The sequence below is a fragment of the Dermacentor andersoni genome, chromosome 6 (assembly GCF_023375885.2).
Source record: "Dermacentor andersoni chromosome 6, qqDerAnde1_hic_scaffold, whole genome shotgun sequence".
Lineage (NCBI taxonomy): Eukaryota > Metazoa > Arthropoda > Arachnida > Ixodida > Ixodidae > Dermacentor > Dermacentor andersoni.
In genome coordinates, this window is record NC_092819.1 from 59,979,675 (window position 1) to 60,123,853 (window position 144,179).

Genomic DNA, 144,179 nt, shown 5'->3' on the forward strand with positions numbered 1-144,179 from the left:
ATTAATACTGCTTTAATTTCACTTCCCGACTTTCACGCGGAAGGTACGATTGGGCAGGTAACTTTCTATAAGGTTCAGCATATTGCCACGGATGCCCATTCCGGACAAGACTCGCAAGATCCCGTACCGCCAAGTTGTGTCATACGCCTTCTTCATATCGAGGAATATCGATAAGAAAAACTGTGTACGAACGCGTCGCGAATATTCCCCTCCATACGCACGAGATGGTCGGTTGTGGACCGACCCTCTCTGAAGCCACTCTGATAGGGATCAAGTATTTTGTTCATTTCAAGGATATGTATGAGTCGCCGGTTAATCATTTTCTGAAACAGCTTACAAAGGCAACTCGTGAGAGCTATCGGGCGGTAGCTTGCCGCTGACGAAGGATCTTTACCTTGCTTCAAAACGGGGACCACGATCGCTTCTTTGCATGCAGGTGGAAGATATCCAGCAGCCCAAATAGTGTTGAAAAGTGCAAGTATTGACAGATGAGCGTCGGTGTGTGCGTTCTTAATCATGTCGTACATTATTCCATCAGGTCCCGGTGCAGAGCTGTTTCATACGATTAAGGCAGCTCTCAGCTCGGCAATGCAGAAAAGACGGTTATATGGTGTGTTCTGTGGGGATTTCCGCTCAAATACCTTACGTTCTTCTATTTGTCTATACTTCATGAAGGATTTTGTGTAGTGGATCGAGCTTGACACACGCTCAAAGCGATCCCCTTGAAAGATATGTTTTCTTTTACTTTGATTGTGACAATTTCCTTTTCTTTTTTCCAGGATGGACGCGACCGCGAGTATGCGGCGTGCTCTCCATCACAGGTTACTCAGTGGAGAGTTCTCACAAGCTTCAGAGGTGTGTACATGCGCACTGCATTTCGCACAGGTTTGGCGGCCTCCGCAGATCTGCAAACTGTGGCCGAAACGTTGACATTTGAAACATCTCAGGGGATTTGGCACGTATGGCCTAACGCGGAGCTTAATATACCCTGCCTCGATTGACTCGGGCAGGACACTTCAACCGAAGGTAATTATCAAGTGCTTGGTTCGGATTTCTTTGCTATCTCGCCTCATCTTAATTCTTTTAACATTGATCACATTCTATTCACTGAAGCCCTCCAAGAGTTCCGCTTCAGTTACCTCCAAAAGGCCATCATCTGAAACTACGCCACGGGTGCTATGCATAGTACGGTTCGGGGTTACGATTACTTGGGTTTCCCCAAATGACACTAGTTTTGGCAGTTTCTTATACTGCTGCTGATCGCGGAGCTCCAAGAGGAGATCACCGCTTGCCATCCTCGACGCCTTATATCCTGCACCAAAAATTTCAATTTAACACATTGAAGCAAGGAACGGTGAGACAGTTCGCACTGGTTTGCCTGGTTTTTGAGAGTGTACTACATGAAAAGGAGGGAAGGTGTGGACTTGGCCTCCGAAAAATGGGAAAACATCTTAGGTGCGCCCTCTTTTCTGAGGGCGATCAGGTATTGAAGGGAAGCAAGTAGCCATGTGCAGTCATGTAGTTTTCGGCAGCAACGCTAGCCACCCACCATGGAGTCCAACAAGGGGACGCTGCAGGGCCTGCAAAAACAGCGCCTGCAAACGCCAGCTGTACGTTGCCACTATAACCATATATGACATAACCAAGGTTGGCTACTCACACAAGGTTAACCCTTGCTGCCAGGAAGCGCTGAAGTAATAAAGAAATGAGAAGGAGGTAGGAAAGCTGAACAGTGAGAGAAAGACGAAGGTTGGAGGGGGAAAGAGACAGAAAAAGGCAACTACCGAATTCCCCCGGGTGGATCAGTCCGGGGGCGCCGTCTACGTGAAGCCGAGGCCACAGGGGTGTGTTGCCGCCGCCGAGGGGCCGTAAAGGTCCAAACGCCCTGCATTGGCTCAACCCCCAGGATCCCCTTTTCCCCGGACACGGCTAAGCCGCGCATGGCTACACGCGGGAAGGTCCAACCCTCGTGTGCTCGGGTGCGTGGTGTCGGAACACACTAAACTCCTGCTGACGCAGACGCCCCTGCTGGGGTTGGCTCGGTAGGTGACGGGTGGTAAGAAAAGAAAAGCAGCCACCACTGGGGACACGTTGGCCACAGTAAAGGTCGGGGCACGAGCTTCGCGCAAGTTCGCCGAAGCATAGGTCAGGGCGTGAGCTTTGCGCAACAGTCACGTGTCAGAAATGGTGCGTGCAGTGGGTCCGGTTCTAAACGGCGCCACTTTCGTTTTATCTTCTCGCGATTCACTTCAACGCGCTAGCATTGTTTGGGCACTGTAGGTAAATTCGGGCAGCTATCTGTGTCGCTTTCCCTGCACGTTTATATGTAACCACTCTCACGCCTACCAGTGTCGCTGGGTTGTCCGCAGTGAAAGGGCAGCGTAGCGGGCAACTGCGAAAAACTTAAGCATTTCGAAACGCACCACCGGATCAACTTGGGTCAGCGGGTACGTGCAAACGTTTACGTACGCATCGCTTTTCAACGAACCTGTTTAGGAACGACATTATTTACTATTGACGCGGGACTGGGAAGGCACCGTTGGTCTCGGAAGCTCTTCAACCCTGACTTGGAGCATTGGGTTTTTGTTGTTCTGTCGATGCTGCTTTGCAATGAACGTATTTGACGCCACTCTTGGTCACTGGGCAGTTGCGAATAGTTGGTTTGCCTGACAACGTTCTTGTTAATGAAACTTTCCCTTTTGCCCCAATAAGCTATGTCCTTTATTTTGTGTGCTGTATGCGCATAAGCTTATTGTGGAGACCGTACAAATTTCGTAGAACTGCAGAATACGTCATTGTAGTTGCCTTCATAGTCTCTCGCGTTGAGCTTACACCGTATATATTTCCCTACGAAAAGTGCATCAGCTCCTTGACTACACGGAAATGACCACGAAGGGCATTCATTAAGGCTCACCTAATTAATGTATGATTAACGAATCTACAGTTGTATTGGCACATGTTTTACTCAGATAGAGTTCGTTTCCGCACTCGAACGCACGCCCACTGAAGGGAGTAGGACCCACGGCCTTCCTTGGGAGCCGAACTCACGACCCTTCGTGTTATTTAATGAGAAGTGAACGAAAGCACAGTCAAAGAAGGTAGAGTTTGTTAAGGCGATCGAACCCACGACCTGTGTTTTGAGTGGAACCACACTCCCTTGGATAGGTTTGAAAAGTTTGGACAGCTAATCCGATGATTATCCAAAATTTTCGAAAATGGCCTAATACAGAATCATTGTTTCGCTACATTTCACATACATGTGGTAAAATTCAGAGAAGCAAATGTCACATCTCTGCTCAACACTCGCTGGAACTTGTGGAAAGAACTTCATGTAATGGCACGCACTGATAGGCAAGAGTACGCCTTTATTCTACTCTTTTTTAACCATTACACATTGATACGGCTTAAGGTTATCCTGCAAGCGGTCGTCGTTCCAATTTGATGTCTTTTAATGTTTATCATACAGTGCACCTTCAGTTGAGTGAAATATTCCGGACCCCGCTATCGATGCTAAGTTGACGGGATTGAGCAGTAGTTCGACAATTCAGCATGGGAAAAATTCTGATTCGTGTTCAGAAGTCGTGGCGCGTGTTTTTTCTCCGCCGCGTACACTGTCGCAAAAGATGGGCGTGTTTGAAGAACCTGACTAGCGCCGCACAATTAAATAGAGCTGCCAATGCAAGCCACCATCACCTCCAAAGTCGTGAAGTGATAAATTTGTCCATTAACTAGGTGCATTCAATGATCCTTTATTTAGCGCTCTTTGGCGGCGCCTCTGGGACACCGAAGCTCGAAGTGGTCCGTGGATTTGGGCTCGGTAACGTCACCGCGTGCTGGACGTGAATAATGTCCGCTGGTTGTATGCGAACAGCCCACGGACTGCCCTTATTCCAGCTTTGAAGCGCCCGGCCCGTTGGGTCCCCTGGAGACCAGCAAAGCATGAGGTTAAGCTAGTTGCCGCTCTTTGTTTCCTTTTATCATCATCATCATCATCATCATCATCATCATCATCCTGGTTACGCCCACTGCAGGGCAACAGCCTCTCCCATACTTCTCCAACAACCCCGGTCATGTACTAATTGTGGCCATGTTGTCCTTGCAAACTTCTTAATCTTATCCGCCCACCTAACTTTCTGCCGCCGCCTGCTACGCTTCCCTTCTTTTGGAATCCAGTCCGTAACCCTTAATGACCATCGGTTATCTCCTCTCCTCATTACATGTCCTGCCCATGCCCATTTATTTTTTTTTTTTATTTCAACTAAGATGTCATTAACTCGCGTTTGTTCCCTCACCCAATCTGCTCTTTTCTTATCCCTTAACGTTACACCCATCATTCTTCTTTCTATAGCTCGTTGCGTCGTCCTCAATTTAAGAAGAACCCTTTTCGTAAGTCTCCAGGTTTCTGCCCCGTAGGTGAGTACTGGTAAGACACAGCTATTATACACTTTTCTCGCCGATTTTTTCGCCGGAAACTCGACGTGCTAGACAAAAGCTAATTGAATTCGCGAAAACCCAGAATAAAGCTTTCAAGCTTTCAGTGGACAAGCTGCGTATTGAATCAAGAACTTATATCTACGATGGTTCTGCAAGTGCAGTTGTCCCGCTGAATAGATAGCTACGGTTTGGAGCATGCGCACAGAGTCACCAAGTACTAAAGCTAACCCCGACTTCACCCTCGCTATCATTATCGTACGCCAACATACGAAGCATACTATTAAAGCGCGATCTGATCTCTACCTTCTTGGAAGACAGTAAATCGGACATTATCGCTTTCACAGAGACATGGCTGCATTCTGCAATAACAAATAATGAAATCTTTTCATCTTCAAACATGTACGACATAGTGTGACCGCTCTATTAAAAGAGGAGGCGGCGTGTTCATTGGTGTAAAGAAAACCATTATGTCATTTTTGGTCAACACTAATTCTGATCTCGAGATTGTTTAGGTGGCCTGCACAATGCCATCTTCTAGGATACTAAAGGCCGCCCCACATTCAGCGTTTCTACCGGCGTTTTTTGGCGTTGCGTCTCCCGGCGTGGTCGCATGAACGGCGCCAGAGAGGGCGTCCAGCCACACGAGCGGCACGCGGACCAGCGCCAGCGCAGCGTCACACAATGTGACCAGATTTATTTTACCAGAAACCTCCTAAACGATTCTTGTGTTCCTTGTGTTTGGTCTGCCACAATATCGGCCTTGCTTCTACAATGGCTATAAGAAGCTCGTTATCGATGTTCGCCGGTAGCATGATAGAAGCAACCAAACAAACAGCAATGGCGGCGCGAACTGCGAATCTGCGGAAGTCTCTTGCAAGAGTTGCCAGCAGCGCGCGGCCACGCCCTGCCGCGCGCTGATTGGTCGGCGCTGTCGAGCCGCTTCCGACGGCGGCGGCGAGATCTGGTGTCCCTTGAGCACGACGTTTTGGCTTGGCGCCAGCCTCAGCGTCGACGCCGAGCGACGCCGGGTGACAAAACGCCAGAAAACGCCGGGAAAACGCTGAATGTGGGGCGGCCTTAATAGGTAATTGTTACCGTGCTCCAGATTCTAACAATTCTTTCATTAATGCTCTCCGCGACACTCAACAAAGCCATCGAACTCTTCCCGGCTGATTTAATTTATCTTCTTGGGGATTTCAATTATCCACTAATCGATTGGACGAATTTATCATCTCCATGAACTTGTCTTTAGACTTTAATCTCTTTCAAGCTGTCACGAAACCCACACGTGGTGCCAATGTTCTAGATCTCATTCATAGTACAGCACCTTAAACAATAGGTCACATAGAATATTTGGATGGTTTCAGCGACCACCATTTGCTCCAAATAACGATAAACAACGCCACCGGTTACGGGTAAAACGAAAAAACAAATTCGTGATTACAATAAAGGCAATCCCACACGTGGTGCCAATGTTCTAGATCTCATTCTTAGTACAGCACCTTAAACAATAGGTCACATAGAATATTTGGATGGTTTCAGCGACCACCATTTGCTCCAAATAATGATAAACACAACGCCACCGGTTACGGGTAAAACGAAAAAACAAATTCGTGATTACAATAAAGGCAATTATAAAACAATAATCTCAGAATTTGAACCTTTCTTCGAAAATACAATGTGGCCATCATTTTACGATAGATCCGTTAAAGAAAACTGGCTCATGTTTAAAAATACACTGTGCGCATTAGTAGACAAGTATGTTCCACTCGTTAATATAACTAACGATAAGTTGCACCCTTGGTTTACTAAAAAGCTTCAGCACATGAGGAACAAGAAAAATAATGCTTGTATATTATCGCTAAGCGAGATCGCACATCAGCAGGGTGGCAGAATTACAAAACGTACCTTAATTCGTACTGCTCAGCTTTAGGTGAAGCTAAAGATAAATATTTTCTAATGATCTTCCTGAGCTGCTTTAGAACACTCCTGCCAAGTTTTGGAAAATAATAAAGCCTAACAACGAATCAGGTGAATTCCCATTACAAAACAGCAGCAATATTTCTGTTCCAGTCAGCGAATGTTCGCAGCTCTTTAATTCATTCTTCATCTCTGTATTTACACAAGAGAACACTTCAAATATACCTTTTGTTTCAGAATTAAGCTACCAATACATGGAACCTATTGAAGTCATCTTGGAGGGCCTCTCTTCTCTCATAAATAACCTTAAGATGTCTTCTTCATGTGGCATAGATGGTATAAACTCAAAGATTTTAGAGAATGCGGTAGAAATATCAAGCAAAATTCTTTTTTACATATTCAGACAATCACTTGCAACAGGCCACCTTTCCGTAGATAGGAAGGTGGTGAAAGTTATACCTGTATTTAAAAATGGCAACCGGAACTTCTGTGAGAATTATCGTCCCATTTCATTGATATGCATTCCCTGCAAGTTGCTTGAACACATTATCGCTTCGCAGATTTACAGACATCTTGAGACTAACAAATTCCTTTTTTATAATCAGCATGGCTTTAGGAAGGGCCTCTCGTGCGATACACAATTATATGAATCTACAAAAGACCTACACACTAACTTAAATTATAACTTACAAACTGATTGCTTGTTCCTTGATTTTTCGAAGTCATTCGACCGTGTCGCACATTGTCGCCTGATATCAAAACTCTCCGCACTTAAATTGGACTGTCTTACCTTGTCATGGCTCCGAAATTTCCTGTCTAATCGTCAGCAGTTTACTATTGCAAATAACTACTCTTCCTCCGTAAATCGTTTTTCGGTCCCTTGCTTTTTCTAATATTTATTAACGACTTACCTCAAAATTTGTCCTCCACTATCAGAATATTCGCCGACGACTGCATAATTTATCGCCCAATTAAAAACTCAGATGATCATTTCGTTCTTCAGCAAGACCTTGAACAAATCAATAACCGGTGCAATAAATGGCTAATGACTTTAAATACCACAAAATGCAAAGTAATGTCTTTTACCCGGAAGTCGGCAACCTCACAGTATCCGCACCATATTCACAATTACACTGTTACAACATCTACACAATATAAGTAGCTAGAGGTTCTATTCACATCGAATCTTTCTTGGACAGAGCATATCACGTCCATTTCAGCTAATGCCTCCCAATCATTGGGGTACTTGCGACGCAACTTAAGAAATGTTCCTTCAAATGTTCGCAAGCTAGCTTACCTAACTCTCGTTCGTCGCAAGCTCGAGTATGCATCTCCCATTTGGTCCACTCACGAGAAATACCTAATTGAAACGCTAGAACGGATCCAGAATAGAGCAAGCCGCTTCATCATAAACGATTACAGCTACCAGTCCAGTGTTACACAAATAAAACTTAAGCTTTCATTACAGTCCTTGAGCACTCGCCGAGACATTGCCCTTTTATCACTGTTCCACAAATTCCTTCACTCCACTCGAACACCCGCATGCTTGAAACGACCCTATTCCACGTCACATAGGCTTCATAATCATTTCAGCTATGCCCGCCTTTACGGGTCTACAAATACATTCCATTACTCTGCTCTTTTTCGTGCTATCAGAACATGGAATTCGCTCCCGGACAGCATTGCAAGCCAGTCCAACTACGATTCATGCCGTGATGCCTTGACTGAATGCATGACTAAAGAAAAGTGAAGTTTTACGTTTGTCGCACAATGCTTTTTATACTTGCACTATATCTTACAGCTTATTGTCGCATTATTACCGGTATGTCGCTATGTTTACCGTTTCGTTGGAATGTCGCGTCCGTAACTTTTCCGTCATTGTTTTTCATTATTACTGTTTAACACTCTTATCTCATTAATTACAAGACTTCATTGAAAACAATCTGTGTGATTTATTCCTTGTTATTGTATTATGTTTTTTATGTTTCTTGTTTTCCCTAGTGAATCGTGAACTAAATAATTCTTTTTTCCTCTCAGTTGTACTTGCGGTTGTAGGTTGTAAACAGATACGGTTTATAGATGTTTTGTATTCCATGTATTTTCTATGTACTGCCCCCCTTACTCAATGCCTCATTTTGAGGCCTGTAAGGTATTTTTAAATAAATAAATAAATAAGTAAATAAATATCATTATATCGAATTCACAATATCACCAAGTACCTTGCAAAACCATATGTACGAATTCGCTCCTGGCCACGTGCCCGCACTTTAGGGTCCTCAACTTTCGGGGCTTATCTTTCCTGGGAGCCTCGCCTATTCGTATACGACAAACGGCCTTGGATTGAAGAACTCCAGTGGCTTGTGGTATGCTATGGCTTAGTGGCCACCCATTGCCAATTGGATTAGATATCATCATCATGATATATTAACTCTTAAAGGGGGCATTACATAAGGGGGGGAACACTATTGAAATAACATATAATGGAGCGAATGCTATTCATCAAAGAACCAACTACGTTACAAGCACAGAGCGCACATGCGCAGAAAGAAACATAATACAGTAAAGAGCAGTGGAAAATACAAGGCAAAAAAAGGTAAAAAACAACTATGGGATGGAGCAAGTAATTAGGACTAAGCTAGCAAACGAAGAGATACTTTGTAGTAAGAGATTGACACCCAACCGGACATTGAAATACAAGTGAAAGTATACAAAGTATAATGTAAATCAATATCTTCTGTTCGACAACGCCTGTAACGTAAAAATGGTGCGAGAAAACAAAATATGCGTAGTTCAAGTTATTGAACAAAGAGCTTAGTTAAGGAATGCCCGAATTTTTCTGCATTTCTCTCAAGAACAACTGCTTCAGGAAGGCAATTCCAGTCTTTAATGACTGCCGGAAGAAACTATTCGCTGTATGAAAGAGTCGAACCAAGAAGGCGTTGGACGCTGTTGGAGTTGAACAGGCGGCGAGAAGTTCAAGCGGGTGGCAGCAATAGTGTGGCATGCAGGTTTGGAATGTTGTCATATAGCTTATGGAACAGGCTGTGACGCGAGATTCTGCATCTTACTGCTAAAGGGGCTAGTTCAAGAGTTGATTTAATGTGGGTTACGCTGACCTGTGTGCTATAGTTCGATGAAATAAATCGGGCCGCACCATTTTCGACCGACTCTAGAGAGATAATTAAATAATCTTGGTAAGGGCTCCAAATGGGAGCAGTATATCCGAGTTTGGTCCTAACGAAGGTTTCGTAGGCTATTTTTCTTAATTTCGCGGGGGGGGGGGGGGCAGACTTAGTGTTCTTTTTAAGCAACCTATCGACCTTGAGGTATCAATTACAACATTCGAGATATGCTCCGACCATGTCAGTTTACTGTTAATGAGGACGCCTAGGCATCGGTAAGAGCTAGCATGTGATATAGCTGTCGAATTAAGGGAATACTGAAAGATCAGATTAGGTTTCTTGCACTTTGAGGTATTGGGCTCCATCAACGAGCGCGAGCACCACGTTTGAATTAGGTTTAAGTCGCGTTGTATTAATGATTGATCCCTACTGTTCGAGATTCGACGCTATACAACGCAATCATCAGCAAAGAGGCGAATATATGACGTTATTCCACATGGCAAGTCATTTATGAAGATAAGAAAGAGAAGCGGGCCAAGAACTGGTCCCTGAGGGACGCCGGATACTACTTGTGCTGCTGTTGAAAGCTTACCGCCAATGACTGTGAACTGAGATCGGGCTGTTAGAAAGTTTTTGATCCATGGCAAGGTAAGCGGGTCAAGATTAAGACAACTGAGTTTGGCCATGAGACGACGATGAGCTACACGATCAAATGCCTTTGAAAAATCAATGTAAATGACGTCGGTCTGAAAAGACGAATACAAGTTCAAGTTAAGGTGTGTAGTGAATTCGAATAATTGTGTTTCACATGATAGCCCGGGGCGAAAGCCGGGCTGCTTGCAGAAAAAGAAAGAATTAATATCGAGATGACTAGCGACGCGGGAATATATGATGTGTTCCATTAGTTTGCATGCCACGCATGTCCGTGATATAGGCCGACAATTTGACGGGTCAGAGCGGTTGCCCTTTTTGAAAACCGGGGTTACTTTCGCAGTGTTCCAGTCGTGCGGAATTTCACCTTCTTAAAGGGACTGCGCAAAAAATATCTGCGAGATGCGACTCGACACGTCCTTAGTACTATTAAGGAACTTTGCAGGAATATTGTCAGGTTCCGGAGCACTCGAAATTTTTAATTTGTTAATGAGGCGCAAAATGCCTTCAACTGTGATGACGACCGGTGGCATTGCACTAAATTTCGGTCTAGGCAGCGCCGGTACATCATGAACAGGTTCAGAGGGGAACAGAGACGAGAAATATGAATTCATGACTAGCCCGCTGATCAAGTGGAACGTCTCAGTCGTCTGGATAAACGAGCGCAATGTTATGGGACTGATTCTTTGGTTTTAAGATGCTCCAAAATTTTTTGGGGTTAACACTAATGATATTTTTTAGATCCTCATGATGAAATTTGCATTTCGAGTGCCTCGAAAGACAGGCATATTCTTGCAGGCAATCCGAGTATTTCTTCCATTTAGATGCTGAGGGTGATTTCTGAGCGACGCGATACAATCTTTTTTTCTTGCGCGATAGTCTCTTTAGTGAGTTGGAATACCAGGGCTTGCCTGCATCGCCTCCAATGCGAATCAGAGGGACGTGTATTGCAGTTAGATTTTGAATTTGCTGTTTGACCAGCAACCAGTTATTGTTAACTTATCGTAATGAAGCAGATTGACGAAAACATTCATAGAAAGATTCTAGTTGGGAGTTTCTGGCAGAAAAGTTGGCCTTGTTGTAGCTCCTGATACATTTTTATTGGCTCTTTTTTTAATGGGAAAATAGCTGGAATGTTACGGCTTTGTGATCACTTAGTTCCATGACAAGGGACACTGACGAAACTAAGTCAGTGTTTGAGACCAAAACAAGATCGAGTATATTAGAGCCTCGAGTGGGCGAGTGGACATTCTGAATAAGGTTGAACAATAGGGTTAACTGAAGGAAGTGTTTGGATAATCTTGAGGATGTGATTGAGTTTTTCCAGTCAATATCAGGAAAGTTGAAATCGTCACAAAGGATGTAATTGGCGTTGGGGAACCGGGAAGTCAAATTAACTAGAACCGAGTGCAAGTCATTAGTGAACGTGTGGTCACAGTTCAGAGGGCAATAACATGCTATAAGTATGTTCGTACATGTTTTGAGGGACAGTTTAACGGAAACAACCTTTAGGCTGCAGTTAATCGCAAGGGAACATGAGGCTATATTGGGTCGAACAAAGACCAATACACCACAGCCCCTACGTGAAGTCCTATCGTATCTATAAGTGATGAATAAGGTGACATCCTGCAATAGTTCGTCGCTTTCGATGTCCGGAGTTAGCCATGATTCGGTGAAGATGGCAAAGTCGGTTTCACTGTCCTGAAGAAGGGCTTCCATGATATCCTTGCTTTGGTAAGTAGCTACGGACGTTCGAAAGCACACCCTGCATAAGGTGATAAGTTGCTTCAAAGACAGGAGTGGGAGAGACAAGGGCGAAGGATGAAAACGGGTGAGTGCAAGCACTTGTTGGTTGATGATGATATTTGATGTTTTATGGCGCAAGTGCCAGTATGGCCAAAGAGCGCCATGTCCGTGGTAATGAGTTCGCAGTGTAATTATGAGTTCTATGAGGATGGTGTAACGTGGCTGTAAAGGGGCCTTAAAAATGGTCGCTCTAAAGTGCGTAAAAATTGTATAGTAAGATTATGGCGATGAGGTATGACATGTACTATGAACATTAAGATGCATTTAAAAAGAATGATACGGCAGGTAAAAATATATCAGGTTATAAGATATGCTAGAGCACTACTGCCTCCTTAGAGCCCTTGAAACACAAGGGCCTGGAGGCATGTGCTATGCAAAACAATTATCGCAGTGGCATCCTCTGGAGCGAGGATGCTCTACGAATTTAATGGGCTTATAACGTGCAGAACGACATCATTTAAGAAGTTGAGGACTGCCTTGGTGTTAAAAAGCGGTTCCTTACCGAGAAACAGCCGGGTGTAGAGGGATGTAATAATGGTATGCAAGCGGAAAATGTTTCTTTCAGATTCGGCTTTCCGATACTCCAAGAGGACGTGGAGGACGGTCAGCCTCTCACCACATCGACCACAGGTCGGCGGTTCATTTCCAGTAAGTAGAAAATTGTGGGTACCAAATGTGTGCCCTATTCTGAGGCGACAGAACAAGACATCTGTTCGCCGAGATTTTGTTGAAGAGGGCCAAAAACCTAACTGTGGCTTTATAACGTGCAGTTTATTATTTGTTTCTGCGTTCCACATGCGCTGCCAGAGTTGTCGCAGTTTCCTTCTTAACAAAGGCCTCAGATCTGTTACAGGGACAGCAGCCGTAGGAAAAGTGGTTAGTAATGCGAGTGATGTGGCCATTTTGTCAGCTAACACATTACACTCAATGCCCCTATAGCCAGGCACCCAGCATATTACTACGTGTCTGTGTGATAGATAGATATTGCATAAGAGCGAGTAAAGTTCAATGAAGACAGGATTTGTATGCTTTTGTGAAGAGTTCAGCGCTTTTACAAGGCTTAACGAGTCTGTGAATACTATTGCTCTGTCGAGTTTAAAGTTATTTATATGTTTTACTGCAGGCAGTACGGCATAGGTTTCTGCAGTGAAGATACTCGTTAAGAGGTTCAATACATCAGATTTAGAAAAAGAGGGACCAACAACAACATAAGATACACCAGAATGTGATTTTGATGCATCTGTGTAGAATTCGGAACAGCAGTATTTCGATTGAAGTTCACGGAAATGCATAGCGATTTCGAGGTCAGGAGCATGCTTTGTGACCTCCACAAAGGATACATCACAGTCTATCACCTGCCACTCCCAGGGCGGTACTAGCTTAGCTGGAGGCATTAAGTGATGTTCGAGAACTGGAACATCCATTTCCATGCTAAGTTCGCTTGCACGCAGTGAGAAAGGAAGTGTCATAGAGGGTCTATTATGAAAAAGTGTTTCACACGTCAAGTCGTTAACGGTTGATGATGATATTCCTTATTAGAGCGAACCTTGAGAAAATACGTTAAGCTGATGTTTGTTCTCTGAAGATGGAGTGGCCACTCATCCGACTCTACATATAAAGTTTTATGTAAAACCCCCTGCGGGGGGTCTTTAAGGAAATAAAAATGAAAATGAAAATAGACTTTCAACAGGGCTTGTCCTAAATGCGCCAGTGGCCAGACGGGTACCCAGATGGTAAACGGGGTCTAACATCTTAAGCACGCTCGGTGCGGCAGAGTGGTATACTACCGCACCATAATCTAACCGTGATCGAACCAGGCTCCTGTAAATATTCAATAAACAATGTCTGTCGCTAGCCCACGTTGTGTGGGATAGGATTTTAAGTAAGTTCATTGTTCTAAGACATCTTTCTTTAACATGTTTTATGTGAGGAATGAAAGTAAGCCTGGAGTCAAGTATAACACCAAGAAATTTGTGATCTTTGTTTACAGGAATTTGTTGTCCGCCCAGCCCTACGTAAGGATCTGGGACCAGGCCTGTCTTTCTTGTGAAGAGAACACAAGAACTTTTGTGGGGGTTGACTTTAAATCCATTTTGGTCTGCCCATTTGGACACCTTGTTTAAGCCCTGCTCAACCTGTTTTTCGCATACTGTGAGGTTGCAGGATTTGAAGCCTATTTGTATATTGTTTACGTATGCGGAATAAAAAATGGCAGGTGGCAGTGAACCACGTAGTGTTGAGCTGAGCTGCACTTTTTATCTTAACGATAAAGAGTGCAGCTCAGGACGTCTCCCTGGGGTACACCAGTTTCTTGCGTGAAAGGACGTGATAGTGCAATGACGACTTTTACACGGAAGGTACGATTGGACAAATAGCTTTCAATTATTTTCAACATATTTCCACAGGTGCCCATTCCCGACAAGTCTCGCAAGATCCCGTAACGCCATGTTGTATCATATGCCTTCTCCATATCGGGGAATACCGAGAGGAAATACTGTTTGTGTACGAAGACATCGCGAATGTATCCTTCAATGCGCACAAGGTGAACGGTTGTTGACCGCCCTTGTCTGAAGCCACACTGATAGGGATCGAGTATATTGTTGAGTTCAAGGAAGTGTATGAGTCTGTGATTAATCATTTTTTCAAAGAGCTTACACAGACAATTTGTAAGAGCTATCGGACGATAACTTGCTGCCAAGGAGGGGTCTTTTCCCTGCTTCAGGACAGGAACGACAATCGCCTCTTTCCATGTAGACGGGAGGTATCCCGCAGCCCACAGAGTGTTGAAAAGTGTAAGTAATGTAACTTGTGTGTCAGTATGTAAGTTTCTGATCATGTCATACATGACTCTGTCAGGTCCCGGTGCAGTGCTTTTGCATGTGTTCAAGGCAGCTCCCAACTCGGCAATGCTGAAAGGCCGGTTATAGGGTTCATTCTGTCTGGATTTTCTAATTAGTGACTTACATTCTTCTGTTTGTTTATATTTGAGAAAGGACTGAGAATAATGGGTTGAGCTCGACACGCTCTCAAAGTGCTCCCCAAGTGAGTATGCCTGATCTTGCAGGGTATCGCCTTGTGTGTTTACCAAAGGGAGTGAATGTGCTTGTCACCCTCTTATCCTAATAACCCTGTTCCAGACTTTGGCCTCATCTGTGTACGAGTTGATGCCCGATAAAAACTTCTGCCAGCTTTCTCTTCTGGCCTGTCGGCGGGTTCGCCTGCCTTCGGACTTTACTTTTTTAAAGTTGATAAGATTCTCTGCAGTGGGATAAGCGCGTAGCAACCCCCACGCTTTGTTCTCTTTCTTACGGGCGATCCTACATTCATCGTTCCACCACGGGACACGTCGTCTGCATGCCAAGCCACTTATTTCAGATATGCATTTAGGTGTGGCATCTATAATGAGGGCTGTAAAATACTGCACAGCAGCATGAATTTTTGAGAAGACATTTCATCCCATGAGATAGTAATGAGATTTCGAAATTTCTCCCAGTCGGCTGTATCAATCTTCCACCTAGGAGCCTGTGGTGGGTATTCGTTTTCTTTTGATGTTGTTAGCAGTATGGGGAAGTGGTCGCTCCCGTAAGGATTGCTGGTAACTTCCCATTCAAGTTCAGGCAGTATAGATGGCGAAACTATGCTGAGGTCAATTGAAGAAAATGTTCTGTTTGCAAGAGAATAATATGTGGTTTCCTTCTTATTCAGAAGACAAGCACCAGAAGAGAAAAGGAACTGTTCAATAAACGACCTCGCGCATCCATTCGAGAGTCACCCCACAGGCAATTGTGCGCATTGAAATCCCCAAGAACAACATAAGGTTCTGGCAATTCATCTATAAAGGAGGGAAATACATGTTTGCTTAGTTTGTAGTGTGGGGGTATATAAAGCGAGCAAATAGTGATAAGTTTGTTTAGCAGAACAACACGAACCGCCACTCCTTCAAGGGCCGTTTGTAGCTGTAAACGTTGACACGCTATGCTTTATTGAATTACAATTGCAACACCGCCCGATGATGCGATTGCTTCATCGCGATCTTTGCGAAAAGTCACATGCTGTCGGACAAAATTTGTGTGTTTTGATTTTAGGTGTGTTTACTGTAGACACAGCAATTTTGGATTGTGTTTTTGGATAAGCTCTTGCACATCATCAAGGTTCCTAAGAAGACCTCTGACGTTCCATTGAATTACTTGCGAATCTATATTTGAAGTAAATCGGTGCTGTGTATACAGAAGCGGAAGTGATGCATTAGGTTACAGAGCTCTTTCGAGGCCCTGTAACCGGGGTTTTGCCTTTTCTGAAGCGTTCGAGGGAGCCTCGCCGCTACTTAGGCGCTTGTTGCGCCGTGGGGATAGGTGTTGTGTCCATTGCCTCTTGTGAGGCGCCGGACACGCGCTCTTGCGAGCGAGAAGTTTTTCGAGAGAGTCTCACTTCGGAAGGCAAGACCCCTGCGCCCACCAGCCCGGAGGTCGATGGGGCTCCCTGTGGGATTTGGCTGCGCCGGCTGTTGCCAGCACTGGAAGGGGCCGGGGAGGTTGAGGTAGCCTCGGCTGCGCCTACTTTCGTGGCCGCTATCGGTCCTGCGGGATGGCTGCGTGTAGCGCAGTTTACCGCAGACAACTGTTTTGGGGCCGGCAACCCAAGGGTAGCGTGGCCTGTTTGCTGGTTGGATGGAGTAGGTTTACCTACTTCCATCCTGGAGGCAGGTGCCAAAGGTACCTGCTCGCTGCACGCGGGCTGGGCACTTGGCAATGGCCTCTGCGACGCTGCCCCCCAACGCGCCGCATCAGCATAAGGTGTGCTGTGGAAAGGTGAGCACCTCTTACGGGCTTCCTTAAATGAAATGAAAGCAATGGCCGAACCTTTGGCATTGGAAACAACGTCTAGGGTTTGGAATATATGGTCGGACTGTTAGCCTGATGTATCCTGTTTCAGTGTTTTCCAGAAGAACGCTAGATGCAAATGTTAAGACGAGGTGTTTGGTCGGAATTTCTTTGTTGTCGCTTCTAAGGATAATTCGCTTTACATCAGTCACATTTTGATCTTTCCACCCTTGCAGGAGTTCAGCTTCTGTCAAATCCTAAAGGTCTAGCTCTGACACGACTCCGCGTGAGCTATTCATTGATCGGTGTGGTGTAATAGAGACTGGTATGTTACGAAATGTGACCAGACTGCCTAGCTTCTCGTACTGATTTTTTTGAGGGATCTCAAGAAGAAGGTCTCCGCTTGCCATTTTTGTCATCTTGTAACCTGACCCTAAGGCTTCGGTCAAAGATTTGGAAACTATGAATGGTGAGATGAGTCTGGCCTGTTTTGCAGCGTTCTCGCTGTGTACAACATGGTTTTTCGGGTAGGTCTCTTTTGTGCGGGTCAAACATGTGCTGAAGTCTTCGGTGCGTTCCCTCTTCTGAGGGTGACGATCAAGTAGGCGGGGAAATGTGGGTGTTCCCATGGTATTTCGGTTCGTTTTCGGCAGCAATGGCGGCCACCCACCAAGGAGCCCAACATGGGGACGCTGCAAAACTTAACGCGTAAGGCTGCAGGTGCCAACCGTACATTGCCACTATAACATAATATATTATACCCAAGGGAGGGCACATACACAAGGTTAACACTAACCGCCCTAGGAAATTAGGAAGTGACGGAAGAGAACAGATGATACGACTGTAAAGCAAAGAAGATAGGAAAGAAAATAGATTGAAGAGGGGGACAAGAAAAGGCGACTGCCAATTTCCCCCGGATGGGTCAGTCCGGGGGTGCCGTCTACGTGAAGGAGAGGCCGAAGAGGTGTGTTGCCTCCGCCGGGGGGCCTTAACAACTCGGCACCCAGCAACGGCTCAACCCCCAGGATCCCCCTTTCCCCGGACACGGCTAAGCCGCGCACGGCTACACGCGGCAGGGTCCAACCCTCGTGTGCTCGGGTACGTGGTGTCGCAACACACGAAACGCCTGCTGACACAGGCGCCCCTGCGGGGCACGTGTTGGTGACTAGGATTCGAATTCGATGACAGAGTCGGTCTGAGCATTGTAAACAAAACGCTTGTTGCCTATGATAAGTTTATCGAACCTAATCTTAGAAAGAAAATTCTCATGCGTGTAAAGATAAAGTTTTTTTCCTAGCCAGGCGCACACGTGCGGAATAATCTTCGCGTATAGCAAACGATGTGCCTTTTAACTTCCCGCCACAAGAGATAATTTGGGAGTTCTCTTTAAACCGCGCAAACTTCACGATGATAGGGCGGATCTTCTTTTCTTGGAATCGACGTACTCTATGGGCCCATTCAATGTTATGAGTATCGACTGACACGTCCAGTTTGTCACGGCAGAATGAAATAATCTGGTCCTCGGACTGCTCCCAAGACTCGCCAACCACGTCACGGAGACCGAAAAAGACCAAGTTGCAACGCCGAAGTCTATTTTCCGAGTCATCGCATATTTCAGTTAACGCTTGCACTTCCGACGAAAGCTTGGAGATAACAGAACCAGCCTCAGTGCCATAGATAGGATGGCATGCTCTGTTTGCTTCAACGGTTCGCTCTAACTTGTCGACGCGGGCGGCAAGGCGTCCAACTAAGCTTTCTGTATTTCACTGCGTAGCGCGGACTTACGCGAGTTTCCCCAGGACGGAATTCTGGGTCATTTCCAGGCGAGAAATAGTGTTATAGATTGTTTCGAGGGTGGGAGCAGGGTTAGCGTCACCATGATCAGGACCGGGGTTTACCTCAATGTCTCCAGATAACATAAGTAATAAGCCCACAGCATGAGCATTAATAGCAAGCGAACACAATAGTTCGCCAAGTGCAATACGCCAATGGTCAAGCATGTCGGGGAGCACGACACCGCAAACAAGAAGCGATCGCTAGAACAGCAGCAAGATGCATGTGGCAGGTAACTAACCTGCACGAAAAAGGGCAGTTGCGTGACCGAGTTCCTTGCGGTGAGGTGCCCCAAACTGGGGTTGGCGAGGGCGGCATTTGTAGATACGGGTTTGCTCCCACGCTGATTGTTCCTTGTGGCCTGGTGAGAGAGGGGTTGATGGCTGGCGGTAGTAGCAGGAAAACTGGGCAGTGAAGACTTTCGCCAACTTGAAGTTCTTTTGGCAGCTCGTAGATGCCATCCTCGATGATGACACCGGCACTGTCAGAAAGGGCTGAGGCCGCAGTGGCCCAAAGAAGGGCAGCCTGCACGAAAAAGGGCATTTGCGTGACCGAGTTCCTTGTGGTGACGTTCCCGCTACTATGGTGCTACTCTACCTTGGTGCTCGTCTCTCAGAAAAGGTCAGATCTGGAAGTAGGGGCTTTAATTGGCTCTGTCTATCACTTTAGGTGCTGTAAATTCCCATGTCAAGCCACGTACAGTATTAGGTTGAGGAGACGTGTCCAGGCACTTACCGGAAGATAGGTACACATGGGGTCACTAGCTTCGCGTTCGGTCACTTTCACGAGGCCCTCAACGGTTGGGAAGGATACCCACCTTTTGGAAAATTGACACCGTACCGCCAGCCATCATTTAAACCACAGCAATGGCATAGTGACAAAGCATCTGCCTAGACCAGAGGTGTATCCTGTGGGTGGTACTGTTGGCACGTGCTTTCCCACTCATGATAGAGTTTGTAAGGGCGAATGTGACACCGAACCGAATGAACGAGGACGCAGATCATTGATCCTAACCAACTAGCCCGCCAACGTGTTTTAACCTGCCCCACACCCCGCTTTTTCTGCTTATATGGCGCATACTCACCCCTGTTCATCACTAACTCCGGTTTTTTTTCTGGCTAAGCCACTGGCTTTTACTGACTGTACCAATGGCTTAGACAGACAGTTGAATCATCAAAAAAATTGACTCGCCATTCTGACCCTACGAAAGTAGATGGCCAGCAACATTGTTAGAAAACCACTGAAATGCCGTCCATGGAGATATGAAATGTTTTATTGTTCCGTCTAATCTCAGCACGACACCGGTGTGAAGCGTTACGATTTTGCCCTCTTCGACGCTCGTCGTATTCCCGCTGCTTTTCGGGAGCCTTAACATTGCGTGCTCTACGCATAGTGGTCTTGCAATGTACTGCGTTAGTTGCTACGCAGATCTCCCTTCTATATATGAAGTTTGCTGACGCCACTCACTGATTCGTATGCTGCTGTTGCCCCTGTCCCTCCCGAGCAGCTTTTGCAACAGTAATCTTTACCGGAAAACACACGTGGGGAGAAGGAACGGACACAAAGAGCTCCGACCAACTAGAGACTAACAGTTTTGCTGTTACAGTTTCGTCTTTTGTTAGTGTGCAAGCATCCTTCCTCCACCTATTTCAAGGAAAGAATAATTATTTTATAGCGCAGCTCATCATAGCCTGTTCCTGCGGCAAATGTCGGCGGCATCTGCGTAACTAAGCGACTGAGTGCCGCAAACAATGAACGCGAACGCGTAGCGCAGAGGTAGGTGAAAGAAAGGCCATATCATAGAGAGGAGGAGGAAAGCGCAGCAAGAGGCAGCAGCGGAACCATGAAGCGGAAAGCCGAGAAGGAGCAAGGAGCAGAGGGGAGACGGCCTATGCGCTAGATGCCGGTGGCTATTCGCAGCCGCGCGAGCCAACTCACCTGCGCTTCTGGGAAGGTAAAGGGGGCAGGCTCGATGTGACGCTCACATGGGTACTGTCACCGCTAATAATGGTGGTGCGACTTCCCCGCGACGAGAGGCCACTTTGATCATTGGTGGAACGAAAGCGTGAGAAGAAAGAAAGCGTACTTTCGCGCAAGACGGGCTGTGCGTAGATGACAGCTACGATATGGCGCCAGAGTAGCACGTGTCGTCTGTGTAAAAAAAAATCGCTGCAAGAGTTGAGGTCTGTCTGCGGCTGCTGCTGTGAATCGCACCCACACGCACCCACACGCTGTCTCTCGTAATGTCTCGATTAGCCAGACAGACGCGCCACACTTTGCTCCGTTTGGAACGTGCTGCACGAGACTCATTGCCCGCGCCTGCCAATATATTGTCATGTGTAAAGTGATAGTGCTTGTACAGCAACAGCAGTCCAGGGTCCACGAAACAAGCTTTATTAGGGCGAACTTGCGCCCGGTCAGGAAAGTAGTGCGGCGGTGTAGCGGATAGCCACCGTCAACGATCGGCGTATGTAAACGTCATACACGGCACCAAATCATGTCACGTTTTGTGCTAGACGACCACGTACACTGATAACATGTCGGCAAACGTCTTATTAAGCCGTTCCGTGAGCCCGTTAGTTCGTGGGTGGTAGGCCATCATTTTCCGGTGAAATGTATGGCTTTTCTGGAAAATTGTCTGCATAGGGACAGTCGTGAAATATGTCCCTCTAACAGTGATCAGAACATCTCGAGAGTGATGGCGCAGAAGAATTTGATGTACAAAGAATTTGGCAGCCTCTTCAGCAGTCCTTTGTGGAAGCGCAGCTGTTTCTGCGTAATGTGTGATCTAGTCTGTTGCGACAATAATCCACCTATTTACTGATGCTGATGTATGGAATGGCCCGAGCAAGTGCACGCCCAGCAGCTGGAATGTTTCCGACGCTGGTGGAATGGGGCTCAGTTGCCTAGCATGCTTAACAGATGGGATCTCGCGGCGTTGACAAACACGGCAAGTGCAGACTTAGCTGGTCACTTAATGAAGGGAAAATCAGACATCCACCAATTCGTAGCAAATGCACTAAAGAAAACCCATACTGGTTCCTCGAAAGAAAAAGCCTCGCAGTTCAAGAAAAATTCGTCCTGGTCCGGGACTCGAACCCGGGGCCACCGCCTTTCCGTGGCAGCCGCTCTACCATCTGAGCTAACCAGGGGGCTATCAAATGGCAGGGTGAAGTAGAATTTGTCAACAACTCGAAGCAAAGGCAACAGTTTGACGTAATTGTTCTGCGGAAACCCGCAAGGTGGAGAGAAGCAATTAATGAAGGGAAAATCAGACATCCACCCGTTCGTAACAAATGCTACGAAGGAAATGCTACAAATGGCATCACCTTGGGAGTGGTCCCGGGTTCGAGTCCCAGACGAGGACGAATTTTTCTTCAACTGCGAGGCTTTTCTTTCGCGGAACCCGTATGGCTTCCTCTCCCTACCAGTTGCGCCACTGACGTCGCGGACTTTCTCTTGCGTGACATTATCTTACTTTATGGCGCCCCGCGACAGCTGCTTACTGACGGTCGTAACTTCCTCTCGAAAGTTATCGCCGGCATTGTGCGTTCCTGCTCCACTCACCACAAGCTCACTACCTCATACCATCCTCAAACGAATGGCCTAACAGAGCGGTTAAACCGTACTCTTACCGATATGCTCTCCAAGTACGTTTCCAAGGACCACCACGACTGGGACATTGCCCTTCCTTACGTCACATTTGCGTACAATTCTTCCCGGCATGACACCGCCGGATTTTCTCCATTTTACCTACTGTACGGTCGTGAACCGACCTTGCCCCTTGACACGGCACTTCCTCCTGCTGCGATCTCAACAAGCGAGTATGCGCGCGACGCCATCGCCCTCGCCGACCATCAGCGCCAGCTTGCCCGTGCTCGACTGACGGCCTCGCAAACCACTCAGCAGCGTCAGTACAACGCCCGCCACTGTGACGTACAGTTTTCGCCTAATGCGCTCGTGCGCATGTGGTCGCCCTCTCGTCACGTCGGACTTTCAGAAAAGCTCCTTTCGCGATACACAGGGCCCTACCGCGTGCTGCGCCAGGTGACGCCTGTGACGTACGAAATTGCTCTTATGAGCTCAACCTCGTCCTTTCCTCTGGCCTCTAGTGGTGTCGTGTACGTCAGTAGGCTCAAGGCCTACTACACTGCTTCCGAGTCCGACCTTTAGTCGCTCCGGGACGGCGCTTTTGCCGCCGGGGGTAGTGCTACGGAACAGTGTTTACAATGACGAAGACGCGAGCAGTGAGAAGACGATGACGACGATTAGAGGCTAGCGCGGGCTGTTGCCTATTGGCCAAATGCGGCGTATTCCCTTGTAAATATACTTGTATATAGCTTTTTGTCTGCGTCTTCCTATGTAACAATATTGTTCTTACGTTTTCGTAAACTTATTAGGGCTCGGAATACACTCAATGAGTACGTAAATACAATGTCGTTAGCAACATTTTTTCTTCAATGCATTTAACTGCAGAGAGAATCACGTATACTGCCGCCATAAAAATACTTGCATATGGATTCAATGTATCGTTTATTAATCGCAATGAGCTTCCTAGAGCTGCGTAAGCAACACGATGAGGAGACATCGAAGCATTTGTATCAGATTCAGGACAGGAATACTTCTACTTAGGTTCAAGAACATGCAATTGTATATGTGCCTCAGGTGTTGGTTTTGATATTTCTAAAAAAGAGGTGTCACACTATTATAGTCTGCCACCCCCAAGGTTATGGAAGCCTAGTAGGAGCTATTCAGGGCGTTCTAACTCTAAAAGAGGGACGCCTGTTTCATCCACAGTGCTTCCAATCGGAGGGACAAAGGGACCTCGTGATTTTGCCAGTACGGAACAACCTGGCCATGGTCAAATTGTAAATAATTGAATGACATGGATGGTCTACAGCTGATTTTACCTGCAAGACGTAGGAAAATCAAAGATATGTCCTTTCGAAGCATAAAGACCATTCGTTAGATTCAACGTACAGGCTTTGCACATGACTATTCTTGAGGGTGCCTGTAGCAAGGCGGATACCTAAGTGGTGGGTAGGATCTAACATTTTTAAATCAAAATACTCACGGACAACTTTCTGTAGCAAAGAAGGGAAAGCTACGGCGCGTGCCTGCTGCAGATGTGCTACCGCCCCATGTAGTCTGGCAGCGTTTGGACAGTGCTTTTGGTTGCTCGGAACAGCTGCTCAATCGACGCAGCTTCCACGTGCGACAGTTTCGCGTTTCACTAGACGCGGAACGGAAAAACTGCAAAATAAGTCTTCTTCTTCTTCTTCGTGATTTTGGAGAGGGAAAATACGCTCAGTTCTGCAGCCCATATGGGAGCACGGCGCAGCGTAATGGGGAAAGGGGGCGGGGAAAGAAAGATGAGAGGATAGAGGGGGAAAGGGAGAGATTGGTTTTAGGCAGCAGACGTCAGCATCATCCAAGGGCGATGGCCGGCGTTCGGGCAGAGGCCGTGCGAGGCCGGAGTCTATTGGCGATCTAGGAGCCCGTTTGTGTACACATATTCAAGCAGGCTTGCCAGTGCTGGGAGGTGGTAGCGGGCCGGGAAGAGCAGGTGTGTCTCTGAGGTAGCCGGAAGCCCATACCGTCGGTAGGTGGCAGTGACTGGAGCGCGCTCCTGGGCTAGTGCTGGACAGGTGCAGAGTAGGTGCTCGAGGGTCTCGGCGTCACCGCACCTTCTGCAGGCCGGCGAGGCGATGCGTCCCTTGGCATGGAGCCTAGCTGCCGTCCACACGGAGCCCGTGCGCAGACGAAGGAGTGTGGAACGGTCCCGTCGCGAGAGGCCGTTCTCAGGGAGGAGTTTTGGGGCGCGGTTGGTAGCTACCCTGCTATCCGGATGGCTGGATGTGAGCAGCTGTTTGAGTCTCTGCCTGGAGAAGTCCGATGCTGCGACTGCTCTGGTGAGTGGAACGGTCGGGTGGTGGGCGGCCTTAGCAAGGACATCCGCCTCCTCGTTTCCAGCGATTCCTACGTGGGAAGGCAGCCAGTGGAAGGAGATGGCTACCCCCACTGCAGAGAGGGCCGAGATTTTTGCTCTCAGGAGGGCCTCAGTGACTCCGTGTCGATGGTGATCGGAGAGTGCCTGGAGAGCCGGTCGTGAGTCACTTAGCACCGCCACTGGTTTTGTCGGGGGGTCCTCCGCCAGGAGGTCTGCAGCCAGGTGGAGTCCCGCCAGCTCAGCTGCTGTGGAGCTCGCGCGAAAAGGAAGTCGGCACTGTCTGCTCCTGCCCTCAGATGGGATGGCACAAGCCGCTGCTGCGGAGCCATTGGAGAGCACGGAGCCATCCGTGTACACGAGCAGTCTGCCGTCCAGCTCTTCCAGGAGTTTGCCAATAGCTGCCTGTTGTAGTGCTGCTGCTGGTGTCCGGCGCTTTGATGCTCCATTCAGGGATAGGTGCACCTCTGGAGGCTTCTCGTGTGGCGGAGGTGTGACCATGGGCACTGGTCGCTGTACAATCAGCTCCTCGTAGAGCTGACAGAGGCCCCCCATGCGAGATAGTGGCTGGCTCCGCAGTCGACAGAGCAGAGCCCCACCATCTGGAGCACGGTGCAGACGGTCGATGTGCCCAAGGGCACGTTGGAGCATGTGCAGCGACAGTGGCCATTCGCCAGCCTCAGCCAGTGTGGCAGCAATTCGAGAGTGCTTGGGGAGCCCGAGGATGCTCCTAACTGCACTCATGTGCAGTCTCTCGAGTTGTTGCTTCCTGGCTGGAGATAGTAGAACCAGCGGCAGGGCATATAGCAGGATGGATGTGGCCGCCGCTTGGTTCATCCGCAGCGCCCACTTGACGGTGCAGCCCCGACCACGCTGTTGCATCTTGCTCACTGCCCCCTGGACTCTTCGGACTTTGGAGGTGACAGCCTTGACAGCAGGAATCCAGGAGAGCCGATGATCAATGGTTAGGCCTAAATACGTGACCTGCCGCTTCCATGGGACGGTGGTGTTTGCAATGCGCAGCTGTTTCACGTAGAGGCGTGCGGAGGCTAGCGGGTGTACAAGTAGTGCCTCTGTCTTTGCCGGGGACACAGAGAGGCCAATGCCACCGAGGAAGGAGATGACCGCTTCTAATGCCCTCTGCAGAGAGCCCCGGATGGCAGCGATGCTTCTCCTGGGTCCTCGTATCCACAGTGCCACGTCATCTGCGTAGATAGCGCAGCAGACTGGGTAGCGGCTGTCAGCCGGTAGTGCTGCTGCGAGTCCTGCCAGTGCCAGGTTGAAGAGGAAAGGGCTCAGCACTGATCCCTGCGGGACACCGGAGGTGATGTCTCTGGGATCGCTGAGCACCTTGCCTACCCGTACACGAAAACTCCGGCCCACCAGGAAGGCAGAGATGAAGCCCCGGAGACATCCGGTGACGCCTAAGCAGTCCAGTGCAGCCTCGATCACCTCGTGCGGCAGCCGGTCAAAGGCACTCTGGACGTCCAGGAGCAGCAGCATGGCGACGTCCCCACTGCCCCTGGCATCCTCCAGGGTGGCCACCACATCTGCGATGGAGTCCGCCGTTGAGCGCTTTTGCCTGAAGCCAGATTGCTGTTCTGCAAAGTACTTCTGCTGGGCAGCTATCCATTCGAGCCGTGATAGGGCCATCTTCTCCATCAGCTTGCATGCTGCAGAGGTAAGGGAGACTGGCCTATAGGAGGAGAGCGAAGTCGCAGGCTTCCGTCGCTTCAGCATAGGCACCACCACAGCCGTCAGCCAGCTCTCAGGCAGGACCCCGGTGCTCCAGTAGGAGTTGAACTGCTCCAGGAGTCGTACCCGTTGTGGCTCTGCAAGGTTACGCAGCATCTGACAGGTTATTCCGTCGGCTCCTGGGGCACTCCGTCGTCGTGTGAGAGCTAGCGCCGACTCGAGCTCGTGCATGCGGAGAGGCTCGCTGCATAGGGCGGAGATCTGTGCTGCCACCCACTCTGGATGGTGGCAGGGAGGGAGGCAGCGTCTTGTGGCGACCGTCGAGGGCAGGATCTGCGGGACTGGAGACCTCTCAGCAAACCGGTCGGCTAGGCGCTCGACCAGGGCCCGCTCGCTGATGCCCATGAGGACGGCCACGGTTAAGGACTGGCGTTGCGCGCTTGGAGCATCCATCAGTGACCTTAGCAGGCGCCAAGCTCGAGTACCATCTGGATTGCGACTGATGGTGGAGCAGAGGCTCTCCCAGCTTTGCCGTCTGCGTCGGCGGGCGTGGCGGCGGCAGACAGCATCCACGCGGCGGTAGGCCGTCCATTGTTCCGGAAGCATGGTGCGCCGGGCCCTGCGTTCCACACGGCGCCGAGCAGCTCGCAGTTCTAAATGGCGTATATCCGGAACTGGTTTGCCCTCTGGGACAGTAGAGCGTATGGTAGCGGCATGGGCGCACTCCACGATCATCTGCAACAGATCCCCGTCGTTGTCCGCCTGCCGGCAGAGCTCACGAAATGCCTTCCAGTTGACTGTGAGGCACTCTCTGCTCCTGGGGGACTTGCCTCGAAAAGGAGTCAGGAGCAGGGGCAGATGGTCGGAACCCCAGGTGTCAGGAAGCGTCTCCCAGCTGTACCGGCAGTCCTCTGTGGTCAGGCTCAGGTCGATTGCCGTCTGTGTTGGACGAGCTCCGCGCCGGATGAAAGTGGGGGCGCCAGTGTTTAGAATCTGCAGGCCGAGTTGGTCAGCAGCATCCCGTAGTGCCTTGCCACGAGGGCAGCAGTGCCGGCCACCCCAGGCTGTGTGGTGGGCATTGAAATCGCCACAGAGGACGAAGTCTTTGCCAAGGTGTCTAGCCAAACGTAGCAGGCAGGAGGGGTCCCAAGGCTGGCAGGGTCGGACATACACACAGGCGATAGAAGTGTCCACGCCCCCGATGCGTACGCGCACTGCACACTGTGTTCTGTTCTGTTTTATTTACATGTTTCTTCTAAGGTGCTTATGTTTTGTCTTTTCCAGCCTAAACGAACGTCGATCAAAACGCGGGTCTGTTTTCAGAAGCGCTGTCACTTTCGCATGCTTTGCATCGGTAGCTCTCGCTTAATTGCCACAGAAAGTTGACACCATATATAGGCGTAGCAAAATTATACACTATAGCTCCGTAGTGAAGAAGTCATAACATTAGACTTTTGTACAAGCTTATAAGGCCTTTCCTTCGCTTCCGCAGGACGTGCGTGACAAGCGGCTCAGCAAATTCATAGTCTTGAGGCACTTTGCCTTAAGATACTTCCGAGGTGGGACAAAACTTGCTGTCTAAAAGGACCCCTAAAAATGTGTGTTCACGGCTCACAGATGGCCGCTCTCAAATGAGATCTATTACTTGGTCTGGCAGTATACCTCTCTTGTTAGAGAGCAAAATGAACTTACTTTTTGGGGGTTCAGTTTAAAACTGTTATTGTGTGCCCACTTAGACAATTTATCTAAGCCAAGCTGTACTTTTCGCTCTCAGATACTTAGATTACATTACTTGTAACATATCTGGATATCTATCTCTTCTAGTATTGTTTGCACGATACTAGAAAATGCAGTCTGTGGCAATATATCATTTTTAGAAGACTTTGCATAGGCAGCTTGTTAGTGCTATAGTCCGCGAACTCGAAGCGAACGACGGATCCTTGCCCTCTTTCACAGTAGGAATTATGTTGGCCTCCTTACAGGAGGACGAGATCCTGCCCGAAGACCGTACACAATGAAGAGGGAAAGGAGGGTTTTTTGTGTTGCAGAGGCTGGGTGTTTCAACATTTCATATTGTTCCGAGAAGGAAGGGAAGAAGCGTACGTCTATTTACAGATGGCTTTTACTGGCGGAGCCAACATGTGTAGTGCAGGGAAAGAAATCTAAACTCTTCTTCGTCGTCTCCAAGGCCACCTGCAGCCTCCTGTTCTTCCCACATTAGACTATGACATCCCCCATTGGTGCGAGAAAGGTACAGTTTGAAACGGCTGACGTGGATGACGTTAGAGAGGTGAAGGCACGGTGGCATCCAGTGGAGACAATTCATATTGTACATTGATTGTACATTGTACAGCAAACGTGACGTATGGCAAAATTTCATCCCATGTTTTGTGTTCCACATCAATGTACATGGAGAGCATGTCGGCTAATGTTCTGTTTAGGCGCTCTGTTAAGCCGTTAGTTTGGGGATGATAGGCTGTGGTCTTTCGGTGGTCGGTGTGCGTCAGTGTGACGACTTGTTGCAATAACTCCGCTGTAAACGCCGCACCGCGGTCAGTAATGAGTACAGCGGGTGCACGGTGGCGAAGCACGATGTTGTGGACGAAGAAGCTGGCGACTTCAGCAGCAGTTCCCCGCGGCACAGCTTTCGTTTCCGCAAAACGAGTTAAATAGTCAGTTGCCACGATTATCCACTTATTTAGCAAGGAGGACGTGGGGAACGGCCCAAGAAGGTCCATTCCCACTTGCTGGAACGGCGCCGGAGGCGGATCCAAAGGCTGAAGGAGGCCGGCAGGCTTGACGGGTGGAACTTTACGCCTCTGACAGTCACGGTATATTCGCACATAGCGCTGAACCGACGAAAATAGGTGTGGCCAATAGTATTTTTGCGTATGCGCGCTAATGCCCTCGCGAAGCCTAAGTGGCCGGCACAGGGATCGTCGTGACACGCCTGTAGAACTTCCTCGCGCAGTGCCGCCGGAACGACGAGAAGGAACGTTTCCTGGCTCTTCTCGAAATTTTTCTTGTACAGGACATCGTTTCGCAGGCAGTACGACGTCAATCCTCGTGAAAGTGGGCGTGGGACAACAACGTCAGCTCCCTCGAGATATCGGATGACTGGAAGCAGCTCAGAGTCTGCACGTTGATAGTCAGCCATGCGCACCACGTCGACGACACCAAGAAACGGCAAATCTAGCTCCAAGTCGGAGGATGTCAAAGGAACAGGAGAACGTGACAAGCAGTCAGCGTCGCTATGCTTATGGCCGGATCTGTAGACAACAGTTATGTCGTATTCCTGGAGGTGGAGGCTCCAACGAGCGAGGCGACCTGACGGGTCTCGTAGATTGGCAAGCCAGCAGAGCGAGTGGTGATCACTGATCGCTCGAAATGGCCGGCCGTATAAGTAGGGTCGGAACTTGCTGATGGCCCACACGACTGCTAAGCATTCTTTTTCGGTCGTTGAATAATTAGCTTCTGCTTTTGTCAGACTACGACTGGCATACGCAATTACACGTTCTGCGCCATCTTGCCATTGAACCAGAATGGCCCCGAGTCCTACGTTGCTGGCGTCGGTGTGTATTTCAGTTGCCGCGGTGTCATCAAAAGGCGCCATCACTGGAGCGGATTGAAGGCGTTTACGCAATTCGGTGAAGGCCTGCTCTTGTTCTTTCATCCACGCAAAGGGCACATCTTGTCGCGTCAGTCTCGTGAGCCGTTCAGCAATCCTTGAGAAGCCTTCAACGAAACGACGGTAGTAAGCGCAGAGGCCCAGGAACCGCTGAACAGACTCTTTGTCTTTAGGACGAGGAAACTCGGCAACGGCAGCGAGTTTTTCTGGGTCTGGTTGTACTCCTTGGGAGCTGACCACGTGGCCTAGAAACTTGAGTTCCTGGAAGCCAAAGTAACATTTTTCAGGCTTGATGGTGAGGTTGGCCTTGCGTATTGCGGTAAGAACACTTCGTAGCCGGGTGAGATGTTCATCGAACGTGCTGGAAAAAAAACAACGTCGTCTAGGTACACTAGACACGTCTGCCACTTTAGTCCAACGAGTACATGTCCATCATTCGTTGGAACGTAGCAGGAGCGGAACAGAGACCGAAAGGCAGCACTTTAAATTCGTACAGCCCATCGGGAGTCACGAAGGCGGTTTTTTCACGGTCACGCTCGTCCACTTCGATTTGCCAGTACCCTGACTTTAGGTCTAACGAAGTAAAGAACTGAGCATGACGCAGACGGTCCAAAGCGTCATCGATCCGTGGCAGGGGATAAACGTCGCGTTTGGTGACTCGGTTAAGCCGTCTGTAGTCGACCAGAAGCGGAGTGTGTTGTCTTTCTTTTTTACTAGTACGACAGGCGATGCCCACGGACATGTCGACGGCTGGATGACGTCATCCTTTAGCATTTCTTGAACTTGACGCTTAATCGCCTCCCGCTCCATAGGTGACACGCGATACGGATGCTGACGAACAGGCCGCGCCGACTCCTCTGTAACTATCCGGTGTTGCGTAACGGAAGTGCGCTGGACTTTGGATTCCGTGGAAAAACAGCCGGAGAATTCTGTCAGTAGGCCCAGCAGCTGATCCTTCTGGACATCTGCTAAGTCAGCATTAATGTGGACACGGGTATTCAGGCTGGCGTGAGTTGTTGCGTCCGGTGAAGTCACTTGTAACGTGCCGATATCGGAGAAGTCAGCAATTTCGTTCAGGAATGCCACAGCTGTACCTTGAGGGACGTGCTGATACTCATGGCTGAAGTTTGTCAACAAAACTTGCGAGCACTTATGCTGTATTCGAACACGGCCCCGGGCGATGAAGATGTGTTTTTCAAGCAGCAGCGGGATATTTGCCTCGGCAATACCCTCATAGCCGTCGAATGCGTCGCAGGTGACGAAGGTCAATACGCTGCTCCTTGGCGGCACCGTGATGTTCTCGTCAACAATCCTCAAGGCGGTGACATACGTGTCGTCAGTGCTGCTCCCTGCTAAGGCCTGCGCCGTCGAAAACGTTACCCGCGACTTTTGTAAGTTGATCACAGCTGCATTAGCCTACAGAAAGTCCATTCCCAGAATTAGGTCCCTCGAGCAGCTTGGGAGGATAACAAAATCTCCGAGGTACGTAAACCCACGAATGCTCACTAGCGCTGTGCATCTCCCTACCGGGGTTAGCAGATGGCCTCCTGCAGTTCGAATCTGCGACCCTGTCCACTCGGTTGAAACTTTCTTCGGTTTGCAGGCAAGGTCCATGCTCATAACTGAGGTGTCCACTCCAGTGTCGATTAACGCCGTTATTTCTTCGTCGTCTATGGTGACGGGAATGTTCGACGTTACTACCTCTCGTAAGGTGTTCGACTCCGTCTGTACGTCTGCGTCGTTCTGTTTTCGTCGTTGTCGTCGTAGTGGAGAATATTGCGTACGGTCGTCGTCAGCGGCCTCACCTCCGGAGGTCGCTGAACTGAGTTTTCCCGACCCGCCGGGCTAGGCGAGCGGCGTCTCAGAGCGCCGCGAGTAAAAGCTTGGCTTGTTGATGGTGACCTGTAACGAGCAGGAGACGACGAACGGGGCTCCGGCCATCGCTGATCATCATTGCGACGATTTGTGACGAAACTCTCTATTTCCGGCGGCCGCTCACCAGGTCGTGGACGAGGTGCATTCGGCGAGAATCCACGAAGCCCCAGATGACGATAAGGACACATTCTGTAGATGTGCCCGGCTTCGCCACAATGAAAACAAAGGGGTTTGTAGTCTGTGGTGCACCAGACGTCGCTCTTCCTAGTCCTTGCTTCGGCGATGTGCGGTGGGCTGCGAGGCGGCCTGAAGCTTACGTTTATTTGTTGAGTGGGGTGCACCATGCTGCACGCACTTGAGGGTGGCAGACGGCGTACTGGTTCAGCGTAACTCATTTCGGCGTGCGGTACCTGCTGTGGTGCCTCGTACTGTCCAGGAACATGGACGGCCTGTCGGACCTCGGCGCGCACCATTTCCGCAATGGAAAGTTGTCCCACAGGGGCAGTGGTCGTTTGCATCTTCTGCAGTTCCTCGACGACAGCCCTGATGAGTTCTCGCAAGGCGCCAACGTCGTTACCGAGGGTAACGGCAGAGAGCTCCCTTGAAATCACGGCGTCGCGGTTGTTTTGCCTGGCCCGCTGTTGAAGGGCCTTTTCCATAGTACTGGCTTCGTCATGGAACTCTGCAAGTGTCGTCAGCGGATTTCGAATTAGGCCAGCAAAGATTTCTTCTTTGACGCCGCGCATGAGATGGCGCACCTTCTTTGTTTCAGTCATCAAAGGGTCCGCACGTCTGAAAAGCCGATTCATGTCTTCTACGTACGCAGTCACTCGCTCATTCGGGCCTTGAATTCTTGCCTCCAACGCTAACTCCGCTCTCTCCTTCCTGTCCGCCCTGGCGAAGGCATTGAGGAACTGCCTACGAAATGTTTCCCATGACGTCAGTGTCGCCCCGTGGTTCTCAAACCATGTTTTCGCTGAATCTTCAAGAGCGAAGTACACGTAACGTAGCTTACGCTCGTGGTTCCAGTCGTTGAGGTTGGCAACCCGGTCAAAATGGTCAAGCCAGTCATCGGCGTCCTCTGAAGCACTTCCGTGGAACAGATTCGGCGTCCAGATGTGATTGACGACAACGTGCGATGCTGCAAGAGTGGCAGGAGGTGGTTGGGTCGTCATTCTAGTTCGTTCAGGTAACAGACCGTGCTGTGGCTGGAGTCCCTGGAGGCGTCGGCTGGCACGTACGTGCACAGGGGTAAGCTCGGTTGAACTACTCGCCGGGCTTAGGTCTGGGGTATGCTCCGGAGATCTTAACATCGACCGTACCCCGCACCTCCACCAGAAATGTCACCCAGCTATGACAACTAAAACAGTTTAGCACCGAGAGATTGAGAAAAAACGTCTGCCTGTAGCGATGGCTGGTCCTCGGAGAGCACGCACGCAACCACGAACTTCATCGTTCTCGCCTTAAGGGTCCCGTGTCAACACGTGCAAACCTATTTCGCGTCAATATTTGACAGAGGTCCCCTGGCGGAGTATGCGGTAAGGGCCGTAGTATTGCGAGAAGAGTTTCTCCAAAAGACCAACACGCCGAGTTGGAGACCAAACTAACACAAGAGCACCTGGTTCGTATTCGACGTCGTGATGGCGCTGGTCGGAGCGGCACTTCTGGCGTGTCTGTGAAGCAGAGAGATGAATACAAGAAATCTCGCGTGCTTGGGTCGCTTTGGCTATGACATCCCGAGTGTACTCTGTCGGCAAGTTCAGTGATCTGAAGGAAAGTCTCGAAAGGCAAAGTCGGCTCAAGGCCGAAGAGGAGATACAAGAGGGAGTAGCCAGCTGTATCGTTGCGCGAGTAATTGTAAGTGAATGCGGCAAATGATAGAGCAGTGTCCCAGTCGTGATGATCGAAGGGAACATACATTGCAAGTATGCCAGGTAATGTGCGGCTCAGGCTTTCGGTAAGACCGTTAGTTTAACAATGGTAAGGGATAGTAAGCTTCTGTTTAGTAGCACATAATCGAAGTAAGTCATCGATGACTTTGGCAAGGAAGTATCTTCCACGGTAGGTGAGAAGTTGACGAGGCACACCGTGGTGTAAGATAACGTCGTGAAGCAAGTCAGCCACGCCTGTTGCACAACTAGTCTGTAGGGCTCTAGTATTGGCAAAGCGGGTTGTATAGTCCGTAGCGACAGCAATCCACCTATTTCCGTCATTTGATATAGGGAATGGTCCGAGAACAACGCCAACGCGTAAAAAAGGGTCGGTCGGTATATCCAAAGGCTACAGCAGACCAGCAGGATGTACAGCTGGTGTTTTCCTGCGTTCACACGACTTGCACGCGGCAACATAACGCCGGACGGAGCGGTTGAGACGGGGCAAGAACAACCGTCGCAAAATTCGGTCATAGGCCCGAGAGACGCCAAGGTGGGCATGTCATACAGTTGTTGGAATACAATCTGTCGAAGATAAGACGGAATGACGGTAGGGAGCTCAGTACCGTCGGGGTGCATGTTGTCGCGATACAGGGTGTCATTCTGTAGCACGAACATGTGAAGGGATGGGTCAGACGGATCAGAGAGCAGGCGTTGGGTACGCTGCCGTAACAATTCCTCGAGTCGTTGTTTAGCACCCATATCCTTCAAGACGGAGAGCTACTGGCGCGAGTGCGGATTTCAGACGGAGCGGAGCCGTCAAAATGGCCGAGAACAGGAGGCGTGGTGATTAGCGTGATGAGCTGCGAGATAGCAGACGCTTCTTCAGAGCACCAGCAGAAAGGAACGTCTTTCTTGAGGTGGTCAGCCATAGGACGGGCAATATGGGCGAAATTTTCCACAAACCTAGGGAAGTAAGAGCAAAGGACAATTAAGCTTCGAACATCTTTGGCACAGGTTGGTCAGGGGAAATTGTGCACAGTACGAACTTTAGAGGGGTCGAGGCGAATGCCTGACGAATCGACGAGATGTCCGAGCATGGTAAGACCACAGACCACGATAATAAATACGTTCGTACCTTTGCTCAAAATTCAGTGTCACATCTGTGTCGTGGACTAAACAGCTTCGCTAGTCATTCACCTTCACAGAGCGGAACGGCTCATGAATGCTTTTTAGAATGTAAGGTGTTTATCTACAAGCAGGGCTACCGAGCAATAGCTTTGGCACAGGAGCATCGGTCACTATCTCTAGCTCTCCATGTGTAAGCGTATAAACCCGTCGATGCACGAGTCGTAGAGAATCAAGCAAATCCTCCAAGGAGTAGCCCATCATGCATTTCAAGTGTTATTGGCCAAAGACCAACAAACCTTCTCAGGTGTTGTCCGCTTGTGGCAGAGTTCTGACTAATTGCGCAGTTCTGTTGAACAGACAAATTTTACAAGGTATTCATGTGGAAATGTGCAGCATACGTAACATACGAGTTAGTGATTTTCATTCCATGATGTCAGTACTCTTTCCCACGGCTGTTGGTATTTTTATGTATCTTTAATTACTGTCAGGCTGTTCGTATTATATTACATTGTATAACACTAGAGGTTGACCTGCAATGATAAACAGTTAAAATGCCTTGTTAATGTATATTGTAGCCCTTTTTGTATGCCTTGTATATTGGGGTCTCGGGCGCTTCTCAAGTGAATTGATTTTCACTTTTTGCGCGAGCATTCCCGCATTGTAATGATGCAAGTAAATTTCAACTTCAACTTGTACGATCCTGAACGCTTTAAGGCACAGCACGGAGGCAACAATCCTCTTTGCTCGAGTGCCTGCACTTCAAAATAACCAGTCAAGTTCTCACCGGATTGTTGAACGCGTTCATGGAGTCGCTGTACGGCACAGAGCTTGCGTACTGTGGGGTGGCCGAAGATTTCGGAAAAAGTTGTCATGAGTGATGCCCACTTATTCTCCGCTTCGTGATTTCGGAACCAGAAACTGGCGACGCCAGTCAAATAAAGGATTACATTGGTCTGTCTAGTCGCATCGCCCCATTTGTTGAAGGCGCTCACCTTGTGGTAGGTTGCCAACCAGTCCTCGACGTCTTGGTCGTCAGTCCCGCTGAATATCGATGGGTGATGCTGAGGCAGCACGCCGGGGAAGGTAGTGGCTTGAGTCTGGGGGGTGGCGGGTGGGGGCGCTTGTGTGGTGGTTTCTTTCGGCATCGCTAACGCCGAAGGTAGGGCACGACTTGGTCGTTCCCCGTTGGGAGACTGGAAGACTACATTTACATCTCTCCACCAAACTATAATGGAGTTTGTTTATAAGCAGGGCTACGGAACAACAGCCTTGACCCAAGAGGGTCAGTCGATATGATGATGATGATGATGACCTTGATGTGTTTGGCGCATACCCACTCATTAGGATTGGCCAAGAGTCGGGCAGGTTTTACATATGTGTTAAGGTAATCAATTTAAATATCTATATTTTTTATGAATAATTAATACGATGAAAGTTCAACACGATTCAGTTGACAACCATTCCAAAAAAGTATATAAAATATAAATTAGGCAATAAAGGAGGATTGAAATTAATAATACGGTCGACAGTGAAAGGGATTTTATTCAATAATGAATATTTCTAAGGCGGTGCATACATTCTTGTGTGAATGCCCAAGCACAGACGTACCGAAAGACAACAGTACCATAGTGCACAATGGCAGGCCGTGCTGTCGCACTGTAATATCCAATGTCCTTTTCCTCAAAGAGGAGAAACGCTGACACTCCAATAAATAGTGTTGAATAGTTTCTAATGAGTTGCAAAAATGGCACAAAGGGGAAATTGCCAGACCAGATCAGTGCATGTATAAATTTAGGGGTGCGACTCGACAACGCAGTCTCGTCAACGTCCCTTTCGTCTGTCTAGTTGTGCAAAATTTCCTGCTCCGAGGGAATTGTAAGTGGTGTAGTTCCGAGGATCGTGTTAGATTTTATTTTGATGTTAAAAGGATGTATCTTCTAAACCTGACATATGTGAAAAACCTGTCTTTGTAAGAAAGGTAAGCATAGGGCCGCTGATACATGCCTTCGACAAGCTGTCTGCCGCTTCATTCATTAATTTGCCTTTGTGCCCAGGCACCCATATTAATCGTAAACTGCGTAAATGACTTGGACCCAGGGACTACAATGTATTTAATACATGCGACTCGCTGGGAGCAGTAAGTGGGGTGCACAGCGATAAGAAGTCTGTGAATATTACCGCGGTTGTCCTGGAAGCTTGTAGCTTACGCAAAGCTACGACAACAGGCAGGAATTCCGCTAAGAGTAGTGGAGTGAAGTCGGCAAGCCGAACAGAAGATTCCAACTCCAGCTTTTTCCTCACTGTGCGAACAATCTGCTGGTTTAATCATGCTTGTGTAGTGCTGATTCAAGGGATCCTGGAATAAGCCGTTAAGAACATGCAAGGGAAGCTGCTTCGCATTGTTTGGGTTTATGCAATCATAAGTAATAACCAATGAATTTGAGATAATGTTTACCGTGATTACATCACTTATATGTAGATCTAACTTACACAATGACGATTGTGTTATAATCACTCGTGGCGTGCGAAACCGAGGCCATGGGACTACAAAAATTGGGCTGGCTGATTGAGAAAAATTTACTGGGCCCTTCTTAATGGGGATTCATCAAGCCGTATGGATGTTTTAACGGTGAGTGTTTTAAAGCTCATTTGAAGGGAAGATGTTCGTGATTCCTTGTATAGCGCAGCATTTTCTACTTAGCCCCAGACATAAGCGGAGCGCTTCCTGTTCCAGCAAAACCTAGCTTATAAGTAGAATACCGCAGAACTGAACTCTAGCATAGGTCGGATATACATGCGGTAAATAATTATGAGCGTGTCTCTGTGTATGCCTCATTGAATATTGCTTATCCTTCTTAATATTCCCATTGCACGGGAAGCATGTGAAGTTATATGTTCAATTATAAGGTACTTGACTCTTTCCACTTGTGGAATAGTGGAACAGCGGTATGAGAGGGATATAATAACTGGATCTAGTGCTCTACAGGCTTCGCTATTTCGTCTTCTCTCAAAAGTTCTTGACTCTCTTCGCCAGTGCAAGAAATTTTTATTGTCATTTAACTATAGGTAGTACGGACTACTAAGTTAACGGGAAGCAAGGCCTTCTATTATAGTCACATTGCGAACCGTGGCCCATCTCTCCTCGTGGGTACGTGCCACATGTTAAAGGCGAGAGCAAAAACAGCAACAAATCGAAGGGAAGGAGTCCTGGCAATTTGGGCCACGAATATAATTTCAAGAATTTCGTTCTTTCCGCAGTTGTTTGAATACAATGCTCGTAAAAATGACGCTGGCACGAGGAGCATGGATATTGTTAGTCGAAAAATCAAAGGAACACAACTATATCGAAACAGGTGATCTGAACGCTGTTCCTCTTAATTCATTTTAGTTAGGAACAGATGGACTGCCTCAGCGCAAGGGCTGTACGAGGAAGTGTAGCAGATGTGTTGAACTTGATATCAGACCCCTTTGAACACGTACTTATTTGAAGGGAATGAATTGTGAACTTAGTGACTAGGAAGACATCGTGGTTTGCGTAAAGCTCCCTGCATTTGTGCTGCGTTTGTGGCCGCTGCGTTTTCTCTGCAAATGTATGCTATGGCCTTTGCTTGAAGCCGCACTGTTAGGCTACGTTCACACTTTGGAAACTTCAAGCGGGCGGAAAAGCCAAAGCGGTCGGAAAATCTTTTCCGCGCATGTACGAGATATTCACATTTGTTTCTCCACTGCAGCGGAAGCCACTGCCGCTTTCGCTCGCATCCATCTAGTTTGCGTACGTTTGTCCGTGTGGTGGCGCTGTTTATTACACTATCTCAAGACATACGTTCATTCATTGGCCCATCAATTACTAAAAGGTATCATTTCGCGCAACTGTGCGAGTCGTCTTTAACTTTCATCTACCATGGAAGATAAAGAAGACATAGTTTCGATAGTTTTAGCTAGTTGCTTTTCCTAAAAATAGACATTGAACAACAGAAGATGTTAAATTTTACGATCGGATGTTCACATGCTAGTGCACCTTCCGGTGAAGCGGAACCGCTTTCCGCTTCGCCGTGGCGAAAAAATCCGTCCGAGACTAATCGGACTCGCCGCCTGGTTTTCCGCTCCGCACTCCTCCTCGCCGGGCGGATTTCGTCAAATTTTTTCCGCTTCCGCGTGCTCCGAGAGCAAGTGGGAACGTAGCCTTAGTCCGACTGGTGTGCGATCCTGACAAATATTTCAAAGAAAGTCTCACGCATTATTAGTTTTATCACTGTAATACGTATTAGTTAAATAAAGATATTTCTGACCACTAAGTTAACCGGAAGCAAGGATTTATATTATGTTTCCATTTCCAACCTTGCGCAATCCCTCGTCGTGGGTACGTGCCATACGTTAGAGACGACAACAAAAACGAAAACAGTGTGCCTCTAGACTGGGTTTCGTCACGCAGCAAATATGGGTAAGGATTGCCAACTAAATTTGCATTTGAACACTTCCGATGGAATTCATCGCAATATCAACGGCTGAGAATTAGGCGTAAAACATAATAAAACGTATACTTCGCAGCTTCTCTAAATGGCGGAGGAATATATGTCGAGAAAGGAAGCAGCTGTGTACGTCTATGATTTCTAATGTCCCGTTGCTTAAATGTGCTTTTATAATAGACCGGTTTTCTGCATTCGGTGCAGTTAAAAAAAATCAGGACACGTAAGCACTTCTTATGAGTTGTGAATGGGAATGCACTGATGTCCAATTGAACGCCGCTGAGGGGCCTTTGGAGTTTAGCGCTGTGAGTAATGCACCACATCGGTTCGTGCTGCTGGAGCCCACAAGCAGCAGCAGCAGCAGCAGCCTGCGGTGCCAACCCCACCAGCTGCCGACGCGGCCCCGCCCACTCCCCTTACGCAACGCCTAGAGCGCAAGCGCAGCGGCAGGTGCCCCTTTCACCTGCTCTGCTCCGTCGAGGCGCGCTCGTGCCGTGGCGTCGCAACCAGTAGGAATTTAAGTGCCGTTTCCCAAATACAGACGTCAGCCTCTTCGTTTAGTGAGCCATTTGACGCTTTCACAGAAAAAATACTATAGCCGGGGCTAACGTAAGAATTATAGATATGCTCCGCTAACAAAACCGTAGTGAACTGTCCTTTTACCTCTGAAAGAGAGCCGAGTCAGATCGGGTCGGTTTAAACCTTAACGACATAGCTCTGTTAGTAAACGCTCGTTGTTTATTGTGATAATATTCTCTTTGACGAGAGCACTGATATTAGTGTCACCCACAATATTTACCAGGGACGTCCAGGCTTCTTCCTAAAACCAGTGACACAAAGACACATCAAAACAGAGGAGATGGTCGTTTTACACGCTCCAAACCGGATGAAGTCACGAAAATAGCGAACCTAATTGGCTGGTGCAAATATGTAACTTGTGTTTGCGTTTGACAGCACACTTAAATTTTCAATTATCACCGACTCTACGTGTAGTGCGCCGCCTATAGACTCATGGCCACCTGGCGGGTGCTTTTGAAAGCGCGCTCGGTAGCAATCGCAGACGACAACCCTTTTCTGAGGGGACGACTGACATTGGCCGCGCCGGCGATTTCTCCTTTGTTCGGATGCCAGACTGCTTCTTCTCCAGGGAAAGTTGCAGGAAAGGCGTGGGCCTGTATAAAAGCCGACATGCACACGATGTTAGCGGAGTGTGGGACAACTCAGTCCGCATATCTGTAAGGTGCATCGCGGAGACAAGCGTAGTCACGCCCAGTTACGATGTGAAGCTTCTATTAAATAGCTGTTCTGTTCTGTCGACGAATGCGTTGCCTCGATCTTTCCTTTTATTCTACCCTTGCCTCATTGCTGTTTCTGTAGCTCAATGATAAGCAAAAGTCGTTGGCGCAGACTGCACACGGCGCGGTGCCGGTATACGTTCCAGTGTGATATTGCTGGCGCTATATACATGTGACATCGCCGAATAACCACCGTAAAAATCACCTCAAACAGCAATTGTGAAATTGCTAAGAAAAACGCGTACCATCTTCAGCGAAGTCCCCGAAAGCACGGGTGAATGGATGAATGAATGAATGAATGAATGAATGAACTTTATTCTCTTTTTAGGAGACGGGAGGGGCCGGGGGGAGGGAGGGAGGTCTAAGTACCCCAGTCCCAGCAGGCGTCCGTCACCACATTATGTAGCTAGACGTCCGTCTACCAGTCTTGGTACGCCTCTGCTACCTCCTACGCTCACCTCAGGATTCGGACCTGTAGGGTGGGATCGGAGCCGCGCAGGGCAGTTTCCCACAGCTCCTCGCTACAAGTTAAAGGTTTGGGGTTGCGGGGGGGGAGGGGGGGAGTTTTGATGGGGCATTGCCACATGATATGGGAGAGACCTGCTATCGGGACAGGGCAAAGCGATACTTGGGTGGCGGGTATGTGGCGGGAAAGAATAAGTGCAGAGTGCGCGGCGTAAGAAATGTGTGAGATTGTAGTTGGCGCCACAGTATTTCTCTCTGGCGCGTTCTAGGCATAGACAGAGGTGGATACAATAGTCGTTGGTGTCTATAATGTGTGCAAATTTTATGGAATGTGACGTGTGTGTCCCTATTGGTGTGTTGTTGGGAGTCATTGGGTTCTATAGTTAGGCCCAAATTTGCGGCCACTCGGTCCGTGAATCCTCGAGCAGAGGCATGAGCCACTTCGGTGCCTTGGAGTCCTTGATGTGCTGGAGTCCAGATGAGAGCGATGTCATTTTATGGTGGGTGAGCGACAAGTAGAGAGTGTGCAAGAATGTTAATGTTGCCGTTACTGAAGCTCCGGATAGCAGTCTTAGAGTCACTAATGATGACGTCGCAATCGGGTAACGCCGATGCGAGTGCAACGGCGGCCTCTTCCGCGTCGCCTGTCGAGGTGGTCTTGATTGATGCTGAACAAACTGTGTGGCCCTGGTTGTCTATGACCGCTAGAGCATAACGATGTCTAGTGCTGTAGGCTACAGCGTCCACATAGTAGACTCTTACAGCCTGTCCATAGCTGCGTTGTAATATCAGCACGGTTAATGCTGCACCACCGATGCAATTCCGCTGTGTGCGCCGATGACTTGCCCTTCCGGCTAATGTTTTCTCTATTTGAGTATCTCCTAGTTACCTACTTGGAAGTTCACATTGATAACGCCTTTTCAATTTTGCGAGTAGGTTTTTTTAATGTTACTGAAGAGAGAAGCCACACGGTATGTTTGAAGACTGAGATCGCCGATCGAGAGAAACGGGCGAAGGTGGCAAGAGCGGGTTTCATCCTTTGCAAGGTAAATATTGCACTCCTACGCCGCAAAGGATATTTATAAAGAAATTAAATTATTACAAAATGCCCGCGAGAAAGTCACTCACCTCTGAAGCAAACAAAGCACTCTGGGTGGTATGTTTGGTCAGGCAGCAGCAATCTTTTAGAAGCATTGGCATAATACTTTTGACTACTCATTTCTTTCATGAAATGAAAGTCCTAAACCTCTAAACGCTAGACAATATAGTGACAAGCCTCAAAATGCCTCTAGTAATATAACCGCTTTTTTACACTCAGTTTCCATTTCGTTTCAAGGACGATACTGTCTCGTGATGTCAGGACACAATATGGGGGAGCCATTGTGATCTTTGGACGCATGCTTCGGCTCGATGAGTCATCCGCTATGCTGCTAAACGAGTAGCAGCATGCGATGCGACCATGCAAGCCGGAGCGAGTGTGAAAGCGTCGTGATATGCTGCTCCCACGTGACCACGTCACGACAGGGTATTCTCTTGGGAAGCAAAACCGAAGCTGACTGCGGAAAAGCTCTTATATCAAATTAATTACGGTGCTCTGAGGCTTGTCCCTATTCTTTGTATGGTTTAGAAATGTGGGACCTTCATTTAACGGAAAAAAAATAAACTTGCCGGAAAAATCATATTGGTATCTTCTTAATGACAACAGAACACAGACAACAGAACACACAGCCAAACGTGCTAGCAGGAGGCGTTGTTGTACGTCAGTCCTGATGGCATGCCATAAGGTTAGCACTGCCGTTGCCTCGCACAGTGTATCGCATCGTGGCTGAGGTGTTGATCTGCTTTACGGCCGCATGCACAGTGTCATCGTGACGTTGTGTGCTCTTTAATGCGGCTTCGCGTCTGAACTCATTGCTTTGGTTGTCGGCAGCGTGAAACGTGCACGGTGTGTAATTTGCAGAAAAATCGGAAACCTGCCGCACCGTACCTGAAATAATTTGTTATCCAGTCTGTCCGCAAACATTTCTATTTCTAGTAAACGAGCGAGTTTACTTTAATTAATAGAACCCCAACTGGTCGCTCTAACGGCTCCTCCCTCATTTTTGTAGATGATGATAATGATGATAATGATGATTCGTTGTATCCCCTGCGACAGTGCCTGTATACGCCACCTGTCATACGCGATTAGTGGTAAGGCTGTTATTCGCTCGTTTCGAGTCTGCGCTTTTCGAGTTTCCAGTCTTCCCATCCTTTGTCTCCTCTCTCTATCTCCTCTCAACAGTTCTATGTGCCTCCTCCCTGTACTATTGCGCGTTAGTACAAACATTAGCACTGCAGGTCTTGGAAATCCCGTAAACGTGTCGTTAAACGTGTCGGTCAGATTCGTGTAACCATTAAACTCCCCGTCCTGCCATCGTCAAGACTCGGTCACGAGACAGCGTTTCCTCGTAAGTTTCTTATAAACAAAAATGCGACGTTGCGCCAGGTTAGGAGCATCGGCCGACGTCATCGGCGTTCCACTTCTAAGACGCAACCAGCGAGAAAACGCTGTGTCACGACAGGCGCCAGCAATGTGACGGTGACAGTTGTGGGCGTTCGGCGGCAGTGTGAATCAAGCCTAACGAACATGCAATTCTTGACATGCCATCCTCATTAATTCATTCTTTCCGACCTTCGTTCCATTGGGATCATTCGTCCGTTACCGTGTCGTCGTCATTTCACCATCTTCACTTTGTCGTCGTTGCTACATTGTCATGCCGCACGAACCTCGCCGACTCACGCCATCATCAACACTCCCTGGTCATCGCATAGTTGCCACGCGATTGTAGCGATGCACTTGTAGCAATTATGCAGCCGCCTCGTTGTCATTGTCATACCATCGTCATTAAGCCGTCGTCAAAAAATTATTGTCGCTCAGTCGTCACAGAGGCGCCGTCCTGGATTCGTGGTGGGCGTGATGCCATCATAGCCGGATCATTTCGTCTCTCCTGATTCGTCTCTCCAGTCATTGTCATGCAGTCGTAGTGCTGCCGCTGTCATCATACCATCGTTGCCAGGCCATCGTCATCATTCTATAGTCCTCATTGCATCGTCAGCAAACCGCCATTGCTTCGTCGTCGGAATCCGATTGTAGTCATACCGTCGTTGTCACTTCATAATGGTCAGTCCAGCTTCATGATAACATCGTCGTCGTATGATGAAATGAAAGAAGACAGAAAACCACAAAATATTTAGTAAAGTTAATGATTCTGCTTCCGCAGAGGAGCTTTCTTCACAAATGAGACTAAAAGCGATAACAAACTCGCATAAGCGTGTCTTAAGCCATGTCAAAAGAGCGGAACCGGGCTGTCCTTCAGCGTGTTTAAAAACGGAACAGTATTGGTTGCTACCTCCATTTTTATTACACCCTATCCTACCTGTTGTCAACTCGCTCATCGCGAGAGTTAAAGAAAGCTGCACGAGTATTGACGACCACAAGCTAATGTCGTTCGCGTAGGTCAAGAGCTCTCGTCTTGCGGCTAGACATTTGTCAGCTCTGCGGAATGCCGGCGTACTCGCCCAATGGCACCGTCTGCATTCTCAAGCAGAAAATGGGCCTCCAGTCTTGGCATCCTAGGCATAAGCGAAGCCATAGCATGCGTCCTACGCCAGTACGACATGCATATTGGTCATGTGGCAAGCTGAAAGCTTGAACATTAATTCGTAAATATGAAGAGCACACTAAACAGCGAAATATTTTTGGGTGTAGTGTATGCCATCCCATCCAACTTTGGAAGGTGGCCCTAGCAGCTCCAGAACGACGTTAAGTAAGACGGATCATGTAGCGCGCTTTCTGGAGATTGTGTTTTATCAGAGCATGTTATTAACAGGCATGAGGAGCGTTCGGGTGTGAAAGGAAGTAATAGAAACGTTCATCCTGATCTTAAGTTGCTTGATAGTGAAACCAGGAAATACATTCTAATCTAAAGGATGGAAATCTGCGTCCTCTGTACGCTGTCTCGGACACATCCTAATTAGAAACCTCTTTTATCACTTCTTTTTCTGATTTGGGAACAAGGCTACCGTGTGGCAGACGACATGTTAACATTCATAATTTCTTTTGTGGCAGATGCCTTGTTATATTTCATTTAGTGCAACGCGAATAAGACAAGATTTATTCCCACTCTCCATTTCGTCATTGTCATACAGTCGCAGTTATTGCATCGTCCCCATACGCTCTTTATTCCACCTTCATCATACATAATCTTCCTTACATACACGTATCATGCTGCCGTCGTCATTCCATCTTCATGTCTTCGACGTCATTATGTTGTATTCACACAGTAATGTCCTCTAGTCGTTCTGTCCTTACGATACCAGGGTCACGATGCCGTGGACGTCGCGATGTCACTCACGTCATGCTCCTGCTATCTCGCCGTCACCGTCATTCTACAGCGATCAAGACATCGTCGTCATTCAGCTGCCATCATGCTGTTGTCGTCGTTCTGTCATCGTCATGCCATCATTATCATGGTGTCGTCCTCACAACTTCATCGCCGTTCCGTCGTCATTATACCGGCGAGTCATTTTGTCATCGTAATACAGGCGCCGTCATGTGCTCGTGCTCGTTGCACTGTCATCCTATTTAGCCTTGCCTCTGTCGCCACGCCTTCATCGGCATACCATCGTCGTGATACCACTGTCCTCATTGTGTCGTCGTTCTTCTGTCGTCGTCGCACCGTCGTCGGAATCCCGTCGTCGCCCACCGTGGTAGCGTTGTGGATTCGGCGTTGCGCTGCTAAGCCCGATCGAGCGGGGCCACATGGTGGCTGCGGCGCCTGCATTTTGTTGAAGGCGAAGTGAAAAAAAAATGTCCGTGTAGCGCACAACAAAGACGTACAAAAACAAAATTCTCAATAGGGGGTAAGAAAGTTTGGTTATAGGAATTCTTCACGCGTTTTATTTTCCCTAGGTAGGTGATTAAGCAGTATAATAGCAAGAGCTTGGTAGCGCCACCCTCCACCCAGTTCTAAAGGGGACGCTTATAACATTCATCCATCCATTCATTCATCCATCCATTCATCCATCCATTCATCCATCCATCCATTCATCCATCCATTCATCCATCCATTCATCCATCCATTCATCCATCCATCCATTCATCCATCCATCCATCCATTCATCCATCCATCCATTCATCCATCCATTCATTCATCCATCCATTCATCCATCCATCCATTCATCCATTCATCCATTCATCCATTCATCCATCCATTCATCCATTCATCCATCCATCCATCCATCCATTCATCCATCCATCCATTCATCCATTCATCCATTCATCCATTCATCCATCCATTCATCCATCCATCCATTCATCCATCCATTCATCCATCCATTCATCCATCCATCCATCCATCCATTCATTCATCCATTCATCCATCCATTCATCCATCCATTCATCCATCCATTCATCCATTCATTCATCCATTCATTCATTCATTCATTCATTCATTCATTCATCCATCCATTCATCCATTCATCCATCCATTCATCCATCCATTCATTCATTCATTCATTCATCCATTCATTCATTCATTCATCCATTCATTCATTCATTCATTCATCCATTCATCCATTCATCCATCCATCCATTCATCCATCCATTCATCCATCCATCCATCCATCCATGTCTACAAACTTGAGGTTGAGAGCCATATTCTAAGAAACAGACGCTTAAAAGCGGCTCCTAAACAAAAAGCGCCGTCCGTCACGTGAACACAGGTCAGCACATTCCAATGTGTATACACTGCCGAACACGCAACTTGAAAACTTCTGTACGTATACGTGGCGCGAGCGAAGCATGCGATGTGCTTTTTACGACGACGCTGTATATGGCTAGCCGATTTGTCCATTCGTGCGTCTGTCTGTGGCCTGTGCGCAGACAACTCCTCCGGCGCAACCCCATGCGCATGCGCGAAAAGACAGGGAGGCGCTAGATTAGCCGACGCCACCTAGAAACCACAAGGCCTGTTTATTCCGATCCATGACGTCACGCTACCTAACCCGAAATTTCCATTGACAAGGCCAGCGTGATCAAACAGGCGACGTGAAAGTCACTGTTGCCTACTCGGGAGCATCCCCATTCTACGGCAGTCTATCCACGTAGCATGACGTTATAGATCGGAGTTAAAAGACCTTGTGCTATCAAGGTGGTGTTGCATTAACTGCAATATTAAAGACGTGTTGCTCTCCGTTGAAGCCGAGCGCGCGCGCAGCAGTTTTTCTCGGTGTGGCCACACGTCATACATGCTCCCCAGGAGCAGGCAGCTTTCGATCAGCAACGCCACGAGTAAAAGCGGGAACGAACTTGTCTATGCCTTGCCGATGCTGCAGCCCAGGCACAAGAATAGGCTCGCGCAGCCGAACGGAAGCCGCAACTACGTACCGGAGATCCGGCAGCCTACCAAGCCGTCGTTCACTGAACCGTCAGGAATAACCCAGGGATAAACATTGGGGCGGACATTTCAGCTTCGCTGGTTAACCATCTCTACGGAGTGACAGGGCGGTGATTTTTTAAATAAATGTGAAATAAGTCTGTAAACCTATATATTGCCGTAGTATACCATGTTTTTGTAAATGTGGTTTGTTCTTAAAATTGGGCGAGAGAGCATGAGCAACGTTGCTTTGAGTGTCTTAGACAAAGACACAAAAACTTTGGCTAACGCCGCTTCTGCCATCTCCCGACGTTTTCTCGGCGCAGGTTGGTTTTGTTCGCCTTCGCACTAAACTCGTGGACAGCTTTCTGTTACAATGAAGGGAAACCTACGGGCGCGTGGCAGCAGCACATGTGTTAGGGCGCCAAGTAGTTCGCCAGGGTTTGACAGTGCTTTTGGTTGCTCGGAACAGACACTGAATAGAGGCAGCTTCACCTGCGACGGTTCAGCATTTGCAACGACGTGGAAGGGAAAAGCCGCAAGACAAATAAACTGTTGCACTGAGTAGTGTGTTCTGTCTTATTTGTGTAATAAGGTGTACGTGTTTTCTCTTCCTCAGCCTAACCGAACGATGATTAAAAGGTGGCACTCCTTTCAGTAGCACTCTCACTTGTGCGCGCTTTGCCTCAGTAGCGTTCTTTTCAATGCAACAGAAAGTTGTGCGCGAGTATGTCTGCATTTGAAGAATTCACTGGCTACGAACGGCGAGTAGCTCGTGCATTTCGCAACTTTGCGCCACGTTCTACAAGTTGTCATGACGTCTACATACCTCGTGACATTTCGGGAGTGCAATGCACTTGTGAATTTTACTCGTCAGTAGAACATACAGGATTTATTCAGTTATTTGCAAGATACCAGCGTGCTCGCCGGGCAAGACTGCGCCTCGATGAACTTGCAGGTGAGTAATCACGAGCTACGTTGCATTTTCAACTATATTTACTGCTCGTAAAGGGTAGATAGTTAAAGTTTATCGTTGTATATGGCGTACGCAGCGACTAACTCTCTCTTTCTATTCACCGAATGAGTAACAGTTGTTGAGTTCACGCCGTGTTAAAATGCTTTGTTCTTGCATATTCACCGTATGAAATGCGAGCTGTATCACGCTAAATTTACCGTTATCGTTGCCGCTTGTCACAAAACAGTGTAACTGCACGTTTACTGCGCATTAGTGGCCTTTGCGTAATAATCAAGATTCGTAAATAATTACGCTTCTTGCGATTCCAGCCAGCATATTTTTCAGACTACTTTGGGATGGTGTTGATGCTGCCTTGATGTCATTACCGTTCGCTCATTGGCTTTATGTAACGTTAATACCGGCTGCGTGGCGAGTAGCCTGGTGATAATGTGTTGTAATCACTGCCAAGCCTCGGCCTCTGCCCTACTTGGGTGTCATACTGGATGTATTATTTGACGAAACAGTCTTTGCACACAGCAGACCATGGCATCGCGGAAAGAACGTTGTGAACAGAAAGCTCTCACAATTTTGTTTGTAATCATGCCAGACTTCTTCGAAATTGAACGTTTCCAATATTATACATAAGTGCAGTAGGAGATTGGAGTGCGGTCCTTCTTATGCTGCATAAGGAATGTGCATGCGCAGTGAAGCTTTACTGAAGCTCAACTGCTTAATCCACATTGTGACAAATAATAAAGAAAAATGCAATGCCTCGTTTTACTAACCCCGATATGGCCCGTTGAGCTGTACCACTGTGTTGCAATAGGCTGACTGCCCCTTGGCTGCACTTTACCTTCGTTTTACTGCAGCTGTACCAATATTTCATGCGTGTAATTTTCCTTGACAGGTCTATGGTGAAGATTTTCACTTCTTTGTGCATACCACACCGATGATGTCGCACCCCATAAGGCGAAAATTAAAATAGAGCAGGCAAGTGAATTTTCGTAAGTGCAGATTTTGTGCGTATGCATGTCTATGCTTGTAATAGAGGAGCTCCAATGGTGCAAAGGCTCATTACAATATCACTCAGCTGCATAAATAAAGGGAAAGGGTGCAATTGAACTAGCAGTAGCACCATGCGCACAAATATATAGTATATCAGTAATTTTTGCAAATTTGAGGTAACAGATTTTGTGTCAGAGTCCTGTTCTCTTTGGAACAGACGTCATGTGAAGTGTACCCATCACGTCAGCTGCAGAACTTTTGATACGGCTTGCCAGAGAACTTTTGTGCTCACCCACCATTCGTTGTCAGATTTCATATTGCACTAGACTCGATAATTCAAGCTCGAGGGGACTCCAGAATTTTGTTTGCATTATCAGAAGTATGAATTATCAGACGCAAGAATAAGCATAACTTAGAGCACTATACTTGCTATACGGCAATGAAAGATCCTGAATATGAATTATTGCGATTGCACTGCTATGGTGTTCTGAACTGCAGAGAGGAACAAAAAGGCAGGCGAAGAATGTCCGCACAAACGTGCACAATAGAAGGTGTAATGGTGACAAAACCCAAAGAAAATGCTCATTGCACGAGATGAGCACCGGTTTATGGACCGAAGTAAACGTTTTCCTGCTTGTAAAAACATCCAAACTACAGGGCATAGTTGTAAAACTGGAGATTCCTAACCCTTGCTTATTTCTTCTGTATTTTAGGATCGTTGACGTCATTGATGTCCACGAGGTACACACTGCCGGTTCCGCCTCTAACTTTGAAGATAAACATGCAAAATCATGATCCTGCAAAGCATTTGGAGAACCGGAACCAAATTTTGTTCAGTGGCTTTTCCATGACCTCTGCTCTTACACATTGTAAGGCTCCTACGCGTGGCATTCGTTTGTTTATTACATTTCATTCGTACTGCTTGTTTAGTAACGTCACCTAATGTTGTTGACAGTGTTGGCGTGTACTGGATATTTAAGGTCCCAGCGCATGCTTTGTGTCTACAATTGCACATGCAGCTGTCCTGAAGCTCACAATTCCAGGAAAAGGATGTGCCCATATGTGTGCACACATTTTCTGTAAAATAATGTTGTGAATACCTGCACACCAGCGAGCATTTTCGTATTGTTTTGCCTTCCAAAAGTGGCTGTCCTCAACTATGCTATCATTTCTCATGCAGGACACTACAACTAATTTTCGTGCAGTGCCTCCACATGTGATATTGTGCCATCGCTTAAAGTAAAATTTTCAGATTTGGCATTTGCAGTGTGCTGACACAGGTAAAAACTTTCACTTTGAGTTTCTTACATGATGCTTGCTGTGTAAATCAATTTCTTTAATTATCTGCGTGTGTCAGAAAGGGCTGACTCTGTTTCACCTACTGTGTGCAGCATTACAATAGCTGCACCCAAAAGGTTTTAAAGCTTGCACATGTTCTCTAATTTCTTGCTGAAGGTTGTGGCTTTCATAATGTGTTCGAGAAAGAGAGTATGGAGTGTTCTCATTTTTGAAAGCGAGTGTAACTAGTCAATGACGTGCTACTGAGTTGTACAGTTCGGCTGTTTGTCCAAGTGCAATTGACCTTTTCGAGCTGCATCAAAGCGTATAAAGTAGATTGATTCGTACATATTTACTGTGGGCTGCATTGCTGAGCAAAAACCGAATGAAAAGGATTGACTCAACTCTTTTCGCAGCAGCACTCTAAGCAACCCCAGATGGTCCATTATTACGGAGTCCACCACTAAGGCGCGCCTCTTCATCATAACGTAGTTTCTTTTTTGACGCACGGGGATGCCTCACTCGGTGTCTACAGTGACATTCAAGGGTACTTACTATGCTGCTGCAAGCAACAGCCCGCGATGTGCAGCTTGATTTGATTACAATCGACGAGGATAGCCTTCGTTCTGTTCTGGCAACGCGCATTGCCGTGTACTGGGAACTTCGCATTGTGTTTCCGCTGAAGGCACCGAAAACAATTGATTTATTAGGCCGCATGGTTTGTGTTCATAGCTTTATGCGGCCAACTCCACTTGTGCACGTAGCACCAATGTTGCTGCAGTTCAAAAGAATAAAGTGTTCCTTTGTTCCTATCTTTCTTTTTCTTGTCTATATTTTGTGTTACAAGCACCCAAGCAGCTTTGGTCGTGTGTTGAGTGTCTGAAAAGCATCTTCGAGATAAAAATTTAACCCCATAAGGAGTAACTACTGACATGCAGGGCTGAACAGTAACGGGAAGGAAGAACGGTTCGGCCCCGGAGAATAACTGCAAAAACCAACAGCTAGTCCTCGGGAAGCAACTGGGGAGCCTAACATTTCATCCTTCAGAGACTAACTAGAGGGATCAACGGTTCATCTCCACGGGAGTAACTGCTAAGAGACTAAAAGTTTGTCCCCTCACCGTTCCTCGAAAAAAGGTTTATGGCTGTGGCAACGCAGTTATTCCCTCAAAAAACGAACCCCTATAGACCCGTTGGCTTCCTTTAGCTTAGAGTGTATTGTGCGCTCGGTCGCATACACATATTGTGCTTTGTACAGTTGTAGTACTAAACTCATTTCGTTGCAGTATTGTTTTACTTAAAGAGAGCCACGCTCTAGCACCAACTGTGAATATTTTGCGATAATGAAGAATAATTTAAAATATCTGCTTCTCTGTTCGCATCCATTATTTGGCTCATCCAATGATATGATCGAATGCACTGATAGCCAATAGCTATCAGGAATTTATGAACTACCGACAACAACTACCTGGGCGACTTTTCGAGCTAGGCGTGAAGAACGCCATATCCCTTTACTGCAGACCTATCCTTTCGCTTTATTTACAACGAAGCGGCGTGTTTGTTTGAAGCACCAAGAACAACAACGGCTGGCCGTAGAAGGCAGACATGATTCAGGGGCACTTATTTCCGGGTAAAAGGTGGTACTAATGCTGCGGGTACGCTATTGCTCGTTAGAAAACAGTAGTAATAAAACGACAGTTTGGATGAATGAAATTATATGGTTGAAGCCCCAGAAACAAAGCCGAGACACACAAGGTCATGGCTATGATTTGGAGGTATGGTAAAAGTATTGTGAATAGTTGCAGCAGTCTTCAGCCAATAGTTCTATGCGCGTTTTGATGTTTCGCTCACTAGATTACCTTACAAAAGGTCTTCATAAACTATCAGCTACACATTTGCGAAACTTTGCATTTATAGCTTTTTTTAAGGCTTTTCCTTCAGCTCCATGCTCAACGCTTACGATAGAAAATAAGCATTTAAAATTGCGCTTTCTCGTTAGAGAAAACCATCAGTCACAAAAATATTGGAATTATTAGCACTAGGTAGCTATATACAGAGAGAATAACGCTTAATACTGGAAACCAAGCACTTTCATTGCGTTTTTTCATTTGTTTCAGAGCAAAGCGTCGCCGAATCAACGAGTAAGTTCAACTAAGCAATCTGCTTTATTTTAGTTTATTCATTTTACGTATCACATATTCATTCACGTATCGCTTTCGTTTTCACTGCTTTATAGGCATACGAGTGAAAAGGAGAAAGCACTAGTTTGCCGTATTCTTTGTGCACTACATATTTTGAAAAGAAAACGCTTGGTGATCTTCGTTTATTATTTGCCTTCAGAGAGGCTCACGTACGCCAACTTTGGTTAAACATATCTTCAACGGTCGAGTAATTTAAAGATAAGTGATTAGAGAAAGCTGCGGTAATTAACTGAGTAACAGACTGCTGAACGGTTGCGGGATTGGCAGGATCTGTCAAAACAGTTCCTGGAACCTAACAATTTTAAATGCACCATAGCAACACCAGAAAATACGCTTTATGAGGGAGTCGTGGGAAAACGAGACAAGTAAACCACCGGCATCGCTAACGCCTATTTTGAAATTCCTCTATTGCAACAAAGTATAATAAAATGTAAGTTGTTATTTGACCAAAGAGACGTTTTAAGCCTATACTGAGCTGCCTTAATTAACGCACTAAATAGCGGGAAATAGAGCATCCAGCAAACATTTTGAGATACCATAATTACTAGACACAGTTCGAACTTTTCGTGGAAATAACTATAACATAGTCACTCTTCTCCCATCTTTCTGTCCTCCCGGAAACGGGGTGACGATGTCAGTGTTAGATATACCGTCTTTAAACATGTGGAGATCTGAAGCGTTCTAGTTATTGTAAAGTCCACATTTAAGCCACACAGTGAAATAGTCTGGGGCACGTTGGCGCGAAGGCCAAAGAACTGAAAGCAGTATCAACATTTAGCATTGCTGTAAAGCTCCTACATTGGTGTTTTGAGAATATGATTGGCCATTGCACAACATCCCGCAAAGGAACGGCTGTTGGGAAGCAGCAAGAGCGTCTTTGACCTCATAAGTGTCTCGCAAGCTTGCACGTTGCAAAGCACTGTTACCAGCGGTGCAGGCATCGCATTGCGATGGTGTAGGAGATGAGACAGACGGAGGACCATGTGCATCAAAGCTACTATGGCAGTGTGCTGTCATTTGCACTCAGATTAGCCTCTCTACTACGGTATGCTGCGCTATGCCGCCAACATAGGAACCCTAGTTTCTGCTGAGTAAGAGGAACCCGTCGTAGTTCCTCCAACCTTCATTTTACGAAGACTTTAACAAAATTTAACCGTCGGTGAATCGAAGTGCCCAACGAAGTCGTGCTATACTTCATTCATCTCTAAATTCCGCTTGGATATAAATCCACCTGCCGCACTCTATCTTCTCTGAAGACTCCGCATATTTCAGATTTTCACAGTGTGTTCACTTAATTACTGCAACGTTCCACTTGTTACTTACACACAGTCCCCTATATAACGCCGAAAGGCATTCATGGTAATAAGTGAAACGAAACTTTGCCGTACCACAAGGCCAGCTTTTCTTTTGCTTGCTTGAATCCATGCGCACGCTGGGGGATTGGTATTTCACAGGTGTACCGACCACCACGATTTCGGGCTTAGTGAGGCACAGGGCGGCGTCAGTCGTCACCTCGCGTAATCTAGCGCGCCGACGCGTGTGCGCGACGCGTGTGCGCTCATACCGAAAAAGGGCGAAGGGCGCCAAGCGCTGCGCACGGAGTTTTGCCCTAAGTTTGCGATAACAGCTTATTTGGCTTCAAGGGCACCGAAGGCTGCACAAACGCGCGGTTGGGGGCCGGCGCTGGAATCAAAGGGCTCCCACGCCAATGGCGAAAAGTACAGTAACGGATGCCACTAACACGTCGCTTCGGGAGGATAGCTCCTGCGACACGCTGCTAGAAAATGTCTCGCAGGCTATGCTGCTTCCTCCTGCCATTACCGAAGGGCCAGCTCGCGAGACCTCGGGCAATCTCCTTCCTGTTGGGCCTACAACAAATGTGGATCGGCGCAGCATGAGCCTACGCGAGCACTAGGCACGGCTTTTCGACTTAGCGCTTGCAAAAAAAAAGAGCAACAAAAGGTATGCGTTCGCCGTAGTTGCAAAGGCACTGCAGACGAGCTCAAGTCCGATGCATTAACAGAGGTGGACGGACGAGAGCAAAACGTTCACGTGGCGATTGCTGTTCCGGCGAATTCTCATCCCCTACGCTGGCTCTGCCAATCGCCACTACCGCAAACCGGTCTTTGGCAAAGGCCATGCCACACCCTTTCTTTATTGTTATCTTTATAGGTACCTATAAAGAAAGGGGTCAGACAAGAAGACACAATCTCTCCAATGCTATTCACTGCGTGCTTAGAAGTATTCCAGCTATTAAATTGGGAAGGCTTAGTAGTAAAGATCGACGGCGAATACCTCAACAACCTTCGGTTTGCCTATGACATTGTTCTGTTCAGCAACGATGCAGACGAGTTACAACAAATGATTGAGGACCTTAACAGGGAGAGTGTAAGAGTGGGGCTGAAGATTAATATGCAGAAGACAAAGATAATGATAAATAACCTTGCAAAAAAACAAGAGTTCAAAATTGGAAGTCCGCCTCTGGAGTCTGTGGAGGAGTACGTTTACGTAGGTAAACTAATCACAGGGAACCCTAACCATGAGAAGCAAATTCACAGAAGAATAAAAATGGGTTGCATAGCACACGGAAAACATCGTGAGCTCCTGACTGGGTGCTTATCGTTATCATTGAAAAAGAAAGTATACAATCAGTGCATTTTACCGGTGCTGACATACGGCGCAGAGACTTGGAGGCTGAAAAAGAAGCTTGAGAACAAGTTGAGGACCACGCAAAGAGCGATGGAACGAAGAATGCTAGGCGTAACTTTAAGAGACAGAAATAGATCGGTTTGGATCAGAGATCAAATGGGTATAGATGACATTCTAATAGAGATTAAGGTAAAAAATTGCGCTTGGCAGGTCATGTAATGCGCAGACTAGATAACCGTTGGACCATTAGGGTGACAGAATGGATACCAAGAGAAGGAAAGCGCAGTAGAGGACGGCAGAAGACTAGATGGTGCGATAAAATTAGGAAATTAGCGGGGGTGCTAATTGGAATCGGTTGGCGCAGGACAGGGGTAAATGGACATCGCAAGGAGGGGCTTTCGTCCTGCAGTGGACATGTATAGGCTGGTGATGATAATGATGCCACGCCCAACAACTGTCGCTAGTGGAAATTCAAAGGCGAGGGTCAGCAGAACAGGTTAATCGCCGCACATAGGCACTGCGGCACATCTCCATCGCATCAGACTTCATGAGCACGTAGAAATCTCAAGTTACATTTCGTGAAATGTTAATGGAGCTCGACTGTGATCCAGAGCTCAGCGACAAAGGCGCGGGGCAAGAGCTTCTACAACCTCATATATTTCGGACGTCGTGCATGGGCCTTTGTGTGAGGAATTTGGCAATATCTGATCTTTTATCAGGGTCGTGTTGATTACTGTCTTTGCTCAATAAATGAAGCGCTGTTTTTCTCTTTGTCCTTATGGAATGCCACGTGGTCTATGAAAAGTTGACGTTCTTCGACCTTCGCCAACTCGCCGACAGCGGTGGCGCGTAAAGAACAACAGAAGTCTTAGGACGTCGCACTTGATGAAAAAACTCAGTAATACATACCGTTCTGTTAGCATCAGGTGGAACAGTTGTTTCACATGTCAAGGACAAATCTCAGCAGCTACTGATAATAGAAGTACATTTTTCCGACTTGAGAGGTAGCTGTATCATTCGAATACCTTGAATAATGGCTTGAAGGTGCTGTACGCACTCTACGAAAGTCACAAAGGAAACAAAGATGTATCTAACTACAGGTTCCATAACTCCCACTTAAAGCCCGATAGAACCATTCCCACCATACGTTTAGAAGTGGCAAAACAGAGCGCAATCCAAACAGAAGCCCTTATGCAATGAATAGAACACCTTTGTAAAAGTCTTATACTCGAAGTATTGGGCCCTTATACTAAAGTGAAATTGAAAATGAAAAGCACCTTCAATCTCTAAAGCTCTTCTAGAGTACTGTGCTTTATCGGGTGTCATGACCCAGGCTCTTAATTTGCCAGTAGCCACTTCGCAGATCCTTCAGCAAGAATATATTGCATGTCTTAAACGATCCCACGAATTGTTCGCGAATAAGGGCATAAATTCCTTTTCGTGATTTCGTTCAGCTGTGGATTACTCTAAGGGGCCGAGCCGACAAGACGGGATACACATGGGCTCCGAAAGCTTTCTATGATTGTGGCGGAAAAAGGCAGTTCTCGACTCTAGAACTACCACGCCTAACACCTGAAAGCCGACGGACTATGCAGACATCGGGATTATCCCAGGTGGGCGTTGTTTTGAGCCACAAAGGCAGTTTTAATAATCTGCCATGTCGACGGCCTGACTAACGTTAACTAGCTAGGTCTACGACGCCACTGTTCCCACTGCTTCGGCGGGAACGACGCTGACTCGGGCGCGGTCGGGCCCCCTCTTCGCCGCGAGACGCGAAGATGGACGTCGTAGAAGTGGAAGGGGATATGATTTCCCCGGAAGCATATGACGACCACGGCTGGATTGCGGCTCACGAACGCCGTAGTAACGCCAAGAGACGCCCAGACCTTGATGAACGATCCAAGAACATCGGAGACTCGCCGGTTTCAGCGGCGTGCAATACCGCGAAACCTCGTTTTCTACAGCGACCAATGGTCCTGAGGCGAGCACAGCTACCGGAGGATGACTACAAAATCGTGATCCGCCCGAGAGGTGGGCTCGACATGGCGCAACAACGCATTCCGTACATAAAAGATGGCGTTCTCCTGGCAGCCGCAATGACAGCAGAAAATGCCGGAAAAGATACATTACGAATCGATCCAAGACAAAACAACATGAACATGAGCACGCCGAAACTGGAGAATGCGAAACGCTACAGCCACATGCGGGAAATCCAACTCGGATCGAACACCTACAGTACGGCGCTTACATTACTGCGCCGGAGAATACCTCCAAGGGAGTCATACACGGTATACCAGAATACGACAAGCCTGAGGACGTTGAAGGAAGCCTAGTGAACTGCAGAAACCCGACTGTACTACACGCAAGAGGCATGGGACGCACCGATTCAGTTGTGATAGTGTTTGAAAGTACGTACATACCACACTATGTGTACTACCGCGGAGCTGAATACCGACGCCTACTCTGTCGTAAGCAGTACGAAACATGTGCCATCTGTGGCCGCCTCGGCCTCTGATCGGATGTCTGCCCGACACAGAACAAGAAATGTCGGTGGTGCGGACCGTCAGTCCACCTGAAGATCATCAGTGCGAGCCAAGATGCTTCATGTGTGGGAAAGCACACCTCACGGGAGGCAACAAGTGCCGCGAACGATTCAAGGCCCCATATATTCTTAGAAAGAGGCAGTGGAACCAACAACAACCACGGAATGAACATCAATCGCAGAAAGCTATGGCAGACAATCGTCCGAGTCGGTCCAGGGAGCGGTCGGGCAGCACCGATTCGTACAAATGATCGACATGGACCAACCAACGGCAGCAGACGCCACGACAGGAGCCGCTCTAGCTCATTCCCGAGACTCCCCGGTGGAGGCGATGGCGGCCGGTCCAACTCCAAGTCCCGGTCCAGGCCCCGGCTGAGGTGCGAATCGATATCGAGATGATCCCCACTTCACGGAACCCCGGAGGGCTCTGGCGGGGACGACGGCAACGAAACGCAGTTGAGCTGGGTACACACGGTCTCCGGTGCTGCTTCTCCATCTAATATAACACCTAAAATAGAAGGGTCCGCCCTGGAGCAGGAAATGATCCACATTAGGAAATTACTAGCGCAAATTACTCGTGAAAACGGTAAGCACAGGGAGGAAATTCAACAATTAAGGCAAGAAAATGATAGGCTTCAGCAGAATCGGATACGCGAGCCGAGTCACACCCCTACCGCCAGTACGGCACAGACGCCTAGCCGCGAGTCAAGGCCCGTTCTCGCACAAATGACAGGGACGCCGCCCCCACAAAAGAAAAGCTGAATGCGCGCCAGACGCGCAAAGCAGCGTCTCAATGCAGTTGTAAAAGCAAGTAGAGGGAATGTTTGTGGCGTTAACTTAGACGCTACAACAACAATTCGCCGGGTTACAGAGAAAGTTCATGGAAATTCCACAAATAGAAGGCATTGAAACCCGTATAACAATTGTTGAAAACGCGCAAAAAGACTTAAGGCCCGCGGGAGTGGGACGGATAAAAGCGGTTACCAAACCATATCATCGACCCATACTTACAGAAACCAGTAAAGTCACCGGGCATGGCTTCGCGTAATAAATACATCATATGGCAATAGAACTGTCACGGGTATCGCCGGAAACGGGGACACCTACAACAGTTCATAAGTAGCAAGGAGGCTCCAGACGTCATCATCCTGTAAGAAACGCGGGGACTGGCTAAATTATCCGGTTACAAAGCATACTGTGTTTCCGACGAGAAGGCGTCCGTTACAACTCTTGTACATAGAAACCTCACAGTCATAGAACACAACACTGGCGTGACCGGCGTAGACCACGTCCTGCCGGAAATCATTCCCAGGCGCAAGGGAGAAGGAAGCCTTTTTATCTTAAATGTATACAGTAGCCCTGGACACAAGCTGAGATTCGGCCCGCTTTTTCGTAAATCCTTAACTTTAGCAGAAAACATGCAATGGTAATTGCAGGGGAATTTTAATACACCCCACGCGGCTTGGGGGATACCGTTTGGAGAACGTCAAGGGCCGTAATCTTTGGTTAGACGCTGAGCAGGAGGGTCTCACTCTCGTAGGCAGTCGCACCTCACGTCGGATCCGCCAACTTTCGGCCCTCGTGCCGGTTCTTTTATCCCTATCCGGACAGTTTCTTCACGAGTGGGTGAAGCAAGTCGTCAGGACCCCTTCGATACCCATCGTATACCAATACTCGCCCGGGGTGGCCCAGGAGAGTTTTGGGAAGCCCTTGACTACGCCGTGCGCCGACCTAGGCCTATCCGGCCTAGCTCGAGTGCGGCCGCCCGCACACCAGCGCGCAGACGAAGGGACGACCACCCGGCCGCCCGCCGCCGCCTCGTCGCTCATCTCCCGGCTGCCCACCGCCATGGAGATCGCTGTCCAAGGACAAGAGGTGACCCCCGAAGAACTTTCGGATGCTTCCTGGCAGACGCCAGGCCTCCGCGCCCAAGAGCAACGCCGCGCAGCGTTGCGCCTCGCCGCCGCCGACGCAGCTAAATCGCCGCGTTCGAAGCAGGCAAGTGCTTCGCGTCCTCAGCCCCGCCGTCACACTCCACTCCCTCGCCTCCCGGCCGACACGATTCACATCGTCGGCCGCCCAAAAACCCCCGTCGACCTTACCAAACTCCAGCCTTGGCATTTATACACCGCCTTGCTGCAAGCAGCGAGCCTGAAAGACCTCCCGCCCGCATCTCGCGACACGGTGCGGATCCACCCGGTCAACAACACCTTTACGCTCAGCGTCGCGGAATCGGCTCGCGCTCAAGCCTACCTCCGCATCACTTCCCTCACGGTGTCCGGCACCACTTTCGCCATCCACCTCTACGCCCCACCGCCGGACGACGCCCTACGGGGCATACTCTACCACGCCTTCGATGACTTCACGGATGAAGCCATCCTTGACGATCTGCAGGCAAGCAATCCTGCACTTTCTATTGTGGGTGCCCGCCGTATGGGCAAGACTCCCCACATCTTGGTCACCCTCCCGGACCCCAAACTACCCCGGTGGATCTTCTACCATGGAGTCCACCTTTGCCTCCTCCCTTTCCACAACAAGGTGGAGGCCTGTTTCAACTGCCGCTCGACTGGCCACCGGACCGACGTGTGCCCCAAGCCACAGCAGGACAGGTGCCGTCGTTGCGGCGACATTCACCCCCCACCACTCGAGGGCTCGCCCCCGACTTGCACCCCCCGCTGCATCGTTTGCAACGGGAATCACTCCACGCATAGTTCCAACTGTAAGCGCCGCTACGTGCAGCGCCCTCAACCCCCGAAGCAAACGGCACGCGGTCCTCCGCCGCCTCCGCCCTCCAAGTCGACCAGTGACTTCCCGCCCCTCGCTCCAGCGGCGCCCAAACCAGCCTCTAAGCCCACCCAGTCACTGTGGTCCCACGGCCCCCCCGGCGCTCCCTCGGCGTCCTCCTCGCCGCAGGTTGTCGCACTGCAGCAGGAAAACGCATCCCTACGACAGCAGCTCACTGCACAAACCGCTCAACTTGCGGCACAGAAGACCCAAATTGAATCCTTCCAAGCCCAACTGCGAGCTCTGGAGGAGAAGCTCGAGGCAGCCATCACGCTCCCATCATGTCTGCCCTCCTCAATCGCCTCCTCCTCTGACATGGATGTTCAGACTTCCGAAGGAGGCACTAGCAAACGCCGCAGACCCAACACCCCCCTTGCATCTCTCCACTTTTCCGAAGAGGTTCAGGCAGCCATCAAGACTACCCTGGTGGACCTCGAAAAACGGCTGGATAGCCGTTTCAACTCGATATACCAGCTTCTCACGGCACAGCAAGAAGCCCTCAACGCCATGCGCACGGACCTCACTGCCTATCCCCCCGCCACGTCCTTCCAATCTCTCCAAGAGCAGGTCGATAGCGTTCAAGCCTCCATGCTCGCAACCATCCGAGCCAAGCCACCGCTCCACGTACGCACCACCTCATCCTCTGCCGCCCGACCGTCGCAAGCACCAGCCGAGGCAATACCTTTTTCCTCCGCTACTAATCATGGCTGACCGCTCTGTCGTCACCGTTTGGCAGTGGAACTGCCGTGGTTTTCGCCCCAAGCGTAACCACCTCCTTCTACACCTTCAACAACTGGACCCCTCGGTATCTCCTGACGTCATCGTACTACAGGAGACTCACGCCACCACTTCCCTCTCGGGTTACGTCGCCCACGACCAAGTAGCTCATCACCCCCTGCCCCATCCCGTCACGGCCATCCTCACTCGGCGGACGCTCACGGTCAATCGAGCCGATCTGCCCTTCCCTACGGTCCACCATGTCTTTATCGAGGTCCTACCTCAGCGACGTGAAGACCCCTCTCTTTTTATTCTTAATGTTTACACCCCCCCACGCGTCACCAAAGACTTGTCGCTCGTTGCTCTGCTCCGTGCCGCTGCAGCGAGAGCAGCCAAATCCCCCCTCCTCGTTCTCGGTGACTTCAACGTCAGGCATCCGGACTGGGGTTACTCGAAGGCCGATGGCCCCGGCACGAGGCTGTGGCAGCTCGCACACGACCTCCACCTCTCCCTGCTCACCGACCCCACGCAACCCACGCGCATCGGCAACAGCGTGTGCCGCGACACCACTCCGGACCTCAGCTTTTGCCGTTACGTGCACGACGCGCGCTGGTCCAATACACATCAGTCCCTGGGCAGCGACCACTACATCCTCGCCATCCAAGCCCGTACCTCCGCGTGCAAGCCGCGCCCACACACGACCCGCTATACGGATTGGGATGCCTTCCGAGCCCGCCGGCTGCACTCTGCCGCCCCCGACATCGAGGACCTTTCGATGTGGACCGACCAGCTACTGGCGGACCTCGACGGGGTCACCGCCTCGATCCCCACCACGGAGGACCATCCGGCAATTGACTCCCGCCTCGCCCACCTGTTAGCCGCTCGCACGAGCCTGACCAACCGTTGGCATAAGCAACGTCACAACCGTCGCCTGCGCCGCCGCATCGCATACCTCGATCGCGAGATCGAGCATCAAACAACTGTGCTCGCCCGCCAACAGTGGGAGCAGCTTTGCTCAGGGATCTCCGGTCAGCTGGGCTGCAAGCAATCCTGGCATCTCCTCCGCCACCTCCTCGACCCTGCTTCCGCCAAGTCAGTCGCTCGGCAACAATTACAACGCGTTGTCCGGGCCTACCCCGGCGACACACCGTCGCTGATAGCAGACCTGGCCGCCAAATACCTCCAGCTGCCACCCCCTGGCACCTCTTCTCCCCCTCTCGCGTCCTACTCCGGTGCCCCCAACCCCGAACTAGATGCCGATATCACGGAAGCTGAAGTCTACGCGGCGCTACACAAGCTCCGCACCACCTCCGCCCCCGGTCCAGATCGCATTCCCAACAAACTTCTCCGAAATCTTGATGCCCCTTCGGTCCTTGCCCTCACTTCGTTCCTGAATGAGTGCTGGCGCTCCGGCAACCTCCCCCAGTCGTGGAAACACGCTCGCGTGGCTTTCATCCCGAAGCCGGGCAAGAAACTCACAATCGAGAACCTCCGGCCCATCTCACTCACTTCGTGCGTCGGCAAGCTCATGGAGCACGTCGTCCTAGCTCGCTTGCAAACGTACACAGACGCTCACCACCTCCTTCCCCACACCATGATTGGTTTCCGCCCCCACCTCTCCACACAAGACGTCCTCTTGCAACTCCACCACGACCTTCTCGATCCGCCCACCTTCTCGGACACTAAGGCTCTCCTTAGCCTCGACCTTCACAAGGCGTTCGACAACGTCTCCCATTTGGCTATTCTTACCGAACTCGCCACCATCAACCCTGGCTCTCGCACCTACCACTACATTCGCTCCTTCCTCACGGCCCGCACGGCCGAAATCATCGTGGGAGATCTCTCGTCTCCCACGTATGCACTTGGATCTCGTGGTACCCCTCAGGGCGCCGTCTTGTCACCTTTTCTTTTAATCTTGCCCTTCGCTCACTTCCCGACAAGCTCGACCGTATCCCCGATCTCAAACACACCCTGTACGCGGACGACGTAACTCTTTGGGTCACGTCTGGCTCCGACGGGCACATTGAGCAGACGTTGCAACGCGCAACTGACGTCGTCACGAGTCACGTGCACGCGGCCGGTCTCGCTTGCTCGGCGGCCAAATCGGCCCTCCTCCTCATGCGGCCCCCCGACCGGCGTCGCCACAAGACGCCTCACCCCACCATCACGATTCACGCCAATTCTACTCCCGTTCCCGTCGTCTCGCATCTCCGGGTGCTCGGGCTGATAGTACAGTCAAACCGCCATAATGCTCACACCATCGACCAGCTCTCGCTTTCGGTTCAGCAAACCGCGCGCATGCTCGCTCGTGTCCGAGCGCGGCGCATCGGCATGCGCGAACACGATCTCCTCCGCTTAGTCGACGCTTTCGTCGTTTCCCGTCTCACGTACGGCCTTCCTTATACGCGTCTTCTCAAATCGGAACGCGACAAGGTCGACGTCCTCATCCGCCGTGCATACAAGACTGCTCTCGGCCTTCCCCTCAACGCGTCCACGGCGCGTCTCCTCCGCCTGGGAGTCCACAACACGCTCGACGAACTGATCGAAGCTCACCGCACCGCTCAGGTGCAACGCCTTCATCGTTCGCCGACCGGTCGCTACATCCTCTCTTCCATCGGTCATGACACGTCTTCTCACCCACCAGACCTGGTCTCACTACCGCATGCTCTTCGGGCAGCCTTTTCCATCAAGCCGCTACCCAAGAATATGCTCGCGGGACACCACGACGCCCGTCGCCAAGCCCGTGCGGCCATGCTTCACGCCAAGTACGCTGACCACCCGGCCATCGCCTACGTGGATGCGGCCCGATACGCCTCGCCCGGGGACGCCTTCGCAGTCGTCTCCGTCTCCCCCTCCTCGGCACCCTCGGCACCCTTGGGGCCGATAATCACGGCCGCCACCGTTCGAACGCCCTACGTCGTCGAGGCTGAGGAGGCGGCCATCGCTTTAGCCGCCACCTCGACCGACGCCAGCGTAATACTCTCCGACTCCAAGCACGCCATCTCCAATTTCGCCCGAGGTCTCGTCTCGCCTACCACCTTACGGCTCCTTAGCCCACTTCTACTGGAGGACGAACCGTGTCACATTGAACTGGTCTGGGTTCCCGCCCACTCGGGTCACCCCGGCAACGAGTCGGCTCACCAACACGCTCGAGGATTCGTCGACCGAGCGGTGGGCCCCTCCGTCTCGGACGCCCCGGTGCCGGAGCCCCTGGTCACCTACCACGACATTACCCAGCCTATCGCCTCGAACGGTACGCCTACCCACCCCCACATGGCAGTCTTCCCAAGCGGTCCGAGATCGCCTGGCGTCGCCTCCAGACCCGCACCTTTCCGTGCCCGCTAGTGTATTCGCACATCCACCCTGGTGTCATTGATCCACGCTGCTGCCTGTGCGGCGACGTTGCCTCCTTAAACCACATCCTCTGGGGCTGCCCGCAAGACCCCCCACCCACCGACCTCGTCTCGCCACCCCCCACCGACGAACAATGGGAGGCCCTTCTCTCCAGCACCGACCGAGACATCCAAACACGGGTCCTGGCACGAGCTGAAGACTCCATCGTGAAGCACGGCCTGGAAGCCTACGTAGCTTAGCCACCCTTATCCCTTACCCCTTCTAATAATAAAGTTGACACTCACTCACTCACTCACTCACTCACTCTCGTAACGTACCCGCAAGCGCCCACTAGAATGGGTAGCAGCGTGAGCAATGACACCACACCAGACCTAACTATTACAAAGAACACACCCGATGCAAAATGGATAAACACACAAGAAAACCTGGGTAGTGATCGCTTCATTGTAGCAACAACTGTACATGCAGGCCCATCAAGAAAGAGAGGCAGGAAAATAACGTATGTCGAATGGGACTCCTTCCGGGAAATCCGGGATGAGGAAGCTGATGAAGCCATACATGACATCGAGATTTGGACTGAAAAACTGCATCAAAGTGCGAAACGAGCCACCAAAACCATTCCGAAAAAAGCGGGCATAGAGGAGGCAGACACCAAACTGCTACATATATGGGAGGCAAAAAGCCGCATGCAGAAATGCTGGAAACAGCAAACACTTAAGAGAAACCTGAGAAGGAAAATCGCCATGCTCAATGAGGAAATACAGGACTATGCGAGCAGATTAAGCCATCAGAATTGGGAGACCACGTGCAACGCCACTGAGAGACAGATAGGGCTACCTAAAACCTGCAATATTCTGCGTTATCTTTTAGACCCGCAAAACAGAAAGTCCACACAACGGCACTGCCTGCCTAAAATAAATCACACATACAAAGGCATGGAAGGAACTACAAAGGCCCGGATGGAATCGCCCACGCCAGGCCCGGATGTAATGACCAACACGATCCTGTGAAATCTCGATGATGAATCTATCTCGGCCCTCACCAAATATAGTAACAACTTCTGGGAACAGGGTAATATTCTACGCCAATCGGAAACCGCCCACGTTATAATGATTCCAAAGCCGGGAAAGAAACTTCAACTTGAGTATCTCAGGAATATATTGTTAACGTCGGGTGCTGGCAAGCTCATTGAGCATGTCATCCTCACACGTCTAACTAATTACATGTACGATAACGGCCTTTTCCCGCGCACCATGATCGGGTTTAGACCAAAACTGTCTACACAAGACATTCTGTTGCAACTCAAACAACAAATAATAGGCGCGGGACCTCAAACTCTGGATACCATAGCTATCCTTGGTCTTGATCTTACGAAGGCCTTTGACAATATCATCCACAGGCCTATTAAAGAAAACTTACAAGGCCTAGGAGTGGGGCAACGAACCCATGCGTATGTTAGACTTTCTCTCTGACCATATTGCGCAAATCACAATAGGTGAAGTGAAATCCAAAGAGGTAAAACTCGGAAGCCGGGGCACACCGCAAGGATCAGTCTTATCTCCCTTTCTTTTCAATGTAGCTATGATTGGCCTTCCAGCAGAACTAGAAAATATGAAAGGATTACAGCATAGCCTGTACGCCGATGATATCACCCTTTGGGTAACAGGCGGAAGTTATGGACAGATAGAGGAACTTCTCCAAACAGCCATACATACAGTCGAGAAATATGTCGTGGATAAAGGATTGAGATGCTCGCCCCAAAAATCAGAATTACTTCTATACCGACCGACACGCAGGGGCCGTAAGACTTCTACGGATAAACCAAACGTCACGCTTTTTGTAAATGGCACCCATATACCCATTGTTTATATCCATATAACCATTTATATCCATTGTCGCCAGCATTAGAGTCCTCGGACTGCACGTATCAGCGAACGGCCACAACGGGGAAACAATCAAAATACTAGAAAACAGCGCGCAACAAACAATGAGACTAATTAAGAGAATAACTAATCGCTATTGTGGGATGAAAGAGGACAATCTGGTACGACTAGTCCAGGCTTATGTCATTAGCCGCAAAGTATATGCAACCCCTTACCTAAACCTCCAAGTAGCAGAAAAGACAAAAATCGAAGCCATCATTAGAGGGTCATTTAAACAAGCAATAGCTTTGCCGATGAACACATCGAATGACAGGCTCCCAGCCTTAGGTGCCCCCAACACCCTCGAAGAACTCATAGAAGCCCATACGATAGCGCAGTACGAAAGACACACAAACACCTACTGGCAGACACATATTTAACAAGCTTAGAGTAACATACGCATCTCAGTATGGCTCTAAAGCAGACATTCCCCAAGACATAATGAAACAGCTTATTGTTCCACCGCCACCGAGAAACATCCATCCCGAACACAACAGGGAAAGGGGGCAGGAAAAGAATGAATGTTTATGTTTAATGGCGCAAGGTGGGAGGAAAGGGCAAGGTCTATACACAGGCGATTCTGACGCACTCAGGACGTGGTGTACGTCGACGCGGCCGAGTACACGACTAATCAAAATATGTCTATCGTTGCAGTAAACTCAAAAGATGACCTTAAGGTCAGCGGATCTATTAAGACCAACATAGCCGAGGTGACTGAGGAATGGGCCATTGCTCTCGCAATAGCTTCCACATTGGCCACGATAATAGTCAGTGATTCTAAAACCTCAATTTTAAATTACGCAAAGAGGCGCATTTCGCCAGAATCGCAACGAATCCTGGCAAACTTCCGCGGTCAGCGCGTTGTCCATATTATCTGGGCGCCTGCGCCCTCCTCTCTCCCCGGCAACGAGGTGGCCGACACCGTGACTCGAGGACTCACAAGCCGAAACCGGGGCGCCGCGGCTGGGGCTGACAGGGGACCGGTTGGTTGGCTACAGGGAGATAACTAACCATAGCAGATTGGGGAGGGTGTGTTTTCCTCCCGCACACCCGTCACTTATTAAGCAGCAGGCGCTGGCGTGGCGCCTCCTTGAAACAAATACGTATATGAATCCGGTGACTTATGATAATATTACCAAGACGAATATTCGGCCAAATGTAAATTTTGTCAAGAAAGGGCGGACCTTGATCACATCATCTGGGCCTGCCTTCGGGCGCCCCGACAGGGCCAATAAATGAAGGATCGGAAACAGTGGGAGACCGTGTTGCTAAGCTCGGCCCCCGAAGACCAACTTTTGGCCGTCCAGCAGGCCGAGGATGCCGCTAGAGCTCAACGGCTTCTGGCCGCCATCTAGGCGGGGTTGGCCTCCGCACCAATCTGCCGGCTATATAAATAAAAGTTTAAGTTATTTCTCTCTCTCTCTCTCTCTCTCTCTCTCGTTCAGCTGGGCGTAGTTGATCCAGAAAAGAAGCGCGCCGTCTTTATTTTTTTCCAGGCAGAATATTGTCACGTGGTAGTGACGGTGAATGAAGCAGCCCAACTGGGAAAGACGAAACTAGCGTGTTATTGGGCGAACTTGTGCCCTTGAAAACAGGCTATAGACCTCAGACGCTGCCCAGGCGGCGCTGCGAAAAAACCCGTCACCAGCGCCCCCATCGGAGCCTTGGCGCGAACTGAGTAGTGCAAGGAGAGCTGTCCGCAAGCGAAGGTACATAGGCCACAATGGACTCTTCTCTTTCGTTTGTGTTGAGGCACGGTTTCCTAAAAATCAAGGACCTGGAAAGCTTCTTCCGCCCATCCACGCTTCGGAAAGGAATCTCAGCAGGGCGAAGTACGTGTACAATATAAAATAAAGTCTCAAGTGTTATTTCGGCGTGCTGCAACTCGCAAGTACAGAGAGCGTCAGGTTTATCTATAGGCATATCAGCATAAAAATATAAGCATTTCAAATTGGTTCAATTGAATATGTCCTGAATACAAGACTTATTAAGTATCTCCTATATTTTTATGTATTTTATCGTAATGTTTTGTCTCACAATTATTAACAGAGAGTAAATCCTTTCATAGCCTTTTCCAGGGCAGCAAATAGCGTGCGATCATAACGAAAGTAAGCTTCCTACAGTGCCTACGCGCTGCATCTTTCTTTCTCGCAGGACCTACAGCATCGCTCAGTACCTTCATTTGAACTTTTTGCAGACGCTTCGAGCAGCAAGCGCGCACGCATAAATGTAAATAAACGCTACATTTTTTTTCTTTACACACGTGCGTTATTTCGCAATTACTCATCCAGTGCTCCTACAGCAACTTTATTGCTCATATTTGAAAAACGCAGTCGAGCAGGCTCAGCACATTGCGAAGCGTGCTTGTATCGGCGCAGGACATACAAAATACCGAAAGTAGAAATGAGCTCGCGATACAACGATGCTCCAGAACAGGATTTTGAATTCATAAACGAACCAAAATGTTTGGTTAAGCTGACCTGCCAAATCTCTCCGTTCCACTTGTTGAGTCAAGCGGAGGCGGACGTCTGTTAAAAGGCGGAGATATCGATGGCACATAAGCAGGATGGTTCGCAACGTTGTTTTTTCTGTTACCAACGAAGTGGCGGCTGCAGATTCTTGAGTTTTCGCTTGGTTACCACGGTCCTCCGTCAGGGCTACGCAACACAATTACAGAAGAACAAAATTGTCGCACTTTCTCATGCGAGCCGCTGTGTTGTGGGGAATGCAAGTAATCCGATTACCCAACAGGTTGAACGGCCCGTATCCAGCGCTCTCGCCTTTCCCCTTCATACGATCGCGGTGGCAATCGGTAAAACTGAACGTTGTTATTCCGTCCTTCACATTCATGGCAATTTACTACACAACAGTAGCGTCGATTGCGGCCTTTCTTCGTAGCGCGCGAGCTATCGCGGTTGCCGTTGTTTCCGTCATCAGTCTGATGAGTGAGCCAGCAAGCGCTTTATGGCAGTTCGGTGGCGCGTCCGACTAGAGTGGAAATTCATAGCTCTCTGTCTGGGTGTTAAATGAGCAAACACTCGCCACATGGACCAAAATCTTGTTAAATCGTTGTTTCGCAGTCGCTAGCGGCATAGGCAACTTAGCAAGGGAGTCGGGCTTCGCACTACTCAATTACTCTCTCTTCGCACCGGCAGGTGGCGCTACGCGTCTTGCAAAACTCTAGAGTCTGACGTCCATACTCAAAGAATGGCGACAGCGGCGAACACGGTCGGTGGTCGTCGGAAATTTGATGAGCGGGTCAAGCGCGTCAGCTTTTATACATCAGTCGTCGAACGTTCAAGAGTAATCGCTCGGACCCGCGTGCCTTCCACCAAGTTCTACATTATTCACGTTGTGCACACATGCAATCAGATTACACAAGGTTCGGTCACAACAAACAGCGGATAGAAGCATTGATAACATTCCAGAAACTTCCGATACATGCAAGCGCGTCCCGCGCTGTGCGATAACATTTGTTAGGCGGTGAAACGCGTCGCCCGATAAAGACAAGTACACGTGTCAATAGAGGTGACATGCTGGGTTTGTAGAATGCTGATTGAACGTGCTCTAAAGGGGGTATTTTAGTCTGGGCAAATATGCTCCTCCGCTTTGTAATTGCAGCACGTCTGATTTTCTAGGCAGAGTGAAAAGAGCCTGTGAATGAATGAAAATGCGCGCAAAGGCTCCCCGTGCAATGAAACGCTTCGTGTTCACCTCGACCCTACTTGTAGTTAGTGCGCCTCTCCAAGAGTCCACTAATGGTCCCCGTTGATGCAATGGTAACTGGAATTGCCCAGTCTCTTCAAAGTAGTGATAGTATTTTGATTGTTAATGTGGTGATGTTGCCTATATAAATTCGGAGCGAAGGTTTCAGTTGTTCGTTTGCGCCGTTGAAGAAATCCGATAGCGGCGAACAAATGTCGAGCTACTAGCATGAACCTCTGCCGAATCTTGGATTATTCTATCCATTTTATGGCGTAACTGGCAAGGTGACAGGGCTGTATTGCTTTTGGGCGCTGTCAGGACCTACCTTCAGAATGCGCACAACTTTTTTTTTCTTTATGTGACGCAGCTTGGTTGGGCGGTGGGTGGAGTGAAATACCTGAAGGGTTCCCTAATGTGTATGACGAGTCTGAATTCTCCAACGGGTGCTTTTACGAATCTTTGGCATTACAATCACTCACGGAATATAACTGAAGAAGTTAAAAGCGCAGGCTCCGTATTCGGATTCATTGCAGTACACTGGCCTGTCAGGGTCTTTGTGACAACATAGCCTCGACGAGTTTTCGATACCATTTGTTGCCGCACATGACCTCAAAAAGCCGTCCAGACCATGGCAACACGACCTGCCGAATAAGGGCAACAAATTTTTCCCGTAATACTGAGCGACCTGCAATGGTGTCGACTTTAGTTATGATTTCACAGCTAAAAAATGAGACAGTAACGTTGCAGAAGCTGAGTAGTCGTACAGCACGTATGCAATTTAAACGTTCATCGAACACAGAAGAAAATATGTAAAAACATGATTACCAGCAGTCTCACGAACTCAGTCGCAGCCTTCAGTTTCCTGGACCTGAACATGGAGAAATCAAGCGTCTGGGTGACGGCGAACGACGCTTAGAAGCTAACGCTGTCGCTTAAATGACGTAGTATACTGTGCGCTCAGGTACTGCTCACTAGTACGCGTTCGTTCCCCATTGTGACTTCCACTGGAGTTAAATTCTGAAAGGCCCTCTTTGCGGTAGGGGAGCTCAGAGTAGATATGACACAATATTTAGCATTGGTAACAGAGTGGCTGATTGTCATTTATGCACGAAAAGTACTCAGTGGACTTCCGCCTTTACGCTAAGGGGCCTCTGGCGCGAGTTTCAGCATGTAGTTGAACTCTGTAATGGGCTTGTCATCGCTACCGCGTCAGAAGGTAAATGGTGGGCCGTAGATATAGGAAGAACCAGGAGCAAGTCGGCATAAGACAGGAAGGATTGAGAAGTATTTGCTTCTAGTAGTGCCAGTGGTGGTAGGCAGAGTTGAACCAGTTACGGTGGATCAAATGCCATGTTGCAACTGCAGTGAAGGGGACCGATAAACCATGATGGGGCCCCGTAACTTCAACAAAGACTTGTAACTGATAATGGAACAACTTAAAGAAATCGTAACAGCTGCCGGTTTCATGGAAATAGGTGTACAATTGTCGCTGCCTGGAAATATCGGCGACTAGTATACTATAAACCCTTTCTTGATTTTGCCAACAAACTTGACTTTCACCTTAACAACTGCGATTTCGTGCTGCAGAAATGTGTTACATTTGTTAGCAAATAATGAGTACTCAGACTATTACTTTCTCTCATCTGGTGTAGGTTACAACATTTGAACAATAAATAACCGCCTTTTCTCGTATTGGTTGTTGAGTCTCATAGCTCACAAGCAAGAAATTGTAGGGTTTTGCTATGAGAGCGCGTCCACAGCCAGCGAAGGGTAACAAACGAGCCTCTGCTGCTATCCAATGCGAATAAGTACTTGTTGATATGAATTCTCAGACCTCGTATTAAGGACGAAGAAAATCGAAGCACAGAAGTGAATTAGCTGTTTTCAACTTGTTCTTGTTGCTTTGCTAAAGCTATCGTAGCATGCAAGTGCTGTAAGCAAGCAGAAATATGAAAAACTATTTCGCACCTCGACACTGCTCCATACATTGATTCTGAAATTCACAGCAACCTATTCGGTACTCGGGTCTCAATGTTTCTGAATTTTATTCTACAACTGTCAATTAGAGCTAATACCAACGGAGAAATATTGCGATGGTCTTTAGACATAACGAGAATAGACCAGATTTGCCGAGAATGCATCGACTACTGACTCCAGTGACAAGATCGAGAACGCTGGTATGACAAGGTAAGTTTTAAAATAGCAAGAATTTGTATGAAAGGCCTAATAGCAGGAAAAAGGCAGCAGTCACATCAAAGTAGTGTGAAAACGCAGATGTCCACCCAATCTTCCCCTCCCATGGTGAGTGCAAAAAAAAAAGCCACATATTTGAGGCATAATAAAAGTCAAAGCATGTAATCATTGGTTATCAAGCCAAATTACACTTAACAACCCAGAAATTGAGGATACTTCTCCATGCGTAAATAAATTTTGCATAATGGAGACACCTGAGACCGGTGTTGTTGCATACATTCTGAAACTGAAACACATATGATAATCAAATATTATAGCTTAGATTTTATCGAATATGTATAATACAGGTTCAATAAATGCATATGAACCCAAGACAAAAATTTCTCACTAGCTGAGCAATAACTCAGACAGTATGCAATTGGTATTGTCCTTGCTTGGTGTAATTGGTCTCTATTCAAATTGCCTGATACTTCCTTTTATCAGAGGCCTATTCACAAATGTATCATGTTTTACGGGATCAGTCTTATGAGTTTCCTTTTTAGCATTTCTCTGAGATGACTTTACCTTCCAGTGTGTTTTACGCGGCCTCTGTTGTTCTGCTGACTTGAAATTCCCCTAACTTCAAATTTGACTTTTGCATTCATTTTACTTTCGTTCGGCTAAGCATAGGGTTGCCTTATTTTTGGTATATATAGTCATTTTATTTCAATATAGTAGCAGGTGCTGCTTAAAAGCCGCAACGTCTCGTGTTATGCGACATAATGAAAGATATAATTTTTCTCGCATAAATTGCTTTGTGAAGAAGAGGTTGTGTTTGTGCACTCATTTTTTTTAGACAACCAGGAACATAGTAAAAGGAACTTAGCGTCATAGGTTTCCACTGTTACACCATTTGCATAGATTTTAGGCTGCGGCCCTGTGGCGTGGAATTGCACATAACTCTCTTAAATAATGGAGATGGACATAATATGCAAGCCTTTATAATCACAATAATTTACTTAAAATTTGAAAGCTAATGTTGTGGCGTGATGTTTTCTTCATTACTTTTCAGTGGAGAGCGGGTTTGGACAGAGCGGTAAGTAAGGAAAAAAGATTATCGACCGAAGTATTGTGATGAAGACGCGACTCGCTTTGCACAGCGCACGCGGAAACTTGGACAAAACGAATACAATTAGCTTTAAAACACGGGTTGTCAAAGTGAAGTTTGTTAACTGACGAGACATATCACACATTGCAAAAGGAAGCAGGTCAATTTTTGTTCTTTCAACCACGTTTGCGCCTGCGCTAAAATATACGAATCCGTTCTAACCGGCCAGAATTCTGACGCTGGGAAAGCTGAATGCTCAAAACGCCGGAAGTGGTTAATGCGATAGATCCGGAGAACTGGCACATATGTATACGACCTGTTTTCAGGAAACATTAACGTTAATGTATGCAGAAACACACAAAAGCCTTTACTAGCAAAAGTGGCGTTCGAATCCATTTCCTGTCTGCGTTTGCGCTGTTAACACAGACGATAAGCTCAAACGCAAGTGATAGGCCTCTATGCGCTACGTACCTGATTCAGCAATTGTTTTGTGGTGGCTGCAGTTACTTTCAAAGTGAAGTTTTTTTTTGCCTCCTACCCAGTGTTCAGTGCGGGCGCGACTCTCACCGAGTAGAAAGGCTGAGCTGTCGTGTGGCAAGTAAACTGGCTCGTACCCGCATTAGTGCTGGGTCCACAGACGTGCCCATGTCTGGTTTTATTTTCTCTGGAAATATGCAATGAAATTTAAAATGGTACTAAAATATACTTACTGCAACGAATGCTGATATGCAGCGAATGTTCTTCTATTAAAGGTAAACGGTTTTGATGGCAAAGTTTGCTTTGCTGACTGCACAAATGCTTGGTGTATCTGGAATCTAGGTATCTTGCACACTTGTACGTAACGAATTACATGTCATGAAGTACTTGAATTGAGTTTTCTGGTAATTTTATAATCAATGTTTTCGTTATTTACGCAACAAAAATAGAGATAATTGACTTCCCGTTTTCCGTTAACGGATTACATATAATATGTTACATTTTCACTAAAGAAGCTATAACAGATGACGCAGCTTTCAACGCATAAACTCGGCGAGAAATAGTATCCAAAGGGATGAAAACATGTACATGGCCATATGGGTTACCTTCTTGCTACATTGAACGACGTGCAGGTACGCCTCAATGAACTGAACGGAACATGCTTGCAGATTTGCAGACGCCTCTTGAAAGCCCGACTTCAGAGCCTCTCCTTTACTTTAATAACTTTGTCTCTCCCCTGGAAGCGCTTTTAGGCAGTCTTCACAGGTGGTATGAGCTGTTGGCAAATTCTACTTCGCTTAGTGCAGTCTATCACTTCTCTGATGCAGACATAAGCGCATTACCATAAAAACATATTTTTCTGTTTGATACTACTCACATACGCCCGTTTTTTTTTTTTGCGATTGTAACACACCAACAGCATTTCTAGTCCTGAATAATACTGAGCTTCATAATAAATTACATCACACATTTGACCACCTTTTCATCGAACGTGAGCATCTGCTGGCGTCAGTTACAATGACTCATTTAAGTCTAAATGGCAAACAAATCAAGGCTGCTGGCCAGTGGTGCACCAGACGTTGGCTGAGAAATTGAAACGGCACTCTTATTGCTCAATGGCCACTTCGGACTCTGCTGTCAGGGATTCGCCTATCGATGACCTTTCAGTTGTCAAAGTGCACGTTAAAGAAACCCAGGTGGTCGAAATTTCCGGAGTCCTCCACTACGGCGTGCCTCATAATCAGAAAGTGGTTTTGGCACGTAAAACCCCTTAATTTTTTTTTTCAGTTTTCACTCGCCCTATCGGGAGTACCTACCTTAAGCCCCAGCGATAATGAAGGCTTACGCTTCACAAAGATCCAGGCGCGTGAACAGAGGTATTGAATAAGCATAATATAGAGGGCAAGGTGTTGGTACGTTAAAACCCAGCACTTCTCTCGAGCACGCTTACCGAGAAACTTTTCAGTGTCACTGCAGGTGCCTTCACAAGAAAACGACGAAAGATTACAAAATAAAATGCTGAAAAGCAATTCTTAGCTGAGATAAACAACGCGTGAATGTATGCGGAGGATGCATTGAAAAATCCAGGCCAGTTCCTTCTATTGTATTTGTGAAATGTTTATAAAAGCAGGGAGGAAAGTAACGTTGAAGTAAGGGAATATTCATTATTAATTGCTCAATTACTTTCGTGCGGTAGTAATTTGTAACTGTAATCAATTATATTCCTGAAAGAAGTAACTGAAATTGTAATCAGTTTTTTTCTATAACCTATACAAATATGTTATCTTGCGGCAACATCTAGAAAGAAAACGGTATATTTTGTGCTTCCAGAGCGTGGTAGCGATTCGCAAAGGGTATCGAAATGTATCTCTCAGCAAGATAAGAAGCGAAAGTAATTCTCATTGTGATATAAACTGCATTTTGGGGGGGGGGGCGGCATCGGCACACCTGGCTTCTTCTTCAATAAGCTGAAGGCTCAACCAAGTGTCGATGCTATAGAAAACAAACTCGACGTAATTCCACGTGAAATGCGCTATGAATAGCGTATGAAATTAGGTGAATACAGAACATGAAAAGAAATAAAAATAGAACGAATATAGGAATTATCAACGTTTAATAATGTACGCCGAGCTTATCATCCTTACTCACGCAGAAATTTGGCGTAGTTAGTGATAACGGAACGTTGACATCATAAGAGCCGCTACAACGGGGCGTGCCAAACCTACCGTGTCGCCGGACTTCATTGGAGCTCCCAGTCTCCGACGGCAAAGTGCCAGGCCTTTCCTGACGTTAAATGGAAGTTGTCTAGGTAGAAGGAACAGACACGAGGCCGGAAGATTTCGGCGAGGGAGCAGGGTGGTGTGATGTCAAGAGGAAGAAACAGGCCGACGGTGCCACCGAGTCGGCGCATAGCCAGCATGTGCACATACAGCGACGGACGGTAGCCACGTCCACTACGGGAGTCACCACAGCGCTGTACAAAAGGAAGTACGCCCGTCAAGTGCAGCAGATTGCCATGGCAAGCCGAATGCCAGAGTTACCGCCGGACGATTACAAAATCATCGTACGCCCCCGAGGCGGCTTCAACGTGCGTGATTATGGGACGGATTGCATTTACGGCTGTCTACGTAACGCGGCGGGTGTAGGCAGAGAAGCGGCCGGGGAAGATAGCATCTGCCTCAACGTTAAACAGAGCATCGTGGCGCTCAGCACGCCGTTTGAAGATAGAGCCAAACGCTACGGAGCCATTAGCAAGCTTTGCATCGCAGACCGAGAGTTCGAGGCGAACGCCTATCAAGCCGCCCCGGAGAACGCTATCAAGGGCCTGATTAGGAACATTTCCAAGACCGAGAGCCCGGCAGACATCATCGCTAATCTAGTGAAGCAGCGCAACCCCGCAGTTCTGCACGCCAATCGCATGAGCAACACGGACAACATAATCGTTTTGTTCGACGGATTCCACGCACCGAGATACGTATATTACGGACCTATGCTTGTCAGATGCTACCTCTAGAGGAAGCAGATTTACGTGTGTTACGAGTGGGGAAGGCTGGGACACCGCGCCGACGTGTGCCCCAATCCCAACGACAAGATTTGCCGTGGATGCGGACGCAACAATCCGTCGCCTGACCATCGATCCGAACCGCGGTGTCGACTGTGTGGCAAGGGACACTTCACGGGAGACCGCAGGCTCAAGGCGAGATACAAGACCCCATACATAGTCATGCTTCGCCAACTAGAGCGAAAAATACAAGAAGAGGTAGAAGCAGCCACAGCGTACAGCAGTGGTTACAACAGAAGCAGCGAATGTAATGGCAACGCAGGCTACTACCTCAATTTTCCAGAGATAGATCGTCATTGAGTCACCGATAACCGAAGAGGACGCTCGACTAGCCGCTGCGGGAAGGGCGGCACGGGAAAATCCCGATCCCGCTCTCGCAACCGCGCACAGAGGCCGAGACGCACGTCGATGACGCGCGGTGGCAGCGGTCCGGGCTCCGCAGCTGTGGGCCACATCAACCAACAAAGTCAGCAGCAGCACTCGTGGCAGCAACAACAAGGTCACAGGAGCACTGGGCGACAGGTGAGCTGGGCGGCTGTCGCCGCTTCTCCCAGCGAAGGAGGCGCTCCGGCGGGTCGCCCTGGTGGGTCCGCCGTCGGCGGGTGTGGTGCGAACGAACTCGAGCAAGGGATGGAGCGAGTCCTACAACAACGCCTAGAACCATTAGAATCGATAATTGCCGAGCTTAAACGCGAAAATGCGCTCCTTAGAGAGGAAAACTTCAAATTGAAAGGCGAGGCGCCACAACCGCAGCAACCACAGCAACGTCAAACGACGATGCCGCCGACCTCGGCGCCTCGATCACCGACTCCATCACGGCCTGAGCCGGCCGGAATGGACACGGACGACCAGGGCAGCTCGGGGGAGACGGCCGATGAACGCGATGATCGTCCAGTTACCGTGAAAAGGATCGCACTAGATCCCGCAAGACGCGACACCAAACAGCGATGCGGCCGTTACGATAAAGTGCAGAAACGAGTAGACAGCACCGAGAAGAGCCTCCGGGAACGTTTTACAAAACAGACTGCACGAATGAACGAAATATTCAATACCGCGGTAGCTAAGCTCTCTGAACCAATAACACAAATGTTCGCCGCGCACTTGGCGTGCATAGACGACATAGAAGCGAGGCTGTTGCCTGCTGCAGGCAGTCCAATCAGAAAGATGAGCAAGCCGTACGCTAGGCAGCAACAACACAATCAGCAGCAGTGAAACACGCTCACAGACGCAGAGACGCTACCGCAGCTGCAACCGCAGCAGCAACCAAGTCGCCGCAATGGCGACAGTTAAATTAAACGCAAGCATCACTATGGCTACACACGCAACGAAGCACATTAACACTGGGAAACAACAATACACACTCTGGCAGTGGAACTCGGGGCTACAGGAGGAAGCGGGGTAATCTCCAGCGATTCATACGCAGCCGCGAGATGAAACCGGACGTGATCCTTTTACAGGAGACAAACCATCCGGTTAAATTAGCTCGCTGCAAAGCCACAGACTCGACCGCGACGCAGAACAGGCAAAGAAGGAAACGGGCAACACCCCGCGTGGCGGGTGGCGCGGGACCGGGGGCGATGGTGGAGCGCCGGCTGTCTCCCACGCCACGCCCGTCGCCGGTCGCCGCCGTGCTCGTTCGACGTAACGTCACTGTGGCGCAGCGCCAACTTGCGTGCGTAAAGATACTTCACGTGTTCGTAGAATTAATTCCCAAGAGCGGCCGAGGACTCTTCGTCCTTAACATGTACAGTAAACCCACGCTGCAGCAAAAATTCGGGGACCTGCTGCGGGGCACGCGCGCGGCTTCCCGCGGCGAGCCTCTACTTGCTGCGGGCGACTTTAACGCGCCCCACGGAGCCTGAGGCTACACCTGAGAAACACCCAAGGGCAAACACCTTTGGGAAGACTCGCAAGACCAAAGGCTGGAACTGATCACGAATCCCGCCGATCCTACACCCAGAGGGAACAGCGTGAGTGCCGATACGTTGCCAGACCTTGCGTTCGTTTCGAATGTAACAGCGCACTGGCGAAATACGCACGAAGATTTGGGGAGTGACCACACGCTGATCGAGATCACCATAGGCACGGGCCCGAGGGGCCGTGGCACTAACCTTGAAGGCAAAGGTCGTAAGCTCAAACTCGTGAAGTGGGACACGTTCCGCAAGATGTGAGAAGAAGCGGGGCGAAGCGACGAGCCGATTACGGGCATAGGGGAGTGGACCGAGACGCTCAGAAGGGATGTAGACGTTTGAACAGCCTATGAACCAGTTACTTATTTCCTGTGCATCACAATGGATCTTGCGAAACAAATATGTATGATGTCGCAATGTTGTCGGTGCTGGAAGTACTTCCCTAGCAATATAGAAAGAATGTTTAAAGGGGGTCTTTAAGGTTACGCTAATTTTTATTTTTGTGTTTGTGCAGCGGCGTGCGCGTGCGTGTTTGTCAGTCTAGGACCGAACTGCTTTTTTTTTCCTTCTGGCACTGTGCGGAATGAAAGCCCACTCAAAAACAAAACTAGACACTGCTAAATTTGCCCACAAAGAAAAATTCTCGATTTTAGGTAATGCCACTTCTTAACAACCGTTCGCGATGGCATCGAGGAAAGTCTGGCTCGCAGTTTTGGTTTGAGTTGTTGGACATGGCAATTTCGTAAGTCCTTATCGGTCCACAGCATCAACGGTAATTTTGTCCGACACTACATGCAGTAAAGGCACGTTTATAGTCCGACGTTATCGGTGCGCGGGCGAGCGTCGTTCGCGGTCAGTCACGCTGCGTCGGTTGCGCTGCGCCAGCCGAGATGCCATGCCCTCTATACTTCAACGCGCGCGCCGTCGGCTACTATCTTCGGAGGATGCGCAGAACGTTCGCCAAGTCGCGCGCCGTCCGCAAAAGCCGTCTGCGGAGTTGTGTTGGCGCCTTTTTCTTCGCGCGCAATGCATTGTGGTGCGAAAGTTCCGTCGACTCCAACGCGCGAATGGCTCAGGAGCCATATCGGCGCCGGGCTCGTCGGGGCGCGTCGGAAGCCGCCGGTTACGTTGGCCGCGCCCATAGAGTTTCTCACTACATTACCTAGAGGGAAATCTGGCGCTGCTGCGCTGTGGTATGCATGGGAATGCCGGTATATTGTGGATTCGGATTGGCATCGTTCTCGTAGAGACAGGACACCTTGAAGACGCGCTTGGAAAGTACCGTTCCGTCTGTCACAATGATTCATTTTCCACTAGAACAGCACGTGAAAAGCTGTTTTAGCTTTATTATTACGCGAAAACATGTTTTATTTAACTATGATAATTTGTTATTGTGTGTACGACTACATGTTACGTAAAAAGTATCAGCGGGCCGCTAAACTTGGAGGACAGACGACAAGGTTCGCGCTCGCTTTGAATCAGTTGGTCGTCTGTTCTTGCTTTTCTTCGCTTGGTCATGCATCGTGGGTGAGTAAAGATGTAATATGCGTGAATGGAAACATTTTGTGAAGATTTTACTTTGAGAACGCGTTATTTGCGTAGCCATATCCACGTTTTAGACGAAGCCTCTTACAACACCAGCCAACACGAGCCTCGCAGACACATATACCGTCATTCCCAGGACGGCACGGTGCCCCCTTAAGAAACTCCCATAGACGGTGGCGCCAGATTACCCTCTAGCTGTTATAGTGAGAAACTCTATGGCCGCGCCGGTGCGCCCGACTATAGAGGCGTCGTTTTCGCCGACGTCACGTAGCGTGCGCGCGCGCGCGTTACGTCGGACTATAAACGGCCCTTAAGTGCCGATGCGCAGCTTCAACAGTACCACTGCTGCCATCTATATTTACTGTCAGTCGCGCTCAACGCGAGCGACTAAGACCGAGAAAATGGACTAGGAGGGGGCGTAAGGTGACTATCGTCTTGCATATTCCTTAAACTATAAAGAAAAAGGCCAACGTGAAATAGGCTTTCACGGCGCGATGCGCAAGCGGTAATTTATAAAACTCGTGCCCGCAGAGCACACGCGAGATAATAGACGGGAGAGCGCGTGACCAGGACCGATTGTGACGAAGGCCCCACAGAGGCCTAGCGCGTAGCACACCATCTACTTAAAAGGCCCTTTAATGGTGGACTGCCTACGCACCAACAGCGGTCGTGCAGATAGGCCCTCCTCTGACGTTGCGTCAGAGGAGGCCGGTTGCATAGGCCAGCTGCTTGGCCTCGTGTTTCCTCTCTATCTTTTATCTCTTGCTCCAAGGCACAAAAGCGTCCACACGAAAACGATATTCCCAACGTTCAATCAAACTACGATTCACGAGAGCACTGCTAAAAATCTACCTCACCTCGCTGTTCTCGAAATTTGCGCTTGACTCTGAGCAATTGAAAAGTACAGTCGCTCCGCAGAAGCAAAAGGAGTACTACTCATTACAGAAATTGCCATATGCGCGCAAATGAGCAGTGCAAGATATTAGTCGCGGTGAATAGCAGCGTTCAGCGCTTCCGCACGAAAGCAAGAGCGCATCACAGACAAAACAGGGGATACGTGAATACTTAACGTAAATAGTAACTGAGTCCTATCGGACCTACTGAACATGAGAAACGCTGAGAAGGCTGATACCACTCGGTTCTCGCAACACCGCAGCCAACAGCGCCGTAGCGTCTTCCATTGTCTGACCTTGGCCTCAAAGGTATAAGGTTGTGTTTACAGAGCTCCACTCTTGTACACGTTACGAAAAAAGTAACCGACTACAATTACAAATACTTTTATCAAAACATATTTGACTACAGTTACCAGTTACGGCCATACGGAAGTAATTGAGCAATTACTAAAATGTATTCAACTGCTGCATTCTTATGTTTCTGAATGTTTTATTACCATTGCATAAATGCAATAAATTGAGCGAGGTAGTCAGGCCCTTTCTATGCGTCCTCGCCGTCAATAACGCATTGTTTATCTTCAATAAGAATTGATTTTCAAATGTTTCGCCCGTATAAACTTACCTGGTTTTCGTGTGAAGGAATTAGGCAGGGCACACAAACCTCGCTAAATCTGTTCGCGTGAGAGAAAGGCGGTGTTGTAAGGTGTAAGCACCTTCCGCACAAGATTGTAGTTTAGCAGGATGCGTTGTTGGGCAAGTTGGTTCATTGTAATAGGAAACATTGGTTGCGCTTTCTAGACAATCACATGTAAGAAGACAGGACAGGCGCCTGTCCTGTCTTCTTTACATGTGATTGTCTAGAAAGCGCAACCAATGTTTCCTATTACAAGATTGTAGTTAGTGCCGCAGTGCTCATTATCTGGATCCTGTATCAAAACGAAGCGCTTTGTTCTTGCTGGGGTAAGGGGAAGGCGCTCCCGATAGGGCCAATGAGAAAGTGAAATATCGCCCATAGGTGGTTGCCTGGCGTCGGCGTCATAAGGTGCCATTGGTATATAAAAGCACCTTTTGAATTCGTTGGCCAACCTGAATTTGTGGACTTGCTCACGGTGCAGTTTACGCGTTAGCTATTTAGCCTAACGACTTATTGCAATAGATGAAAGCAAATCTTCACGTTCCTTGAAAAAGTGCCCAGAGCTCTGTGATCAGTATAAAGTGGCATATTATCCAGCCCCTCAAATGCTGTTCGTGTGCTACAATCGCAAAAATAGGTGTTATGAGTCGCGTGCACGGTGCTTTATTTATCTTAATGTATCCGAATTCTTCTTGAGATATATTACTCTTTGAGGCGGACATTATATACATTTCGAATAATTACTTCATTGAACATGTTGCAATATATGAATTGTAGCTGGTGAATTCAAAAGTCGCATCCACTTATGTGATATTTTTATTTAAATGAGACATAATCCTAAGGAAAGCCGTATTTATTCTACCTCTGACTTCCTTCTTCTCATTCTTCGACTTTCTTCTCTACCGTCTTCTGATGGTACGATTGTTATAGCCTCCCCGGTTTTGTTTACGTCCCTCCTTGGATGGCAAGGGACCCCATTTCCAATAGTAGTATTGTGTTGGTCCATCGTTTCTTTTATATTAGATGGTTTTCAGAATTCCCTGCTTTCCTGATGTCTTTGTGACCAGCTAAAGACCAATAAAAGCTGCCTTGGAACCTTAAATCATTTTTCGAACAAGGATCATGGTCCCTGGTTGAATATCTGGCATAGGACTTCTGCGAGGTCTATCCAAGCCATTCTTCATTGCATTGCGGTATCGATGGTGCTGGTTTGGTGATGTTGCTTTATCATTAACCACTATAAGTTCAGTAACCCATCTGCAACATGGCTGGAAACCACTGGTTTTTCCATTAGGCTTCAAAGTGTCAATTACAGTCAAGAACATGGTATGACAAGTGTTGTGGTGGTTTAAGGAGATCTAAATTGCATCTCCACCCACTCTTGAAATCGAGGTAGATTGACATGAATTGTTCTACACTTCGAATCACGCTTTCTGCCAATGCATTCGCCTTCCGGTGGTATGTAGCAGAAAAACGGAGGTTTATCCCTTTTTTTATGAGCACTGTTCGCGAGTTGTTCGCTGTAAAAGGCAGCACCATTATCGACGACTTTCGTGCTCGAATACATTACGTTCTAAAATATCAATGACAGTTTTTGAGTCTCATTTTCCCCCTACCTTTCTGGCGCACTAATCAATGGCAATTAAAAAGGCTGCTTTCTTTTCACTCCCTTCTTGTTTTTCTGTAGCTCCGCATAATCGAGGAGAATCACCTCGAATGGAGTCGCAGAATACTCGGAAATTACGATCTTGTTTCCGCGTGCCCTGTATTTTGCTTTGATGAGTTCGCATTTGTGGCAAGACCTCATATAGTTCCGAGCGTCTTTGTTCATCGAATCCTATGTAAATCTGCGCCATATATTCCAGTAGATTTTCTAGAACTCATCGTGGCCACGCCACTCTGGCTCTCATTGTATTGAGTTTGAAGTAACGGACCGAACGAGGCAACACGCTGCTGACCAAGGAATGACCGCACGGTCGTTTATTCAAGCGAAGCTTGTACTGCCTCACTCGTGTTGTAGTCGGTGTCGCGGTACGAAAAGACCAAAGCTGCGTGAAAATAAAAATTGAGTGTCGAGCTGCAGATTGTAACCACCAACTTCCAGGTTGCGAGGTGACTATGCTAACCGATTCAGCCACTGTTGGTTCATCATATGCACGCTTTAAAGAGGAGAGGGGTTTTATATGCATGAAGAAGTAGACGCAGCGCAAGCGGCGCGTCTTTCCCTCCGGAAGAGGGAAAGGGGGTGATCGCGTGGTTGCTCGCCGCGCGCCCGCCGTTTCCCGCCAGTTCTGGCCCGGTAGTCGGATGAGGAGACCGCATTTGGTTCGTTCTGCAGAAGAGCAGGCTGCTTTGAAGGAACAGCAACGGGAGCGGGCCCGTGAACATGCTCGCCAGGCGAATCCAGAACTTCGGCAAGCTAACCAACCAACCCCTCCCCTAGGGCTGGGCAAGATTCGCGTGCACCTCTGTACCCGGACGAGGAGTTTTTTTTTCATATCGCTTGTTTCATATCGCTTTCATATTTTTTCACATCGCTTATGTACCTGCTTGGACAACAAGGGAAAGGGCGAGTCAAGGAAAGAAGAGGCAAACGCTGTTGGCGCAGATGCGCGATATCCCGTTCTAATACGTCTTTTCACACAGTTGCGAGGCTTGCTTGTCTTCACCAAAAAAAACACACAAAAAGAAAATGAACGTGAAAACTTGACAAGAGTTTCCATCGTAGCGAAGGAGCTTCGGCTCTGCCCGAGATCTGGTTGACCGACGAATTGTTGGCGATGCAGATAGGTATCCCGGTGTTTGTTTTTGCCAGGCGGCATCAGGAACACTGGTCATTTGCGGGCTTGAACAACGGTCGGCTGCTGCGGTGTCGCACGTGTCGTTTGCCAATTTCAAGTTTTCCATTTGTCTCACTACTTTATTCGGTTCCAGTTCAGTGTCTTTCCGGCTGCTCTCGTAGTCGTAGTCGGCTGCTCTCGTTCGCCCCAAATGTTGCCTATTGCGCCTCAGCTGTCTGTGACTCTCAGTGTGGACCATATACGTACGCGGAGCTGCTTCCTTCAGCACCGTTGTTTTGCATGACCAGCTCTCCATACTTATTCGAATAATGTTTCCCGTTTCCAAAAGGAATTTATGCTTGTCCAGAAATGATCGTGGGTGTTTTGATACAGGGTATCCCCCATAAGTGTTGAACTAAGGAACAGTTCACCGAAGACAACAATCTTGCAGCAGCTCTTCTGGGGACAGTTCATCTTCCAAGGGAGAAGATCCATAAGCCAAAGGCACAACAAGAAAGCCCCACGGCACTCCCTAGCTTTCTTGAAAATTCGTCTAACAATATGTACGCCCTTTTAGGCAAGGCCGTTTGAGCGCGGGAAATTAGGGCTGAATGTGATTTTTTCGAAGTTGTACCGCCTTGCCAAGGCAGAGAAGTCACGTGAAAATAATAGGGGCCCGTTGTTAGTGCAGACGTGCGCAGGAATGCCTTAGAGAGAGAATATGACAGATATCTTAGAAATCATTTCCGTTGCTAATGTGCCCACCAACCTTTCAACCTATGGAATGTTCGATTGCTCTTCATACACTATCACTTAAGAGTCCCCTGGAAAATGAAACACGTCAATTCTGACATGGTACCATAGTCGTTACGGTGTATGCGGTAGCAGTAGAGGCTCGCTTGGTTAGCTGTAAGTGTATTTATGGTACACATGGCACGTTCGTACCAGATTCTCAATAACACTGCCGAGTCTTGACCAAAAAATAGCCTACGTGCCCTGGCCTTGTATTGGTTCTGGCCCAAGTGACCCTCGTGTATACCCCCCAATATTTCTGCTCTCATGATTTTCGGCACGAAATTCTTGCTTCCTTTCAGCAGTAGGCCGTCCACTGCTGATAACTCCGTTGTGAACGCTTTTAGTTCCCCTTGAACGGTCGCAGCTGCGTTTAGTTATTCTACAACGCTACTTAAATACGGATCTGTGCGGGTTTCTTCTTACAGTCATTCCTTTGTTGGTGTGCTTACAAGGCTTGAGATCACTTTCATTGCTTGGACATCCACCTCTTCCATATTTTTCAGTGCACCCAGGCAGCGCCGCAGGGCGGGACAGGATATCTGCGTGCAGCAAGTCTTTCTCAACTGCAAGGCATAATCGTATATGGAAAGACGGATGAAAAATCGCTACAGCTTTAGGGCATGTCCGCAACAGTTTCTTTGGGCGATAGAAATGAGACGCCTGTGATCAGTTCCGTCCGGGATCCTGCGACCATACACAGACTGATAAAAATTTTTGCAAGCAAAATCTATAGCGAGCGCCAAACTAACCACGTGCAACACTGCATAGCCACATGTGCCGGCGAAACGAACCCTTGTCACTGTTATTACTTTTCGCAGTCCAGAGACCTCACTTTCTTATCACTTAATGCTACAGACGGGGCACTAACACAACTCTGATCATGCCGAAGAATTTCTGTCCTCAACTATCTCCCTGGTTAGCCGATTTATGTGAGAAAATGATATCGTGCATCTGTTAAACATATGATACCAACTATTGCATGGTTGTTATCCATGCAATGGATAACAGCCATCATCTAATTTATTGGCTTTAGGTGCTTTGCACATTTCACAAGTGTCCCAGGGCAGGAGGTAAGATCAAATGTCGCTAACGAATCGTGTACAATATTATTGAGGCGACAACAACCTTACAGTTTTCTTTACCCCCAAATGTCCGAAATCGTGGTGTTTTCTGCAGCAGGTACAGTAAAAGTATGTGAGAAACGTAAGCTTTGCAAATTACTTTCCTCGTGATAATGTTGACGCAGTTTTCAACAGTGTAATTTCATTGTAGGTTGTCCTTCTGGTGACCTTGAAATTCTCCTAAAGTATGGAGTTGAACAACTGCATTTCGAGAAAATACGTTTTCCTCGAGGTTTCCCTACCCTTTTGGCGTCGAATGTTGACGTCACACGTGGAAAGCTTCAAGGACCACCAAAACTGGCAACTTTTTGGGTTTTTGATATTTTTAGCCATTGCAAGGCTGGCTGCTTAATGGCGATAGTGAATGATTTGCTGTCGACGCAGCTATGTACACTTCATAAAGCATTGACTATGGTATAGAAATTCACGGAGTAGCAAAAACGGTGCGCAGTAGTCTTGAACGAGTACAAAGGCTCATGTTTATTGCAGTGTGATTGCACGATAAGAAGTCGCTATGTATATGGTTGCAAGCAGGCAAATTCAAAGTCTCTGAACTTAAGAGTTTATACACACTCCCCCCCCCCATGAGCCCTAGCTCATTCGTAGAGGGATTTCAGAGGGTGCAATTGTTGCAGTGGTCTTTGAACCACAGTTCCACTGGGTAGGCGCACCATGCAGGCCCGTGCTCCTCCGTCGAGTCCGACTAACACCTCGACGACTTCTCCCGTCTTGCAGAGTGACCGTGGTAGAAGATGGTCGTGAACTAGTACCAAGATTCCTTGCTTGATGGCGTTGGATGATCTCGATACGTTGAAATGGGCAGAGCGCAAACTGTTCAAGTACTCTTTCTGCCTTCTGAGCCAGAAATGGTCGGCCATCCTTTGACAGTATTTCCAACTGCGGTCCAGGGTATCCGACCGAGGCGGTTCAAATGCGCCACGAGATGTGGTGGGTAGGGAGGTCAATCGCTTGCCCACCAAGAAATCGAACGGCATGATACGTTCAGGTTTTAGTAGCCCGTGAATACACGTTTGTCAGAGGTCTCGAATTCATGACTGCCTCAATTTGTGTGAGGATCGCTGCAGGCTCCCCAAAATTGCAGTAGCTGTTCCCCAAAACTTTCTTGAGCTTTCAGCGATGAGGCTCTACTGTATTCCATGTTGAGCAAAATATTTTTGGAAGTGTTTCCACGCACGGTTTTCCATATTTTCTACAGATGTCGTGAGGCAGGTTGAAATGTTTTTGCATTGTCTCAGATAATAATCGATATACTCTTCTTGCCACAAATATCCTGAATGGTTTGAGGAAGCTAGAGGTTGACATGTCAATTAGGAGTTAAAGATGTATTGCTCGCGTCACAGCACATGTGAAGAGGAAAATGTAAGACTTCTTGCTTCTGCCTTGTTCTTTGGTGTTCATTTGACCGGCAAAGTCCATGCCTATCACTTCAAAAGGCAACGCTTGGTTTTCTCTTTCAGGGGGTAAGGGCGCCACTTCTTCAGTGGCTGTTCGGCTGTTGAGACGGTCGCAAGTCACGCATTTCTTGAGCACCATTTTTTACCACTTGTCATCCCTTAATTATCCAGATCTTCTGCCTTAGTTCTGTGAGCGTGCTAAGTGGATCCACATGTAAAAGGCACCTGTGCGTTCCATGGACTAACAGCTCGATGAAAATATGGTTCGCAGGCAGAACAACAGGACGCTTAGCATTGTAGGAAAGCTCTGCATACATTAGACGTCCCCCAATTCTAACTATTTTTCCCTGTCTAAAAAGTCATTGAGATCTGGTATTGAAGGCTGTTCAGTGGTCGCGCTAAGTGACGAATGCAGTGGAGTTATTCGCGAAAAGCCTCACGTTGTACCTATTTTATCAGGCAGTTTTGAGCACTGTTCAATACTTCTGCTGTAGGATAGCACTTCTGTCTCTTGGTGAGATGTCTTCAGTTGTGTAGAAATCGGTGCATCCAGGCTACACTCTGACCAGATTAGACAGGGAGCTGTGGCGGTTAAAAGGCAAAACAAATCCTTCTGCCCTTTATGTCACATTGTGAACATTAATTGTCTCCCTCTATTCATCTGGAATTCTCTCTTCATGGATGGATTCGTTGCGTGGCCATTTAGCGAAGGGTTCAGTGAGCCAAGGGGGTCCTTGCCACCAAATTGCTGTTGACCCCACCACCGCTGGGGAAACACCACTGCTAAGGAGGTTCGCCCGGTTTTCTGCTCCTGTGCAGTGGCTCCAGAGGCTTGGATCAGTAAGCTGTTGTATTTACAACAACCAGTTGGCGACGAAATGTTTCCACTGTTGAGCAGAACCGCGCACCCAATGAAGTGCGATTGTCAAATCTGTCCAAAGAAATCACTTTTCCACTTGGGGAATGAGCGATCAAGTGAAGTAGCGCTTTACCCTGGCGCCAGTTAGCATTCCCATCAACTAAAGTCTTCGGAGAGAAAGCTTTTTTGGTGGAGCCAATCTCGATTTAGACAAGATCAAAGTAACGGTCGGGTTGCCGTGTCGTCATGCACGCAAGTATGAAACGCCTCTGTGTGCCTTGTGGCTTGCGTCTATGAAGATGTGCATCTACAATTGGTTATGAGTAGCACTGAGGCACCATCTTCGAACAGTTATCTCTGTGATAGTTTGCAACGCTGTGTACCACTGTGTCCACGTTTTTTGTGCACCTCTTTGGGCAACATTGCATCCCAGTCAACGCCTAGTTCCCAGAGCGTCTGGAACATCATCTTAGGTGTTACCGTAACTGGGACAATTTGCCCGATGCGATCGTAAATGCGCGCAAACGCTTGAAGGATAAATCCCCTTGTGTGGCAGTTGCGGTCAAGGAGTCGCAATACGGGTTTCATCAAAAACGGCAGGCGACCTCCTTCTTTATCGCTTATAAGTCCTAACACACGTGCGCTGCTTGATGAGGGACACTCCACTTCGCTTACAGGACATCCAGTTCCTTCCTTCTCAAAAAGCTTCTTTAGTCACTTGGAATTTGAATTACATTTTCGAAGAGTCATGATCACCTGATTCATTATTCGCAGTGGCTGTCGGTAGGATTCTTATGCTGCTTCTTCGGCCTTTGTACCTGTCATAAGGCCATCAACGTAGAAGCTCTTAGTTAGCGTCGTTGCTCTGTCGGAACAGTCGTTTATCGTATGCAGATTGGGACGTAGGAATGGACTGCTCGTTACTCCGAGCGGGGCCCTTGCCATTCTCAAGACTTCTAGTGGAGGGGTCGGTTTTTTTTTGTGGGCACCTGTTCGCACCAGAAGCGTACGGCATCGCTATCTTCTTTTCTTAGTGAGATTTGCAGAAATGCCTTTTCAATGTCTACACTAAGTCTGATTCGGTGCGTTCTGAAATTTAGCATTATTTTCAAGAGGTCCTAGATCTAATGCTTCATCGCTCGATGAAGATCCATCGCTCGATGACGCGTCAAACACCACTCTGATCTTGGTCGACAGGCTGCGAGATAACATCACAGCTCGATGACGCATGTAATACACTCTGTTTTCCGTCTGGCTTACTTCGTTTTTGGTAGCCTCTCAGCAAATTCCTGTTCGACACACTGGCGCATGGCCTCATCGTAGTTGGTCAGCCTTGCCTCGTCTTTCAATAACTCCCGCGTGAGGCTGGCTAAGCGTCGTTTGGCTATTTCTCCGGTGTCGGCAAGAGGAAAGTTTACTGTCTTCCATGGCAAACATACTTCGTACCTTCCATCGATAAGTTTAATAGAGGACTCAAAGGCCTTATGAACTTTTTCGTACTTTTGCTTATGTTGAGGGCGCTCAACAATACCCATGCTTTTGAGCTCACAGAAAGACCAGAGTTTTGTGGCCAGTGTGCTAGTGTTTTCAGTTACACTGGCCCGAAGGACAGCTACGGTTGTACTGGCATTGCTGCGGGGAATTGGTTCCTGAAGTGTCCGCCCGAAGTACGCCCTAATTGCCACCAGATCGCGCTGAAGCTTCTGAACTTCGGCGGGTAGTAGTTTCCAGTAGTAGTTACCGCCGCTCAAGATATCAATGCCCTTTTTTGCTAATTGTGCGAGTGGCAAGCTAACGTCCACAAGCTCACTCATTTTGCCTTTTGACTTCTTCTACCACCATCTCCGGGAGAAGAAGCTCGTCAGAACAGATCTCGAGTACCTCTAAAACCTCTAGACAATGATCTCTTCGGTCATACTGGATCCTCAACCGAATTCGTATTCGTCTGCGCTTTTGTTTGACGGCATTGCTTGTTCCACCGAATGGATATATAGTAGTATCTTCCTCACCCACTAGAACTAAATGCAGCTGACGTGAAAGTTCTGGTGTTACAAATGTTCGTTGACTTCCACTATCGAAAAGCGCACGAGCGAGGCCTCTTCGCAGGTTACCCCCTGCCCAGACTTCAGCTGTCTGGAGCAGCATGGTTGACGTGTGTTCTCTCTTATTGTGCGTCGCAGAGTGCAACTCGGTAGCTGAGTTGTTTCTCTCACAGATTGGGTCGCACATCTGAGTGAAGTATCTTCTTCCACAACTTTCCCTTTTCTTTTGTGACACTCTGTAAAAAAAATGTCCTTTTTTTGCTGTGACACTCCTTAGACGTATGTCCTCTGACTAAGCACCGAAAACATCCACACGCTTTTTGCAGCCTGGTTTACATTTCTTCCAAATACAGTGATGCCTGGCATTCCTGAGTAACGTGACCTTTTGAAGCACAAGATACACAGGCCTCAACCGTTTGGGTTGGATTCGTTAGCAGAGTAGCTGCTGAGCCTTTGGCCGTTGTAGGCCATTTGGAAGTTGTGGTTCTTTCATTCTGCGCTCTAGGTTCGTTACTTGCATCCCTACTCTCCCACTGGCTAAGTTTACCTGCCTCCTTTCGACTTTCGACTTCCAGCTTTGAGAAATTTATCAAGCTCTCTGTCTTCAGGTTTCATGCGTAGTATCTGAAAAATGGGACTGGTATTCGACCACTAAAGCACTTGCTAGAATTCTAAGCAGTGCAGAGCGCAACATGGTTCCGTAACTATTACTTGACACGCCAAGAGTCGTTAGCGCTGCCATATTACGCTGTAGGAGATCGTACAGTCGTCGTAAAGAGCTCACCTCGTTTGCGCTGCGTACCGATGGCAAGTCGAGTAGCTGTCTCAGAGGTTCTTGAATTCGGACAGTATTTTCTCCAGTCACCTGAATGCCTGCCACAGCTGATAATGCCTTTCCTGTGAGCGTTGATCGTAGATACAGGAATTTCTCGGAGTTGGTGAGCGCAGCGTTGTCGGGAACAGCGTATGGAAATTGCTGCCAGAACGGCTGCCATTCTGTTGTGACACCACCATAACGCTGTAGCTCCATGTCGGTAGTTTCACTTTTGATGGAACGCCGGTCCCATCTTCCAAGAGGCGGGGCAGCTCGATCTCTCGGCAACCGATCTCGTTAGTTGAGCACCTTTCTCGTCCTGCTCCAGCTTCGCTATGTATGCGACGATATGGTCGTTTATCTCCACTGTGCGACTAGAGACTTCTTCAGCATCGCTATCTGGCTCGATCTGTTCAACATCTGCATCTGCTGCTGTAAGGTTCGTGTAGAAGGCGGCCATGCTCGCCAACGAAACATTGATGCTTTTTTGGTCGCCAGCGTTCTGGAAGAATGAGTCAGTTGTCCGTCAGCAGAGTCGTCACCTGAGCTCTCAGAGCCGCCCTCTTTGGTCTGACGGTTCATCGCAGCGTCTCCGGTTTCGTGGGGGGGGGGGGGGGAGGGAGTATGGCGGGGAAGCGTCGCTAGGCCTCGTTGCGCCGTTCCGTCTCTAGGTGTGCCGTTTTTGGAACGTCTGTGGTGGCTCACTCGTTGTTGATGCTTGTGAGCCACGTTGCTTTCGGGTGCTTTCCATCGTCGATCACTCTGGATCACGTCCTCGGATTTCGGCACCAAGATATAGAAACTCACGGAGACGAAAATGACGACGCACTGTATTCTTGAACGAGAACAAAGGCTAATGTTTATTGCAGTGCGATTGGCCGATAAGGGTTCCGGATGTCTATGGTTGCCAGCCGGCAAATTCAAACTCGTTGAACGTAGAGTTTCTACATAAGGCTAAGTTTTCAAGATCAGTTATCACATATTTTAATTCGTGCTTCAGCAGTGCTAGGGGAAGATAAGCAATAGGATGTTCTTTGCATTCATGATCACGTTGTTTTCGGACTGCACCGATGCCTACGCTCGACGCATCCCAGTAAAGTATACAAGGTATCTCGCGACAGTGTATTCTGAGAATGGGTTCTTCGGTGAGATGTTTCTTCAATTCCTTAAAAGTTTGTACGCACTGAACATCCCATTCTCATGGCGTGTCCTTGCTGAGCGATTACTAAATGGGAAAACTATGTCGCGGAAACTAGGAATATATTGTGGGTAAACGGTGATGGTACTCATAAAGCATTGCAGCTCGTTCGGACACCTTGGTTTTAGGGATTTCAATATTGCTTCGACGTGGCTTCGCTTAGGCGATACAGTGCCATTAGTAAATGGGACTCAGATAGTCAGTAGAATCGTGAAGAAAGTGGCAATTTTCACGTTTAGTTTGACGTTTTCAATTTTGAGGGCTTCCAATAAAGCTTGGAGATGCTTTGAATTCCCAGAAAACGTGATATCAGAACAATTAAAATAATGACATTATTCAAATTCCATTTTCTGACTTGACAGCTCTTTTCAAATGTGGCTGGGGCCTTCGTCGAACCAAAAGGCATCACGAGCCCATTGTAATGGCCGTGTGGCATGCAAGCTACTTTCGGAATGTCGTTTGGGTGCATCTTGACGTGCTAATAGTATGATGTAGTATCTAATACTGAAAAATATTTTGATGGTCCTAGATAGTCAGTATATCGCCGATGCGCGGAGTAGGCTGGTGGTCGGGCACAGTGACGGAATTGAGCTTGCGGTAATCAGTGCATAAGCGAGAACGTCCTTCGCCTTGCTTGTTTGCAAGAAGGACAGGTGCCGCGTACTGTGAGGCAGAGCTTCGCACTACGCCTTGCTTTAGGAGGGATTCCACTTCCCTGAATATTTTCACGTTGTCTCCCGGGGAGCTGCGATATGGTGATCTGTGAATAGGAACGTTGCTAAGAATAATGTGATGTTGTTCATACGGAATTTCTGAAGAATGTAATCGAATTACAGTGAGCCTTACTAAGTGAACAAAGCAATTGTTAAATTATAAAATTATATATAAATGTTCATCACAAGTAATTATTTACAAGTGATTCGTGGCATACACGCCTGCAGAGCTTACGCTACTCGCATGTGCCTGGTATATACGCGCTTCATAGCGAGCCTTTCCCCACTTCCACACCTGCCTCCGGACTGCCGTGGAGGGGCGACTGGTAGGCAAACGCGAAGTAGGGAGATGCGTGAAGGTGGTGGGAGGCAAAAGAATAACACCATGAGTCTGGACTTGGCGGATCCGATTCCACTGTGCCTGACAATATGGACGAGACATTGAAGCTGAAGCTGAAGCCAGTGATAAACGCGCTGAGACATTTCTGTATGTGATAAATATGTAGAGCCCGAAGAAAGATGGAGACTACAGGTCGCGAAACTAAATGTTTGTGACAAACGTAATGTCGCTTATAAACAATTATTTATTATGAACGTATTTCAACTAATCCAACGTGCCATAATACAAATTTTAATTTAGCAAGCCGGTAGCAAAAACTTCATATCACTGTTCGTGTTACAAATGTGCTCAGCGAGGCAAATAGCATTTTGGTATAGCATTCCCCATAGTATTTTGGTATCTCTTGCTCATCTTTCGCACCCTTTTCCCTTCCCAGATATGGGGTAGCCAACCGGATATATCCGCTGATTACCCTCCCTGTCAATTTTTTTATTTATCTCTGTATTCAATACCTAAAGCTGACATAACTTAAATATTTACACATACGTACAGTAAAAATTCACTGTCCTCAATGCTCCCCATTTCGCATCTGGACGCTCGGATCCAGGTATTGCATCCAGTGGATAATTACGAAGAAACGGGTTCATTTGGAACGCCAGTTTCGACCACCTTAGACAATTTTGGAACAGAAGTGAAGGCAAGTTTAGGTGGGTCTAATTGTGACAATTGTGCGCATTTCTTTTTTATTTCAGAGGTTGGCACTTCCACAGGTATACTATTGACATTATTTCTTCTATGGCATTTTTGTGTTTTCTTAGAGGTGGGAATAAATTGCTACTTTGAAGCATGGTACCTGTCAGCCCATCAATCATGCATAGTCTTTCAAAAAAATACGCTTGAATTTCCTTTATATAGGAATATGTAAACCTTATGCAATTCTTCCGTTACAAGTTTTACAAGTGAAGCATATATGCTAACCCAAATCAGCAGTAAGCGTAACATTAAATATGACTAGTAGAGTAATGACATAATACAATATTTGACGGAAACCCGTCTCGCCGGGAATGGAATTATTGAAGAAGCGCTGAATGACGCTCCCACCGAGTTATTTTCTGCACTAATTAGAACCTAAATAGTCATTCGACTGTTCCTATTCAAAGATATAAAGCTTGCCATCCGATAAGCTCATAAGCGCTTCCATATATCAAAATAGTATTACGATATCATCGAGCTATGCTCAAGAGACGAGCCGCCGCGAGAACGACGAAGTGGATCTGTGCCCTTGGCGCGAGCGAATGTCGGCCTGACGCTCTGGCTCCAGTCCAGTGTAAATTAGTGTAAATAGCCTGTAAATAGCCTGTTTCGTCTGTGTCTTTCTAAACGTAACAATATCTAACACTGCTAATTTTTGCATCTTAGTTATTTTCGACGAATTTCATTCAGCAAACCAATTGACATTTTCTACGACAAAGAACGCCTTTAGCAGACGCGCATTCATTCACTGCTGGCATAACGGGATTCAAGAATTGCAATACGGTCAATCGTCTGACTCAATTAACAAATGAAAGGATTATTCTTTATTTATTAGATTCAACCCTAGGTAGGTATAATTCCTGACGAATCACTGGATCATTGCATCTTTCCGATTTATAAAAAAAAAATCTGGCGCATTTTCGGAAATACCGTTATGTGAACAGATACTGGAAGTAAAATGGGTTTTGAGAGACTTCACTCAGACAGATAACCAGTGGAACCTTTTCCCGAGCATATAGGAATCATGGTAGGGCGATGTTAAGACGGGAAGAAGCATCGAAAGACACAGATTCCAGTTTCTCTTTACTCAAGAAAAGACATATCCTGGAGATAGCTTCCAGTGATCCGTTTAAAGCAGTAAAGTGGAATTATACAAAGCGTCCAGAGGCCTAGCTGATGTATAATTGTTTTAGAGCGCAGCTCCGGTACTTGCGGCGAGCGTCGGCGTCGGCGGCGGCGTAAGCCAGTGAACGAGCGCAGCGGAAGATGAAAGCGAACGCGGTGCGCAGTGGCGAATGAAAGACGCGAGGTGGAAAGTGGAAAGGAGGGTTCAGCGGGACCATAATGCAGGAAGCAGAGGAGGGTATTGTGAAAGCGTGAGAGGAAAAGCATAGTGCGGTGACGATGGCTAGGAGATAGCGCCAGAGCAGCGCGAATCGTCTGGGAGGTTTGTCAGCGGCGGCTGCTGTAAATCGCACCCTTGTGTCACGCAGGCGCTGGCTCTCGCGATCTTCAGATTAGCGAGGCAGTCGCGCCGCACTTCGCTCCATTTACAATGTGCTGCACGAGAGATTGTACGCGTCAGGCAATAACGGCGAAATGAAAACACGTATAGAGCTGCAAATCCTAACTCAAATTTCACAATCCGGACTATTGTAATCGTGGGTGAATTAAATACGTGTTAGAATTTTCATACAGGCGGCAATAGCGCTTAATTTATTTCTGCGCCATAAGAGAGACTGAAAAAAAACATAGCTTGTTTTTTGGCAATGACTCCTCAAAGAATAGACGCAGATATTTACGCTACGTGCATGTACAAGCGTATGTTCTTGCTGCATGATGCTATGAAGAATACGAAAGCATTTATTTAACAGATAAATGTTAAAAATCTCGTTACTTACATTATGTGTATTTTCAAATTAGATGACCAACGTGGCGAGTAAGTATGTTATGTGTGCTCATTTACATTCTTGCAGCGATAGCTGTTGTAAGCTTGTTTTAGTATTCGCCGGCGTTCGTCGCAGGAGTCGTAAAGTTCTTTGCAAGTGCATAAACAATTCCAGAAAATAATTGCCCAGTGTCCTGAGTTGACTCGAACATCGGACTCACGGTGTAGCAGTGGAAGGTTTCGTTTTTTCCACACACCGCCGATTCCACCCAAGAGAAAAAATACTGCAGCTTGAAAGCACCACTACGAGCTTTGATGATCAGACCCCACGTTCAGAAGCTCACTTATAAACCAGCAATGACGTGGAAGCAATTCAAATAAAGCTAGAGAAAAAAAAAATCACCAACAGCGAAGCTGCGTTAGTTATACGGAGTGTTAAACCATGGAAGTAAAACTTCGCAAGCATTCTATATTGTAAATCTCGGGCACGCAGCTCGGGCTCGCCCTCCCGGCACTGCCGATACGTTTCCGCGTTCTAGGTACACACTTCGGGGTCAGCCTCCCAGTGCTGCCATTTAAATTGGCCATCTCTGGCGCGCAGCTCAGGGTCAGCACTACCACGACGAGCTAGTTCACAAGCCAACTCTCGCCGACGCTCACGGTAGGCGGCACCTCTCGTGGTCTACCCATAGTTGCAGCTAAGATAGAATGTGCGGAACCACTAATCCAATGCTCCGTATATTGGGCGCAAGGCCCGTCACTGCGGGCGCTGCAATCGTTTTGACTATTCTTCTGATTGGTTGGACCATTGATGCAATTCTACTATTGCGTTTCAGTCGCTGGACGCGGTTTGTTGGCCGCAAACCGCCAGCATAAGATTTGTTGCTTTCGCGGCAGGGACCATCAGTCGTTGATAAATTTGATGTCGATCTCACTCGATCGCCGAAAATGCACCACGTGACAACCACATAAGATTCGCGTATGAAATAGTATTCTCACAGGGGAATAGGGGTCATTATAATCCATTTCCCCCGGTTGCACTCCGCTTTTCCTCTCCCGCGAGGTCACGTGGTCCCTTTTTAGTGAAGTACGACAACGACGGCACAGGGCCCGCATAAGCAGCTTCGCTGTAACGAAACCACAAAAGTAGCATAGTAAGGAGAAGGAAGAAAACGTCGTGCCACTTTACCGCCGGGGGAACGCCACCTCACAAGTCTTTTGTTCGCATGGTACGGTATGAAAATCTCTATTCCGCTCCATCAGGTTGCGCTACCTTCATCTCAAAGCTGGCCGCTCCCACGTCTGGACCGAAAGGCCTAGCCTCTCGGCCACATCGCGGCCCGATGGATTGCCCATGTCTGTTCTTCTAGTTCGAGGCTATGGAGAGCCGCGTCCTAATGCTCGCTGGTGTTGTCCTTCTTGCTGCGTAACGCGCAGCACCGCCAGAGCATACGTTCCAAGTATGCTCTACGCGACCTCATTGTGAGCAAGTGTATGAAGCAAAGGCTTTGGGAAATATTTTACTTATTAAAAGAGGACTGTGGGAGGTCCCCGTCTGTAAGAGCCTCAGGGTGAAAGCTTGGGGTCTGTTTAGCTTTCTGTGCGGAGGCGGATATGATCTGCACGCCAGGTAAAAGTGCTTTGTGAGTTCGCTGTATGAGAGAAGAAGGTCCCTGCAGTACGTAACCTCCAAGCCTGGCTGCACCTGGCGCCACGTGGTCTGTAAAGCCTCGCGCAGCGTTGTGACCTGACTAGTTGAGATTAGTGGGGGCTCCGTCTCCATCTATTTCTCCCATGTGCGCGTGAAATCAGATGATCATGTGGGGGTTTATTTCCTTGCCGTGGTGAATCACCGGGGCCTATCTAGGAATGGCGCCTTTGGCAAAGACCCTCCGGGCCGCCCTTTAATCACTGTGTATTCTGGTTCTCTTGCCATCCGAGAGGACCAGGGCGATGGCTACCTGTTCAGCCGTCTCCGTATTCGATGCATATGCAGAGGCGGAATTCGCGACGTTTCCTCTACCACCCAGCGAGACCACCGTGAATCCTCGCCTGCTGGGTTCGAACGCGGCATCGATGAAAGTGCTTTCTTCTACTCGTTCCCTGTCTTTCTCGAGCAGGGCTTTGGCTCTAGCTCGCCTTTTCCCCACGTTGTGTACTGAGTGTGCGTTCCTCGGCATGGGCATGACCGAGTTGCAGTCCTTCAGTTTCCTCTACTTCTCCCACTGCTTATCTTCAACCGTGGCGGGCGATATGCCTACCTTTTTCAGGAAGTGTCTTCCGGACAGCGTGGTGGAGAATCTGATGTAGTGAGCTCTCTCATGCTTCTCGGCAATTTCTTCTAGGGAGCTGTGCATGCCCAACTGCATGAGCCTCTCGGCCTTCGTATATATGGGAAATCCCAGGGCTCTCTTAATCACCTTTCTCAAGAGCGCGTTGAATTTGTCTCTCTCCACTCTCTGCTATTCGTGAATTCTAGCGACGTAGCCATAGTGACATAGAACGAAGGCGTGCACCAGTCGGACGACGTTGTCTTCGCCAAGGTCTTGCTGTCAGTTGGTGACTCTATTGATGAGTTTAATGGCGTTGTCCACCACCTTGGTAAGACGGACGATCGTTTGCTTTGGCGTCGATCGGCAATCCGGGTGTCTGGATAGAATCCACCTTCGGGATTGTTTTCCCGTCCCTCATGCGCAAGGTGATGTCGTTTTCCTCCAGGGGTGTCCATCTCTTGGGTCTGTACAGTAAGAGTTCCGATTTCTTAGGTGAGTACCTGAGTGGCATATGGACGAGGTACTCCTCACTGACGTCGGGCGCCTCCTGCAATCCCCGTCTTTTCTTCGTCTCCGCAGGAAATTTGTTCACGTGCATCCGTAATTGTTCACTCCCATCAATACGGATCGATACTGCACAAGATATACTGTGCATGATACTGTGCTTCTGCAGAGGCCACAATAGAAAGGAATGATGCACATGCCGGCAGAATTCTCTGCGTTTTATGAAATAGCTTTCTTTGTTTCACAAGAAGAGTAATTACATGTACTGCCGTCGTGCAGTAGAGTTGATGTGCAAACCAGCATGGTGTTAAAATAATTCAAACAACGGCAACGGTCAGAAGCGAAAGGCACGACAGACCAGAGGAGGGAGAAGTTTGCCATAGTAGAGCACCAGCCTCGACAAACGATGACGAAGTGGATGGGCTACAGTCGGAATTGAAGAAAATCTGCTTTCGAAAAGCAGATTGTTTGCGCATGTCTTTAGTGCAAGACCAACTGCGTGTTATATTGTGTCAGCTAACGCGGCACTGCTTCGCAATAAGCAAAACAGCATTTCCTTAAATTCTGACAAATGGTGCGCGTGGCATGTTGAACAAAACCTTTTGACCTTGTCAGAAAGGTAGTCAGTAAGTTTCATTTTAGTAGCTTTAATAAATCCAGGAAGCGGGCGATGCAAATGATATGTATTTCTAATTTATTTGCTGAGTTAGATAAACGCCAAGCCATTGCTTGAATATTTAGGTAGCGCTCTCTAAGTAGGCCTAACATATGGATGAAACGTCAACAAACACAATGATTTAGAGCCTGCGACACGTCCTCTTTATTTAGAGTAGCCCATACCTTTTGTTCGTGATATTCTCTAATGCGTGGAGGCATGGACAACGGCATCAACTTTGTTACTTTTCCCACGGCCTTGATACCGCTGACAAAGGGAACTCGAGCTTCTCAGCTCTATCTTTAACGAGATCGGCACGAGGCAATGTGAAAAACTTGTACTGCGACTTGCGTTGCAGGAGCGACGTACTATAGAGTCCTTGATCACTGGCCCTGAGCATTGTTCCCAGGGCTCCGCCGTCGCCGTGCATGCGCCAGCTCTGAGAAGGTAAAAAAGGAACGACAGCTGCCTTTCAAGTGTAACTTCATATTAAGTTTTTATTGCTATAGCAATTACATTGACATTCCAAGCACATTTCTGCCCTCGTCGTCGCCGTGGTTCTCTGTATAATGGCCTTGAATAACCTATCGCGGTCCAGTGGTCGTCGCTATCTTCTTCCGAAGCATATGGAAGTATTAGTGCTTTCGTCGTCCATCCTTTGTGCCAGCTCGTGGAGTAAGGGGTGAGGCCATCTTGACCTTCGATTTGTCTTTCTTCTTCTATCTTTTTGTGTCAGCTCATGCAGAACGGGGTGGCGTCGTCTTGACCTTGTGGCTTGTCTTTCCCTTCGCCCGTTCTTTTGTGTCAGCTCGAGAAAAAGGGCACCGTTTCGAAGAGGACAATTATGTTAACACGGAGAAGCCCGTTTGAATGCTTCTCACAGGAGACAGATCTATCATAAAATCCTCAAGTGGCTGCAGGTGATGCACGTAAGTGCGAACGTGTGCTCCAAAACGAACACACAATCGTCGTCACCCCGTAGTTGTCTCTTGCGTCATCCTTATTTCATCGCCGTCATGCCGTCGCTCACACGCAGTCACCGTCATATAGTTGTTGCCATTTCAGCATCGTAATCCCATTGGCAGCACGCCGTCGTCGTCTTAAAGTTGTAACCATTTTAGCATCATCATCATATGGTCGTCATGACTTCGTCGTCATTCCAATGCTGTCCCTTCCTTCGCTACACCATCGTCGTTATACCAACGCAATGTGGTGACGTCGTCATTATCCAATGTTCGTCATGTCATGATCGACACATTTTCAACGCCACTGTGTCATCGTCATAACAATGTCATCACTACATTATCGTGATGCAGTCGTCGTCATGACGAAGTGGTTACGCTATTTTCCGCAATTTATCGCAGTGGTCCCCATTGTCGGTATACAGTCGTCGTCATTCCAGCATCGTCAAACTGTTATTAAAAAGGCGAAGCATCAATTGCGGTAGTAAATTAGGAGACAACTTCACGAAGTAAGGATATTAGTTTTATCGGCCATGTAATGTCACAAAAATTCGCTTACTAATTAACAAGCACGGTTTCCCGCGCCTACAGGTAAACATGAACACATCTCGCTTGATGACAGCAGAAACTCGCTGTTAAAAACGCTGAAGTGAGGGAACGCGGCAGCCGCAGCGAGGAAATAGGTCTTCGCGCTTCAACGGGAACTAAACGTGCAAAACACAGCGCCCATGAAAGTACCGACGGTGGTGTGGCATACTTTGTGCACATCGCAGATCGCTTTTCCCATAAGGAGCGCACTTAGACCACATCGCAGATCGCTTTTAAGATACGGTGCCCGCGTGACCGCGCCATAAGCAGCAGCCGCCGGAGTAGAACGCCCCGCCCCCGCGCCTCGTGCATCACAGAAGTCGCCACGTCTTCGCCTCGCCTTTCTCCCTCGCGCGCAAGAAATTGAGCCGCGTTGGTCGGTTAACTGTCGCAAGCTTTCACTCAGGGATACAGCGTACGGCGCGCGCTGACGATGTTATCATGTTTGGACTTTATACAGACATCACGGCGACGTCGACAACGACGGCAGAAATGTGCTTGGAGTGTCCGTATAATTGCTATCGCAGCAATGATTGCAGCACCGTCATCCTGTTGTCGAAATACGGTCGTGTCCTGCCATCGGCATCGTTCTAACACCTGTATCCCGTTGTCGTCAAGCCGTCGTCATCATACGACCATCGTCATCCCATGATAGTCATGTCGTCGTCTTTTTCATGCTTTAGTCATTATTGAGTCGACGTGCCGTTGTGGTCGTCCCACCGTCCTCCTTCTGCAGAAGTGACTCCAATGCAATCATCTAATTTTCGTCACTCCTCACCACTTTATGTGCTCGTTGTGGCGTCATACAGTAATCTTTATTATCTTTTAGGGCGTCCTGTCGTCGTCAGCCGTGGCAAATGCAATATTTAGTGCATTTAATTTAGATAGGGCGAGGTGTTTACCAGTATTAGATCTTGCCGTTGAGTGTGGGAGTTGGTCAACGTGGAGGAGGATTTTGAGAACTGAAGGTTTATTTGCATTATTTGCAGTAACAACACAAATGAATGAATAGCCATAAAGTCATGGACGGCCGCCCACAAATCGGATGCTGCAGCCCGTGGCACGAAGAACGAAAAAACTCTTCTCCGTGTCTCTCGCTTTTAACCCCTTCGGTCTCTAGGGGTCACGTCATTTTCGGCCAATCGTCGAGCCAGCTCAGGTGTCGTCATTTTACTCCAATGTAGGCACCCGTGCAAGTGCCGTCACATTCGGCCAATGGGGATGCTCCAAGGGCTCCATTGTCCAATGGTTGACTTGCCTCCGGCATCGCCTCCTCCCCTGGAAGCGCTCAGCTGGAGGAGACAGGTTGTTCATAACGACCTTCCAGAGCCGCAAAACAGCTTTGCCCGGGACCAAGATCAACTACCTGAAACCGTGCCAGCGTCCCGTTGCACTTTCGGGAAGAGTCAAGCAGGGGAGGGGGCGAGACAATAGCTTGACGTGCGGTGCACGAGTGGGGGTCGCCAATCTGTCTCACGGGTCCGGTACGCGGTAGACGCGCCCGGGCGCACCATAATTGGAATGCGATGGCGATTGGATGAGGTGGGGGAGCTTGTGTGGTGCCAGGAAAAGGGTCCGTATCCAACACCAGTAAACATGTGTCCAACTTGGTCGAGTGGTATCTACTTGCAACGGATCGTTAAGCACGAAAATGGTTCTGCACGGGAAGCAATGATAGCTTCGCTTAGGCTGATTCCTACAGTACCTGGGATCCTCAGATTTCTTTTTCAGGAGGCTTTTCTCAAACTCCAACTAGTTACTGGCGCGGCAGCTGCACGTTGTGCGCTTTTGTATGCCTGTGTTTCCGAACGCATAAAATGCGTGAAGTTCATAGCAGATGGATCTTCAACTATTTTCGAGGTTTGCTTTCTGCAAAGCAGGCAAATTTCGAGTATCCCTTAAAGGTAAACTTTCTTGCCGTATGTGGAATAAGGACGTGTAGCAGAGAAAACCAGTTAAAAGGAGATACCATCTATTCGCGGTTTTCAGATATGCTGGAGTAGCCGTGCCGATTTTCTCCGAAGCCACAGAGCGGTAATGCGTTCTCGCCATATGCCGTTTCCGCTGCTCTCATCACTTCGCGGAATGGGAAAAATTATTTTGCAAGTGGCATGGAAAGGTACTTGCAAAATAGAGCTTATCAACAGCACATATGACGACAGTGAGCGATTTGGCAAGCGTGTGTAGGCAAGTTTATTTTGCTATTTGACACCACTTTATCCCAAACCAAGTTCCAACGCCTCCAAAAAGCACGCCAAACGCTTTCAAAAAGAAAGTAACATATATATATATATATATATATATATATATATATATATATATATATATATATATATATATATATATATGCGTGAAGGCTGAAAGATGGGCAGGCTGGTTTGCATTTAATGGCAAAGCAGCACAATCTGAACAAGTATTGGTTTGTTCAGTCCTTCCGTGTTTAAACTGAACTGATTTTATCATTTGATATACAATAATTTAATCGTTAAGCGCAACATGGGTAATGGTTTCTTAAAACTTTTTCACTAATGTAGAGGTTAGTTACCAAACGCTGGCCTAATTTTCCAAACGCAGGAACAAGGATCGCTTTTGGGCATGGATTTGTCTGGGATGTTGCATCGCATTCGTATTATTGTTGCTCCTTGCGTCAACAACGCTCTTCAGTGGCAAATCTAACGGTGAGTACTGAACCTGTGTTTCATTTCGTAGTGAAGAAGAAGCGTCGCCGGTGGCTGCTGTATTAGATGGTAATAACAGTACCCCATAGTGAACATTACTGCGTAACTTTGATCCTACGAGAGCAGTTGCTTGTGTGACCTTTGGGGGACTTAAAATTTTGTGTACGTGTAAGGTAGCCAATCGGGCACGTCCTTGGTTAACCTCAGTACCTACCCTCTTCATTTCGTTCTCTTTTTTGTGTAAAGGAGCAATGAACTTACAGCCTTTTTTCTTTTTTTTACCGGGTTGGTGCTACGTCAAACAGAATTACGTCGTAAATGCTTGCTGTGTAGCTTCTGTCTCTGTTCCTCCACCCTGCTCCTTCACGCTCGTTAATTTATTATTGCGACAGCCATTATATGGACACCCTCGCCATCGACGTTGCCATCACCGTGATGTTCCGTATAAAGTCCAAGGGCAATAACACGGTCGCCGGGCGTCGTGTGCTATGTGTGCGAATGAAAGCACGCGAGAGAAGCCGACGATCACGTCTCCATCTGGTGTGCACGGAGAAGGAAAGCGAAGAGCAAACGCAACTTCTTCTGAAGCGCAGAAGGCCGTTGCGAGTGGGAGGGAGGAGAGGGGCGACGTGGTGCTCTGCTAGCAATTGCGCATTTTCCGACCAGGCGCAAGACGATCACCGATCGCGCTCCAGTTCGCGGCTCAATCCGCTCAATCTCGCGCCCCATATATGGAGGAAAGCGGGGAGGCAGCGCGAGAGCAACGAGGGAGGGGGAGGCGGCTTCGACTTCTCCATCAAGTGCGTACTTAGCACGGCCCCGTGCGCCATATATTGAGAGGGATATGCAGGCACCTCATACCTTTATGCGCGCTGTGTTCTTGCCGCTCTTGCGTTGAAACCATAGATGGCACGCAGTTCACTTTCTACACGCCTCGCCACGCTATGTGGTCGTTGCGGCTTCATACAGTAATCTTTATGACCTCAGGGGCGTTCCGTCATCGTCATTTCTTCGTCGTCCTGCGTGGCAAATGCATGACTGAGTGCACTGCGGTTAGCTTGGGCGAAGCGTTTCCCAGTGAACATGTGTCCAGCTGGGTCGAGTGGTCTCTACTTGAAAGGGATCGTTAAGCACGAACAGGGTTTTACACGCACAACAATGATAGCTTCGCTTAGGCTGATTCCTACACTACCTGGGATCCTGAAATGTGTTGTTCAGGAGGCTTTTCTCAAACTTGAACGAGTCGCTGGTACGGCAGCTGCATGTTACGCGTTTTGTATGTCTGTGTTTGCGAACGCATAAAATGGGTTAAGTTCATAGAATGTGCAGCTTGCTTCAACTACTTTCAAAATTTTGAGTTTCCCTTGAACGTAATGTTTCTTGCCATATGCGAAATTAAAGGCATGTAGCGAGGTAAGGCAAATAAAGCGAGATACCATAATGTTATTCGCACTTTTGAGATACGCTGGAGTAGCCATGCCGTTTTTTTTTTTCAGAGCCGCAGAGCAGTGATGCGTTCCCGGCATATGCGGTTTCCGTAGCTTTTAGCGCTTGCATTGAAACTATAGACGGCATGAAAGTCACTTCGCTCGCTCCTGCCGCTGCGCTTGCTCCCCCTAGCGTTTTGACAGCGAGTATGATGTGTCCATCTTTGCTGACATTAAGCTTGTTAATTCAGTTAGTAAGCGAATGTTTCCAAGATTATGCGGCCCATAAAACTCGTATCCATGCTTCGTATAGCATAGCTGTGTACTGATTTGCTATGGCAATCGATTTTTCGCCTTTCGGGCGAAACTGCGATCTTTTCTTGCTAGGTGAATGCTTACAGCTATTTAAATGGCTGATGAAACAACTGCGAAACTGCAACTACAACGCAAAGAGCTTACGCTGCCTATTTCGCCTGTTTCCTTAATTGGTTGGTGGTTGATGGTCGGTTATCGGTCTCGGCAAGGAAAACGTTCATTGGTTCGTTTGTTTTTTCGTTCATTTGTTCCTTCACTGGATCTTTTTCGTTCGAGCTGTTCGCTTATGGTGACAACCATCGTCGATGCCTTCTGCAGATATTTTTTTTCCTTCGGTGGCAGCCCTTTGTGCGTGACTACTACAACACCTGGCGAGCCATGGTACGCCAACTCAGCTTGCTGGACCATTGTGGCACTGTCCGCGTGTTGTCAACTTTTAACCACCTGTGGATCATATAAATAAGTTTCATTTGATTTGATTGATTTGATTACAGTCTTTTGGGATTCCAGCCTTATGCCCACACATAATCTTGCAAAACGGCTGGCTAGGGAGAGATACCAAATCGGTGCACTCAGCGGAGCGTGGAGGCGACGATACTCGTTCCTGAGTATTGCATTTGTGATCCTATAGGTTCAATACCAGGGAAGTGAACGGCTAAGGCGCGTACTGTTTGAAGGAGCACGCTTGTACGCCAGGTGCCATCTAACATGCTCCTCAGATCTAATTTTTGAGTGTGAGAAATAAATTGCTGCTGGTGACTCGCCTTTGTAGGAGAAATGACGTAGTCGGAGTTATTATTGATGATAAGTTGCTTTTCGGCCAGTTGATGTGATGCCATAAAATAGTAGCGAGAGTGATGACGTCGAGAAACAGTACCGGTAGCACTAAACGTTATAACCGATGCTTATTTGAAACTTCTTTGCATTTATTTGCGACTATCATTGAGCATTCATTCGAGCGCCACGATATCGGCCTTCACTTGTAGTTACATTCCGGATTGATAACATTATGTACAGCATTAGGATGATTGCCTTCCAATAAGTTGTTCCAATGCGTCTGTGCTGTCGTTCGTTTTGCGTGTATGTGCCTCTGTCGTATCTGCCTCCGCCAAGGAAAGCCGTGGACAAAGTCTAGAGGACGATTAATCAGGTTGTTGCCAAACGGCAATAGTGAAGAAAATGGTTAGAGACCACTCGTCTCAACGAGAAGCAGCGACATCTATTAAGCGACGTCGATCATGTCGATCAAGAACCTCTGAAGCCTCTGTACAACGCGAGCCACGCACATTACCACTCACTCTTCCGCCCATGCAAAACGCAGTCATCTCGAAGGACAAAGGTGCATCGAACAGCACGGCAGCTGATGCTTGTTGGCGCGAACTCTCGAGGCTTCATGCACCTATTAAGCGAGGCGAGTTTACACTTGTGCAGCAAGGAACACTTCGTCTGTTACTCATAAATTGGCGGACCAAGATCAACCAATTGTTGTCTTATTCAGCTCTCTGGTGAGAGCTATTAGTGCCCTTCTGGACAAGCTATAGACACCAACAGCTCAAAGCACGTTGCAAGTGCCGGATGCAATCTATCCAGTTCTAGCAAGCCTTCGGAAGTCCAGTGCTTGAGAACTACAGCAGAACCCTGGCCCATCGACAACAGCGATCATTCCGGGATGATGTCAGAAGCGCCTCCATATTCCAATGTAATGTGAGAAGCCTGGGGTCCTGTATTTCGGATTTGCGTCAGTTCGGGTATAAAAACCGCTTTCCAATACTGGTCACGTGTGAACCGAACTTATCAGCCACGATAAGAATATCAGGATATGAACCTTTTGTTTCAACCACGTGTGCCCGAAGTACTAAGGTTCTTATTTACATTCGCAAGGACCTTACGTATGTTTTTCAACCCGTAGTGCCACATTACGACAACCAGTACGTCTGTGTTACGCTGAAAAAGAAGAGGCTGTGTTTTATTGGCGTCTGCCTTTCCACAACAAGTCAATTTGAGTGCAAAAGACTAAAACATATTATGGCTGCTACTCCCGGTCCTTGCTAATAACACGGGACTTCAACACTCGCCACCATATTTGGGGAAGCTCCAAGAAAAATTGGAGGGACAGGTGACTAATATTCTAAGCCCGACATTTCTGCGAGCGACAACGTACAGCAGCTGCCTTGATTTGACTTAGGCGTCACGTTGCCCGACTTCGAGCGCGCAGTGTTTCGCTGAGATGGAAACCCATGGAAGCGAATATATTCTGACCTATGTGAGAATCGATGTACTAGAAGCCGCATTACCGGTTGTACCTCGCCAAATCGACTGGTCAGTCTTTGAAGATCGCGTAAAAGATACATGCAAGAAACACATTGCACGCAGGTGAGAAGACATAATTGCAAACGCAATGCAAGAATGTACGCATTGCTTTCAACATTCACCGAAGCGTACAGAGAATGACATTGAATTGGAAAGGCTTCGTGCACTACGTCACCGAGCTGAAAGGAGGTACAAGCGCACAAAGTCAGTTTTTGACCTCAGTGTAGCTCGCCACATGCAAAAAAAGATACAATACTGAATGGATAAGCTAGCGGATCAAAAATGGAAATACGTTTGCGAGCCACTGCACCCCTGCATGCCACTTTCCCGTGTATGTCGTACCCTAAGGGGTCCTTGCTGAAGTCCCCAGCAACGACACCTTTTTAACCACCTTGTTCCCTATCGAAACCGCCGTGACATGGACGTCGCAAAGAATTTTCGTGCGAAAGTCCCCGGTGGCACAGTTTTAGTCCCCGACAAGGCTTTCGGCGACACTCCCGGTACACGAGATACAAGTATGGACGCTCCATTCTCTAATTGATTCGGACCCCTTTATAGTAATTCAGAATGTCAGAGTAGCTTGGGTCGAGTGGTATGGGTTCCTCAGGGTCGGTGCTTGTGGCCGCTCTGTTTGTGTGCTCTCGAGCTGCCTTGTCCGCCCTTAGGTTCCCTTCTATTCCAGCGTGTCCCGGTACCCAGACAATGGTATGCCTGACTTTGTTGTTAGCCCTGCATGAGCGGAGGATGTGAAGCGCTCTGCGTTCTATTCTGTCGTTCATGTAATTCCGACACGCAGCTTGCGAGTCGGTGAGCATTGTTAAGGACCTTTCGGATCGGTAGCCCTCCACTGCCGCTAGAGCTACCCCCGGCTATTTCTTGAGCTTCCGTTACCGAGCAGTCCTTCATTGACGCACTGCTGATTTCTTTGTAGTCCAGACTTATTACTATCGCAGCTGTCTTTACTATGTTTGTTCCTTTTTGCCTGGCGTATACTGCAGCATCTGTGCATGCTCTTGTGTTTTTTCTGGCCAGGTACCTTTCGACGTATTTCGCCTTTGCGTCCCTTCGCGCCGTGTGGAGGTTTGGGTCCATGTTTTTGGGTAGCGGGCTAACAGTGTATGTTTTCCTATATTCATCAGGAATCCCCTCCGTTCTTTGGGCTTCTTTGATTGATTCCGCGAAACCTAGTCTTATTAGCAGTTCCCGTTTTGGTCTGCTGGAGTCTCATGAGCTGTGCGATACATTTAGTTCTTCGAATGTGTTGCTTAAACCAAGTGCCATTAGTTTCTCTGTCGATGTATCAAATACCCTCCACCCCACAACAGCCTAAATCAGCATTAAGCAACCTCTTGGAGGAGGCTGCAAACAGGAACATACCCAAACCTAAACACACTAAGCGATATGTTTCCGACCCAGTATCGAGACATGTGCCCCTGGTGCCGCGCCAAGCTCACCTTATATCACATTACATGGGGATGCGTTCAATATCAACAATTCCTTCAAATACAACACCCGAGTGCGGAGCAGTGAAAGAGGGTGCTCTCCAACAGCGACCCGAAAGTCCACCATGGACTAAGGCACGCTCACCGAGTAGCCACCCTCACCCCCTGGAATAGGGGCATCGACCCTGCGTAGGTAGGGAAGACCGTGACGACGGCTGGCCACATCTGCCACCGCTAATTTCTAAGGAATTAGAGCAAGTAAAGTTTTTCCTCCTCCTCCTCCTCCATTCTCCATGGAAGAGTTAGAAGCTGCTATGGCACTCTGTAGGTGTTCCTCGTCATCAGGGCCCGACGGAGTAACGTATAACGCCACCTAGGTCGAGAAGTGCGAAGAGAATTCATCAGCCTTTTTAATAGTTCATGGCGAGATGGCATCGTTCTACAGGAATGGAAACGCAGTCGCCTGGTACCACTGCTAAAAGCAGCAAAGTCACCCCTAGAAGTGGCATTGTATGGGCCTATAGCATCAGCCAACAGCCTATAGAACTGGCATTGTATCGACCAGCTGCGTCGGGAAGCTTATGGAATGTACGATCGTCATGCATCTCGAATAGCACCTTCAACACCACAAGATTTACCCTGACTCTATGGCGGGATTTCGACGAGGCCATTCATCGATATACAGTGTCATCGACCTAGTGTAATCTGCAGAACAGCAGCAATCGTCTAAGTGATTATCAGTAGCATTCTTTCGTGACGTAAAAGGCGCTTACAAACAACGTTTCCCATAGAACCATCCTAGACACACTTTTGACGATGGGACTGGGGGTGCGGGCATATCGATGGATCAGAAACTACTTTAAACAAAGGTCCATTTTCGTACGTACAGAAGATGGTCCAACTACCGACCGCGACACATCACGAGGCGTTCTCCAAGGCGGTGTTCTAAGCCCTATTCTTTTCAACCCCCTGCTCCTTGGACTGGCCGAATTCCTATCGGAAACAGTGAGTGTCTAAATGTACGCCGACGACATTGCATCTGGACATCAGCGGTCACTCGCCTGCAGGTTCACGGAAGGCTGCAGAAAGTAACAACACAGGCATCTGACTATCTTCGCACACAAGGCTTTAACATCTCGACAGAAAAATGACAAGGTAGTAGCTTTTACACGAAAAGTGATGTCTCATTATCCAGTATGCATCAATGGCCAGCCTATTTCCTACAAGATAAATAATCGGTTTTTGGGTGTCATGGTTGTCCGGGACCTCTCTTGGAGCCGTCAGGTTGCCTACTTGAGGAATAAGTTCCCATCTATTGTTGACGTATTCATGTTCATAGCCGGCAAAACATGGGGATCGGCAGTGGGCTCCATGCTACAGTTTTACCGAACACTCTTCGTCGGATTCTTACGGTATAGGTCTTCCGTGCTTGCTAAAACATGCAAGTCTAATTTATTAGAATTTCATAGCGTGCAAGCTAGGGACTACGCGCTTGCCTAGGTCTTCAGTGGAGCGCTTCAATGGCAGGAACCGTAATAATGGCTCAAAACCATCCGATCACAACTTACATTAGAACCGGCACGCTGAGGCCCATATTCGTCACATTTCACGGGTACAATCAAACTTTCTTGCTTGCCTGCCAGAACGACAACCACAATTAAGCGTCATTCTCCAACGTGGTCAGCATCTATCGTGCCTTCCTACCATCGGGCTTCACACCCTCAGCACGTTCAACCTCAGCTTTGTGTTGTTTAGAGCAACCTCAAGTGCGTCTTACGGTTCCAGGGATAAGAAAGAAGACTAACCTGCCTACCATGGCTTTGAAAGAAATAGCTCTGGATTGTTTGTACACTTTCTACTCTGACCGAGTCCACATATATACGGATGGCTCTTCCACTCAGACCAACTTCACCGGCGCAGTGGTTATACCATTACGACAAATAGGCATTCGATACAGTATTTCTCACAGGACAACATCGACGGGTTCGGAACATGTTGGCCTCCGAGGAGCCTATGATTATATTAACAACCAACCGGCTAATCGGTGGGTGATACTCTGTGATTCGAAGGCGGCCTTACATTGTCTTCTGTCAGCTCTTCTTCGCGGGTCCTGTGAATAACGCGTGTCGGAGATACAAGAAAGGCACTATCATATGACCGAGAAAGGAGGCGACGTCGTGTTTCAGTAGCTGGCTGGCCATTGCCGCATCTCCTGCAACGACCTCGCTGATGAAGCTGCTAGAAAAGCACACGAAGGAGCCACCCCTTGTTTCTGTACGTTTATCGCGGACTGACGCAGCCCAACTCTTAAGCAAGCGAGCGCACCGTATGACAATGAAGTGGCACACACCTGAATTCACACAACATCGATTGCATTTCCTGGACCCATCTATTTAACTGCGGCTGTTACCTGAGCTTCCGCGAAATGAGGTAACAATGCTGTGCCGCTTACCCTTGGGCGTCGCATTCACCAATGCATATACGTGTTTGACTGTAATGGCTGATAGTGCCGAGTGCAACGTCTGCGGTGTTGAGAAGACTATAGAACATCTACTGTGCTACTGACCATCTTTTGAAAATGAAAGACATGACCTCTACGCAGTTCCAAATCAGTAAGATAGAAAACCGTTCACCTTGAACAATATCTTGGGGCCATGGCTTCATATATCGCCGCTACAAAAGGCCACAAAAGCACTTCTGCGATATTTCAAAGCTTCCAGATTGAGTCACCGTCTGTGATCCGGTCTGAGTGACCAATTGATATCCCCAGTGGGCTTTCCCTTCTTTTAATCTTTTCCTGCCATTTTGCTTTTCCCCAGCGTAGGGTATGCCCAAACAGCCTCAGTCATGTTTAACCTCCCTACCTTTCATTTATCATTCGCTCTCTGCCTCACATATGCATAAGGTGCTACACACATTTTGCAAGCAGTCTGCAGTCACAAAATGCTCAAGTACACGGAGACTAGATTCAGGAAATCGTTTCACATTTCTTTAGAATACAAGTCAAAATCCATAGTTTGTACAGTACAGTAGTAAGGTTGCACATGAATAGATTCCTATAAAACATAGCTGATATCTCAAAGACTGCAGTACACTAGCGCACACGAAAACATCATTGCCATGTGGTCAATTATTACTTGTAGTGAGACGACTCGCATGCCAAATACAACAAAAAGTCCATCATTTCCATAAGTCGGATATTTATAGACCATTTTCATTGTTCCATTGTGCTAGGACACTAGTCCTGCAATCTAGTGGTCTTTGTTCCAAGGCTGAACACAACATAACACACACTGGGTATATATCGGACTTGCGACCGCTTCTTTGCCCCTACAATCAAGAGAACAGTTCCTGTTGAGTTTTACAGGGCTCGTTCGACTTCTTCGAGGCCGTGTAAGCGCATGGGATTCTAACTAGGACCATGTGGTTGGCAGCTGGCTTGAGGTGTGTATATAAAGTCGGCTCCCAGATATCAATTAGGCACACCGAAATGTTAATAAAATAGGTGATTATATTTCATGAATTCATAGATTTACATTACTTTTGTGAAGGCAGCTGAGTAGAAGCCGCCGCTGCCACGGTTTATTGTACGCAGTCAGCCATGGAGCCCATGGTCCTGCGGAGCGGCAGGTTGACGAGACCGCTCGGGACGGGTGCACTAGCGCGATCGTTGCACGCACATAGGTGCACGAGGCGAGCTTCTTTGTCAGTGGCGCTGTGGCCGATTGTGGCACCGCTACAGGGACTCACCCCTACCGGAAAATGCCATCGAAAAATTAAAGCCAGTTTCACACAGCGAAACCTATAAAAACGGCGAAGCTTACGGTCGTTTTCCCAAGTTTGAACTCGTGTTTAGCGCGACTTTAATTATTGTCTTTTGTCGCGTTGTTGTCATTTTGCTAAATTCGAGCTTCGGTTCCGATTTGCGCGCACCCTTCACGTACGTGTGGTTGTAGTCAAACCACAGTCTATCACACACGTTGCAGCAGTGGCTGAACTCAAGGTCAAGGAATTCTCTCTCGAACCCTCCATAGCCATCCTACTTGGGAGGATTCTCTCTGCGTCGACGTCTGTGCTCGGCCTCCTGCTGTCGAAGTTGGGTGTTACGTTGCCTCTGCTGGCACTTGGCTTGGGTTGCCCTCTCTTGAAACTGGGGTTTGCTGGCCTCCATGGGCGCTTGGCTTGCGCTTCCCGTTCTCGATTCTCGGCGGTAGCGGCTTCCCTCCGCTGGCACTTTGCTTGCGCTTCTCGCTCTCGAAGCTCGGGATTTGCGCGACGTCGTCGCTGCCGCTCTCGTATGAGCTTCCGCTTCCACTCCCCCCGAACAGAATACGGGGAGCGAAAGGACGCGCGCCAGCGAAACGCCTGCTGCTATACCCTTTTTCTCCCCCCTTTCTGCTCAAGATCCCTAAATGATCTAAAAGTAAGCGCATCTCCTCTCTCCTCCTCCTATGCCCGCGCTCCTTCTCTCGGCTCCTCCCGGACGCCGACAGTGGCGGCATCTAGGCCGGGTACAGCTAGCAGACGCTCCCAATGTTGGCTCCTTTGGTGCTCAGCGCACCTGAAAGATTGGGTTGTTCCCTTTATGATAGGAGGGCTTCCTAAATGAGTCATTCCAATAACTGCCGCTACCCACGCTGCACGGGTTTATCGAAGCTCCTTCCACTGGGATCACTTCGATTGCGGTGTCAACAGTGCATGTGGCGTGCGCAAGCGAGCTAACAGTGTTTTTGACGCGACAGCGTTAAAGAGCTCGTGTCGCAGAAAAGCCGTTGTCGTCGGTGTCGGCGGCGTCGGCCGTGAGCGATAAATCACGGAAGGCACTTCATAAATAAAAATCAACTTGCAAGTGGGCTGGGTGGGAATGGAACCAGGGTCTCCGGAGTGTGAGACGGAGACGCTACCACTCAGCCACGAGTTCGATAGTTCAAAGCGTGACAAAAGCGCCTCTAGTGAATGCGGTGTTGCCTTAGAAACGTGCCGCAGAAAGTTATACTGCGGTGTATATCGGTAATTATGAGCATGTAAGACACAGAAGTCGCAGTTACACGAGTAGCGAAGTACGTTTCCGCTATCTTTCTTCTGCGTTCTGTGCACATGCAGAGCCATCTTGCGGCAAACACAGAAGAACCCCTCCTCGCAATGTGCAGCGCTGCCCCGACACGTGGCGCGCCACTCGCCCCTGACGTTTTGCCGTGCACCCTCACGGGTTGCAGAATCAAGCGTCTTTCCTTTCTTTAGATCACTATCTTCGCTCGCCCGCTTCTCCTCTTCGGGCCGTGCGGGGACCGGTGCGAGGATGCTCCAATACCCTTGCGTAATAACTTTTCCCGCTCTCTCCCCTTCCAACATCCAGCGTGCGTCACTGGCGCAAAGCCACCTAGAAAAAAATGTAAGGCCTCCGCATCACCTCCTCTCCCCTGTCAATACGTCACGAGAGTCGGATGGTAGCGGTGGATGGGGGAGCGCTGCGTTTCTAGAACGCGGCGCGCGTTCTTAAAACAAATTTTCTCCGTGGCTGCAACGCTAGAGTGGCAACGCGTGGAGAATTTGCTTGGTGGCTTTGGTGGGGCATGCTGCACCGTAAACGCGATTGCTTTTCTTCGATTGTGCATGGTTCGTCGTACACGGAAGCGCAACGATGCCTGGCTGTTGTTGGGCACTAAACTGCAAGCCCAATTATGACGGAGGACAAAGTGTCCGAGTGCACAAGTTCCCATCTGACCGAGCCACTCGGGAAGCACGGACGAGAGCAGTTCCTCGGAAGGACTTCTCGCCAACGAAGTACACAGTGGTATTTCTTCTCTCTGTTGTTATTCTGGGTTTCCAGACGAATAGGTTTCGTCAGCATAGTGCGCAATGCATTCGTGCACGCGTGCACAATAGATGGGTCTCTGCACCTGCCAACGCGTTTGTAAATTCAACGTTTTCGTCGAGCTTCATACCTGTAACGGCTTGTTTTTTTTTTATTTCAGCTCTGTGAAAAGCATTTCTTGCCATCGGATGACTTGAAGACGACATCTTACACGGACGTCAAGACAGGAAAAGTGGTCGAAGTTGCCAAGAAAAACATCCGTCTGAAGAAAACTGCAGTTCCGAGCTTGTTTCCCAATCGCCCTGCCTATTTATCGCGTCCGCAAGTGTGCGTTCGAGAAGCGCCGGCTGCCAAAAGAGCGCGCTTGGAAGCCACATATTTGCAAAAAGAAATAATGCTTTCTCAGCAAACCCAAGCAGAAGAGGACGCCAAAAATCTGGTTGGTAGCTTTGCGGACTTGCTGAAGGCCTTGCCAAGCTTTCAGAGTTCGGACTTCTGGAAAGTTTTGAACAAGGGCTCCAAGTTTTTCTTTTTGGACTTGTCACTTCAATCTGCTCCTGCAGTCCGTACTTCGGTGATCGTGTCCACAGACCTGCGCGTCGAAGTATTTCTTGGTGAAACGGGTGTGAGGAAGTGTGGTGATGTTTTAGTTCCTGAAAAGCTGTGCGACTTGAGAGATTTGAAGTGTGTTACACATGATCGAACAGACACGTAAGGATATCAGCACTGAGCGTTCTGAAAAGGCCCGTCATCTACTGACATTGGTTTCGACATTGCTAGAGGAAGTAAGTGGAAAACATTTCGCATGCGAGTTGCAAGAATGTCATTTGAAAGTGCTTAAATTCTTGAAGAGTCAAGTTGATCTTGTTTTGAATGATGCTGGCCGATATCCCCCCGATTTATTGGATTTTGCTAGCCTTTTGTTCACAATTTCACCTCATGCATATAGATTCCTGAGAAGTTCGATGAAGCTTAAGATGCCGCATCCTGATACGATCAGAAGACTGTGTTCATCGTACGATGTACGCCCTGAAACGGAGCAGCAAGAATGTAGCTTTCTTTCCTATGCAAAGCGTATTGTAAGCACATATAAAGAGCATGAAAACACTGTAATGTTAATGATTGATGAGATTCACCTTCAATCATTTTTTGATTACAAGGCTGGGTTGGTTACTGGTGCTGCGGTAAATTCATCGACTGCAGCAAAAACTGCCCACGTATTTATGATACAGAGCCTGCTTTCTTCAAACAAGGATGTTGTACACATCCTTCCTGTGGCACAAATCGATGCTAAGGCGCTGCACGACTTCCTTCGGAAGATTGTTCTTGATCTAGAGGCATCTGGTTTTAGAATAATCGCAGTGATCTCGGACAATAACTCCATAAACAGAAAAGCCATGTCCTACTTCGCTAAGCCGGCAAGTGTCAGCATTGTTTACCAGCATCCTGCTGACCTATCACGACCCCTGTTTTTCGTGGTGGACCCAGTTCACATACTAAAGTGTATAAGAAATAACTGGCTGAATCAAAGAAACATTGGCAAATGCATGTACTTTCCTGAACCGAAGACTGATGAGGCTGAACCAAAGATACTTACAGCATCTTTCAAGGTATTATGCCAGCTGCACGAAGCTGAAAAGCATGAGCTCTTGAAGCTAGCACCAACGCTCACTTTGAAGGCACTGAGCCCCTCAAACATGGAACGGCAGAACGTTAAACTGGCCTTAAAGATTTTTAACTCATCTACTGTTGCTGCTCTCAGTGTTGCAACGTTCCAGCATGCAAAGGAAACCTCTCAATATGTCGACACCATTTTGACTTGGTGGAATATTGTTAACGTCAAGACACCAAGAAAAGCACAGCGGTTGCGAGATCAATTGCAAGGTCTAATAGTTTCATCGTCATGTCCTCAACTAGAATTCTTAGAGAGAATAGTTCAATGGCTTGATCACTGGAGAAGCCTCGAACATGACAATGGCCGCTTGACACGTGAAACGCACATAGCTTTCAGCCACACTACCCATGCCTCGCACGAACTTGCCATATACTGTCTCAAAGAGCTTCATTTCGAGTATGTTCTTTTGGGCAAATTTCAAACTGATAGCTTAGAGGATTGCTTTGGAAAGTACCGGCAATTGTCTGGTGCCAATTACCACGTGTCTATAAGGCAGATATATGAACCTGAAAACAAATTGCGTTTGCAGAAGGTTCTGGACCTGCCAGATTTGGACATTCTACTACCACCGAGCGCGAACACGTTGGAGACAAGTGTACATTCAGGAAACGACCAGTTTCAAGTCACTGTGACCGACTCCGTCATTGAGAAAAAAACGCAAGGCTACCGGGACTAACCTATGTTGCCGGCTATTGTGCCCATGCAGCTCTAAAAAAGCTGACATGCGCATCTTGCAGTGAAAGCCTTGTGATGCAAGACGTCGATCTAGATGACCCTGAGAATGCATTAATCACGAAGATGACAAGGGGTGGCCTGAAGTTTCCACGAGCAGTTGTAGTTAATGCTGTACTCTTTACTGAAATTGTATTCGACAAGCTCAGGACACCAGAATATGCCGTACGATTTTTCAGCCTTCCTAGGCAGAAAGATACTCTTGTCGGCCTTGTGTTCGCTACCCTTCATGACTTTGAGGATGTCGATGTGTGTGATTTCGGTCATCCTGCACAGGAGGTAATGGGGCATGTTGTAAGTGCTGCAGCGAATACACTGCTGAACAACTTGTGCCGCACTGAAAACGACAAATTAGGCAACGCGAAGAACGACCGAAAATTGCAGACCTTGAAGGTCTGAGATGTTTCTCATTATTTATTTTTTATTCATGAAGCTCTGTTTTGTTGAACATCTACGTATGTTTGTGTTGACAGAACCCTTGTAAAAAGAAACCTGTGGCGTAGCTAGGACTTATTTGCCTACATTATCAAAATTTAAACCCTGCATTTCGGCCAATTCAAATGTTATTTGAGTGCATTGTGCTACCTGTTTATGATTCGAACTCTTCATGCTACTGCAATCCATTAATTGCATGTTTTCCTTTAGGACTGAGAGTAGGCCTCTCGTTTTTTACTTACTTTTCACCATTATCTCAGTATTTTATGAAGACCAATAAGGCCTGCAAACAATTAAGGCGGGTCGAAATAAAATAACCATGAGAAATGGTACAACAAAGGCGGAAGCTTATTCTATTTGACAATTAGTTGTGCGTGACCCTATAATAATAAAATTTTCACAATAAAATGAACCTCGATATTCGTGTGTCCAGCGAGGACTGTTTTACGCAATGCAAGAGTGAGAATGATAATTGTATATGGAAGATTTAAAATGTTTGTTTCTGAATGCAGTTCTTATCATTTGTGAATAAAGCATATTCCGTGTCTTCAATATGCAGCTTTCCTCTTTCTTTCTTTCCGTCTAAGGTTAAAGTGACTAAGCTGCATGCAGTTTGCTTGTCTTAGTCCCGACCAAACATCTCAAGCACAATAAGGCAGGTCGTGTTGCGATACATGCAAAAAAGAAATGTCGCCAGGCAAGTAATCTAAGGAAGGTATGAAATAATGTTGCTTTCTATGGTGGTGTTGACTGCGGTGAACCAGCGGCTCCCCCTTATTTTTTGCGTCAGCTATACGTGTCTTGCTTTCGAACCGAAGCATATGCATTTATAAAGTGCTGGCACTTTAAGGACAGCACTAATTTTTCCATGCCATAGTATCCGCGACGAGCAAAGAACCTAGGCGCGGAGACGCCGACGGCGTCGACTGTCCGGCTCATCCGACTAGCGTGACGTCACACCGGCGTTCGGAGGCCTTCCTTTTTTTCTAGGTAGCTTTGGCGTCACTCGAACAGTGGTGCTTAGGCGACGGGGCTCCTCTTTCCGCTCACAGCGCGATTCCTAGGTGCAGCGTCCGATGCGGGACGCCTCTAACGTGATCGCTGCGCCGTAGCGCTTCTGCTGGGAAAGCGTCCACTGCGATTTGTGTCGAGCTGCTTCTGAAGAGTCATGCTTCTGCGTGGTGCTCCCATGCGAGATAGATGACGATCCCATCAAGGCGTCAGCCCCATGATCGCGTCCGCCTTAATGGCGCGTCGCGGCCCGGCTTTCTCCCTCCGAGACACCGAGTTCTTTGGTTCGTTCCGCTTGCTCAGGCGCATGTTTCGTTGCCGCGCCGAGCGCTGCGTTGCTCGGCGCCCACCACGTGATTCATGGGTGCAAAGTCCGACGCGGGGCGCCTCATAAGTGATTGCTGCGCTGTAGCGCATTGTCTTTACACCCCTTGGCAGGTAGACGGGTGTTGTATTACAGGGCCTTGCGCGCTCGCTCTTGAGACGCGTGTGATGGAAGCGGCGCCGTCTACCAGTGCCGGGCGCAATACAGTGTCTTGCTCATCAGTCTCTTCCTCGCCGGCGAGTACTGATGGACCATCTCCGTCAACTGGTGTTCGACCACGAGGATGGCCACGCAAGACGCAGGCACAGAAGGCGGAGACGAAAGCTCGCCATGCTGAGGCCATGCGACCAAAGCGGCGCGGGAACGCTGAGCTGCGGGAACGAGAGGTTCAGGGGAAACGGCAACGGCGGACTGTGAGCCCGGAATTCAGGGCAAGGGAGGCCGAGGCAATGCGGCTGAAACGTGACGAAGATGCATACCGAACGGCAAGGGAAGCCGAAGCCAAACGGAAGCAACGACAATGAAACGCCGCACTGAGAGCCAGGGAGGCTGAGATCAAACGCCAGCGCCATGACATGAATCCCCAAATACGAGCGCGGGAAGCTGAGGTCAGGCGACAACAGCGGCAAGAAAATCCTGATTTGAGGGCGCGTGAAGCTGAAGTGAAGCGTTAGCAGCGGCAGGAAGACCCCGAGTTGACCGCTCGTGAGGCCGAGGCCCGGCGCCAGCAGCGGCAAGAAGATGCTGGACTGAGGGCGCGTGAAGCTGCGGCCAAGCGTCAGCAGCGGCAGGAAGACCCCGAGTTCAGAGCACGTTAGGCCGAGGCCCGGCGCCGACAGCGGCAAGAAGATGCTGGGCTGAGGGCGCGTGAAGCTGAGGCCAAGCGTCAGCAGCGGCAAGAAGACCCCGAGTTCAGAGCACGTGAGCCCGAGGCCCGGCGCCAACAGCGGCAAGAAGATGGTGGACTGAGGGCGCGTGAAGCTGAGGCCAAGCGTCAGCAGCGGCAGGACGACACCGAGTTCAGAGCACGTGAGGCCGAGCCCCGGCGCGAACAACGGCAGGAAAACTCAGAGTTGCGGACGAATGAGGCCCAAGCCAGACGACAACAGCGGCAAGACTGTCCAGAAATTCGAGCCAGGGAAGCCGAGGCCGAGCGACTAAGGCGACGAGCCGAGGCAGAATAACGAGCGCGGGAAAGGTTAAGCCAGCACGCGAGTGCGACAAACATGTTTCATAAACGCTTCACACAATATACATTTGGCTACTCTTGCTCTGTGTGCGATCGGCTTTGGCACAAGAACGACCTAAAGCCTCTTCCAGAAGCGCATGCCACAGCGGTTGCCGACGCATTTCGGGCGGATGTTTCTGGATTCGAGGTGCGCCGCACTTGCATGCAGACCATCCGGCGAAATCGCATTCCTAACTACTCCACTACGAATGGCTATGCGTACCCACCAAAGCCGGCGCATTTACCAAACATTGATCTCGTGAGTGAGCGACTTGTGTCACCGCGGATCCCCTTTATGCAGATTCGGAGGTTGCTGTACAGCAACCTCCGAATACACAACGGTACAAATGCTGCCTCGAGATGTCGAAGAAGATCAAGCGTTGGGTGTTCACATTAAGCGCCGGATGATATACAAGAGTGTGTACATTCGTGGCATGGTCAAGAAGACTGAGTTGCTTCCCTGGCTTGTGTTCCTGGAGGAGTCTACGATGTATCGCTACTATGGCATCTGAATCAGTCGAGAGAAGGCAGACAAATTGTGCGACAACCTGGTAGAGCCAAGCGACGAGAATGCCAAACGTATAGACGATCCTGTAGACCACCATAATCCGATGGAGACAGCATTGGCCATGTCACTCAGTCAACAGACACTCGTCATCGACGACAGCAACGTTCTGGTTATGGCACCAGGGGAAGGAATAACACCCGTCAGCATTGTCTATGATCAACACGCACAGGAGCTGTCATTTTCACAAATCTACCTCGGTGAGCCTCGAAATATCAGCCCAGACAGCAAGCCTAGTGTCTACACCATGGCATCGAGCGAATGTCGGAGAACTGGCCGCGGGGGTGCGACAGCTTACCACGTGCTCTATATGGCAGCCAAAGTTATGCGTACGCGAGTTGCATCGTCGGTAAACGTCTTCTTCGGGAACAGATCTGTCATGCCGTTTTAACCAAGGCGCAGCTGAACGACGGGAGTTTGTCGAGAACGCGGTGGACCATGACATGGCGTTCATGAACGGTGTGCCAAACACGGTCCAGTACTGGCACCGATGCAAGCAGGACATGTTTGCCATGATCCGCCAGCTCGGTAAGCCAACTGCGTTCCTTACTCTGTCTGCCTCTGAAATACACTGGGATGGATTGATGAGGCTCCTACAACGTCTTCACATAGATCCAAACCATCGGCAAGTGCCATTCGAACAGCTCCGCCTCTGTGAAAGTCCATGCTCGTGAGCGATGACCCGGTGGTTTGCCCAGTGTACTTCGATCACATAGTGCGGGTGATAATGCAGATTCTGCAACACAAGACACTTTCTCTGTTCGCCCCCTATGTGGTCAAGGAGTACTTCAAACGCACTGAATTCCAACATCGGGGCAGTGTTCACGCCCATCTGTTGCTCTGGCTCGAGAATGCGCCCAACGAGGAGCTTGGCCCGCAAATGCCCGAAACAGTCCGTATGGCCGAAAATTTAACCTCTCTGGACGCCGAAAGCCTTCATAGACCTCGCTGTCAGACGCACCAGCACACACAGACGTGTTACAGGAACGGCAGAACAAAATGTCGGTTTAACGCGCCTTTCTGGCCGATGGAAGAAACTCGAGTGATCATCTCACTTCCGCCTGCCCATACTGAAAGGACATGGGTGCCACTTGAAAGGACATGGTCTGGGGCGCGTAACCGTCAGGCGCAAGCAATTCCCCGTGGTCCAGGCAAGCGCAATAAGCCTTCACAAATCTCAGGGTGGCACCTACGATGAGGTTGTGGTCGATAACTCAAAGTCGCACAATCAGAAGCTCGTGTACGTCGCTCTCAGCAGGGTTACCACCATCGAAGGGTTGTACCTGATGAACAAGGACAACGACCATCGCTTCCACCATTTCAAGGACAACCCGGATCGCGCTCTTGCCGACGAGTTCAGGAGACTCGGCAACCATCGTCTGCAGACCATCACTGCTGAGTGCAACAAGATGCTGGCAGAGTACTTTGTCACCGTGGGCTGTGTCAACGTGCGCTCCCTGGGTGCACACTCTCTGGACGTCACCAAGGATTTTGTTCTCGCAAACACTACCGTACTGTTTTTCACCGAGACCTGGCTGGACCGGAAGTCTCCCTACGACATCGATGGGTATCGCTGCATCAGTGCGGCGAAGCGCTCCGACATCCGCGCTGCCGGTGTGGCCATTTATGTCAAAAGAGAGGTGCAGGCGGAGGACGTTTTCCTGGTCGCATAGGTCTACAAGTACGGTGAAATTTGTTCTGTGCGACTTGACAGTGTGGTAATTGCGTGTATATACATCGCGCCCGGAACCGGTGAGACGGCAGCGGCAGAGGTTATCGTGAGAGAGCTGCAGCCCTGGATTGGGATGGAGACGTTGTTGGTTGTCGGAGATTTCAGTCAGAACGTTCGGATATCTAGAACATTTCCGGACATGCTACACGTGCGGGCTGGTTCGCAGATGGCTACGCCTATGAACGCAATTTCGACCAACTGCAATACGTGTATAGATCTCGCGTTCCATAAACAGGGCACGATTAAAGAGGTCAAGTACTGCAGTTGCCATTTCACAGACCATAAGGCGATGCTTCTTGCGGTCGGGCGGAAGAAGCCAACTGAAGAGCAACAAGTCGAAGGGGAGCAAGAACAAGGAATAGAACGCAGACGAGAGGATGCACCAATTGACGAACTCAGAGCGGATGCCAACGCGGATGATGCTGATACGGGTGCTGTTGACACTACCGCAATCATAGCGTGATGACATTGCTATTGAAGACAGGGGACGACATTCATCCAGGTGTGTCATGCCAGAAAAGCGATTTGAAGGAGTCCACAATGACTTACACTACGATGAGTGAAAATGCCAGTGTGGTGTGTGTGTATGTGTGTGCTGACTGACCGACATACTCAGTGCGTGTGAACGCTAAAGGAACAGGGGAGCAAGAAACGTTGTAGTGTGCACAACACAGCGCGATAATGTAGATTGTGAGAAGCCCTTGTTTGAATAAATAATTAGAAAAAAGTTGTACTGTGCACTTAGGAGTGTTGTGTATGAAAACTATGTCTTTGTGTGACTCAAGAGCATGCCGAGCGAATGAGTGGGCGGTGCGAAGGGGGCGCAATAACGCTATCGCGTTCCACTCTTGAAGCCGAAGCTTAAGCGTCCTCCAGTTTTTGTTTTCTGTGATAGGTTCGTCCAATAATGGGTTGGCTTGTTGTCCTGTGTAGGGTGTTGTACATGGTTGTGTGGGAGCGGGATCTCTATAGCACTTAGTCTTGATGGCGTCGATGAGGTCTTATTGGCTACCTGGGTAGGTACGTAGTAACCGCTCCAGAGTTCTGTGTCCTCCTTTGGTTTTGGTGGGACCCAGGATGGCTTTGAGGATGTGCCACGTTTTGTACGTATCCAGGGGGCCACCGAAAGAGTCGCAGAATCTATACTAGTTCACCGAGGCGAGTTGCATGGTATATTCTGCTTCCGCTGTTATTTGTGCTATGCGCGTCTTCAGTTTCCTGTTGTATTTTTTTTTCAGCGGCGCGTGAGGCCTCGTTTGGCATCCGATAGGTGTATTAAGTGGGGATTCACCTCTGGGGTCACTTCTGTTCTGGCGATTTCCTTTGTTTGGTGTTGTTTATGTAGACGGAGGTTGCCACACCAGTCTTCCAGGTTCGTGATTGTGTCGGCGTCCTATTCTTGGGCTTCCCTGATTTTTCGCCAGTCAGTGAGTTGAGCTGTGCCGATCTGTCTGCGTAGGCGTCCAGTGGGTAGTGTTATGTTTATCATGTAGTGAGCGCTGCCTAAGTTTTCGAGTATGTTGAGCCATTTGGCTCGCGTGGTTTGAGTGATGAAGGCGAGGTTGGGAGTGGTGGCGCGTGTTACGCTGTTCCCTTCCCTCGTCGGTATGTTCGGGTCTGTGATGAGTGTGAGGTGACAATGTTCAATTAGTGTTTCTAGCTGGAGACCTTTACAGTCCTGCCTCTGGTACCCCCAAAGCGTGTTCTGAGCTTTGCAATCACCTATGATTACCAGGGGGCTGTCTTTAGCGAGGCGGAGGGTGTCCGTAAAGAGTTTGCCTATGTTTGCCCGCCTTTGGCTGGGGGAGGGGTGCAAATGTTGAGGACAAAGCCACTCTGTTTCTGGTTGCCTTTGTATACTGTTTCGAGAAGTACGTCCACGTCGTCTACGAGCTTGTGTTGTGTGGTTGTGATGTTTCTGTCTACTAGTGTGGCTACCTTGCACTTGTCGTCTTGACTTGTGTGGTATTCTTTGTAGCCATGTAGTGTTGGTCGGGTACCGGGCTCTCGTAGGGCTATGAGCCCCGGTGGCTTTGAGGAATGAGCGATCAATTGTGTCAGCAGCCCTTTCTTCCTTCAGTACCCACGGCAGTTCTATTGCCAAATTTCTAAGTTTTCCTTGACTTGCCTGTATGGTCTAGGCATTGTTGGAGGTTGAGCTCGGTGATGTTACGATCTGGTTCTGTCCTGCCACAGATGTGGCCTTGTAAAGGTTCTGTCGTAGTGTCTTTCGTAGTTTTATGGAGTGAAGCTGGTTCTTAAGCTTGCTGTTGACAGTGACTTTCATGTGGTTTGTTGCTGCCTCTGTGTGTTGTATTGCAGTCTGTGTTATTTTTTCCAACTGGGCGCGTGTAACGTCCATGAAGGGTTGCATCTGGGTGTGGAAGGCATCGAGATCGGTTTGTAGGTCCATGATGGCCTTGTGTGGAGCCATCTTTTGTGGTATTTGTGGGAGCTGTATCACTTGTTGTTTGGGTTGTCTGTTTTCTTGTGTGAGTGTTTGTATCTGTGCGCGCATGGTCGTGAGTTTCTGTTCAAATTTCATAGATAGTGGCGTCTGTGGTTTTTTATACGAGGGGAAGGCTACTGCTGACCAGATAACCTCGTGTTCTTTGGTGGTAGTCCTCTTGAGTGAGGCTTCTTTGGTCTTTCATTGGTGCTGCTGGGGCATCTTGTCTTTGAGTGCCGTGGTTGTTGGTGCTGCCTGCTGTTCTTGCTTGGGCGTCTACCGAGATCGCCGCCTGGGCGACTGAAAGTGAGGCCGGGGGCGAGAGCAGGAGAGGGATCTAGACCTCGGGTTGGAACCGGACCGAGATCCGTAGATGCTTGAAGACTCCGAGTAGTCGAAGTCGGAGTCTTGCCGCTCGGTGCTGTAGCACCGCGGGCGAAGGTCAACGGCCTTGGTCGACTTAGTGGCCGGGTGGGGCTGTCGTTGGATTTTAGGTGTGGTGTTGTAGGTAGGCTTCCATCTGAGGGGAATGCGCTTGAGCTTGTTGTTGCACTCTGGTGCGGCCGCGAGATGGGCCGCTCCGCACAGGACGCACTTCGGAACAAAAGTGCGTCCGGTGGCTTAGTTAAGGTAATTGCAAGCGCGGAACACGCGAAGCATTGGGTTGGCGCAGATGTCTGGTCGGTGTCTGGTGGTTCTACAGATGGAGCAGAACTGCCTTGCCAGCTGGTAGTCTCGGCAAGGCATCTCCCCTCCGTAGAGGTATACAAATCTAGGTACCTGGGTTCCCTCTTAGTGGAGCGGGGCGCTCTGGGATTGTCCGAGCATACGAGCCCGCACGATGCGGACTCCATGTGTACGGACCCGAAGACTCACCATAAGCTCTTCTTCGCCGGTGCCTGCGTCGATGCCGTGCACGATACCTTTAAGCAGGCCCTCGGGTGTTGATAGATGACCTTCACAGGGTGTGTTCTTCCGTAGAAGGTGAGGCTCATAATTTTCATGAGGGTGGCCGCCGTGGCCTCGTGAGTGGTGCTCACGATGATGATGTTCGAGCCGTGTCGCAGGTGGACGATGAAGTCGTCTCCTTTGCAGGTCGCCGCCCCTGCGTTGACTTGTACGATCGCCTTGGCAACTTAGTGGGTCTGTAGTTTTCGAACGATGAGGCCCGGGGTGGGGCGGATGATGATTTTCATGTCAGTGCACGGGAGTGGAGGCGCTCGTCGATCCTGCAATTATGCAAGGAAATGCATAACTTCGTGGTTATTGAAAATTTTGTGGTATTTTAAGGCACGCGATGCCATAATTCAGCTTTTCTTTTCTGGCATAAGTTACAGGCACTGTTCTCACGCAATTGTGTTCATTGTAATAACTCCTTCTTTTGAAATATTCAGCTCGTCACTCTCTCGTCCTGGCGCCACGTAGAATCACTGAAGTTTTACGATGCTGTGTATCTCTCGACAATTTCCTTTACTCAGCAGCTTCACTATAACTGCTAGACCTACATCCACTTAACACCATCTGTCTTAATGTGTCTCCTTCTCATCACTCTACAGAGACATTTAAATATTGCTTTTTGTCCACACTATAAAACTGTGAAATACTTTACCAAGTCATGTTCATTCTTTGTCCGCTCCTGAATTCCTCTGTTACATTTAGACCACTGGTCTTGCATTGCGCCTTGTTTTGCTTTTGCTTTATTTCTTTGATAAATTTGTATTCTGTACTCTCCATTCCTACAAAAGCCCTTCGAGGCTAGAGCATGCTGAAATAAATAAACGAAATATATTTCAATCTGTTGGCTGTGCTAATTACAAAGCAGACAAATTAGCCTTAAAAACGATCATACACAAACCAGAAAGGAACTCTATAAACCAAGACACTATTAGTATGCAGAAGCTAAATTTACACCACAACACAGTGGCATGCATGCCATACAACAGGCACGTACCCAAGGGGGGTACGTGCATGTTTATTAGAATGTCAAGACATCTACCGAGCGGTCGATTTAGGCAGCACTGGCCTCCTTGAATCCCTTGGGTTCATAGAGAGCAGTGGAAAAATAAACATGTCCGCAGTAGTGATTAGTAAGAAGGCGATTGGAGGATTGGTGGAAGAAAAGTAGGGAAACGACAAAAAACGGAGACGTACAAAAACAGTTCGCAATAGGGGATCAGAAAATTTGGTTGTGACAGTTCATAGGTTTTTTCTCTTTTTTTATTGTTTAACCTAGGTATGACATTAGACAGTATAATCGCAAGAGCTTGTTGGCGCAACCCACCGCCCCGTGCCAAAGGGGACGCTCATAACATCCATCCATCCATGACTTCCATGATCACAAATCCGGGGAAAACACGGGGAATGCAGATTGAAATTCAAGATGATGAGCAAATTGAGAAGAAGGTGAAACCACGAGCCAACGCTTCGAGAAGTTGGCCTATTTTGTCGAACGCGGCACATGTTCCCCTCGGCACAGTTTATATAGTTTAGGTATTACAAAAGGAAAGGTAGGGTAAGGTGGGTGGGCGAGGCAATGAACGAGGGTGTGTTAGCAGTAAGGGTGCAGAATTGAAAAGTCGGATGTGCTTCTCAATTTCGGAAGAGGAAAGTGTGCTAGTGCCCTGTGTGAACCGGTAGGCGTGTAGCTGTAGCTTTCTCCTTTCGTGGAAGTGGCCTGGACACAAAAGGAGGTCAAGGGATTATCTGCTCCCCTGGAGGTCAGTGAACTTTCGTCTCTCTGACAGAGAGAATAAAAGTAGTGTCAGAAAATGGTGCTCTTGGAAAAAAAGATGCCTTATTAAGCAAAAAGAAAGCGCTGAATTAAAGAAAAGGATGTTTGGGGAGGTTGGAATATCCTTGGCAATCCAATAAGAAAAATAAAAATAAAGCCATGAAGAATAACTAAGTGCTGTTGCCTGTGGTTTGAAATTTAGCATAGCGAATAGATTCCAAAGCCCATTTGAAATGTTTATGCCTATTGGTAGCAATGCCTTGCACTTGTGGAGGATCTTAGATTCTCGGTATTTTCTGCCTCGTGCAGAACGGAAATTTGACAATTGAATGTTGAGTATACTAATGACCTGGTTGGTTCAAATCCTTGGAAACGGCTTTGTGAAGCTTTTGTGCGCGCGATGGCTGTCTAACCTGGCGTTCATTGGTTGTCCCGTTTCAGCGATTCAACATTCAAGCATATCAGTTACGCCAGAACTAGGCTAAGTAAAGCTAGTTTTCCCCTCGTGTGTATACCTATTATCGGTATCTTTAATTTTAAGGTCGCTTTGAAGGTGCTTATAGATTATTCACTTGGGGCGAGAAAAGGCTTTTAGTATGGGGGAATGATGTTGACTGACTTCTGCATGTAGTAAGATATCTTTACAGATGCTGTTGCGGCGATAGGTGAACCTTGGTAACCCCGGGAACACTTTTTTTTCAGATGCTCGTTACTTGATAATATTAGGTGGCGTTTTCGCAAGATGTTTACGTTTGGAACGGCATTAGAATGTTTTCTTATGAAGGCTGGCGGATTCTCACATTTTGTTGTAGTTTGTTTGTCAGCTAATTCCGAATGCCTCTCCAATCTTGAGGCAGCATCATATGCCCGGTCGAGAGGAATTATTTGATAGTTTTTTCTCGCTAGCATTACCCTAAGGTAAGTATGGTGGAGGATATATATAATCTTTGTCTTTGCTAAAGATTTTTCTCTTCGGAGCAGCCAGAATTATCTAAAAAAACAACCTGCACCAGAATCTTAGAGACTGCCAGCCTTCATAAGAGAATATTCTTATGCCCTCCCAAACACAAAGAAAATATACAAAAATAACAGCCAATATTATCAAGCAAAGAACATCTGTGAAAAGTGTTCCGAGAGGTACCAAGAGCCACCTATCATCGCAACAGAAACCTTAAATATATGTCAATGCATTCAAAAGCTATCCAACATCATTCCCCCGTAATAAATTACGTTCTCGCCCCATGTGGGAAACCGGCAAGCACCTTCATAGAGACATTGAATGTAAAGTTGCCGCAAATAGTTATTTATAGACGCGATCGGAAAACTAACTTTACTTGCACTAATTCCGATGTCAGTTATATGTTTAAATAGTCATTCTGTAAACAAACACAATATCGCTAATTCACGAAAACCAATGAACGCCAGTTTAAAGAGACATCGCACGGGCAGAGTTAAGAAGCTTAAGCTATCGCCGAACATTTTAACCAACCAGGTTGTAACTTTGATGAACTTAAAATCTACATCGCACAGTCAAACGTCCGTTCTACGCGAGTCAGAAAATAACGGGAATCATACTCCCTCCATAAGTTCAAGAAAGTGCAACCCATAGGCGTAAAGCTTTCAAAGGAAGCTTTAGTATATATTCGCTATGGTAAATTTCAAAACTACAGGCAACAGTACTTGGTTAATTGGCAATGGGTTGCTTTGTTTTGCTGCTTCATGTTTTTGTTATCGGATGGTCAAGAATATCTCAATCTCCCCACCACCCTTTTCTCTCGTTTATTTTTTTCTTTTGTTTAATAATTTATGCATTTTTTTTTACTTTTCGAAGACTAAAAGTTTCTGCCAGTAATTTGGTTCTTTATTTCAGAGAAACGAAAGTTCACTGACCTCCACGGAAGTAGATAATGCCCCTCTTCCTCCCCAACTTGTCGTCCAGGGCACTTCCACGAAAGTAGGAAACTGCAGTGACACGTCGACCGGCTAATACACGGTGCGTCCATACTTGCTTGTTCGGCGAGGAGTAGCACATCCTTCATTTCAATTCCACACCCTCGCCGCTAACACACCTTCGGTAGTTGCCTCGTCAACTCGCCTTACCATCCTTCCCCTTCAGGACAATCTTACCTATATATAAGGCATGGAGGAGAGCATATGTAGCATTGAAAAAGAAAAGTCCACTTGTCGAAAGGTTGGCTCCTGCTTCCAACTTGTTCTCGTTTTGCTCATCGTCTTGAATTTACGTCTCCCGCGTTCCCCGTGTTTTCCCTGGTAGCCTATGCGAGTGATTTCGTGTTCCGATACACACGAAAACGTAGCGTAGAACACCACAGCCGCTAAACCGATGCGGCGGGTATTGCGAAATGCATAAAAGCAAGCAATAAGTCATATTAACACATTGCAGTATTTTCAAAATTTCTCACGTTAATGCACAGAACTGTTGGGCTTAATAGAAAAGTAGTTTCTTGCTACATGAAATTCTATTCAGACAGGAGAGCAGTGGAAGTTCACTTTCGCTTGCTTGCGTTTAACATGCAGTGAAATGGTTCATTTAATTCACTGCGATTCTTTCAAAACATACAGAAAGTAACACAGCTTCTTTGTGTACATTTCAGATGATGGCGACGATGATCATGACGAAGCATATCTAAACTACGGAAAGGGTCCTCCATCATCAGGGGGGTCTTCAGGACCTTCAGGAGGCAAGACAACAGAAAAAGCCAAAGACGGAAAGAGCAGCTTTCAAGAGCAAACGTCTACGGGTGCACAAAAACCAACAAGCATTGCGAAAACGGCAAAACCCTTGAGAGAACACGATGCTACCACAGGAAATGGAATTGGGCTGAAAACGCCTGCAAAAGCCACTACAACTAAAAAAAAACCTATAATCCCAAAACCTGCTAAGACAACTACACCTAAACCAACCACAACGAGTAAAAGAAAGCCTATAACCACAACACCTGCTAAGACAACTACGCGAAAACCAACCACAACGAGTAAAAAAAAGCCTATAACCACAACATCTGCTAAGACAACTACGCCAAAACCAACCACAACGAGTAAAAGAAAGCCTATAACTACAACATCTGCTAAGACAACTACGCCAAAACCAACCACAACGAGTAAAAGAAAGCCTATAACCACAACACCTGCTAAGACAACTACGCCAAAACCAACCACAACGAGCAAAAAAAAGCCTATAACCACAACATCTGCTAAGACAACTACGCCAAAACCAACCACAACGAGTAAAAAAAAGCCTATAACGACAACACCTGCTAGGACAACTACGCCAAAACCAACCACGACTCCGAAGCCTACAACTGCAATACGTAAGTTAAATTTGTCTTTACGCCTTGAAACATGCTGCAACAAGGAGCATTTAAGAAATGGTGGGCGTCAGTTTTTTTGTCACAATTGAGTCTACAGTCCCTATATCTGGAGTCAGTAGTTGCTGGGGCGTCATTAAAACATGTGCCTCACACATATTTTGATATGAGAACGCTTAGGGTCATAATATTCCTTACAAGGATTTTATTTATTCATATTTTTCAGTTCAGATGTCGTTAGCCTTCCTGGAATACGTAAAGCAAGAAGTCCATCATGTTTGTACATTGTACTGATGACAACTGTTACTTAATTAGTGGGTGTTGGGGAGCATTGCGTCTTTCGAATGCGTATTTTATGTTTTCAAAATATTATGTTTTTCGCCATTCTCTTCGGCTCGTGTTTGAGACAAAACAAATATAGACTTCAGAGCATGCACTATCAATAGTGTTGGTTTCTGTGAGCAAGTCGCATTGCCATTGAGCCGGTTTGGAGACAAGATTAGGTAAAAACATTTTCGTCTACAGTCGCCGACTAATATTTAATGCGGTTTGCATCTTTAGGGTACTTCGTGCGCTTTCCGGGAGCTGAATGTCTCTCTACCAGTCTATCTATCTCCCTGTCGATCTGTCTCTGATATATCGAACTTAGATCCCTGGGTAGACAGTGGTCGAATGGGTAGCATATTCGGCTGCTGCGCGGATCTAACAGGGTTCGAAAGCAGCCGTTGGACGTATTTGGGTAACTGAGTATGTGGCACTGCGTGCCGTACTTCAACGATCTTCTTTGACGTTGAAAATGGCCACTAAGGTATACGGCACTGGACATTAGGCACAAGCTTTGTACCGCTCTTCAGTGAACCTCTTTGACGTTACCCTGAGTACCTAGGTTTCGGCCACTGCTCTAAAATGACAAAAACGATCAGTTAGGTTTCGCCGATGCTTGGCGGAATCAAATCCGCACTGCGCACGGATTTTATGGTGGTCCCGCTGGATGTAGTAGCGTGTGCAAGAAGAATTAAGCGTGAGAGCAGAGCCCGGCGGCACACATATTTCGGCGTTGGAGTTACGGTTTCTGTACATAGCTGCAATGTCAGTCGCATTAACTTCGACAATCGTCATGGGATAAGTTCACGATACCTTTGAAGCGAAAGCGTCAAATGGCCCATTGAGCGTAAGCGCTGGCGTCCGGCGTCTGCAGCAGCCTAAATACCCATTAGGTGCAACGCCCCGTCACGAGCGCGCCTCGACGAAGCAGAGTGTGCGAAACGGAACACCAGCGTGTTGTCAGGTGTTGCCTAGTTTCCCAAGGGGAGAGGGCATCGCCGCTACGACACGTCACCCTCGCTCTCGCTCTCGGAAGCCTGTGTTATTGGCACGTTCCTTGTCTGCGAAAGCTCTCACCTGCCCTCTAACTGGGTCTAGGTAAGTCCAAATCAAAAGGCCTGAAGCGTCTCAAAGCGCTCGCTTAATTGTGGAGGGTTCATAACTCGAAGGACCACTCAGCGGTGTTCAAATGGAGATTAGACTGCTTTAGCAGAACATTTTTGGCGGTCCGCTCCGCGCTCGCGTTCTCGCTCACAGTTAGCGGAGCGGCGGACAAAAAACCAGTTTTAGCGGAGCGCCCGGCTGCGTCCGAAAGGCATATCCTTGCCGACGTACCACTTTGCCGCAGCAGTTAAAACCGCTATAAAAATACTGAAGTTGTAATAATTGCCTCAATAAAATATTTTTATACTTACTCATATGTTTGAAGGAATTTCACGCAATACATTGTATTTTCATTTGTTATATATATAATCCTTACATTAACAAAGCCGTTAGACTGCGTTGTAGCCAAGGCAAGGTCTTTTGCCCTATCAATACATAAAACACGTGGTCCACATAAACAAACGTGCACACATGCGACAAACGTGTTGTTCATCTTTGCTTTACGTGTCCGCTGTTCTCCCAGTGTTTTGGTGTATCGCACTGCTAGAGCAAGAAGACATGACAAAAGGCAGAGAATCTTGCAAGAACCGGTGCTACTGAGTCAACTGAAATGGAAGGAACTGGAAGTCATTTTGCTGTATGAAGTTTTTTGTAGCACGTGAAGAGACGCGCTTTCGGCCAACGGACTTCTGAACATAGATACCACGGATGATGATGTTTTCATGTTGTATTTCCAAATCGAAAAAAATGCCCTATCAAGGCTCAATAATGCCTTAAAGATGCCAGATTTCATCACAACAGCTCAACAAGTGATTGTGCCAGGAGGCGAAAGTTTGTGCATTACGCCACGCCGGCTCTCGTACCCTAAGAGGCTGTGCGATCTAGAGCACGTTTTTGGCAGAAATTATTCAGTTATATAATCAGCGACAAATATCAACCTTTCACACATCGAAAGTAACTTCAAGCACCTTTTGAAGGACGAGAACATTCACTCGTTGCTTGACATCCCTACCTTGGAGGAATTTTCACAGGTAAGTATCACACATTTTGATTCGTCGCCTGTCTTTATTTATATTTTTTCGCACGTAAACATTGCAGGCTGTGCATTGCAAAGGTGCGACCCCGGATAACTGTAGGGGCTTCACCGACAGCACCGCCAGGGCTATCTGACACCCGTCGGCCATTCAAAAGATGTTTATTCCGGGCACAAGCGCACCCCTGCTGAAATATACTAGTCCATCATGTGTCCAAGCGGCATAATCTGCCAACTAAATGGACCATACTTTGGCAGTCTACATGATGCAGTTTAGTTGATAAAATAGAGAGGAGGGTTTCTATTCGCAAGTTGTTACTGGACGTGATCGATGCAGCCGTCATGTTTAGTTTCATTTTTATTAGCATAAATGCATTCACAATATGTAGATCAAGGACGCTACAGTTTCAGTAAGCACATCAATGAAGTAAGGTTAGCAAAATAATACATGTGGTCAAAGTACATTAGCAAGAACATAAACTGTAACATGTATTTCAAGAAGGTAATAACTATGCTTAGTAGGCAGATGAAAACAAGCAGGTTTTCAATAAAATATCAAACTAGTTTACGGCAGCATTTTAAAATATAACTGCAGACTGGTTAGAAGGAAAGAGTACTGAAACAGACAATTTGTTTTCATAATTTGTAGCAAGTTGTGGCAGGGGAATGCTATTTGATAAAGCAAATGCAGTAATACAATAAGTGTGTATGAATGAATGTGTGGTAAAATGAGAGAAGTGTAGCACTGCTGCATACTGAACGAAATTTAATTAGGGCTCTCATGACAAAAGCAGTTTATTTCCTAACTATTGAAGCAATATGAACATAGAACTTTTTATTGGAACCTGCAACAACTCCTGAGAAGCTTCTATATACCTTGTTTATTTCAATATTGCTATAATCAGTAATTGTACATTGAAAGCAAATACATATTACATTGTGTGCAACTGTCACATTTGTGAGGAGTAATACGTTTTGTTAAATTCAGAAAATGTGCGAGCAGTGCAGGTTGTTGTCCGCCAGGTTGCACACGCTGCAAGGTTCAAGGGTGAACTGCACCACGGCAGCATCTTGCCTGGCACCCCACGCAATCGAGGACCCAGTTGCAGGCAGCACTGTACCACAGAGTTTTAGGGACTATGTGCACAGAATCTTGGCTGAATAGAATATACCTGTAGGTTGATTTACCTTGTGTACTTTGAAAGAGCACACGTAATAAAATGCGACATGTAGTGCATGGTGATGCAACTGATAAAGATATGTCTACTAATGCCTATTTTGTCTTGTTTGCAGTGGTTTTGGGAGATTTCAGCATATTCTGAGTGCAAAAACCACTTTGTGATCTTGCAGGTATACTTCGAAGAAGTAAGATGTGTGAGAAACTAGAAAAGCTCGTCCAGGGCCACAGCTATTGCATCTGTAGTGATCCTTCACAGCCTTTGAAGCGACTGCTGCTGGAGCGCTACAGCGAAACGTCTTCATGTGTACACCAGTTGCTGTTCCACAAGGAAATGGGCAAAGTGCAGCAAGCTGTAGAATTGGGTTTTGGCATATTGCAGGCCTATTTGCATTTGTTCATTTTCGCAAAACCGCCTTTCGATGGGGGCGAAATGCGAAAACACCCGTGTACTTAGATTGAGGTGCACGTTAAGGAACCTCAGGTGGTCTAAATTTCCGGAGTCCTCCACTACGGCGTGCCGCATAATCAAAGTGGTTTTGGCACGTAAAACCCCATAATTATTAATTTTTGCAAAAAACAGAAACTGTACCGCCACGAATGTATAAAATAAATGCTCTTCTGGCCAACTGTCCCCCCTGCCTCTATGGCTCACAGGTGTACCTTTACTTTGGTCTTGAGCCACCAACTTTGAAAATGTACATGAATTCGGAGCACAGTTAGAGTATGAGGCTTAGTTCTGTCAACCATTTCTTGAAAAGTAAGAATAGAGATGAATGTATAAAGCAATTCTTAGCAAATGTGAATTGCACACGCGCCCCTGAACTTTAATTTAGTGCATCAAGAAACCAAGCTTTGGTAGTCACATGAGCAATCCTTTCTCTTGTGAATGAAAAGTTAGTAAAATCTGAAGAGTTGTGGGAGCTTAATGATGAAGGAACAAAAAGCGCACTATTTCAATAGTTATATGTGATGTCGGCGTGCCCTCCATAATCGCCACGCCGGGCTCGCCAGAGGCCCTTTAAAGTACAGTCTAAGGTATCGGGTAACACATTTAAGCTGAGTGATGGGAGTACTTGAAATGATTGCAAATTAGTCCTTGTGCATACAGAAAGAGTCGGTGATCGTAATGAGAACACACAGTTCCCTCACATTGCTCTTTTGTTACATCAAAGCTCTCTGCAGTTTTCATATGAGATTCCTACTTTGGTAGCCATCCCCATTCCTGCAGTGATATCGTCTTTTGGCGAAAGACGTCAGGTGTGTGCCTAAATACTGACTGGCGTGCCCAATCTAAATGCTCCGCTAGCAGCGTCGACTGCTGGGCGCTTAATAGGATCTGAGGATTCTATTCAGGCACTAGTTCTACGTCCAGCTGTAGTGCCTAGCCAACATGAATTTCATTTGTGTAGTAGGCGTGTAACTGAACCTAGTGGTTCAATGCAGGCACTTTGGCAACAAATGACTGATGCACCCAGTCCCCGTGCTTTCTCCGAAACACCTAACGCTTATGTCTTTGAGCATTCGTGCTCACATGCTCACCTGTTCATATGTTCACAAATTTTCGCTCCCAGCTGTGCTTGAGGAGCGCGTCAGTGAATCTTGGGATTCTCTTGAATTTTGTTCTTTGCCGTCAGAGTCTACGCCCCCACTGATCTACGCCCCCACTTTAGCCTGGTGGATGCTTATCTGAGCAGCAAAGCGCAAAAGTAAATTCGGAGCCATTGCTGGCACCTATAGAGAGAAATCAACTTCATGTACCGAAATTGCCTCGGTAGTCAAAAAGGCGGCACCAGAAACTGCGCCACCTAAAAGATTTTGTTTTATGATTATGTTTCATGTTTTCGTGTCAAGTCTTGATCTGAGCCCCCACTTTAGCCTGGTGGGTGCTTATCTGAGCAGCAAAGCGCAAAAGTAAATTCGGAGCCATTGCTGGCACCTATAGAGAGAAATCAACTTCATGTACCGAAATTGCCTCGGTAGTTAAAAAGGTGGCACCAGAAACTGCGCCACCTAAAATATTTTGTTTTATGATTATGTTTCATGTTTTCGTATTTCCTGTTATTGCTTTGCATTTCTATGTGGAACACCTGGAGAGGTGTTCAATTTTTTTTTTTTTGGTGCTGTGCAGTCCATTGTGTTCTTTGTTGTCAATGTTTATTTTATTACTGCGTGACTATGGGCACAAGTTCGGACTTTCTTGTCTTTATCTGCTCTGCAGTTAGGTTGCAACATAATTATTTTTCTGTTTCATCCCTTTTGTGTGTCTGTATTTGCACTAAAGAATGAGTGCTCTGTTTTGCATCAAATTTCTGCTTTTCTTTTTGTTGTGCAAGGTGGGAGAGAGTTGGGAATTACTTTGGCATTCTATAATGTATATCATTAAGAAATGTATAATGATGTTCGTTCCCCTGACTTATTTTCAAAAAAGAGGGGGTTATGTTATATCGGGGTTTTGCTTTCGGAAGCAAAACGCGAATATAACAGTATGCCTTGCTATAGAAAAGATTACTACTTTTGTTGTTCATTGCTCAACCAACTATGTAAAAGATGAATCTGTAATATCACTAAAACGTGTTTCCTCGAAAAATTTGTGCTTGTTGTGTATGATAGACCTGAAAAAATTTTTATTGAAAACGAGAAAGAGTTGAAACATGCGTTTTATGCACGAAAGACGATATAACAGTACGCCTTGCTATAGAAAAGATTACTATTTTTGTTGTTCATTGCTCAACCATGTAAAAGATGAATCTGTAATGTCATAAAACGTGTTTCCTCGAAAAATGTGTGCTTGTTGGTGTATGATACACCTGAAAAAAAATTATTTATGGAAAACAAAAAAAAAGGGTAGAAACATGCGCTTTATGCACGAAATACTTTCAAGAATTAAATTGTCACAGATTTGTGGTTTGTCTCCTCCAAACTTGTGTTACTTGTGTGCGCCTTTTCTTTTTATAGCTTGTGCAGCACTAGTGCGGTCAGAGAAGGCCTTTGAAAAGTGATTTGCGAGATAATTTTTAATTGTGCGAAGGCCAGGTTCCAATCCAACTTGTTTCATCATATTGCCACTTGGCGTTTTGAGCCAGCAAACGGTCAGCATTGCGTGCCCAGCAAAAACGGCGAAGAAGACGACGTAAAAAAAATATCCCGCGCCAGCTGGAGAACCATTCCTTGAATAAAGGGAAAATCAGACATCCACCCGTACGTAGCAATTGCTACAAAGGAAACCCATGCGGGTTCCTCGAAAGAAACGCTTCATAGTTGAAGAAAAATTCGTCCTGGTCCGGGACTCGAACTCGAGACCACCGCCTTTCCGGGGCAGCCGCTCCACCATCTGAGCTAACCAGGCGGCTAGCAGATGGCAGGGCAAAGTCGAATTTGTCGACAGCACGAAGCAAAGGCAAGTGTTTGGCGTAGTGCTGAAATTGACGTGCGGAAATTGCTACGTACGGGTGGATGTCTGATTTTCCCTTTATTCATTACTTCTCTCCACCTTGCGGGTTTCCGCAGAACTACTACGTCAGAACCATTCCATCTTGTCTGGAATGTTTAGTGTCTGGCTGCTGGTACTGTTGCTTGCTGTTGCCTTAGCGCGTGACAAACTGGTGGAGGTGCGGGGTAATATAGTCTATGCACCAAACCCCTCCTAGCAGCAGGAGCTCCAGCCCCGTACTGGTGGTTACGCCTGTACACCGTGCCAGCAGAAGCATCCGTGGACAAGCCCCTGAGTTTGGACTCCTTCCAGAGAAAATGGCAGCTCCGACCACCCCAACCGTTATGGAAGGCAGAACGCCGATTCATTGTATGCTACTCAATCCGCAAACACCGAATCCCTTCCATGACGCCATACATGAGGATGTTGGAAGATTGGCTGGTGCACTATGAACGTGTTGCCGCGTTCAACGAGTGGGATGACGCAGACAAATTGAAAAACGTATATTTCAGCCTTAACGATGGCGCACGTCTTTGGTATGAGAACCGTGCAGATGCCCTAACTTCATGGACGGAGTTCAAACGCCGGCTTCTTGCCCTGATCGTCGAGATTGAGCTGAGCGTGATCTGCAGTCTGTATATAAATACCGAACGAAGGCGTCGCAACGTATTATGTCAAGGACATGATGCGTCTCTTTCGACGGACCAACCCCAGCATGTGGAAAGAAAAGAAGGTGCGGTTCCTGATGCGTGGTGTGAAAGCAGCTATACGGCGGTATCGGGCGCAGTCCTCCAAGACTGTGTCAGAATTTCTTTCCGAGGCCGTCACCGTGGAACTGACTCTTGGGCAGCGGGCACCATCATGCAAATGCCAAGTGAACGCTGCCTCAGCTACGGACTTCTTGGGAGTTCTCGGGGGCAACGTGGATTTCTTTCGCGAGCTCATTCGTTCCGTAATCCGCCAAAAACTCGAGAAACTGTCAGTACCCTCACAGCCGACGCTGAGCTCTTTGCCGAGCGCTCTCGGTGACGAAGTCCAGCATGCGCGGAAAGAACCACCTTTCCACACAGAAGCTCGACCGCTAACAACTGAGAGCCCCCTTATTTCATATTGGCAAGCTTTGAGGCAACCTGCCCCACCTTCCTCCCCGCTTCACACCGCGTGTTCGGTCGTGCTACAGCCCATCTAAGCGACCTCATATTACCAGGACCACCGACAGGCTCCAAGAAAATCAGACGTGTGGCGGGCACCTGATCACCGTCCCCTTTCTTTTCACTGTGGCGAAGCCGGACATGTCTATCAACAGTGCTCCTATCGAGAGCTCACACTACGCGGATTCTCATCAAACTCGCCGCGACCTAGGTTCGGCCAGCGTCTTCCTGAAATTGAAGAATACGTTGTCCAGCAGCGCGGATCCCCATCAGCTCGACACCAGCGACGCTCTCTTCGCCGCGGCGGTTTTCTCCGACTCGCCGTACGTATTCGAGCGTGGTGCACGGTGGGCGGCCCAGCCCGCGCCGGGAAAACTAACCACAGCGGCCTTTGGGGACGAGGCCGCTCAGTCTGGACGTGCTCAAGGACCCCTACTGACGCGTACGCGGAACAACGATACATCGATGACGAGAGTACCTGCTGAGTACGCGGAAGAAGAATTTCCTCGCCTTGGACATTCCTGTACTGCTCGACGGTCGTGAATTGACTGCATTAGCGGATACCGGAGCGGATTTTTCTATAATCAGCGAAAAACTGGCCACCCTTCTGAAGAAAGTGACGATGTCTTGGAATCAAACGCCAGTTCGTACAGCTGGCGGGTACCTTGTCACACCACTCGACATGTGTACGGCACGAATACAGATTCGCGGCTCTACGTTTCTTTCCAGCTCGAGCATTCTCCCTTAGTATTCTCGAGACCTAATCATCGGCATGGAGTTTCTCAGGGAGCACGGATCAATCGTCAACATTCGACAACGCCTCGTCACTTTCTCAAGAAAGAGTGCCGCAGCGACGACCAACACCATCCACCCTCGAGCATCTCTTCGTGTCATCGACGACGCTGTCACGTTACCACCGCGTGCAAGTGTCGTGGTTCAAGTGGCACGTGACAGACAGACTCTTACACGGTGAAGCGGTCGCAGAAAGCGATCGCTCTCTCCTGCTTTCTCAAGGTGTTTGCGTAGCAAGAAGCCTTATTGATCTCCAGGATGACCACTGTGAGGTCCTCGTCACGAACTTCAGCTACGAACACCGGCACCTTTTCCCCAGTACTGTCATCGCCTACGCCGACCCGATCGCCGATGTCGCTGAGTGTTTCGTTTCCGAGGCAATCAGTACTTCTGAAGCACCTCTACGCAACGTCGACATTAGTCTAACGCTTCCTGAAGAGAACAAATAAATCCTACGTGGGCTGTTGCTCGGGTTCGACTCTTGCTTTGCATGGCACTGGAAGATACATCAAACAGGGATTACGAAAGACCGTATCATCACTTATGACGACGTGCCACCATACGGCAACAGCCTTATCGTATTTCCCTGACCGAATGACATGCGATTAAAACGCAGATGAAGGAAATGCTTCCAGGCGGCGTAATGCAGCCTTCATGCAGCCCCTGGTCATCGCCAGTCGTTCTTGTTAAAACGAAAGATGGCATGCTTCGGTTTTCTATTGACTACGGGAAGAAACAACGTCACAAAGAAAGACGTGTACCCGTCGTCTCGTGTCAACGGTTCTCTGGACAGGCTGAGGCGCGCGAAGTATTTCTCCTTTTTCGTTCTGAAAAGTGGCTACTAGCCAATTGAAGTAGATGAGCAGGACCGCGAGAAAACTGCTTTTATGACTCCGGATGGCCTTTACGAATTTAGAGTACTCCTTTTCGACCTCTGTTACGCTCCAGCCACATTCCAGTGAATGATGGGTACCGTTCTCGCTGACCTCAAATGGAAAAGCTGCCTCGTCAATCTCTATGATGTCGTTGTCTTTTCCCAAACTTTTGACGAGCACCTTCGACGCCTTCGGAATGTACCCGAAGCCATTCGATCGGCTGATCTTACACTCAAGCCAGAGAAATGCCATATCGATTGCGAGGGACTGAAGTTTCTTGGTCACCTCGTGAGCACGGCAGTTGTTTGGCCGGATCCCGAAAAGACTGCTGCCCTAGCTGCTTTTCCAATTCCAAGCGGCAAGAAAAGTGTCCGACAATTTTTGGGCTTGTGTGCATATTATCGACGCCTCATTGAAAATTTTTCGCAAAATTTTAGAGACGCTATTTGGCCTTGCGCGTGATGACGCGCCATTCCTCGGCACTGATGAAGAACAGACCGCCTTTGCGGAGCTGCAACGTCGCTTGTCTTCTACTCCCGTGCTCGGTCATATGGATGCGGATGCTGCCATAAAAGTACGCACTGACGCCAGCAATATCGGTCTCGGAGCTATCCTGGTGCAATGGCAAGACGGGACTGAACAAGTTATTACTTACGCAAGCCGCACTCTGTCACGCTCGTAGAGCGTTATTCCACCACAGAAAAGGAGTGCCCCGCGGTTATTTGGGCTACTACAAAATTTAGGCCGTATCTCTACGGGTGACCATTTAAAGTTGTGACCGATCATCACGCTTTGTACTGGTTGACCAACCTCCGAGAACCTTCTGAACGATTCGCACGTTGGAGTCTGCGACTCCAGGAATTTAACATCACCATCGTATTCAAGTCACGAAGAAAACATGAAGATGCTGACACGCTGTCACGAGCACCTGTTGAATCTCATAATCCTGAGGAGGAAGACGACAGCACCTTCCTACGAACCCTCAGCGGGCCGGGTCTGCTCGCTAAACAGTGATCGGACGCTGAGTTAACGCCCATCATCGATCACTTTGGAGGCGGCATCGCGTCCGTTCCTCACCCTATTTCGCGACGGTTCTCGTCATTTTGCCTACGAGAGAGCGTCGTATACAAAAGAAACACAGGTGCCGGCGACAAACCACATCTTCTATTAGTGCCTCAAGCCCTTCGTGACGACATCCTATTAGCCTGCCACTACGAGCCGACATCTGGTGACTTGGGCTACTCAAGGACTCTGGACAGGGTACGACATCTGTACTAGTGGCCTAGACTGACTGCTTGTGTCTAACCCTACCGGAAAGGATGCCGTGAATGCCAGCGCCGCAAGTTACCACACTTCAAGCCTGCAGGCCTTCTACAACACATCGACCCTCCGCGTACGTCGTTTGATCAAGTTGGAATGAAGCTCCTTGGACCATTTGCCTTGTCTTCCTCCGGCAATAAGTTGATCATTGTCACAACTGATTACTTCACGCGTTATGCTGAGACGAAGCCACTACCATGTGGGACAGCATCTGAAGTTGCCCAGTTTTTTATGCATCCCATCGTGCTTCGGCATGGCTCACCGTCTTTCATCCTCATTGACCGAGGGACCACATTTACGGCGAAGCTTCCGGACGACATCTTCAAGTTGAGTTACACGAGTCATCGAAAGGCCACTGCATACCACCCTCAGACTAACGGCTTGACAGAAAGACTAAACAAAACACTGGCAGACATGATCTCTATATACTTGGATGTGTAGCAGCACAGAACGTGGGACGAAATCCTGCCGTACGTAACGTTTGCGTACAACACTGCCACGCAGCTGGGAAACTACACGATTTAGGCCGTTTCGCCTCGTTTATGGTCGAGATGTTCAAACTATGCTAGACGCCATGATTTAGTATGAAGACATCGGTCAGCTCGACCAGTTAGCTCCTAACGTCGAGGAGTACATTCAGCGCGCCGAGGAAGCACGTCAACTGGCCCGTGTGCACAAAAAACAGCAGCAGTGTACAGATGCAATAAGGTACAATCTCCACCATCGAAAAGTTACCTATGAGCCTGGTGACCAAGTTTGAATTTGGACCCCCATTAGACGGCGAG

The 144,179-nt window shown here is 48.1% G+C and overlaps 1 protein-coding gene across 1 annotated transcript; it reads right to left on the reverse strand.

Moving 5' to 3' along the window:
• Nucleotides 1-3,677: 3,677 nt before the first annotated feature.
• Nucleotides 3,678-77,025, reverse strand: LOC140218746 (uncharacterized). The gene is made up of 3 exons (XM_072288519.1): nucleotides 76,469-77,025; nucleotides 18,828-19,111; nucleotides 3,678-3,922 (listed from the first exon to the last, which is right to left on the reverse strand). The coding sequence occupies exons 1-3, from the start codon at nucleotides 76,484-76,486 to the stop codon at nucleotides 3,886-3,888; spliced, it is 339 nt and encodes a 112-aa protein (XP_072144620.1). The 5' UTR covers nucleotides 76,487-77,025; the 3' UTR covers nucleotides 3,678-3,885.
• Between the last annotated feature and the right edge of the window lie 67,154 nt (nucleotides 77,026-144,179).

Bases quoted from the DNA above. Each gene is read 5' to 3' on its own strand.
- LOC140218746 (XM_072288519.1), bottom strand. The intron at 3,923-18,827 runs GTTAGTTACCTG...GCTGGTCTCCAG, and splicing joins AACTGCCCTTTTTCGTGCAG to GGGACCCAACGGGCCGGGCG.